The following is a 134,523-nucleotide window of genomic DNA, read 5'->3' on the forward strand; positions in this document are numbered from 1 at the left end:
TGGCCACGGCTTTGACAGCACCACAACATATTGGATTCTTCAGACTGTGTGTGTGTGTGTGTGTGTGGGGGGGGGGGGGGTCTATTTACAAGTTTGCAAACTTGGAGGCATTTAAAATGGTTTAATAAAAAAATGTATAGACAAGTATGAAAAGATCTGTCAAATGTTAGGTGTTTTTAAGGGGAAAAAACAAAGTACAAATGAGAAAAAGGGGAGTTCCAATTTTTAAATCAGGTGAGACATTCAATTTGAAGCAAGTTTCAGGTCATTACTGACCTGAAGATCCATCCTCACACCCTCAGTAACCCTTCTTTCTGATGTTGCTGCACACTTCTTTCTAAGGTAAGCACTTCAGCGGTTTGTTCGTGTTCCCACGATAGGCGCAGATTAAGTTCTTTTCAATTTGAAATGTATGACTCTCCTCACTGCCTCTGTTCAATGCTGTGCTTCGCATCAAAGGCAGGGCTCTGAGCAAAGTCAATCAGTTCTTGTTACTTTATTTGGCAGACAGATGCCCTACATCCACTAAGATGGCATAAAAGGCCAATTTACAGAAGAAGACCTAACTGTGTCATTTGAAGTGGGTGTTACCCAACACCCAAATTAAAGGTGGGAGGATTAACATTTGCTTTCTATGCCTTTTTATTCTCCTCCACCAGCTCATATCTGAAGGCTGTTCATGAGTTGGTCGTGTGTCTGACTGGGTCTCAAACCCCACTTCAACAGATCAAAAGCAGCACACCTTATTATGAGCTTCACTGCCTTAAATGGTGAGAGGCGAATGATGGTTATTTGCGTCATAATTTCATCTCTTACACACTAACTGGCCACCTTATTAGGCACACCCTTAAAACAAATTTCTAATCAGCCAATCACATGGCAGCAACTCAATGGATTTATGCATGTAGACATGGTCAAGACGATCTGCTGCAGTTCAAACCAAGCATCAGAAAAGGGGAAGAAAGGTGATTTCAGTGACTTAGAACGTGGCATGGTTGTTGATGCCAGACGGGCTGGTCTGAGTATTTCAGAAACTTCTGATATACCGGGAGTTTCGTCCACAAGTGGCACAAAAGCCACTGTGTGCACAAAACCGCACAATAAGACACTAAGAAAAACCACAAAATTTAACCAACCAAAACATTATGAGACTCGGAGCAGCGATGCAGCAAAATCCTGGACACGGCAGGAAGACCAGGGGAAGAGCTCGCGCGCAAAGAGACCCCAAGGCGGAGATTTTATTTCTGTCATCTGATTCCCGTGCAGGAGGAGGAAAAAAAGGGATGGCACCAAGAACATACCCACAAGGCCATACCCACTGATAATACATGAAAATTATTAATTCAAACCATATTTATTGTTTAGCATCCAGGATAATTGATATAATTTGCATTTTGATGTCAAAAAAGGTCTCTTAGTTGACATCAATGATCCATTTTGCTTTTAAATTTCCTGTTTGAAAATATGCTGCAAAACTGTTGTCTGAAGTACTATAATATTTTCTGCATCTTAATTTACATGGCCAAATAACAATCAAAAGCAACAGAAAAAACAGGTTTGCATCCTTAGCCTAAATGAAGACATAATCACAGACAAGGTGCCAGAAAATCACATCCAAACTGGTTTGCCGCAGTCCAGGGTGGCAGATAGTAGCATATTGCCAAGGATGCAAACATAAGCAAAGCCGACACATCAGCCCACAACAGTCCTGCTGCGTCTAAGTAGCATGGAAGGCCCAGAGTTGAAATAAGAACTGACTGAATAAATGCAGCAGCAGGCAGCTTGTTGCAAACATGATTATTCCCCCACAAAGCCACCCCTGAGCGACAATAGTTTTGGCAGATGGGCTTTCTTATGAAATGCTAGATGAACACTGTGCAAAGAGGCCTGAAGCAACAACTGAAGAGGGCATTTGCAGTGTTAACAGGCCTCCATATTGCAAAGTGTTGGATAAATATGTGGGCTACACTGTGTATAAACACCAGTGAGTGTGTAATGGCTGTATTTGTCTTTTTTTCCAGTTTTTCCTTTTTTTCCATGCAAATTCTCCTGAGTCTTAGGTCAATAAACAGAATTGATTAGTTAAATCCGAGTCACTTCAGATACATATTGTTCTTATCCTTCAATGCAATTCATGCCACCCCTCCCATTGGTAATGCGTGGGGACAGGGAGCATTTCGTCCGGGTTTGTGTGGGAGCTGTTTGGACAGCTGGCGGGTGTAATCGGTTCTGATTCACAGGAGCATTTGCAACAATCGGACTGCTGCAGGTAGCCAGCAGCAGGTGGTTCAGAGATTGGCCAGAGATTTGGAGGGATTGCAAGAACACAGAAAGGCCGTGTTCGTTGTTTTTGGCCAGCGTGACTAATAGAGTGATCAAACAGCCGCTGGTCCGTGTCATGCAGGCTGAGTGAGGTTTGAATCTAAGGTCCATGTGATGCACACGCATTACGCACTCCACATGCAGAATTCAAAGCACGGAAACATAACATGGTATGTGATCACTGAGAGGTGAGCCATCAGAATAAATCATGCCCTCTGTGTGTTTCTTAAGCTCAGTATTTGTGTTTGTGTGTTTTAAAAAATAATGTTTTAAAGGTTAAAATTCAAATTTGTAGTGTTTCTGTGAGTGACTTTAAAACAGTTTTTCTTCCATCTCTTCTCTAATGTCTTTCATTTTTAGAGATTGTTAGGAAGCATGCAGAAATATTGGAAATGTTGCTGAAATTAGCAACAAACAGCAAAAACCATCTTTTTTCATTCAAACTATGAAAGCATACAAAAGGCCAATGCCCAGAATGTATATGTCATTAAAAATGTTAAAAATGTAATTTAAATGTAGAATTATTGAATGAAAAAGTCATCTTTGATGCAGGTTATTGATCATTTACTTTAGAGTAAAACTACGTTTTTGTAAAAGATTATGCACATTGAGCAGCTTTGTCTTAATTTCCTTTGATTGTATGAGTATCTGATTATATTGAATAGGTTATGGAAATGTAAACTCAGATTAGTAGCTACCTAGCTGGTGGTGCAGGTAGAGCGATAGACCTCAAAGCTAAAAGGTTTGGTTCCTGCCATGTGTCGAAGTGTCCCTTGGCAAGACACTGAACCCTACATTGCTCCTGATGGTTATAGGTTTGCATCAGTGTAAGGCACTGTGTTAATGGGTGAATGGGCCTGTAACTGTAAAGCTGCTATATAAGTCAATGCTGATTACCATTTGTGTAAAATTTTAGCCTAAATTTATATAATTTTAACCAGAGTTTAAGATTTCCACTTAGCTTGAAATGGACACTGGGAGTCACGTCATCTCTTGCCTTATTTTTTAGGGGTGGTCTGTGTCAATCTTCATTCTATCCTCTTTTATTTTCATCTGGTTATCAATTAGATGGAGTCTGCATGTGAAATTAAAGTACCAGTTAGTAATAACTTGTGTTTGGCATGTTTCGTTTGTTTCACCTGTAATAACTGTTTATGTTATATTTTAAAAATCAGATTTCTTTTCAGGTTTTTACTATAAGGGCACCTGCTCCTTTGGAGATCTCTACTTAGGTCTTAACTTGAGGACATTTGGAATTACAATGACTTGCAGAAACTAATAAGAGTGGTGTATCGCTCAGAGCTGCCAACAAACCAGTCTTTGAGTCCTTGCAAACTGTTCAAACTTTGTTTCAGCAAACAGCAGGCAGGAGTTCCTGAAGGCAGCTGTCCAACTCAGTGGAAAATTAATGACTGCAGGAAAAGGGCACGAAAACGGAGCACAGTATTTTTTTTCAGGTAATTCCCTCCTGGTATCCCAGTAATTAACAGAAGTCAAGGAACAGGAGCAAAGGAGGTTAAGGAGAGGTCTCCAACCAACAAAACCACATTAGCCAAGTTATTTCCCTGGAACAAACTTTCATCAGAATCTGTAACAGCCTCTGAATTTTAGTAGTGACATTTCTGAGTTTATAAATTCTCAAAAAGCGAACTTTTAACAAGCTTAGTATGCTGCAGCTTTAGCATTATTCATAAATCTTTGTCAGTTAAACTTGCATTTCACACTATTGTAAAGCAATTAAGAATCCAAACCACACTGTCGCTGTGTGCAAACAGACAATAAACACTAATCGAACATTCAGGATGCAATAAAAGATCCTGTAATGAAGCATTTCATTTAGCTTAATTGTTATTGACACAATTGTTGCACTGTTATTTTCAAGATTACCTTCATGATTTGAGCTCCTGTTGCAGTGCAGTCTGCTGAAATGGTGTACTTCCATCCATCCATCCATCTTCAGAACGTGCTCCTGTTTGGGGTCACAGGGTTGCTGGAATCATCCCAGCTAGAGGCAGGGTTCATCCGGAACCGGTTGCTAGTCTGTTGCAGGGTGGAAATGTGCTTTTATCTGTTGTTTCAGCATATTCAGCTCCAGGTCACCATGGCTTATTATATTACTGATCTGTTAATGTTCAGATGGACGTGATGAGGAAATCGCTCTGTTTCTGCAAAACCAAAACCCGTAATCGCCTCAAGTCGAGCAGGAAGCAGCGCCACGTGATTTTGACATACACTCATTTAGATGGAAAACCTAACTTAGGAAAAGAGTGAAATCCCAGCTGACTTCCCTGCCCTCCCCGAAGTGCTTTAAAAAGTGAAGTTCCTTCTCCCCGGTGCTCACCAGTTGCAACATGAAAGGAAATAACTTTATCCCGTCAACTTTGAAGTGAAAGTTGTCATCTCTCCTCAGTCTCCTGCACCTCTGCCAACTGCTTTCTAATCGAGGTGAGATGTGTTGGGGTTGTGGGGCAATCCGTTGGGGGAGAGATAAAGTTGCCATGGTGACTGTCTGCCCCTATTTCTAAGGAACCCATCATATCTGAAGCAGCTATTCTTAACAGCAGGGACAATGAACGCTGAGTGTGCATTAATGCCGACTGACATGCGGCTGTGAGACCCAGCATTCGGATAGGAGGTGACAGCCGTGATGGGTAAAACTTGCAAACACTGTTGAGAGGGAGCACCTGGCGTGAGGCTGACGCTGTCCCATTGCTTTATGTTTTAAGGGAAATGTCTTGAGCAAACGAAGATTGATGAGGCAGTTTGGGGAAAACATGCCTCAGATGAACAGCTGTTCTGGGCTCAATCCACACTCACAGCAGAGCAAGCATCATCTGACTTTGAAGTTCTTCATTTTTTGCTATTCTTGCCACAAATCTGACACACACCTGCTCCCCCTGTTTTTTTTTAAGCTGACAAAAGAAGAATAGAATGAAAACTGAAACTGCTGTGATATCTTCTAATGTCTATTTTTTTATTCTAAAAAACAGGGTAACCTTTCCCTCAAGAGCCCTGGTCTGTGTATTTTAAAAAAGATCATAAAACTCCTGGTTATTTGGAAGAATAATCCGATCTTGGAAAATCTTTGAGATCCTGCTTTTGAAGTGTTTTCAAATGAAGCGTGGTGCTTGGTGTGAGAAAAGGGATGGATATATGAGCTGCACTTAAAATGCAGCGTAGCTTTGAGAAAGTGAGACAGGCCACAAACCGCGATCTCTGTTTTGGTTGTTCATGTAAACCTCAGAAAATAAACAAGGTATTTAACAACAGAGGTGCTGCTTTTCATATGAGCGGGTAAATCTTTGAGGCCCCAGAAAAATACGGGGTCTTAAAAAGATGGCAACCTATTACCTGTTACCGGGTACAATGCAGAGGAGGCGGGGCAAAGTGGCAAGAGAACCCGTCCTGCTAAAGCAAACTGGATTATTCTGTTTCTGTGGGTGCAAACCAGGCAGCGAGCATAGATGACTGTGCGACACAAAAAAGAAAGGCAATTTGGATTTAGGGCAGGGTGGCATTCTGCTGGTTTTCCAGAAATCCTGCTGCTGATTACATGGATGAGGTGTGTTTAGCCAATAAGGCAAGTTAATTGTTGGACACCGGCCCTTGAGGTCTGGATTCTGATACCTCTGGTTTGGGGGAAACCGGCAACCCCTCTAGGGGATGCCCCAACTTTGCCCAACAGCGGCTGGGATAGGCTCCAGCGACTCTTAAGGGATTCAGTGGGTTTGGAAAATGGGATTCAGTGGGTTTGGAAAATGGATGGATGGATGGATGGATGGATGGATGGATGGATGGATGGATGGATGGATGGATGGATGGATGGACAGATCAAGCTGCAGAATGCTACTATTCCAGAATCAGAGGATATTCTCACTCGAAAATATTAGCTAGAAATATTAAAAGAGAACATAAAAGTGAGTAAAAATAAATCAAATTGTTCTCTAATGCATTTCCAAAGATAACAGTTTAACAATTTTTTTCAGCAGCTCTTGTGTAAAATATTTATTCTTACCCTTTTAAATGTGATAGTTATTACAGATATAATCTATGATTTGTAATGTTGCTGTTGTTGTTTTTATTATTCTTTCACATATTTATATTTTTCTGTACTTTTCAGCCTCTCATCATCAGCACTTCAGCCAACATTTAATGAAATGATCAAATGTTTAGCTCACCAAGGAAATATTTGTTGTTTTTAACAAGCTGAAGTTATACATTGCAACTTTTGCTTCACAACTTAATGTCATATATTAATTTTCGCTCCACAGTTTAAAAAATAGTCAAGAAAACCTACTAAAAGTAAAAAATAATCCAAGTTGGGTTGTTTTTTTTAACCCAAATCCAGGGTTAACAATGAAATAACTTATTTATGGGTTACTTTAACCAAGTAATAGAAAAAAAAAGAAAACTCAGGAATAAAACAAATTGGGTTAAAATGAAATCACTATAACCTATGAAATTAGTATTGCTCCGAAGATGAATGTTGAAGAAATAACCCAAGTCTTTTAAAAGTGATTGAACTTTGGAGTATATTCTGTAATTTCCAAATATTAGTTTTGTTCCAATTTTGGTATTTTTTGGTCTTTCTCCTGCACACACATCCACAATTTGCACATTTGTGTAAAGACAACTGTAATTCAAGCAGTGACAATTATGTTTAAATAAAACCAATAGTTATTATAGATTAGTCGACATCATTCGACTGCATTAGAAATAATTTTAGGATTCCCACAAATTTGGCAATCAACCCTGTTGTTCAACGTAAAATGAGTGATAAATTAGACAATGCAGCTTTTAAAAAAATTGCTAAACAAAACAAAAAAAGTCTCACAGATTTTTAAATATAATTTATTATTTAGTCTATGAATTTATTTTGCAAGATTGTCTCCATTTGCATCTTTTTTCCTGTAAACCTTTGGCACTTCAGCAACAGGTTGTGCAAAAAATGCAGTTCCATTTATTTCAGCCATTGTCTACGACTTGTCATGATTTTAAAGCAGAGGTCCCTCATAAACACATGGATAAAGACATTTTCAACGAACTGAAGGCAGTGAGTAACTGACTTAGAAAGAACACAACAGGTTGGATGATTATTGAAACATGTTCCTGTCAGCAACATTTAGGTAATCAACGTTTTTTGGGACATGACCAACAAAAAAACGCTGTTGTAACAAAAGAGCAACTAAAAGGTTTTGAAAAAGTGAACAGACAGTAAAAAGGGGAATATAGTCAATAACTGAAAATAGCGTTTCATTTTAAAGTACTTTTGTGTCAAAGCAATAGTTGTCACTTATTTTCTCTCTTTGTTGCATTAGTTAAATTTATCAAACATATGAGGGAGACAAATTACTTATTCTTGTATTTTCCATATGAGTCAAGTTTTTGAGGTTTTGTAATTTTATTAACTTTGTCTCTGTCATGTGCAGGGGTGGCTCGAGAGCCGGTAGGACCCAGGCGCAGAGACGGGAGGCAAACGGGTTCAAGGGCAAGGGATTTAATAATAACAAAAAGCGCTGCAGAGCAGGATGACAAAGCAAAACTCACTGTGGCGTGGCATGAAACTTGGCATGAGCAGACGAAGACACATGAAGACATTAAACACACGACCAGAAGTTAATGGACCAGCACAGGAGGAAGGCAGAGACAGAACTTATATACAGACAGGGCAGACGAGACACAGGTGAACACAATCAGGGCAGATGGGGACCAAAGGAAGTAAAACTCACGACACAAGACAAGACAGGAAACCTTTCAAAATAAAACAGGAAACAGAACTTAACCATGACAGAACAAGACAGAAAGCAAAACCAATACAAAAGAACCTCAAACCATGACAGTCTCTGCACCATGATGTTAGCTAAATCCAAACATTAGTAAATAATATTAATGCTGGAAGGGCTTCCATGAACTTTTGACAGGTGCTTGCTTTTAGGTGAGATTCTGAAACCTTCTGTGGCTTTAGTGCAGGGCGGGTTGCACTTGAAAGTCCTTCTGACAGTCAATACTCCTTTTAAAAGATGAGCTTTTTGAATTTGAGATATTAAAAGAAGAAAACCCAACAGGACAATGCTCAGAGTTTTCACAAGTATCAAAAAATTAAAGCATTTCGCTCCAGTTCTGAGGTCTTTACAGTGGCTGCCTCTCTGAGGGTATTTTAAACCATTTCTGCTGCTGGTTTATAAAGCTTAAGCAGCAAAATGCACAATTGACCTCATGTATGTAGCACATACATACTAAGATCCAAAGAACACTGTGTTCCACAGTTCATGAACAAACTTCCAGAAAGCCTTATCTCAACTGGTCAATTTATTTAAATCCAGGTTAAAAAACCAACCATTTCTCAGCTATTTGTTTGGATTTTTTTTTTTCAAAAGTTTGCATCTGCACTGTTACTTAAATTCTATTATGTTTTAACGTTCTTTAAATGTTTATTTGAACAAACAAATGTTTATTTTAATGTTTTGTGTAAAGCAATTTGAGTTGTCTAGAAACTAAATGTGCTGTAGTCCAATCCTGATTAAGATTAATGTTTCAAAATTAAGAGAGTATCAGACAAAAGAACAAAAATAATCTGACCTCTGAATCTCGAGTTCATAGCACTGTTTGTAGATCTGTTTCATCACAGACAGTTTCTTTTTGTAATCAGGACAGGATCTTAATAATTTACTAAAGTGGAGTGCAGCTTTACTCATCATATTTAAGTAGTAGATAAATGTGCTGAATAATCCACCCCTTCTTTACTGTGATATTTGCTCTCACGCTCCATGGAGACGTGCGTAACAAACCGCACTGTGAAGAAACGTTTTCAAAAGGCACATTATCCTATGTCAAAGCACTTTCTCTGAGCTGGTGAGATTTAAGAAAAAACATCTTTAAACAGGTCATATAAAGTGGAAAAGATGCGCTCGTGTTGGTCAGATCATAACTTGGATCCGCAGGGATGCAGTGATGACGCAGAACGAAGCGGAATAACTGGATAGCACAAATGATGAGCGGAAGCGCCGGTGCGCGCGCCTCCCTATAATAATCTGCTTGAAGAGCGAGGCTGTCTTTTTTAGCGCTGCTCTCTGACAACCTAACAGAGCGGAGAAAGGGACAGACAGGCAAAACTGACTTTTCTGCGAATCTCTGTGGATTTTACTCCTAAATATAACACGCGAGTGGGCTTAAACATTTCTCCGAGCGGAAGAGTTGGTTTACGGCGTTCCCATCTGATCGGCATTGTTTTTCGGTCTTATTTCTAAGAGGAGCGACCATGTGGTTCATAAAGGGGGTGATATGATGGCCGTGCTGTGAGGATTTTGATAAGTTTGATAATTTTCCAACATTTTGGAAGAATGAAAATGTTTGATTTTCACATTTAAAGCGACTTTTGGTGCGTAATTTGGCAGTTTTTGGTCTCCTTTACTATTTTCCTGCTTCCATCCAGCCGGGATGCTGGCTTTACTTGTTGGACTTTTGTACCTGGTCAGTGGGCGCTCGGTGCGAAGTCAGGACGCCACAGGTAGCCGCTTCGTTTGCAACGCCATCCCGCCGGGCGCAGAGCCCGGCTGCGGGTACGGAGCCTCGGTGAACCGCGTTCAGAGCAGCAGCCCTGTGGAGGATGAGCTGCGTAACACGATCATCCAGCTCCGCGAAACTATCCTTCAGCAGAAGGAGACGATCGTGAGCCAACAAGGAACCATCAAGGAGCTCAACTCCAAGCTGGCGCGCTGCGAGGCGGCAGCCGACGAAATGGCGCAGGGCAAGTCCCGGGGTCAGGGCTCCAGGCGCAAGGAGTACGGGAAGAACACTATGGGCGACCTGCCCCGAGACCCCAGCGAGACAATAGACCAACTGGGCAAAACAATGCAAAGCCTGAAGGGTCGCCTGGAGAACTTGGAGGTACAAATATGATCTTTTCGTCTTAAAAAAATAATTATATTCTTGCAAGAAACTCCACATAATAGACGCCTGATCCATCCCTAATCAGAGATAAATTTGATACCCCGAGTTATCCAAGAGGAGGGAAAATCCCAGCATAGGTGTAATCTTGCAGAGATTTTCAATGCCCGCCTGAATAATTTATGATTAGTGATCGCTTGCGTTCCACTTACTCTTTTATTTGCAGTCACGTGACTAATTATTCATTGCAGAAGATTAAATTACTTCCTCCGGATTTCATCTGCACCGGAGCGCTGAAAATTTAAATTAAATCAAATATTTAATGGCTTAGTTATTCATATCCCAATGCACCTGAGACTGTTGCATCTCCACCACAGCTCTCTACTCTTCTGCTTTATTTCCACGCAGTTTTGGGATTATATGCTGAGCTGAAGCTGTGATGAAAGTCTTTATTTTATATGCTAAATCAGTTGAAGATCTTTTGTTTTTTCCACCTGAGTTATTTTAATGCACAAATATGCTGCAATCTTATCTATGTGTTGCTCTTTCTCTCCATTATTGGACGTTCTAATACCCTTGATCGAATCAAGGATAGACTGCAGCAGAGAGGATGCATATTACATTGCATTTTAATCACATATATCAGATTAACCTGATGGGGATCTCCAGACTGGGTGTTGACAGCATGCAGCTACAACAGGGATCAATGCTATCTGCATAGTTGCTTTCAGGACCGAGACACCTTAATGCCCGATCATCAGTTTATTCATTCAGAAGGTGCCATTTTGTCAGGAAAGATTAATCCTACCTGGATGTGTCCCAGAGTTTCTGCATACCAAAGTGAGACAACCCCCCCAGAAAACAACATATTTCAGAACAGAAGTGTGGGCCTGTTCTTATCCTCCATCCTTATCTGTGATTCCTGCCTGGTGTCAAGTCGGTAAAATCAGGGAAAGCCATGGCTGATTGGCAGGCTGTCCATCAAATGTCTGGTTAACACCTACAGGTGCATGAAAATCAGACAAAATCAGAGGAATGCCTGGGTTCAAACTTTGTTTCTTCATTTGTCTTCCAGCAGCAGAGTTTGCGCCTCCCCAGCTCTAATGTGTCAGCTGGAGGAGTCTCGGCCCTCACTCCTCTGCCACCGGAGCTTCGCCAACTGCTGCGGGAACGTCTGGGGGCGCTGGAGACCCAGCTCCTCCGGAAGGTGGCAGAGCTGGAGGAAGAGAAGAGCCAGCTCTACAATGAAACAGCAGCCCACCGCCAACGCACGGAGAGTGCTCTGAATGCCCTCATGGAGAGGATCACAGAGCTGGAGAAAAGTCAGTGAAATTTTTACATGATTGATTCACGCTTTTCTTTATGTACATCAGGCAGATGGATTACTAATTGGTCAAAGTCGGTGCAAATTCTGATGCAATCTAGTCTGCCTCAAGTTCCAATTTTTTGCACAGAACTATTCTCAGAAACATTACGTCTCAAAAAGCAGTGCTGGATAACTATTTTAACAAGTGCTCTAGAGAAATCACTTATCTTGCTTTTTTTTTCTCCACTTATCACAATAACAGAAAGCTCTTAAGACTTTTGTCCCCAAAAGGCCTTAAACCTTCTGGCAGGACATCTCACAGGCCTACATCCACGCCAACAGTACCACCCACAACTCAGAGGTGAATTTCTAATGATCTTCTGCCGCTCTGCAGAAACTGTGTCCTAGAAACAACTCGGGTTTTTTTTTTTTTAGCTAAAAACGGCAATATCATAATTGAAAGACCACTGGGAACACTTTTAAATTAGAAAGAGATCAGAGTGGGACTGTATGGTTTTTAGGTTGTTCTTCCCTATGTAGGCGTTGGAGCCATTTGGCTGAATTTAGGTTATTTCTTAGATTTTATGCATGCGTGTGCCTGTCCTTCCTTGGCCATGCAGCTGTTCCGGCTTCATATTGGTTAGGTGCATTTTGGGAGCCGCCTTGTCTTTTATTGTCCGGAACAGCTGAGTGGCCAAGGAATGACAGGCACATGCATGTAAATAAAAAATCTAAATAAAAATCTAATAAATAACCTAAATTCAGTCAAATGGCTCCAACAGTACGGGTTGCTGCAGTGAATCGCCCCACGATTTGCATGGTTGATTTGGGCTTAGTTTTATGTCAAATGCCGTTCCTGACCCAACACTCTGCATAGGCTCTGAATTTGGAACCAGCACACAGGAAAGTTCTTCTTTATGGTTGCAGCACGTAGCTTCCAACTTACGGTAGTTGTCCCAGGCGATAACCAGCCCCAACTCTGCTTAGCCTCTGAGATCAGATGAAATCATACGTGCCCAGGTTGATACTGCCATATAATCCTAATGTTTTTTAAATGAATCTACTCAATAAATAGACCTATACTCCAGTTCTTGCTGGGTGTTACTGTCTGAGAAATGTGAATAAATTCTCTTCACTTTTGAGTTATTTAATGCAAACCTTTTTCAACAAATTGTGGTGCAACCACCTTGTAACTGCTGCCTCCTCTCCCTGAATCGACAGTCACAATCCTTAGACAGGCCTCGTTTGAACATTCAAAGAATATTTAACAATGATTGACAAAGTATGGACCCCATTTTTGTTTCAAGCTAGATCCCATCATTTCCTGCTTTTGAGTCTTGGTAAGGGTTAAAAAGGAATAGACTGAAGGTAAGCCACACTGAGATAGACGAGGTTAAAGGAAGGTTTCAGGTGTGATGGATAACAAGAGTGTCTGCATGAATAAAAGGGAAGGTAAAAGGAGTTTGACAGGTTTTGACATACTCTTTGTTTTAAATCCATCTCTCTGGGTCTAAAAAACCCCAAGATCCAAAATAAAAGAGATGCAATATAAAAGATATCTAAAAGGTTAAAAAAAATTAGGAAAAAAAAATACAAACATTTAACTATTTAATGTATATTATGTATGGAATGACCATGCATCGGAAAAAAATGATAAAAATTGGCAATAATTGTTTTTCTTTATATTTTCAGCCATTATTTTCTCTCTTCAGTTGGCCTAAAAGGACTATGGCTCTGGGCTCTCTTGTAGTGCAGATTTGAGTGTTTCAACAGATTATTACAACATTTATAATCCAATCCATCTGCAGCATCAGCTATTTCTGGCACAACTTTGTAGTAGGGGGACATTACAATTCAAAAGAGATTAGAAGGACATTTTAGGTCCTAATTTACCTCAGCAGTGGAAACGTGTTGGGAATAAAATGTAAATTCATTGATTTAAAGCAGAACTAGCTTTGTGTTTTGTCACTGGTTTGTTTACTGCACCTCAAAAACACTCAAATAAAAAGTATGAATGCGCAGTTTCCTTGTCTAATAGTTGTAATCCATAAAACTGAGCAGAAAACAATTAATTCCACCAAAAAAGGGTGAAAAGGGGAATTTTTTTAATTCTTTAAGCCAAGTGTTTTCATCAAACACAAGGAATCAATGGGGTTTCCTATCCAAATATATTTCTAAAATTGGATGTATTGGCTTTGGAGTGCTAAATGTACACTTCTCTTAAAGTATTAAGTATGATTAAAGTTTGCGATTTAAGTTAACAGGTTGGTTTTAATGTGTCAATTTAGATACAGTATATAAAGTGTCCAGTTGAATAAGACAGCCATGCTTGATAACACAGGGTTAAATTTTGTCTGCTTATCCAAAAGGTCAATGAGAGAAAAATGTTTTTAAGCTGCTAAGTGAAAACAGATGGAACATTTTAAAGGAATGTAAAATTCTAAAGTTGCATAATTTTTAAATTTAGCTTGAACAGATAAATATTTATGTGATATGCAGAGATCAATAGTCTTTATGATCGCCAAATGAATAAGATGAGACTTTGTCTATCGTGCAGTTTACTGAAGAGAAAAGAAAAGATTTTAAAAACAGGTTTAACATGAAAACATCATTATAAAGTTAATCTCAATGGTTTTAAATTCAATATTTAAAAAAAGTATATGTGGTATTTCAACATATTTGAAAATATTTGAAAATTATTGGCATTAGTATCATGGTTTGGGCCTCTTGAGTTCTATTTGTGCTTGATTGGCAGCAGATTTCATATGGAAAAACAAAGTATGAAATAAAGATGGCTCAAGAAGAAAAACAAAAACCACTTTGGTTGCATTCAGGAAAATTTGCAGAAAAAAACATACAATATATGCTCAAAAAAGAAACAGATTTATATGCAAGAATTTTACCAAAAACCTTTAAGGCTTTACATTCTTTACCAGGAATATAATAACTTCTTTTTTTTTTTGGGTTGTAAAAAGTTCACCTTTGGCGTTCAACTTCAAGTATAGAATCAGGTTTTTATCATTATTATTATTGTTATTATTATTAGGCTTTATTTGTCTGCTTTAATGATTCTTTAAAGAAAAGTCTAAGACAACAAAGAAACTACCTGTTGGTATTTACAGTTATTTGCTCACATGCTTCCATATTTCTGTCCCCAGAGTCGCTTTTTATCATTTTCTTCTTTGGTTTGTACAGAAATAATGGACACATGTTTCCATCAACAGGTAATAATGCCTTTAAATCACCAGAGGACTTCAAGGTGTCCTTCCCTCTTCGCACCAACTATCTGTACGGACGTATCAAGAAGAGCCTTCCAGAGATGTACGCCTTCACTGTGTGCATGTGGCTCAAGTCCAGTGCCAGTCCTGGCATAGGGACCCCATTCTCTTACGGCGTGCCGGGCCAGGCCAACGAGATAGTCCTCATCGAATGGGGGAACAACCCCATCGAACTACTAGTCAATGACAAGGTAAGAATAAAGTGCTGATGAAAAAGAGAGGTGTCTTTTCAAAATAAAGGTAGAACTGTTTATGGTTTCCAAACATGGCTTGTTCTATAAAATTTGCAGACACTGAAAGAAAATACTCCCATGAGTCTGTGTCGTGATGTAAACCGGGCAAATTAATGTTACAGAGTTGAAGAAATTCACTGACCATTAACTGTGAATATCTAATTTTGCACTTTATAAACATTTAATACAGTTGACCCAAATTCCACACTTAACCAGGGATAATGGGATTCATGCATGCTCATTTAAAGACTGTTTCTCTCTGCTGCTGCAAAGACAGTGAATTTAAGTCATTTCAACTAAAATAAACAAAAAAAGATACGTGTGTGTAATTTTCATGGCTTTTAAACAGCAGAGATGTCATTGTTTTAGTATTCTACACTATTAGCTTTGATTTTATCCATAATAGCATATTTTTCTTTCAAGGCGCAGTTACATTGGATGATTCTGCAAACACTCCCCAAACTAAAGATGTTTTTCAGTTGCCTTGTTTACATTGGCTAATATTGGCACAGGCAGATCTCTGACAATCTCTCTTCACCATGCATTATACATGCTTTCCAAGGCAGACGAGTAAGAGAGAGATGCTGAAAGAAGGGGTTGCAAGCATGATTGAAGGAAAGGGGAGCGGAGTGGGAGATGGAAACGATGCAGAGCTTTGGTGTGACTGGAACTCTGTCAGAAGAAGAAAGAGGGGGGGGGGGGGGGGGGGGGGGGGGGGGCGTAGAGGGACAACTCCGAAGGGCAGCTGGATGGAAGCAAGTGAATGCGGCGCCCAAATATGAAGCCGCACACCAGTGTCTTGAACTTGCCCACAGTGATAACAGGGTCCAGTGGGGCCCGGTGCAGGAGCTTCTCATTTGGCTGCATACTTAGAGGGAAGCAGAAAGCTGCCTCAATACTCTTAAAAATTGCAGGGTTTGATTTTTGCGCTGCTATGTGAGGAGGGCATCTATTTTTCCATACAGCAGCATCTTCATCAGGATGTTTTCTTTCTTTGCGCAGAAACAGAATTGAGTTCTCCTGATTTGCTCTCCTGCAAAAAGGGGAAAAAAAACATAGTCAGGGTATCTGTTTTTTCTATTCTGTTTAATCAATGATTGAGTCTGCCAACATTGTACCGCCATAATACTGAATCCTCTTTACAAGCATTCAAGTAAAACAGAATGCTGCTTTGATGCTCTGTTTTTGGCTTTTCAGTGCCAGATCCTCTCTTCTTTCTGTTAGGTTTCAGATTTTTTGTTTGTTACTTAAGTCAGTGTTTTGTTTTCTGCAACATTCACATTTATGCCTCGTTTCCACTGAGCGGTACGGTCCTGTACAGTCTGGTAAAGAGTGGTACAGTCTAGTTAATTCTGGCGAGCGTTTCCACTCATTTAGACCTCGCTTCCACTGAGCGGTTTCTTTTCACGGCACATGCGTGGTGTAGACCACTAGCGTGTCTAATGTGTCATTGTAGCATGAGGATTAGAAAGGCAGCAACAATCCCTCAAGCTCACACTGTATGACACCATATTCAAGGGTGGCAAGGAGCGTTTGCACTTCCACTGCAGACCGGGTCTTGCTGTTGTTTGCAGACATTTTCAAACTTTCCACAGTTCAAGTTTGAAAATTGACACCGTTACCAAAGAGCAAACGTTTCAGGCAGAGGGCGGTTTTCCCTAGAATTGAATCTCTCAGAACATCTATCTGTTGGTTCATCTGCAGGTTTGTAATGTTCAGACCCATGAGTTAAGGCTCCACAGGCCTCACCGTCACCGAGCAGGTCAAATATTGGAGTCCATGTCAGAACAGTTAAAACAAAAGTCGTAAAAACATGAAGTTTCCTGTCAAGAAAGCATCATGAACACTAAATTGAGGTTTGCATAATTGCATTTGTATTTGTTTCAGACAGCTGAGGAAAAATGTGTGTAATTTATGCAGAAATCTGCAAACAGTAATTCATCAATAACTCATTGTAGCAATTATCAGGCACAGCTGCAGATGTATGACCATTGGGGCTTGTTTTGCAACCTCTCAAAGACAGAGGAAAATTGAGTTTTTTGAGTGTTTCTACGCATTGTTGTGGCATGATGGAGGACATATATTAAGAAAATTGAGCTTAAATATTAAATATTTTTTTATTCAAATTGTTGTGAATCAGGAAAAGACAATAAAATGATATGTAAAAAGGTGTATTTGTTACTTAGAAAATGCGCCGGGCGGGCCACAAGCGTCCTACACCGCTCTGCTCAGCAATGGTGAGGGGAAGGGGGGCGGAATTGCTATGTGCCAAAGGCCCTGCCCACAACTCAGAGGTGAATTTCTAATGAACTCCTGCCAATCTGCAGAAACCATGACTTGGAAAACGACAGGTTTTTTGAATTTAGCTAAAAACAGAATAATCATAATTAAGAGACCACTGGGAATTCTTTTAAAATAGATCAAAAGATGATCTGAGTGAGGCTTTAAGTATCCTACAGGCCTTTATATAACTTTCAACTACTCTGTCAAACAGCTAAAACAGGGATGAACTGACTGATGCAACAGGACAATGATCTGAAGGATCAGCTATACTGAACTGTGATCGCAGAAAAAACAAAGGGTTAAGGCTTTTGGAAGCCAAAGACCAAATCCCAACTGAAATGTTGAGGTGGGCCTTGAGAGAGCAGGGCAAAAGTCAATGCTTGACCTTGTTAACCAGAGTAAATTACAAAAGCCTGTAAAGGAAAATGGGCTTTCCCAGATGGAAAAACCCATCTAGCTATGCTTCTTTCAAAAGTAGCATTCAAGCTACTTAATACCAGGAAAACATTCTATATATGTGTGTATATATGTTTAAATAAAGTTAATTTAGGGAGAGTGAAATATTTGCACAATTTCTTGATATTTTTATGCTTTTCTCAAATATATAAATTATTCAGACATTCTAACAGATTTTGAAATATTACCTCAGAATCTAAATAATAATGTTTGAGAATGAAGGACCGAGCCTAGTCAAATGTAAAAAAGTAAGTACTCCTCAAACTCAACAGCTTCTTATGATGTCCTGCTCTTCTTTTGCAGGATTTTATTTTTATTTTAGTAATCATTTTTTTCAATTATACTCAAGATTGAACAAATTCAATCAAAAGTCCATATGTATGCAGGAATAGCTGCTGGACAAAGCAAATCAAGAAAAAGCAGAAACGAGGACAGAAAAGAAGTTGGAGAAAATGAAAATCATAGTTGAATCTTGAATTGGGAGACAATCTTGAAGTCCTCAATCTGCAAAGTAGCCCCACACTATCATACTACCACCACTGTGTTCTATTGTTGGTATGATGTTTTACCACCCAATTAATTGGACTTCCACTTCAAAAAAAAGTCTTCATTTCAAAAGATTATTTAAAAATATTTGACCATTGACACTTGCAATGATATATTATTCTAAATTATTCCCCTTGATGAAGTATCCTGCTCTCCAGAGGTACCTTTGGTCAGCCGGGGCACTTTTGAAAAGCCTCACCACTGTTTCAAGTTTTTGCCATTTGAAGCAAATGCCCTTCAGAATTCTGTTAAAGTATCACGGCGTCATAAACTGCAACCCTGCAACCTTTTCAGGGCTGATACATGAAGGCTGCTACATGTTTTTAAATGCACCTGAATTATTGTAGCACTTTGAAGTTTCAGATACGGACACTTGAGTAATATCAGAGTTTGTTTGAAAATCCAAATCATTTCAGCAAAATATTTAAAAAAAATATCCGACTTTTTTAAACGGCACCGCTGGACTAGGAGTAGAAACTTTTAATGTATTGTATTAAACCCTGACGCCTATTTATTTGGCTCCAAGCTTAACTTAATTTAGTATCTACTTGAAAATAAAAATATAAGTGATATTTATCACAGTTGGAAATAAGTTCAGGCATCAAGAGGTCAAAACCTCACACTTTATTCCAAAAAATACTTATCAGCAAACCTTTACTCGTCTCTGTAAAGGTTCACTGCTGCATAAAAAGCTTTTGCTTGAAGGTGTTTTGACATTTTAAAGCATAAACAGGGGATGTTGCTTCCAACATTTGCTTTTTTTGTGTCTTTTGTTTTTTTGTTTCTCTGTCTCGTTTAACAAAGATACACTTGTGTTTTTAAATCCCTGCTATATTTTGTTCCTGTTTTTAGAGGTTATTTTCTTTTAAAAATCTAAAAAAAATGCACCTTTCACGTAAAAGGAATGGAGCAATTTGTCATCATTAGACAGAGTTGTACGTTTCCCTTTGGAGTTCGGTCTTAATTTAAAGCTTTTTGAGCACATCATTGCTGTTTTGTATCGTCGGTTTAAACCATCAGACAGGAATTTATTTTTAATTTTGGTGTCATAAAACTGTAATGTGGGTCAGATCTCTCCGGTAGACTTTGAACTGCGCTGCCAGAATTCCCTGTGGTTCTGGGAGTGAAAACACGCCACCAGGTGTCTTTATTGAGGTCAATTGTGTTGCTAATTGCAACTGACTTGCATTTTTTTTCCACTGGCTGCCGTCTTCTCTGCTTTATTTGCATCAGGAGATGCGACCAGTTATGAGTGTGAATCAAACCTTTAGGGTCATAATAATGAGTTACATTGAGCGCTTTAATCTTCTAAATCCTCAGAGGAATGTGACATCATTTGCTGGTAAAGTTCCTGTTTGATCTGTGCACAAAGCATAAAAACCATGAGGGGAGGTCTCTCTTTTGTGCTCAAAGCTCCACAACATAGCTTTGAAGGATGTTTTATCTCTTGATGTCACCTGAGTAATCTAAATTTTAAATGTCACACTGGTGAGCAGGCTGCAGGGGGCCGTCTTTTTGAAGCCCTAACCCCCTCTAATTGCCATCCTTGTTTCAAACGTGCCACAATTAGAGTAGCACCTTTCGTGATTTGTCTCTCATTTTCTGAAGCCCCGCCCTTCTTTAACCCTGTCCCTTTCATGTCATTTCCATTTCAAAACACAGGTTGCCCAGCTCCCTCTGTCAGTGAGTGACGGGCGCTGGCACCACATCTGCATCACCTGGACAACCAGAGACGGCTTCTGGGAGGCTTACCAAGATGGCGAGCGTCTTGGCACAGGAGACAACCTGGCCCCTTGGCACCCAATTAAACCTGGAGGGGTGATCATCCTGGGTCAGGAGCAGGTGAGACAGAAGGCTTAGATGTTGAGGAGCACGAATGCACATGTATTTTTCCAGTTCTACAGGCGCAGAACAGGGCGCTGGGGAGGAGATGCATTGAGGCTCTTCTCACGCTATTGTAAAGCATTACCTCATTCATCTGCTGTTAAATTGGACAATCTACCCAGGGGAGCTTTGTTTTCAGGTTATTCTCCTGATTACCTCCATGACAATCCCAAGGATGCACCTAAGAAATGTACAGACACACAAAACACAGCAGTTCTGTGAGTCATGTACCCATAAGGCATTAGTTTGAAGCCTAGAGAGATGATATTGCTTCATGTTTCAGTCAGAAACTCAAAGAGAGATTGCTGCATTACTAAAGATTGTGAAAAAGTGATCTATTTCAAAGTAGCAGCAAACTTTTAAAAAGGCCAAATGATGTTTGGCAGTGTGATGAAATTCATGGAGAATTGTTTCCTATTATTTCTGTAATATCTTAAGAGCTAAGCCAAAGTTCCTATCTCTGTTCTGCATCTCAATCAAGGACATCGTTGGAGGTCGTTTCGATGCCACCCAAGCTTTTGTGGGAGAGCTGAGCCAGTTCAACATGTGGGACAGAGTACTGCGGCCCGTGGACATCATCGGCCTCGCCAACTGCTCGGCCTACATGCCCGGAAATGTGGTCCCTTGGGTTGACGCTAATGTGGAAGTGTTCGGCGGCGCAAGTAAGGCTGCTCTGGAAATCTGCGAAGACCGCGCTTTTAATTCTTAAAGGATGCGATATGGGAATCTTAGCGTAGCCGCATGGGATCAAGAGGCATCCTGACTGTTGCTTCTGTCGAATCCCAAAAGGCCAGGGTGGCAGTGCTCCATCCTGGGCTTTTTATTACTCATTTTTTTCATGTGGTCTGGCGGAGCAGTTTCAAAGACTCAGAGTTTATTGGATTAAAATTTTCCACATGTATGTTTAGTTTGAGCCGCAATAACTTCAAATCAGTTTCTACGAGTGCGGAAGAAACTGTACGCTGTTACATCAGTCTGCAGCGATGACACCACCCGCTCTCATCTTGTGCTTTTTTTCCCCCTTTTATGAGCCCTGCTGTCATTGAGCTACTCTTTGAAAAAAGTTACCCTTGTTTGCATTCTTTATAATGACAACCCTGCACTGTAATCCTTGTTAATGTGAGCTCAAACCAGCTTTGATGTGCAGTAGAAAACTGTGGTTGAGCAGAACAGGCTGCAAGCCTCACCACAGTTTGAAGAGCAATGAAACATTGAAAGAAGGTAGACGCTTTTTAAGTGGACCGATCATTTATGGGGCATTGGAACCCAAAAGGCTTTAGGGGCAGTACGTGCTTTCGGTCAAAGAGCAGAGTGAGCGCCTTGTGAAACAGCAAGCCAATGCTGACAACATTACATAACTGTGTGTACAGTCCAGTGGTCATAGCTTGTCTTGCGTGCAAAACGGCCAGAGATTATGAGCGAGACAGGACATTTTCATTCTTGTAAATCTATGCTTAATACCTCACTGCCCCTTGAGCAGCTGCCACGTCCCAAACAGCTTTATGGACAGCCTGGCTCCGCTCAGGTTAATAGCGAGGCCGGACAGCTGCCCAGGACTGGCAAATCGACAGAGCCGTGGACATCAGTCCTCATCAAGGGCAGGGACTGAGTCTGAACCTCAAGAACGAGCGTTGCCTCACGTGGATTGTAATTATCCATGTTTAGAAATGAGGATGAGATTGAGCAGCCCTGGACCTCTGCTGTGTGTATTTTTTTTTCCAAGCCAAGTGTGTCATAATTGATGAAATATAGAGATGTAGCGCTGAAGTCAGATGAAGCCCCTCAGAGAAAATGAGGAATTTTGCTATGAAATGGACTAAATTGCCTTACACCGGACAAAAATAAAGGTTTTGATCCATGGATGTGATGTATTTTTAAAAACTTTTAGCAGCAAGTGCTGAATAAAACTAATGCTTTATGCATTAAAACCAAAAAATTTTATTTTCATGTTTGCATGCATTTCCTTTTCATCTTTATTTTCTCACGTGTTCCCAGAAAACCTCAAATCGACAAAGTTGTCACTGACAGGTTACCCCTAATTCTTTTACTACTAGACTTTCCTAATTATTAATAATCAAAAAGCCTCTATTTCTGTAATACGCAAATGCAGTAAGCTACTTCACAGCACAGAATGTTGCAAAAGAGAATGCATTACCTGACGTGTACTCTGAACAAAAGATTTGTTGACACGCTGTAACTGTTTTGAGCGCTTTTTTCCTCTGTAGAAAATGTAACTTCCCTGCTTTTTCTGTTCATGATTTTTGTCCATCAGCAGCACAGGAAAAAAAAAGTAGAAATTCTGAGCATGGTTTAAATGGCCTTTTTCTAAGAACCAAATGTGCATTTCTGCTGGTTGACAACTCAAATGTATTGTCAGAACTTCAACAGCATAAAAGAAAGTGTGTTTTTAAATGCTCCTATATGTGCTATATTTCTAAAATGAATGTCCTTTTGCATCCAGTAAAAGAGTCTAACTGTTCCAGAAATGCAACATTATAGCTTTAACCAGATCATTTAACGGACAAATGAAACAGCTGGCTGAACAGTCGAAGCGTGTTTTGTCAAATTATCTATGCCCCTCACGAGGGAAATCAGGGAAGGTAAATCTCTGCTGATGACGTGCAATACTTAAAAAAAAAAAAAAAAAAAAGGTACACATTTGGTTGCATCGAGAAGATGCAAATGTTTGTCTTGTTTGGGGAACTTATCACAGTAATCATTGCAGTATACGTCCTCTCATCTGGACAATGCAATGTTGTCAGCCGAGGTGAAATCCTCTGGACTGGCTGACATCCAGGTGGAAATGAAAAAATCTGCCCATGCGGATTATGGGAGCTGCTACTATGTAGGACACTGTGAGCCTTCTTCTCTCTCCTTGACGCTGCGTGCTGATGCTTCTGTCTGCGTGCTTTTTGAGATGCAACACGGGGCCCATCTCTCAGAACAAAGCAAAAATACGAGGCCTCCACAGAGTAGCTTTTATTGTGAAATATGTGATACTATATACATTTATTGAGGTTTTTTTTTTTTTTTTTTTGCTGTTCATGAGCAAGCATTTCCTGCTTCCTTTCATTACAACTGGGTTGCTGCTGTCATTTGACAAAATCAAATGTTCTAAAACGTTAAAATATAAGTAATGTCGAAAGTGAAAAATCTATGGTGCTTTAAAAAAATCACAATTCAGACATATTTAATTGTGTTCAAAAATAAAAAATAAAGTCATGAACTTCTGTGCGGTTTTCCATCCAAGCAGTGTCTTTCATTTTAGTTCATTGCATTCATCAAGAGAACTTGAATCAATTTTACATTTCAAATCCTTAATTTCATCAAGTTATTGCACATTTGAAATTTTTTTTTAATTTATTGTTGCAGCCACAAGCATAACATAAAGGTGCATCATTTTTGCTACATATTTCTGTAATAAATTGGAATAAATTGGTACTAAATAGATGTCTGATTAAAACAACCTCTAACCTTCTGCATGTAGGAGGATGCTGGGAGATTGGTTGGCAAAAATTCAGAACGCTATTTTCAATAAATAATTCTGTAATGTAGTCATTACCATAGATCTGCTCAAAACTAAAAATACAGAATAATTGCTGTCTGAGGGATTAAAAAGCATGAGTTTCTCGCGTCTTCAGTTCAAAATACCCAGAATCCTTTAACAGCATAATGACAAAAATTGAAAACTTTGCCTGCATTTGGAGGACGAATATTTCAATAAGCATTTTAAGATTTTATTAAATTTTTTTTCCACATGAGGCATCTAAGAGTGTCAGCTCTTTTGCATAAAATACAAATCATCAATGTTGATTTTCATTCTGTTTATGTTCTTTCTATGCGTCTCAGTTCTATAATGCAGACTGGATGGTTGAATTCTAACTGTTAAAATGAAGCTAACAAGAAAAAACTTATCTTCGTGGTAAAAAAATAAAAATCAGTGAATGAATCGTTGTGTGTTTTTCTGTTTCTATGTATACGATGCTTGCATTTTCTGATTTATGGTCAAATTCAGCTTTTTGTTATGAAGCAAACAACTACCGGTACATGTTTATTAAAGAAAAACCATTTTACAGCAACTTCTTAGTATTTTGCTGCTTTCTCTTAATTTTATCTATCCCAAATGTAAAGAGGTGCCATGGTAAATCAAACTGATTAAAGATGGAGAAAGTCTTTATCCACTTTTCTTCCTTATCTGCTTGTCACTGTCTCATTTATGTCCCAAAGGAAACCATTCCAGTCAGTAATTTAAAAAGGTTTAAAGATCTTCATGAAAATGTTGTTGATCCAACTGGATATCATTAGCTCTATATACCCCATCCAACCCACCTTTCCCCAAAAAATCAACAAAAGAGACTCATTATTCTCCCTGCAGCTGACCGGACGGCCTGAAAAAATGTGATGTATTTGTCACACTATAGGCTGCACCAGAATATAAGGCATCATCTTAATATATCAAGTTAAGAAGCATTTTAATATAGGACTCCTTCTTTTGTAGCAGCTTTACAATTCTTGCATCCATTGAACCTGTGAGACTTGGGAGAGTTTCTGTTTGAATTTGATTGCAGGATGTCTGAGTAGTATCCCAGAGCTGCCGTTCAGATGTGGACTGCCTCCCACCCTCATAGATATTCCACTTGACAATGCTCCAAAGCTTCTTGATATGTTTGAGGTCAGGGGAGGGTGGGGGCCACATCATCAGTTTATCTCAATTTATGCCCAAAGCAGCCAATGTTGCAGAGGTATTCCTTGCAGCATGAGATGATTTTGTTACGGATAGCATTGTGCTTCTTTTTGAACCACAGAAGAAAGTGGTCAGTGAGAAAAGCCACATACTTTTCAGAGGTCATTTTCACACCTTCAGGGACCCTAAAGAGGGCCGACTAAACAGTTAGATCTTTTTGACACTTCGATACAATTTGCATGATAATTTGGAACACACTACAGTGTGGAAAATACAGTAATATCCACTTTTGAAAAGAAAAGAACCACGCTGAGCTATGTAGTTTTATTTTCTGCCAATATCTTCTTTTGAAATAAACTTAATAGTTTCTTACTTTGAGTTTACTGTTTTGTTTTGTAACTTGGAGGTAAAGGTTTTTGGTGATGTTTCTGTGAAAGCTATCAAAAATATGACTGAGAATGTTTAGATTTAAATACACATATTTAGTTCCTCATAGTTAATTTTAATCAGTGTTGGTGGCAAGAAGTGAGGAACATGTCTGTACTGAGAACAACAGGGAATGCATTGAGTTCCATCAGCAGGAGCAAAGGAACTCACACTGCACTTTAAGTGATTACAAATGGATTTCTGGTACATCGTACTTTATGCTGTCATCTGTTGTTCCTATGGTTTCTTGCTTTTCTCAGATAAGACAATTCTCTTGCCGAAGCTGTTGCAAGGCACAAATCAAGTCTGAGAGAGCAACAGAAGAAAAGAAAAAAAAAGCTGAAGATTTCACAGATACCATCTGTCTTTCTAACAGTGGCAAGATTCACACAGGATAAACAATGTGTTTGTTTGTCAGTGTATGCGGGTATGCGGCTGGTGTGCGGGGTCTGAAGAGTGGATTTGTTTCAGTTATTGAGTTTTGCTCCCACCGCTGTGGCGCCTTGAATGGGAAATTTCTAGCCCCAAAAATCCTGGAGGGTTTGTGCAGAAATGATTTCAGCAGCTGCAGATGAAATGATAACAGTACATCACCAAAAGCAAATTCTCTGTTGCTGCGGTCCGCATTTGTTTATTGGCGTGGACTGGATTGGGGGATGGGGAATTTTCATTTGTTAACAGAATGAACCTGTCCTTGATTATCTGGCTCATCCAACGTTGCCCAATATTGTGTTTAAGCACAGAAAAAAAAACACAATTAAAGCCAAATCCCAGAGAATGTATTTTAATGATGTTGGATGCACAGACCTGCGAGGGATGGATGAGAAGAGGGAGGCAAAATTAAAGTGTCAGGATGCTTCTGTCTTTGCATTTTTCTTGAGCCCCCTCCCGTTGAAACCCAGAAGAGCAAGTGCTGTGAAGACGGCGAGGATGAGCACAAGTTAAAAACAAGTTAAGTTTCAAAGTATTGAAGAACTTTGTCTTTGTGTGCAGAGAGAAAAGGTCCCTTAGGCTTTTGAGAGCTGCAGCATCTTTGGATGTCATACTGTTAATAAGACCCACAAAGCTCTTTCAATGTGTATCTAATAGAAAGCCATATAAATTCTGATTCTATGTCCTTTTCTTTACTGTATGAATAATTCCCAATGCCCATTCCAAATTCTATAAGTAGAGGATCAGTCATTACTATGAAGTGTGTGTTTAGGATTGGATTGTGAGGTTTCTTTGCCTCTGAAAGATGAGAAATGTCTACTTTTTCTTGAACACTGCTCAAAAAGACAGACAATTCTCCATCTGCAGTGCCTTTCCTTCCAGCAGCCCCTATTCCCTCACTTCAGCCTCTTTCCCCGGCTAAAGCTCCATTGTTACGGCTCCTCGGCAAGCTGCACAGACCCGTCTCCGCATTGATGTGCCACGCCAACAGGAGGGCCATTATGTCCTTCTGCTTTCATTGTCAGGCCCCTTCTTCAGGTCTCTCAAACTTAGTGAATGAGAAGGTAAATGATTGAAGCAGACCTCTGGCAGCCTCTGGGTTTCCACGCTTCACTCTAGTTCAGTCTCTTACAAATCCCTTTCACACAGCCTGTTCTATGCCTGGCTTTAAAATATGATGAGTCATGAGACAGCATTTTACACCACTGTTATGCCTCTGTATTGCCTAGTGAGGTAATAACACAGGAAAAGCTTTCCTACTGGGGAAAAATGGAAACAAAATCAGGCAGCCTTTGTCAAGTTGGTTCTGTGTTCATGTAAAACAACTCACTGATCTGACACTGTTCTATTTGACCAATATAGTACACGATGTAGGAAAAATGACAAAACTGAGATAAGTTTGAGTTGAACTTCTGATGTTTGTTCTCTTTAACAAAAATGTGTGATATTGTTATGATTCCCACATTTTGTCTGGCATTTAAATGATCTCTTCTGGTTATTTTATTTAAATTGTTTTTAATATATTTTAAATTTACTTTCCACTTTATATATTCATATACATTTTATGTTTCTTCAGCTTTCTTCTTATGATTTTAGCCCTAGTGTTTTCCAATGGGATCCTCTGTGCCAGGGCTTGCCGGTTTGGTCTGGGGTTGTTGCTGGGGTGCTTCCCCTCTTTGGGGCGGCTGAAGTCCAGCATTGCAGCCTCATGGCTGTGAAGTGGACCCTGCTGCTGTCCTGGTCTATGGGTTATGTGGCGATGTTCCTTTGGCGGAGCTGGCTCCTGCTATAAACAGATTCCCAATGCACTGTTTCCTCTCAGCAGAGCCAAGCCATAAGTCTCTTTTATCGGTGCAGCCTTTTATAATTACATGTTTTCAAGCCTGTATTTATGGTTTGTGGGTCATGCAGTGTATGTGTCAATGGAGGGGAGAGGTGAGGACAAAAGGGTGGGTAGGTTTTATCTTTTTTATTTTGTTTGTTTTTAACTGTAAAGCACTTTGAGCTGTGTGGCACAAAAAGCGTCTTTTTTTATACATAAAATTCGATTTGATTTGATTGCTGGTCATCTGCAACATGCATAATTCCATCCCTGATTGGGACCTTAACTTTTACATGCAAAACTGTCCATTTTTTGTTTTTTTAATAATTCCTGTATCTGTATGACAGAAGTAACTAAGGTCCCAAAGCACTATTGAGACTGGAGGATGCCGTAGACTGGAGAAATATCTATCATTGATCCCAAGAATGAGAGAACTTCAGCCAAAAGTTTCGAAAGCTTAGCCAGTGATGTGGGCTTAATCGCACAACTTTTAAGATGACACACTGGTGGATTGTGGCTGAAGTGACTGGGCTGCAGCTGCGTCTGAAGTCCCACTCATATTCCCAAACAATTATGGTAAACAGGAAGAGAAGCAGCATCAGAGGAGAAAAGAGGACAGAAAGAGGACAAAAACAGCCAACAAGGTTTCTATCTTTATTTGAATAAATCTTTACCAGGAAATGGGCCCTAAAGGATTTCACCATATAATAAAGTTTAACAGCAAAATCCAGATATTAAAACACAAAGACAGATCCCCACAAAAAACCCAAGGTCAAAATACAACAAGATGTTATTGGATAAATCCCCTTCAGGTTTAGAAAGTCAAGAAATAAAAGAAAATAGTTTTAAAAGTAAACAGTGATGAAGCCTGTCTTTTTTGCAATGGAAGCGCATTCAGCAGCATTTAGGACCAAGGACAGCGAATTCAAGGTCCACAAGCGGTTTTCTCCTCTTATCATGGGTTGGAACATCATTGGCACCTTTCAACTCGTAAATGAAGATGAGCAGAGGGTGTGTAAGGCCACAAAGTTAAACATTAGTTTTTCAGCTCTTTAGTTGTTCTGGTCTTTGCCGTATGAAAACACTGAACCAAACTTTTATTTACAAAAAAGTGAGAACTGAAGGGACAAAAAAGCCTGATTCTTTTCAAAGTTACCTTGTAAGTTTTTGTAGAGGTCAGTCAAAAAGGCTTTGCTCTTTTAAGCACAACTTTAAAAACAGCAAAATGATTATCTTTTTATTAACCATAGAGTTGTTTTGGCTAATTTAGACCACAGGGGTATACATATTTCTGTAGATATTTTTTTTATTTGGAAATTGTTTTCTAATTGTCATTTGTGTAATTCTGTGGTTACCTGGTGAATTTACATTCTTCTTCTGACTTTGGCATTTAAATCACTTTCAACCAGGAAATGCAACCCCCTTGATAACGACTAGAATAGTCTGGTGGACCATTTTTTTTTTCAATTGGACGGGACTTTTAAAAAAAAATAAGTTCTTAATTTGGTTTACTTCTACTTTTCAAAGAGCCAGCCATAACAGTCTTAAGATCTTGATAATATAAACTAAGATTTTTCAAAGAGTTTCACTAATTTATTCTCGGTGTGTGGAAGCAATCAATTTCTATACTGTGTTTTGGGATTAAGAGCATAGACGGGACAAAGACGAAGAACACATCATAGAGAGCATGGAGACGTTAATTAACACAGGAGGGGGAAAAGGCTGATGGATGTGACAGTTTTGTTTCTGAAGATCAAAGAGTCAACAGGAAGATCTTAATTCATCCTAATTCTGTGACACACCAGATGCTATTTTCATACATCACTGAAGGTTAGGTCTTCATAAATTGCATGGTTCATGATGAGTGATATTTGCTGCCTGAATTTAAAATATTTAACCTTGTACTGCCTGTTCTAACCTGTCCTTTAAATCATTTCTGTGTTTTCCTCTAAATTTAACATTATATGATCTTAAAAGCCCCAGTAACCTTTGACAACACCTGAGATTTAAAACAGTGATGAGGATGAGAATGAACGTCTGGTGAATTTTTTTTTTTTAAATTGTAGCTTGTTTCCTTGGAAACTGTCAAACTGAGTTTTTAAATTGTCCATTTTACCAAAAACTGCTTTGTTTTTTTATGGTCTGGAGTGTTTTATATTCCCAGAAACCTTGGGTCCTTCTTAGGTTTGAAAAAACTGATTTAGCAAGTTTTAATACAGAAAACCTGACAAAATGCATTTGGCTAAAAATCACAAATGAAGTTTATGCATGTTATAATGAAAAATAAATAATTTTTGAAAGAAACCACGCAGGAGTGTTTGTGAAATAAAGACTGAAACTAAAAATAGTTTTTCTTTGTCTGATCGTGACTCAAGAAATAAATCCAAAGATAATAAATCAGATGAGTGTCCTCGTGATTTGTTTTGTCTGGATTTTTGAGTTTTTAGATGTCAGTTACTTACCTTTCTCTACAAGGGCAGTGGATAAATGTATTACGTGGATCATTCTGCACATCCCAACCCATGAGATGAGCCCCTCATCCCTCCCACATGATAACAGAGCATGGACGTGCACATACATGCACACTTGTGCGATTAAACCCTGCTCTCTACTGACATTAGCAGATCATGTGGTTTTCATCAGGATAGGGATTAGAGGACAAAAACGTCAAATCTTTTTTTTTTTTTTCATGTGCGTAATTCCATCCGATTTCTAAATATAGAGCCGGCGTGTTTTCTCACTACTTTTGAATGTGAACTTCCGGTCTTCTATCATTGAAAGCCTTTCCTGATTACGCAGCAAACTCAAGTTGGAGGATCTTTGCTGAACAAAAGGTGGGAGAGGCTTCACACTGATGAGACAGATGTGAATCATGTTGAGCATGTTTCATAAAGAATCTCAGGTACTGGTGTGAGCTTCAGGTCCTGTGGGAGCAACTGGGATCAGCAGAACAACTGCTATCATGAAAAATAAGCATTAGTGTGTCAGAGCTGTGTGAGAAGAATGTTTAAGATGGATGAGTGAGTCAGCCTCGCTGCCAAGGTCCATCACATTACCAATGATCCTCTTGCAGACTCCATGTGGGTGAAGGACACTGCTGAGGCTAAAGTAGTCACTTCACATGTGATTAACACAGAAAAGGTAAAATATTGTGAATGTAGCCTTTAGAATAGAATTTAGTTTAGATTCATTTTTTAATTTAAAATCTTTTAGGTAAGGTGTAACAGTACCGTGAAGGAAACAAGTATTTGATCCCTATTTTGTAAGTTTGCACACCTAAACAAACTAACAGTAGTGACATTGATAGCAGGATCACATGAATAGTGAAAGATAGAAAATCCCAAAGAAAATCAAGAAATTGACTCCAAAGAATTTGCATACATTTATTTGCATTTTATTGAGGAGTCCGTCCACCAATCAGACTCAAAACTCTCCAACATGGGAAAGGCTAAAGAGCATGAACTTCTTGCTGAGGGCTAAGGTGACAACTGTTGGTGCAATTGTGCCAACATACAAGAACATTTGATTTGATTTGAAATGGTTTATTTCAAGCAATTAAGTAGAAATAATACACAACAGCAATATCATTCATTCATTCATTTTCTTAACCGTTTTATCCCTTTCGGGGTCACGGGGCTGCCGGAGCCTATCCCGGCCACTTGTGGGCGAAGGCAGGGGGGACACCCTGAACAAGTCGCCAGTTTGTTGCAGATCATCATCAGTTATACATTCATACAGTAACTAATCAAACTTAGGATAATTAGACATATTAATAAATATTGCTTGAAAGGGAGTGGAAGGAAGCTAACTTATATAATCCCACCCCGTTATACTATAACCATTTTATTACATGATTTATCATTATCCACCTATAATTCTGGAGCTCCAAACCAAATCTGACCTGATGGGGTTTCCATGATCATGAGAACAGTGAGAAATAGGCAGAGTTAGTTGATGATCTCAAAGCAGCTGGGACCACAGTCACCAAGAAATTATTGGTAAAACTTTAAGTCGCATTGGTTTAACATCTCACAGTGTTCGCGCAGTAGCCCTCCTTGAGAAGGCACATCTGTAGACCCATCGAAAGTTTGCCAATGAGTGCCTTTATGATTTAAAAAGTGATTGGGAGAAGGTGCTGTGGTCAGATTAGACTAACATTGAGCTCTTTGGCAAAAGTCAACCTGTCGTGTTTGGAGGAAGAGAAACTATCCTAACTGTCAAGCCTAGCAGTGAGAACATCTTGATTTTGAGGGGGGGTTTCTGCAAAGGGCTACTTTACTGTGTGAATGCCATGATGGGCGGGGCCATGAACCGTCGAATCCTGAGTAAGAACCTCCCTACCTCCGCCAGGAGGCTTAAAATGGGTTGTGGATTGTTCTTCCAACAGGAAAAATGACCCAAAATATACAGCCAAGGCAACCAAGGAATGGCTGAAGAAGCATATAAATGTCAATGAGTGGCCCAGCTAGCCAACTGGACGTCAATCCTGTAGAAAACCTATGGAGAGGGCTAAAGCTTAAACTTGCCAAGCAACAATGACAAATCTTAGTGATTATAAATCTTTTACAAAGAAGAGTGGACCAAAATTCCTCCTAATATGTGCAAAAACCAGCCAATCAACCACCAAAAACATCTAATCTCTGTGATTGCCAATAAAGTTTTTGCCACAAAGTATGATTCTTCCCTGCAAGAGGGTTTAAATACTTATTTCCCTCAATTAAATAAAAAAAAATTAAATAGAATCTTTAAAGTTGATTTTTTGATTTTCCAGCTCACTGATCAAAAGAAACAACCATTAGGATTGACGGACTGTCAATTCCTTTTTAAGTGGGCAAACCTATAAAATCAGCAAGATAACAAATACTATTTCCTTCCACTGTAGATCCATTCAGAACTTGGCAAATGAGCTCCGAAACACAGCATGCAAGTTAAAGAAGTGTCACATTGAAGCGATGGAGAAGAATTCCTCATGAGGTTGTACATTATTTTCAATTCATTAAAAATTCATGGGGAACAGCAGGTGACACCATTAAATAATCTGCCTGTTATTTATATTCACTGAGTATGGCGTTAAGGCAGGGGTGTGTTTTGGGACTGGCAGGGGCTTGGTGCAGGCTTGGCACATACCAAGGAGTCCATCGTTCAGCTGAGTTTCAATGAACATGACTGATCGCAGTGAGCACTGAGGCTGGTTTATTAAGCCAAATCTTACAGGAGTTTCAAGGTCGTTTTCATCAAAAGGCCATAAATTCAGCATAAATGAGCTGGCTTGGTCTTTACAATTTATTTGTTCCAAGGTTATAACAACAAAAGTCACGTCTTACCAACAGCTCTCAGTAGTGCTAGTTGTTGTTCATCTGGACCTAAATATGAACATGCATTTTATATAATTCAAATTGATTTTTTTTGTCCCTAAATGTCACCCTTATGCTGCAATATAAATGAAAGGAAAGCTGAACATTGCAGTGCTGAATAAAGAAAAAGTAACTGATTAAAGTGTTACTTTTAAATAACTAAATTTGCAAATACCCTAGCGCTAAAGTCAAAATAGCCTAAAGGATGTTAGCAGAAATGACAGATCATAACTGGAACAAAATCCACCCACCATCATTTTTAAGCTTCATTGGAGCCATATTTATTTTTTTTAAACCCAGAGGAAGAAAACGTGTTTTACTCTGGATTTATATGACAGGTTTAAATGTTACCAGTAGAACACTGTATGGGAAAAGTCTCGGTAACACTTTATATTAAGATTCCTTAACAAGCTTTGTTAGCACAATAACAAGCATTATAAATGAATTTATAGGGTGTTAGTAAGACATTTATTAGTACAATAAATCTAACAAGGTTTATTAAATAACTTAGTTAACACATTTACAAGCATTATTATTAGGATGTTTTCAAAATGCTAATGATGCATTTACTGATATTATAGGTGCCTAACAAATGTGTCAGTGTTAATAAGCTTAATAAGATTTATTAACAACCTTTGTTAACAAATTAAGAAGTATTATTATTGTTTGGGGTTCTAGTAAGATATTTATTAGCATTATAGATGTCTCACACAAGCTTAAGTGTTCATAGGCTTAATAAGTTTTATTAACTAACTTAACAAATTAATAGGCTTTATTAATGTGTCAGATGCTAGTAAGTTATTTATTAGCATTATAGATGTCTTGCAAATACCTGGAAGTGTTAATAAGATTTATTAACATCTAAAGTCAGACCATTGTCTTCTAAATCCATATTACTAAACTGCTTATAAGCTTTACAAATGTATTAATTAACTTTGTTAATAGTTTATTAATTGTTTTGCAGCACCTCATCTAAAGTGTGGACGTATTTTACCACAAACAACCACAAAGCATAAAGATTGTAAAAAGAACTTTATGACATTAAAACAGACTAAACATACACAAATCGTTCTGTAAAAGATATATAATAATTTTACTGCCCCAGCTCATAGGGCAGTAAAATGTAAAATAAAATAGGGCACCTCATAGTGCCCTGGCACCATGAGCTGCACAAATCCTGTTGCATCTGCCATAAAGACAAAGTAGGACTGCAGAGACTGAAGGCTTACGAAGGTGTAGTTAACCCAGATTGAAAACTTGGGTATTTAGAGTAAGATTACAGACAGCAATTACCATGTTTGTGTAAATATGTGTTTGGTGTCAGAGTCACCTTCAAACACACAAGAACTCTGTCACTAGAAAACACAGAGATCAGCTGTTGAGCTAATTTAAAAACATTCCCAGTTGTTTTTGAATTAAGATTATGCGGTTCTTGGCCAAGGTTAAAAAAAAAACTGTGTATTTTTCTGCAGAGCGGCAACAGAAATTCACCTCTGAGTTGTAGGTGGGACTGTTTGCGCAAAGTCACCCGCCCCCACTTTCTGTCACCCATCTGTTCACACACTCTCCCACTAGCTTACAGTCCCTCACACCCCCAACCTAACATTACCGGCGCAACAAAAATGGCGAGCAATATTGGAGCTATCCAGCCGAACAAATTCGATCTAGATGTCACAATGGTTTGAATAAAGAAATACTCATAAAGGCCATTTGAAGCTCAAGAATACAATTTTTTTTTATCAGAGTTGGTCTTTAAAAGCCCATTCACTCTAGGTTTGCAGAGTTTTTGCAGCTATGAGATTTGAATATTGAAAGATTTAACAAGCAGCTCTGACTAAAACAACTATAGGACCAATGTTCATGCTTATCCCTGAGACCCTGACCAAGTGCAAAAGTTTCTGGGTGACTAAATGGGAAATAAATCCCCTTTGGAGGTTGCACCCCATGCATCACGTTCAGTACTGGGTCCTTCCCTGCAGAAATTCATCTATTTGTGATCTATGGTCATTTTCAATCGATTAACCAAATGTTTATGCAGTGTGTTAGAAGGAGATGAATTTGTAGTTGTTTACATGACTAGACACCTCTTAGACAATGATTCATCAGTGATATTTTTCCTATATTTATGGTGGTTGCACTCACAAATGACACAGAAGTCACCTGAGTAGAGGTGGTATTTTAGAATCCAACTGTTCATTGCTTTGAGAAAAAAAAAATAACATGAGCCAAACCACCAAGGGTTGCAGGATTCATTTTTGCTTGTGCAAAGATCATGGTTGTGGCTTTGTGAATATATATCATTGTCAGGAATGTTTATAGCTAGATACATGAATGGGGACTCAATTTCACCCAATACAAGGAGAAACCCAAGATGTGTTGCACCTGACATCAAGTCTGTTATTAAATTTTCACTCACTGCTGACCACAGTTCTAGCTGAAGCAAACAATTGCCCTTTTAAAACCCTCGGGTGCTTGAGCCTCTTTAATCGTTCATCAGAAGTGTTAAGAATTTTTCTGTTTCAGAGCTGGGGGATCATTTCAAAAGTTTGATGCCACTAAATGTCAGTTCAGAACAAGACTGGTTTTGTCTCTATGAGATAAAGATTGATATGCAATACAAATTGGCAGAAATTGCGGTGTGCTACAGAAATCCCGTTACTTCTTTTGTTATCCACAGCATAAATCAGCACCTGCAGTGGCTTGGTAAATTTGAAAAACACCTGAAGCGATGACTCCGCAGTTTTGTGAAGGAGCAGCGTCTCATGATGGACATTAAAATTCAGACCTTAGTATCACCTCTGAATAAAAATGAGCACAGATATAAGGCTCTGTCAGATAAAGAATGACAAAAAACATTTGGTGTGCCTTCCTTTTAATAAAGATGCAGCATTTAATTTGGCAAAGAGTTTGATCTTCATAAAACAGACGTTGGAACCGCTTAAAATATTTCTTACGAAAGCTATTCTTCTTAGGGTGCAACACTGTGAAACCTGCCTCCTAAAGACATCTAAAAGTGCAACGAAGGATCTGAGAAGATTTTAAACTTTCCAAATGGGATTGTAAATACTCAAAAACTCAACTCCATCTATGTTTTAGATTCTAGGATTTGAGGAGTTAATGAAACTCTGCTTGTGTGATGATACTTTACGAAGCTAAAAAGGATCCAGATAAATGTTTTTTTCTGCTAAACTGTGTTCACCATGCTCCTCTCTCCTTCTCTGTTGAGAAAACAAGGCCATGATGTGAAAAAGCTTTCTTTTTTTCTCAAGAGTAATAGAAAAAAAAAAAAGCTGTAAAACCTTGGGTCCTGACGCTGCCCAACTGATAAGAGCTAGATTTGTGATCTTGGTATAGTAATGAGGCTTGGTGTCAGGTAAAACTGATAAAAAAACAACGTGGCTGTCTTTATCTGCACCTCGCTCGGTTTTTCTTCTTTCATGCTTGTGCTATTTTAGGAACAACGTGATTGACGTCAGTGTTACAGGAATTGAAACAAAATTTGAAAATGAAAACAGTTTTCAGATGCGTGCTGGCTGGATTAATAGCATTGTACGCTACTAAATCGTGGTGCTTCTTCAAGGTCAACAAACAAATTTTGAGAGCTGTTGTGCACTCAGCAGCACTGCTGTATGGAGCACTGCAAAGAAAAGCGTGGCATGTTTAACATGGCCTTGCTTGCATATGGGCAAGCTGACCGCTTTAGGAATCATGTTTTATAGAAGGTGTAAAGATACGTCCACACCGTTAAAGCACACCCCTCCAATGAAAAGTCAGTGTAAACATGCATTTTGGGTGTTAAAATTCTCACATTTACGCACATTTTTTAGACCATTTTTGAAGTTAAACCAGGTCAACTTTGACCAATCAGGGACCTGGAGTTGGTAGAGATGTATGGATAGTGCCCCCTTTAATTCACGGAAGTGGCGACCATTTGAAAATTGATCATGAAAGAGAAATTAATGATTCAATTTTTTGCCGGGCTGGAATTGTATGACATATACTGGAATGGAGCTGTGAAACAAGCCTAGAGAAAGATTCGCGAGATTTGCACTGCTTTGATATTTTACACCAAGCCTATTCCAACTAGGTGGTAGACATGCTAGTAAACAGTAGCAAAAGAAAAAGAATAAGACTGGTGTTTAATGCGTTTGACGCATATAATACGTTTAGGGCGCCGGGTTTCAGGTGCATCCATGGCTTCATTATTACATCCATGATTAATTAAACCTAAATGATGTATATTTAACTTTTAAGACCTAATAAATAAATTAGTTTGACATTAAAAAGCGTTTTTATTTGATGGGAATTCACTTAATTTTGGATGGGTTTTTTAGAGATGCATTATTGAATATCAAACAATGACTCTGCCTAATGAGACTGCAACCTGGTACTGCAATGAATACCGACTCATTCTATCTTTTTCTCCTGCAATCCATTTTTTTTTTTACTCTTGTTGTCCTCCAGCTGGATATGATAACATCAGTTTCAGCAGCCTGCCTGACAGTTTGACTGGGATTGTGTTTTTGTGTGTGTGCACTCCCTTAAGTGTAAAATGAGACATGAGGGGGTTGTTATTAAACGCTTTTTTTTACAGACACAGTCTTAAAAAAAAAGTTGTCTGCATTGACGTTTGTTAACTTTTCAAAGACATTAATATTTATGGTGGTAGGGCAGCGATCGACTCAGCAGAAATCAGCAACAGTTGAGAAAAAGCATGACGGCTACATCTGAAATTTCATTTCTGTCTCGTGAGAAAGAACTTGCTTCTTTTACCTCCTGTGACCCAGATTAACAACAGGAGTCCTCAGTCTGTTCTTTTAAAAAAAAGACAGATTTGAGCTTGCATCTGAGTGACAGGTAAAAATTGTCTCTCACGTTATTTAGCATTCCATTTCCTTTGTATTGATTTCTGCCGATACAGGAGCATCGAGAGATAGCAGCAGCAGCAATACCAGTGAGGAACATTTTAAGAAAAAAAATCCTCTATATGTGTCATTTAACACCATTTTGAGAGGCAGGAGCAGACATATATGTTCAGGGACCAAATCTCATTTCAAATTCAGAATCTTCTCATAGCAGCTTTGGGGAGTTTTTTATAGTTTAAAACTCAGATGGCATTTACAAAGAAGGGCTTGGCATATTTGTTCTTCCAAATTGCTGCTCTTGCTTGTCATTGTGTTTGATTTGTCAGGCGCTCAAACGGAGTATGTACATATATAAATATCTAAGAAGATGTTTAATCGATTTGGCGGCGTGACAAAAAGACAGAAATATCACAGAATTGCAGGAAAGAAAAAAAGCCAGGTATTATGTGTTTGAAAAGGTTATAAAAACGACAAGGGCAGAACAAAACCAGCTGACAGGGAGAGACATCTAGTGGTAATTCTTGAAATGCACTACTAATAAAAGTTGGATATTGATTTTCATGAGAAGTTATTTTAACTCTGGGGGTGGGTTTTTCAGGGCCACTCATGTTAATTTAGGGACTAGAGATGTCATATGTTTGAAAGTGGTTTATTTTAAGCAATCAAAACAAAAATAAACGACAGAAATGTACTATGCCTTTACAGAGATATATCAAAGTTAGGATAATTAATCATGAATTGATTAGAAAACATATATACATATACATACATATACATACACATATGGATAAGTCAATAGACCTATTAGCTCTGGATACATGTATTGTATGATCTGCATGCATTACATCAAAATCATTAAATATTAACAAATTGGTTGAAACAACAACAACAACTTATATTATTAGCAATTGTATTTATTGGCTTCTGTTTGACATTTTACAGAATAAATGTCCAAATAAAATAAAAAAATAATAAAAATAAAAAGATGTGCTACTTATGAGTTGCCTCCAGGGAGCACCCTTTACCTTTTCTCAATCTTTTTTTCTGCCTGTCAACTTACATTATGAATCAAAGAGCTGTCTATTCTGAAAAAAAAATAAATAAATAATAATAATAATAATAATAATAATAATAATAATAATAATAATAAGAAAAAGTTGCTTATAAAAGGTAAAGCACCCTTTTAAAAAATTGCTCTGTGAACTTTTAGGAACAAGAACATGTGGAGTATTCCTAGTGGCTGTCTTTGTCCCCTATGGGGTAAAATCCTAGAAAATTGAAGAGAAAAAAATAATAACCTTTTGTTTAGGTGTTTAGAAGGCAAATAAATTGCTTTACTTTGAAAAATATGACCAACCGGAAGTTGGCTTACTTACCTTTTTATTATGTGGTTTATTCATTTCTTACTGATAATACTGGGAGTGATCATAAAAAAATCAACATTTACTTAAAATTAAGAAAGGATGAGTTGGAATTACTAAACAGTTAAGGGTTAAAACACGCTAATACCTCCCTCCACAGGTCTCCTCCCCTCTGTGAACTGACCACCTACAACAAGTTTGACAGCTCAGCCTTTAGTCTTCAGCCGCAACAGCACCGCATACTTGGATTTTCTCCTGGAATTTATTATTATAATTTTTTTTTACCTGTCGGCTTTTTATAATCCTTTTTCATGTTGCGTCTCCTGTTAGCTATGAGGGAATTTATGCGTCCGTAGGTTGACTCACTTCTCCCACTTCTTTTTTCTTTTTTAAGTTCACGTTGGAGTTGTTTCTGTGAAACACATATCAGAAACCTACTTTATTATTTTTTAATTATTATTATTTTTAATCGTTTTGGACGTGACAGAGAGGACAAACATGTCGAAGAGCGCGGAGGAGGTGAGCAAGCTCACCGAAACCACATACCGGGTGAGTACAACAAGTTAGCTGAGAACACAACAGGTGCCATCATCACGATGAGGCAGAGGGAAAGCGAAAAAATAAACCTTCATACTTAATAAACCTTTGGGGGGGAAAGCGTTTTGTTGCCTTTTAATGGAAAAAAATCGATTTATTTAAGAACTTTCTGGATTAAAAGCGACTTTTAAGGAACACGTGCTGAACAGGTGTTTCTAATTAATCTCCCTAATTATTTAGCAAAGAAGTCCCCTCATTCATTCTGATGGAGGTGGACAGAGGCAGTTACCTAAGAAACGGCTTTATTGTGTTTTATGGCGCTCACTGTGTGGCATCTAATGCAGAAAAAGACTTATGTAAGCTATTGTGTCTCTGCTGTTCAGTCATCTGCATTTTCGAGCCGACTGTGGAGCTCCCAAAGGATGCTAAAATGATTAGCCTGCTCCTGTTTTAGCGTCATTAATATTTGACTTCACGGTTTTTTTAGATTTATGAAGTTAAGATTTTGTCCGGACCCAGACCCCCCCCCCCCATTTTATTGACTTTTTTGTTTACAATTTGGATCTCAAATTTTTATCCACTTAAAAAGAAGTTTTCATTTCCTCCCCCAAATCACTTGTTTAGACATGTTTCAACAAATAAATATATAAAACTAGGTGTAGGACTGCTTAAACATTTTGTACAGACATGTTTCTTTGTGAGAAAGCCATAAAATAATCTTAAAATAAGTAATTCAGCTGCTAAGTTAGCTCCTCAACAGCCCCTTAATTCAGACCTTATAGAGCAGTTCAATGAAAAGTTTACTTAAGGTAGAATTTTTGTGGATGAAAAGTGCTGATTAGATAAGAACTAATTTGAGTTCTTTACAAATTATGAATGACAGTTTGATATTTTTTAGCATTTATAGCTTTAGTAATAAAGTGCTTGAAAAATGAGTGGGTAGAAGAAGAAATCTCTTAATATTTTTTATGCATGCATTTTTACATAATAAACAAATAATCAGTTTTCACGGGAACACAACAGAATAAAAGGGAAAGAAAGTATCAAGGTACCAAATGGAAACAAAAAGTTCACGATTGTTGAATTTGTACTATACAAAAACTATATTAAATTGCTCCACATTTGATTAATGAAATGGAAAAGAAAGGAATACTCTAAGACATGTGAAAGGTAAAAGAGTAACAGTTTAAAAACCTAAACAAACTTTAAGGTTTAGCATTGACTTGAAAGATGAAAGTATAGCATGTCATGGATCCATTGAATCAAAACTGAAAAGTGCTTCATAATGCTTAGCTTTTACTTTCGAGCAAAAGAAAAAAGAACTACCCTGTTCTGGATCACCCAGTTCCTCTGAGTTCATAACATACCAGAAGATGTGAGTCAGTTTAAATCTGTTCCGTCTTTATGATTCTTGAATAGGCAGGATGCCAGAAGTGAGTTTGGAGCTGATATGATCTGAACGTCTTAGCTAATGCTTAAGACTTGAAGTGAATCAACATCAGCATCCGGTCATGACGGATGTTAGATCAACCTTGGTTTTCACATTTGACAATGAATTTATTAAGCCCTGTTTGGGAAAAAATAATCTACTAAAGCAAACAGTAAGTTATTAAATCAGGTCATCAGATCAATCCCTTTTTAAATATGCTTAAGTACTTACTGACCACAAAAACCATATTTTTGTATAAAAACAGTTGAACCTCTGAATGTTAATACAAAGACTTTGTGGCTAATGAACATAAGTTGTACATATCGATGTATGATTTTCTTCACGTTTTATGTGGCTTTGCTGAACTCTTTTACTCTGACTTCACAGAACGTGATGGAACATTTCAACCCAGGGCTGAGGAACCTGGTCAACCTGGGGAAGAACTATGAGAAATCAGTTTCTGGTGAGTTTCCTAACTACTAATCCACAGCTGTTCAGAGAATGGGGAGCGGGTTGATTGAGGAGAGTTACTAAATGAATGAATCTCACACACATTCCTCTCCCATCTTTTCTCCTTTCTAGCCATGGCAATGGCAGGAAGATTGTATTTTGATGCACTTTCTAAGATTGGGGAGAACGCTACATCCTCTCCCGTCTCCAAAGAATTGGGTAAGTTTCCACGCTCCCGGTTTTTTTCTAAGACCAGACTTCCAAACCAATATTAAGCCTATGGGGAGTTCAGGGTGTCCAACCACCGCAACAGGCAATGTCCTTGGATTAACTCTGCATGGTGCTTCTGTGTGTGATAAACTCAGGATAACTCTGGCATAGATTTGGATTGGCCCTCTTTTGTTTCCAGCCAACTCCCCAAGCCTCAGTTGCCGCAAACTAATTTATGATCCAAAGATGTCTGGCATCCTGAGTCGCTGTCACAAGTGGCACACTCTGACTTTACCCACTGAAGGCCTCTCATGTCCCCTGGTGATTGGCAGCAAAAGTGCTAATTAAATTCAGGAGCACCATGGAAGTGCCACCTGGTGTTGTTGCTTTCAGTTTCCTGTAGGAAATTATGGTTAAACGCACTCCCCTAAAAAATAAACTCTCCTGTTGTGCTGAGATCCCTGGTGGCATTAAAAAAAAAAGCAGGCCGCTCTTTTGTGGTCAGTCTAAAGTTATGCTGGATACACTCAATTATATCAGTAAATGACAAAATGCCAAAGCTTTTCACATCCTAGACAAACATACTGGACTTCAAAATGTCACCTTGGTGCCTGTTGGTCTCTGATGGTTTGAGAATCTAATCATTTAGCATTTGTATTTAAAATGGAAAGAAAAGTAATACATGAAAGGTTTATATGGTGTTTAGTAGATCAGTGTTTGCACCAGGCAGAGTTGTGTTGTTGTTTCTGTCACAGAATGTGAAGTGTCTCTCCTGAGCTGCAAACTGCTCCCACAAATGAAATCTGTGTCTAAGAAACCTGGAGGCAGGTTTTCAGCTGCGTGTATTTGAAGTTGGTGTTCTAAAGGAGCATAAAAGCATGAGCTGGAAAGCCTACTCCTTTTTAAAGAAACATGGCATAAGCTTCCTGTGATAGGAAATTGAAGGAAATGGGAGGCGGTGCCCATTATCACACAAGTTAATCTAAGGAATTAAAAAAAGGAGAAAAAAGCCAGTTTAGTTTGTTTAAAAAATTAACAAAAAAAGTCAAATCATTGGGTTGACCTACACACATAGCTGGTCTTACTAAGCAGATTTATGTCGGGTAAATCATTACATTCCCGCTGAGTCAGACTCACCTCTGACATGTGGATGCACTCCAGGAGGAACACAGTTAGACACGCACATCAGTTTAGTCTGTGCCCTTCTGCCGGGTCATGTATGGAGAGCAGGAAACACAAAACAGGAGTCAAACTCTCTGTGCACTTCTGACCAGGCAGAATCTGGGCTATTAGGGTATTGAGACTTAAATATATTTTCAAATATAAATAGCATAGAGTTGGATCTTCTGAAAAACAACACACAACACAAAATACAAAAAACTGATTGGGAATTACAAAATACACAAGTGAATAAGCCATTTAGTATTTAAATGGGAAAAAAACACAATCTTTTGGGTGGATACGGGCTGTCTGCTAGCAAAAATTGACATGTCAAATTTTTAAAGAGCAACTTTGATGAAAATTAGCTTTTTGGAGTTGTTAACATGTTCTTGTGCCATTTTTAGGTGATGGAGGACATGTATAAAGGAAATTAAATGTCAAATTCCATTTCTGTGTGGTCCTTTATTAGATTAATTGCTATACGGGTGCATTTGACTAAGACCTAAAATGACAAATTGACTTGTCGGTTGACCTCAAAGAAAGACATCAATTTGCATTATCATATGCTGGGAAATAAATCATCTTTCAGGTTAAAGAGTGTATACAGATGTGAAATGAGCATCTCATTGATGGAGGGCAACTGCTGTCTGTGTCTGTAACCCAAGCTCCTCTGACACATTATCAGACACCCAACACTGTAGAGAAGCACTGAAGGATCCGTTGATGTTGCTTTACCGTGTTCCTTTTCTTTAAACCTTGTGGGCAAAGCTTCCCCGTCTTTGTTTGGATGCTGTGTATTAACAAGTGTCTGACTCTTGTGCTGAAAACAGGAAGAGGTAGTTCAGGTGCAGCCACACAGCTTGTGTAGAGGTAATTAGAAACAGCGCTGCTGTAATTCATTCAGTATGTTCTTTCCTTGAGGTGTGGCTGAGTCTCTTGAGGCTGAACTCTCATGTTTTGTTCCTCAGATGAGGCAACACTAAAGGCAACTCTGCTCCTAAATTTAAACTACCTGTAATACATAATATGTGATGTATTGACTATTATTTTAGTGTCCAGAATATTCATTCTCACCCAGCAAACCACCCCGCCCCCAAACGCAAAACACACAATAGCTATTTTTGAAATGGCATCATATTCATTTTACATATTTCAAACATGTTTGCATGCTGCTCCCAGTATCTGTCACAGATGTAGATTATTCTGTCTACAGGCAAAAACAGTGGAAGCGCTGTGGGGATTTTAACATGCCATTTCATCAAAAGAGGCTCCGAGTCATTGCTGTAATTAAACCTCGATCTTGTTCATTTTCACCGGTTCTGCGTCGTCTGTGCTCCCTGTAGGCTGAAGAGCTAACGGCTAAAGAAAGTATTAAATGTCTCTTGAAACCGTTTGTAATCTATTGTGCTTCATTTAGAGCAGGTTCTTTCTCTGTCTGCCTCACACAGAAAGGAGAATGTCTGATCCATGCAACTGATTGCAAAACCAAAAAGTCAGAGAACCCAAAATGATCAAACGTGGTGATTTCTTTCGCCGTTTTGTCATGGAGTGGCGGTTATCCGCTGTGTTCTAAAGGAAGTCGAGTTCTTGCACAACTGTGTTTCCATGGTGGAATAACAGTACACACCACCTGTTTGTGGAGTCTCATGATGTTGCCATCAGTGCTCACCTCATGCCGACACACGTGCTCTCACAACTTGGATCAATCAAGCACACCCGTTGCCCAGCAACATCCGGTATAGATAACGACAGCAGGACACAAATGACATGTTAGTCATGTTTGTTGTTTTTAATCCTCCTGGACTGATGCAGTGAATTCCCTCTTTTTAGTTTTTTTTTTATTATTGCTCTGGCTGCATAGTCCTTAAACACACCTGACATGCCTTTCTTTACAAACCCTTATCTGCCTCACCATGAACCTTATCTTGATACAGTGTCTACTCCCTTAACCACACAAATCCAGTCATTGCTCCCACTCAGCTTCTGATTTTGCAGCCCTGTCAGGGTGTGGATTTACTTGATCCTGTTGCATTTTCACTGTTTGAGCTGCAACAGCTCAATCTCTCCATCAGGCAAGGTGTGGCTGACAGGGAAAGGCAGAGCAGGGAGGAGGCCTGTTTACACACTGACGAATGCCCGGGTCAGAGTGATGGATCTGCCTGCCAGCAGATGGAAGGGCTGCGGAGGAGTGTTTTAACATGTCACAAGGATGTTGAGAGAGGGATTTTCTGTTTTTACTTAAAAAATCGGAAAGAAGAGGTTAAAATAATTCTAATCCAAATTGTGTTTTTTGGTTCTAAGAGGGTGATGACATATTTTCAAGGATGAAGCTTTTAACAATTTATAGTCATACATTTAGCCAGTTGATTTAAAATAGAAGAACATCTATTTCCTTCCCAAGTTGCCACATTTCTTTTTGTCCCACTCTTTCTTTAAACACTTTCAGCTCAACTATGCTGTTTCAGCTTCTAAGGATTGATGTGCTTTGAAGTTTTGAAGCTTTGTGTCATCTTAAATGATACAATAAAAAAAAAAAATTGACAAAAGATACCCAAAAAAAGTATCTTTTGCTTTCACCACTATTGAATAAGAAAAAAAACAAGATGTCAAAATATCAATTCATTATATTTTTAACATTTAGTCAAAAAAGAAAAAAGTTAATTTGGTGAATAAATCATTAAACAGCTCCTTCGCATCACAAAAAGGTTTTTCATTTTTACCAAAGTCAAAAAAATCTCTAATCTAATGCACCTGTAATGTAATATAAAACGAAGTACTAACAAATTGATTGACGAAAACTGTATTTCTTTTTATTAAAATGTATTAAAGTGTATGGACGCTGAAATGTTGTGTTGTTGGGTTGAATTTACTAATCTGCTGGAAAAGCAAAGTCAAGATATTTACTGAGCTATTTCATTTTGAAATGGCATTGTGCAATCTTATTTTGAAAAGCAAATCTGCTAAACCAATGACTTAATAATTTAATGTTTGAATGTTTTAAAGCAGTACAAAGTCAATTAGGAGAATTAATTCAAGCATATAATTAATTTTAACACAGTTCTTAAAAATCCTGTTGGCTGATCCAAATCTTTAATGTGAAATTAGGATTAGATCCCTCTTAAATGTTTTTTTTTTTTTAGTTCTTTAGATAAAAACAGAAGATAACTTGTCTGTTTTGTACTTATGTTTTCTGTTATGATGGGCAGCTTTTCCAAAATAATCTTTTTTTTTTTTTAAATGGTGCACCTCATTCAGAACAAAGTACATTCAGACCTTCATGTTCTGTCTCACTATTCTGGATCTGCTGTTTTGCTTTGTATAATTTGATAAGCTTTATTTATCTGTTAGAGCAAAAATGGATGGATAAAGGAAAACAAAAACAAAGAGGATGTGGTTTGATTACATCTTATCTGCATGTCTTCTGACTTTATCCTCCGCATTAAAGTTTGCTGTCTGTTCCTGTTCTTTCTGTCTGGCAGGCGCAGTCCTGATGGAGATCTCTGAGGTCCACAGGAGAGCTCAGTACGAGCTGGAGGAAAATGTACGTGCAGATGTTTTTAGCTCATTCAAATACCAGCGTCATCTAATTGCGCTCTTGTCATTTCTGCCTCGCCCTGTTGTCAGACACGGTCAATTTCCGTCGCTGTCTCTCTGCACATTTCTAAAAAAACACAACAATACAAATGATCTCAAAGTCATTTTTATTGGCACACACTGTCTGCCAGTCTTTTTTTTCTGTCTATTCAGACTGGACACATTTGGTGCGCTTTAAGTGAACCAGAGTTAGTTTCCCCCAATAATCCAGACCAAATTTTCAGTCTGAATACACCCAAGCGGACCCCTGTTCTAGGGTTGGGCGATGTCCCTTAAATTGGCCGTTGACGATGTTTGCTGTCAACCATCGGGATGGACGATGACATCGTCGGGGGGGGGGGGGGGGGGGGGGGGGGGGGGGGGTTATTTTTACATTTTTCGTTCTTATATAACTGCTATTCGTTTTTTTGCTTTTTTCATTTTATTTCCCCAACTAATGACTAATCCACGATGATCCAGTATAAACTGAGGGAAGTGACTTTAACAAAAAAAGTAACAAACAAAATAGAAAAGATGTAGTCCGCTCCCGCACCGGACCGGCGGAGCGTGGACTTACAGCTTTGTGTTTGAGGGGAAGGGGGGGGGGGGTGCTTTGCTACATGAGCGCTATGTGTGTGAGATTTAAGACTGCGATCCGTCCCGCAGCTCTAGGGGTACTACCTACCGAACTCAGAACCGGGTCTAAACGTGTGTCTGAGCACAGCTCGTATCGTCAGCAGACACACAGCGGCGATGTGAGGCAGAAATGTCGCTCAGTCCTTAGAAAACATTCAAACAATCACGCGGATTTGTGTTTCCAGTCGTGTCCCGACTAAATAAAGGCTGATGTTATTCTTACACGTTTACGTGCAGCCAGCAAGCAGCACCACCCAAAGCTAATGTTGTTAGCCCGTGTTAGCATACTGCTAATCCTGGCTTCGTTCAGAAAAAGCACTGACCACACGGATTAAAATTCAAATGATGAGCGAACAGGTGTTTGATAATAACCGTAACATTATTAAAAGCACGTTTAGAAGATCATCTCGTATTTTACCGAGCTGACATGTCAATATATATAGCCGCTCGGCGCTGTTTAACAATGTTTTGTATTGAATTGTTACATACAATAAAGTTTGAAAAAAAAAAAAAGCCGCTCGGCGGAGTTTATATCCTTCCGTTTTTCAAACCCTACTGCGCATGTGCGAATGATTTATTCCGACGGAAAGTGTGACCTTAGTGAACGTTTTTATATTCTGAAAACATTTTTCTGGGCCCATGTACACGGTTGGATTCTAATCTGACCATTGATCCCATCAAGATATTTTGTACATGTAACCGCGGCTTATGGTGTCGACGCGCAACGTGGCGGGGGCGTGGCATCACGATGGTGGTCTCTCCATCGGGATGTCAGTCACCCATCACGATGGACGATGATATCGTCCATCGGCACAACCCTACCCTGTTCGGGACCAGGAACTGCTCTGGGATCCATCTATGGAGGAGGTCTCTGTTCGTTTCCTATTGGACTGAGCTTCGGTTCGCTCTGAGATTCCTTAGTCAGGATAAAATCCGTTCCCTGAACGGAACAACTGAACCAAATCGGCCGACGTAAACAGAGAAGGAATGAGGCAACAGATGAGCTGCGGACAACTGTAAAGCAACGATTGTTGTGTTATCAAACCGGAAAAAAAGAGTCCAACTGTTTTTTGTTTTTATTAGAACGTTTATTTTAACACCGCTAAAAACGCCTCTAACATACTTTTCTGTGTGTCGTTGGGAGGCATACGCCAAGAGGCGCTGCTGTGACGTCATCCTTAAAGCTACATTGTTGTTTCTTAACAGAATTCTCTTAAAAATTATGCAATATCATCACAACGATGAGACACAGCAACTCATTGAGGTGTGTTTGGATTAATTCAGACTCAGACAGTTTTTAACGCGATACACATTGCTTCTCACTGTTTTCCTGACAATCTATGTCGTCAACACTTTGCAGCGTACCTTCTGAGACACCGCCTTGCCAGAAACCGCCCTGCAGCATGCCTCCACTGGACAAAAAAAGCCAGTAAAAGGTGTTGAGCCTGATGTTTATACAGACGTTCCAAACTTGTGAGCGAAATATAAAGTTTGAATGAACTAAACGATCAGGACTGACAGAATTTCTGCCTCTAGTTGCTTTGCCTCTGATGAGTGAAGAGATCTTCAGTCACGTGGTTTTGTTTACAACCTTTAGTCCGGAACAGGAAAGTCCCCTTGACAGCAGTCTGATTACAGACCAAACGCAACGTTCAGGGCTCGATCCGGACCAAATTAAGTGGACTGGGTCTGGACCAACGGATTTTTCCAGTCTGAATACTTCCTTACTCTCATCTGCCTCCCTGCTTCATGAGGATTCTGAAACATCAGCTGAATGGATAAAGGGGGAACACACGAGGCTTATTTGCTTGATGAGAGCTACTTCAAGTCTCAACATGTCCGGGGAAAACCTCAGTTGTTGCAATTACTGTCGCTTTGCTAAGAAGCTCTAAAATCTACAGTGGCAAAGCTAAAGCTCTCAAACCAAACGGTGGATGTTTTAGCTGTTAATGTGTTGGAATCAAAGCTGAAACAATTTATTTCACTGAAATTTAATGCTGAAAAAAGTCTCACACAAAAGATGTTAGAATGTGCCAAGGTGTGAAATTCTAATTTGAATTTATTTGTTTCAAAGATGTTTGCACACTTCTGCATTGAGAAATCAACCATAAATGGTTGCATTTGAACTTGGCGGTCAGAGTAGCTGCTCCTCACAACATGGCTGATAATTTTGCGTGGATTTGCTGTGGTGAGACATGACTATTACACAACCTCGACGGTCTTTGATGTGCTTTCAGAAGCGGTATCGCCCAGTTCACTGATCTTCTTCACAGGGGTCCAGACACAGAATCTCTAAAGAAAGTAAAAAGCCATAACGCTTTAAGACAAATGATTGAAGGAAACATGGAGAAAATGAGAAGACTGTGTGGCACCATTAGATTCTGACTCATTCTTAAGTGCAACCTTGGAGTTGGCTCTCACCCCCGCACATATGCTCTACAGTATACTATAAGTTATTGCTCTTCATGTGTTATTGCACTGCATCCTTCAGTTTTACATTATAATCACCTGCTTCTTTCTTTCTCTTTTTTGTACCCACTCTCTTGAAGTTTAAGAGGTTCCACAGGGACATTATAACGGAATTGGAGAGGAAGACTGACATGGATGTCAAATATATGACGGTGAGTAATTTCTGCCTCTATCCTCATGTGGAGGCTGCATATTGACTCCTCCAATAACTCTGCCATTGTAAGATAGATAAAAGATCCTTTATTTTGCTGTTCTAATTTGCACATTTCACTGTATTACAGACGTAACAGGTGTGTAAACGCTCTGTGTACGGAGAGGTTTGCCAACTATCATGTAAAGTGGATCACTAATAATAGTAATCACTTATGTGAAAACACAGCATTGTTCTCATAATGTGCAGCAGTTCAGGGCAATCATTTTCCATCATTATGGCTGTCGTCATGGCGATTAGCGTAACATTGCTTGTATCTGTGTCTTTTGGCAAAAAAATGATGATTCTAGAAGCTGCTCTGACAATTATGTCCATGTGTTTTAAAAACAAACTTTAATCAGACAGGATTGATCATTTCTGAAAAAAATAAAAAATAACACTGCAAATCCCTAAATATACGGTTTTATTGTTTCTTCCTTTTTGTTTTGTTTAGAAATGTATTATTCCTATTGATTGGATGTAAAAACTAGACCGAATGTGTGTGATGTCACTCAAAGAAAATGACTTGCTTCAGGCTCCAATCAAATGAGGTCAATATAGTTGCCCTTTTAGCAATATGGACGCCACCACGTCTGACCCAGACAACGTCAGCATGCAGTGATTGGTCCGAGTCGGTCTGAGTCATTGTTTCTATAGTAGCCACCCATATCAATCAGAAGTGAGCTTGTTGGAAGTCCACACGCCTACCACTGGACAACGCGTTCAGGAGAATTTGTCAAACATTTTGAACATTTAATAGGAGATCACATACTTTTATTGTAGGATCTGATTGATCAGTTTATAACTTGAACTACAAAAAAATAAAATGAAAAAGTAGGGTTTGCTAGAACATGTTAAAAAAAGGTAGTAGAGCAACAATGGTTATTCATTTACAAAATGACTATAGAAGTCTAATGCAGTGTTTTTCAACCTTTTTTGAGCCATGCTATACTATTTCAGTATAGTACAGTCAGTGATAATTCCAAGCACAAAATCTACACCCTCTCTCTGGCTCCACCATTGACTCATCATGGCGACGTCCATTTCACATAAAAATGGTGACTGAATTGACTTCCTTTCGTTGGAACCAGAGGCGAGTCATTTTCCATGGGTGACGTCACACTTGGACGGTCCAGTTTTCCTTTACAATCGACAGGCTCCACCAAAGCGACAACATTGAACTTTTTTGTGTGTCATTAAAACACAACAAATGAAGAAAAAAAACATTATTCTGAAAAACGAAGGTTTAGCAGCAATGAAGTTATAATTTTTTTTGAGTTTATTACAAACGTTTTTCTCAGTTTTTTTAGGGCCATTTCCCTGCATTGATCTGCTTTGCTGCATCATCACAGTAAAATTACTGTACAGTAAAAAAACTGTACTGATGTTTAGCCTGTCCGTTAGAGACTTCCTGTCTTGACTTCTTCATTGAAATGCATGAAAAGAATTTTTAAAATTGACTTTGAGCTCTGTGTTGTACCAACAAACACCTGAAGGATCTGGGCCATCACCTGACTGGGAAATAACACCCTTATTTGTTTACTGAACAGCCACATTTCAAAGAAGCAGTTGAACAGACTGCAGCAGGTTGAATTTGTTGTACGATGATAGGAGGCGACTCAAAGCAGCAATAAAAACGTGTATCATGAATCTTACCAATAACATGAGCTTTAGTCCTGTCTGTATTTTTCATTTTTCATATTTTTAGCTCTTATTTTTATTAGTTGGTAAAAAATAGGTTTTACTTGTCTGATCTCACTTCATATTTAAATCTACAGTTGGGGTAGCAACAATGTGTAAATCTTCTTTAATACTTGATTTTTATACCAAAGTTCACACTGTCTCATCATATGTTCACTAAACTTTATATTAAAAAACCAAAACTCAAATATGGATATTAACCTTTGATACTTCATGGGCCATTCTTCTGATCCAGGCCACATTTAAGAGATACCAGACGGAGCACAAGATCAAACAAGACTCTCTGGAACGGTCCCAGTCCGACCTGAAAAAGCTGAGGAGGAAGAGCCAAGGCAAAAATGCTAACAAGTACGAGAACAAGGAGAGTGAGGTGAGTCTGCTAAGAAAAAACCGCTCCCACAGAGACCTGACACACGTTCCTTCTTTGACGCACACACTCAGGCGTGTTCGTACGTTCATAGATACTCAGACACAAACGTTCATTCATAAACCTTGACGTCTGAGACGTCAATGAGGAGCAGCAGCAGAGGGGTAGTGTGTCAGATGATTGTGTGTCTGTTTGTCTAGTCTGGTCGAAGAAATGTTTGGATTCTGTGTGCCGTCTTTTTTCATGAGGAATCATACTTTCATTGTTCATCCTACTTTTATTGAGGCATCTGATTGGTCAGTTTATAACTTGAAAAACTTGAACTAAAGAAGCACTGATGAAAAAACCTTTCAAAATTTCAACATAAATCTGTTTATTTAGAAAATTATTTTAATTCACTCTTTTTTTTTAAATTCATAGAAACGATTTAGCTAAGTGGCTAAAACTTAAAACTATTGTAGTAGGCTGTTTTCATGATAGCACCCCATCAAGTTTAATGTCAAAGCTCAAGCAGATCTTATATAACCAGCCTACCACTGATCCTGTCGGGCAGCCAGTTTGCCTACGTCTGTGTGCGTGTGTTTGTGCGTGCATTTGTGTGTCCTTTTAAGGGTTTGTGTATTTTTGTCAGGAAAGTCTACCCTGCCCAGGGCCGGTGGACTGGTTGCACTAACACAGAAAAAGGGAAAAACCACAGCTATTCGGGTTCATGCTGATTTTGTTTTAGGATTTGCGGACTTGATTCTGCATATACTATATTTTAAAAACTGCAGGAGAGGTTGTGGTATAATATCTGCTGGCCAAAACGAAAAAGCAAACAAACATCTCATTCACATATTTCTTTGTGGTGGTAGGCTGGATCAAAGTCCTGCATGGAGCTCCATAAGCTCTGCAGTCTGTGGAGCAGCATGTGGTGTTAGGATTCAGCCTCCTGCTGCTCTCTTTCCATAGAATGCACAGGTTAACACCACCGTTTATGCTAAGTTAATTAAAGCAAAACAGGTGAGCAACTGTAACATACATTTGAAGGTGGAGCAGCACCTAATTCAATAGATTTTAGCAGCTTTTTATATTTCCTTTTTAGACGATATCTTGCTATTGTATTTAGAAGCTCAAACTCAATTGGACTTTATATACAGTATATATTATTTATTGGGATTTTGTGCAAGCCAGAGTACAATGTTTCTTCTCTTTAAATGCAGATTTTACTCTTTCTGTTCTCATTTTCTTTTGCTCTTAAAATTTCTCCTTGTTTTTTTTTTCTCACCTTCCCACTAGGCCAGGACTCGGCCTGGAAATGAGCTTTCCTTCTCACTTTCTTTCTTCTCGCTTCTTGCTAAAGGCCAGACTTGTGGCTTAAAAGGTTCCAGAGACACAGCAGTGGGTCTGTAAACAGGCCAGCATGATATCAGAGCGCAGAGAAATGAGCTTGAAGCTTCACATGATTCACTGATCACCAGAGACCCTTCAGAGAGACGCGATGGGAAACTAGCACAAAGGTTTGGAGAAAGACTCATACAAACTGTCGAAAAACGAGTCCAGAAAAACAGATTCCATTCATGGTCTTAGTTTATCAGCCACTTTGGTATTGCTGATGAGGAAAATAAAAATGTATTCTTTGAGGATAGTTTTTTTGCTCTTTTGAATCTTTTTAACTCGTTTTTTTCTTTTCTTTTTTTTAAGGCAAAATGTTTGCAGCACCGCCTTCTCATGAGAATTTGAAGACTTTAAAGATGTGACTTTATGAATCATAACATATTTTAAATTTGATTGTTGAACTGCAGTAAAACACTAGTAGGCATCCAAAAAGCAATGAATGTAAAAGGACAGTAAGTTCAAGAGATGCTACATTTCTGCTGTTTTGTACGGTTGGTTGTTACAGAAACTTGCGCTTACTTGTTTTGTGCATGCATGCATGAATCCAAGCCAGTTGTGTGATGCTTTTGAACAAAAACAATGTCGATCATTCTTAGTGAAAGGTAGCGTCATGTGTTTTTGTTGGACACTTTCTTTAAAATTAAAAAAAGGATTTATGAAGTGCTTATGGCAAGGACAGATTTTAAAATCAAGACACCTTTTTTATAATTTAGCACATTTATGTTTTTGTTGCATCTGGATGTCTATTTTAATTTTTTTTTACCTTAAACCTAACACTCTAATAGGATCAAAACAAATTTCCTGGTTACTGGATTTTGTAGATTGCTGTAAAAAGCCCTCTACTGCTGCAGCTCCCTGGTAAATGCAGCCATTTAAAGGCGGCTGCTGTAAGCCATGAACAGAAAGGTGTGTGTCTTTGTGTCAACAGCCGTTATAGGTGTGTCAGTTCCAGCCAGTTTGATGAGATGTGGATCTCACAGGGAGCTTCAGCAGCACCAGCCTAGTCACGGTTGTTGCCTCATCCAGGAGGTACACAAAAGTTCAGATAAATGCACTAACACACCATAAAGAGAGGAACACTTTAAAGTCCCAGTGGGTTTTTTTTTAACACAAACATAATTAAAAGACAAAGTATGAAGTGACGAAACCCAAACACGTGCTGTGTTTAGTAGAGGGCAAAACGATTGAAATGCTCTTCTAGGAAAAGCGATTAATGTTTCAAACTTTTACATTTGTTAATTCTAACAATTCAAAAGGTTTGCAGCCGTGAACAGTTCCAGGCCGATCAGTAGAGCAATGGGGAATTCAGGGATCTCTGCAGAGCCGTTGGGGTAACGGACCTTATATGTGTAACAAATGCAGACCTTCAACAGAACATGAGACGGAATCTCTCTGAGGTTGACTTTATTGGTTTTGCTCTCAGTTAATTGTCCAGGTAGCTTTGATGGTACCAGATGTTGAGGCATCTTCTCTCTTCACTATGAATTCATGGCTGTCCGAAGAGATCATGGCATCTGGTCTTTCACAGCCACCATAACTTTCCTCGCTGTCCATCTTTTTCCAGGACTCTGTGGGTCCACTGCTTAGGCGTCAGACGTCTAGCTACACAGAATTAATTTGCAGATACCCCCTGTGTTGTTTTCTTGGACATAGTTTTTGCTGAGCAGAAGTAGTACATTAGAAATTCACATCTTCCTTGTGGGCTGGACCATTGGCATGGAGCAACCCTGCCCCCATTTCCTATCACCCATCTGCTGATGCGCTCTCCTGCTAGCTTACAGCGCCTCACACCCCCAACCTAACATTACTGGCACAACAAAAAATTCCATCCAGCCGTACAGTTTTGAACCAGATGCCAGCTCGGACGAGGGAATTGAAGACGTATATGGATCTAGTCGCCTACAAGTGGATGCATCAGAATGGAGCGGAGCAGGAAGCTATTGCCCCCCTGTCATCTGCTCTTGAATCACAGCAATTTGAAGAAAGAAATAGTAAGAAATGCAGTTTTAAGCTTAATTGTCTTTTTATGTTTTATATGTTCTGCAAGACAAAAAAACAAAACAAAAAAAACAACACCAAAACGTGATTTTAATCGGCGATTTATTAAACCCGAAGAAATCTACACCACATGTACATTTATTCACTACGCAACGATCTCTGATACTGCCTCTAACTTCTTGTATCTGATGTTTGTCTTTGTTTAAAGCTACAAACGTCTTGGTATCCTCTGTAGTTTGTCCGTCTCTAAGCATGTGTAAATCCAGGCTCTTAGTAGGATTGTGACAAACCTTCTCTGTCCTCTCAGGCTTTTGCTTTCAACCCAGTCTGTCAACACAGCAAACTATACACCAACAATACCTGTGTGCCTGCTCGGGAGAGATTAGGATTTCCAGTAAAGAGGCGTTCTCTTTTCATTTAATTCCTCCATGTGGGGTTTGTGTATATATCAACACTGACAGGCTTCTGTGGCTGCACGCCATGTGTATGGAAAGATAACGGCTCTACAAATGACCTCCTACTAACTGTACTTGCAGAAGAGTTTCAAATGAAAATCAGAGATTTGGATTTAACTGAACTTATTCTAGTTTGTAGTTGACCAAATAAACAGTGGAAGTCCAGAGTTTTGTGTCGCCCTTTAAATTTAGAACATGGATCCTTTTATACCCATTTGAATTCAAGACCTTGTATCAGAGCTGGTTTTAAGAAAAGTGTTAACACTAACCCTCAACAAACGGGTCATTGTTTTCCTCACACTAAGTGGTTGACAAAATTGTAATGTCCTTCAGGGACACTTGGTTACCGTAAATTCTGGGCTATAGAGCTCACCTGATTACAAGCCACACCCTTTACATTTTTAAAGGGTAAACTATGTTATACACACACAAGCCGCACCTGCATGCACCCACATTTAAACATGTTATAGCGTATGTTCTGCACCTCTTCCACAGTCTCAGAGATGGAGAGGGACAAGCAAACACAAATGGCACATAAGCCTTTATAGCATTATAGTCTATTTATTTGAACACACAAACAGGCAAACAGCATGGAGGTCATTTCTTCTCACAGCCAACTCAGTCATGGTGAGGTACTTTACACCCACGATTCCCCACTTCCCATGAGTCCTAGGGGCTGAAGGCGGGACTAACCCCCGGGTCGCCACACTGTGTTGTAGATTAAGGATGTGAATTTGCTGAAACGTGCGCTGCGCGTGTGTAAGAAGGAGGAGGTAGTGCGTGCAGCGGAAGGCGGGGAGAGCGCGTGTGCAGCGCAAGAGGGAGTAAGAGGAGGAGCAGCGAAAGTGTGTTGGGGGTGTGCGTTTATTATACAGAGTGAAAGAGAACTGTAATAAAAGGTTTCCCCCAGAAGAAGATGAATGACTGAAATGACGGTAGTCTTATCTGGTAGTTATGTGTGAAATGCTGTTTTTCAACGGTGAGCTAAATTGCTTTTTGCTAAAAATGTGGGGCTTATTGCCACTTTTCTGTGTCCTTTCACAATTAAAGAGGTTTTTAATTGTGAAAGATGCTAAACTTGTATTCTTTTTTAAATGCACACTTAACTTTTCTAGAAAGATCAGTTTTGAAGGACTTTAATTAAACAACTTTTAATATAGAAATGGGCAAACACATTTTGGACATTGAAGTTTTCTCAAGACCCATTTAACAGGCTGCAACATAATATGAATCCTCTGAAAAATAAAAGTGATATTTCTTTCAGGCAGAATTAGTTTTTCCCAGGTTTCTTTTATTAATATTTTTAGTTTTATTTCAAAGTGGTGCCTTTAAAATCCTTCCAAGTCAGCTTCTTGTGAATAAGCTTCTTCAAACAGGTTAGAATGTATTACGTCTTCTCTTGAGAGTAAAATCCACTTTAGTTCTCCTTTAGGTCTTTTTTAAAGCCTGAATCATTTAAACGGACTGAATGTTGTTTTTCTCTGCATGTCCTCAGTGCCTGGAGACGTTGACCAACCGACAGACGGACATGCAGTTGTTCCTTGCAGACGGCTGTAAAGAGGCTCTGCTGGAGGAAAAGAGACGCTTCTGCTTCCTTGTTGACAAACACTGTATGCTGACATATCAGTTTGGTTCGTTCCACGATAAGGTACGAGTCTCCCTTCAGTAAAAAAACTTCTGTCTGTGTGGTTGCAGTAACAAAGCGTCCCTAGGTTTAGACCTTTTGATTGTCTTAAACCATAAACTGGTCTTTCATGTAGAGAATTCCTTCAGAATTATGTTTTTTTTTAATTCAGCAGAGAAATTCCTTAATAATAAAGTCCAGATTCTTTTGCTGCCACCATTATGATCTCGTTTCCCTACTGTTTGTGCTTTGTTTTTTCTTGTTTTCCTTTAATAACTATCCCTCTCCCGCTGCTAAGACCAGAGACATACTGAGTGAAAAGCTGAGCAGCTGGCAAGAACAGTGCAAGGACGCCACCAACATTCCCGAAAACGTGGTGGCTATGATCGAGGGCCTGCGCGTACCGGTGTCCATCACACCCATGCCGTCGCCCTCACCGTCACGACACAGCGTGGTACGAAGCAGAGTTGGGCACAAAGAAACACTCTAATGTTAGATCTCTGAACACTTTTGCATATTCCACTGTGTCTGTCACTATCTGGCAGATTGCTTTGGTTTTTTCCATAAAAGCTTTTCTTGTTCTAATGGATTAAATAAAGACTAAACCTAAAGTGAACACAGCAGCTATGCTGCTAACATGAGTGTTTATGCTTTGACAGAACATTCATCCTCCTGCTCCGGCTCAGAAAGCTCTGGCCAGCCCTTTGGCTAACATGTTCACCCAGGACAACACCAATAGCGTAACCACCTCCTCCCACACCAATGCAGGTGAGCTTTTGTCTCTCTGCCACTCTGGCTCCAAATTAGCATTTTTTTGTGTCCACGAAGGTAATGATCACAGAATTTCTCCTCCCATTTTCTTTACTTCACAGCATCGCTGTCTTTTCTGGTTCAGGTTGACTTTTATTTCAAACAAATTGTCAGTTGAAATGGTTAAACATTTCACAGTATTTAGACAGGTGTTTAAAAATCTTCACATCTGCTTTGTTTTCATCTGCATGGCCCCCACCAACTCCAAAATATATTTTAAATAGAAAGGATCATTTTGCAGTTAAATCAGAAAAATAGAATGGGATCATGCAGCAAACTGGTCCAATGCCATTGTTTTAAATCTGACATTAATAAATCTCCTCCTCTTTCCCTCCTCAGACCACGCGAACAGCGAGGATAACGGTCTTGGCAGGTCTGTGTCTGTAGCCACAGGTCTGAATAACATGGTGAAGAGGCCTCGTGTGCGCACCATCTTCCCCCACACTGCAGGGAACAACAGCACGCTCATCAGCTTTGACGAGGGCGACATCATTATCCTGCTCATCCCCGATGAAAGAGACGGCTGGATGTACGGAGAACTGGAAAAGAATGGAAAGTAAGTGTTTCTGGCTCATGGGCAGACATCCAGCACCAAAAGGACAATATTTTCTTACTAGTCTTGAGAAGTTGCTCACCTGAAAACCAGGTGGATGATGGTTGATATGGATGATTAATCCTCTATAGGGGCTTTCTCCAAACTTTGAGAAAAAACACGACCTATATTTTTTCTCTTTTCTATATACCGGTAATCTAATTCTGAAGGAAGTTTTATTTTGGAAAACTACTGGATTTTCTCCACCATGTCCGACTCTGTATCAATGCATGTCAAGTCACTCGATCACGTCGAAAATCCATCCGCTATTTTCTTAAAGCAGCTGCACCAAGCCCTTAATTGAAATTCCTTAGCTAGCAAAGTTAAGAAAAACAAACATATTTGGAAAGTTATTTTTCACAGAAAAGAGCCAGTGAGGAAACGGAAGATCCTTTGACTTCAAAAAATAAAAGAAAGCTGCGTTTAGCAGATCCATATGAGATTTTTTAACTCCGCATATGGATTTATTGTTACAGTTGTTCCCTTAAACTAAAAAAACAGAAAATTTAGCCACCTGCTGTCCAATGTTAGAAGGATGCTGCTGAAGTTATTCAAACGGTAGATTATTTAGAAAATACCAGTTTTAATGGCCGTTTCTTTTTTTCTTTTTTTATTTACCTGTTAGATTTATTTTGGGTTCCACTATAGCATAGGTTATGGGTTATCTATATCACATTTGAATGGTTTCTACAGGAAATCTAGTGTCCAAATAAAGCTTAAAACAGCTGCAGATGTTTTAGAGGAGTTAAAGGAAAATGGAAGCTTAAAAAAAGAATCGGACGCCCACTTCAGCCTCGTACTGGCCGGACCGTGACGATATTATCTGACTTTAGACCGGTCTGTGCCGTGAAAAGGTTTGGGGACCACTATATATATAGTAGCCACGTTCTCCAATCACAGGATTTGTTTTGAAAGAGTAGGTCGGGTGGTTTCTTGGTGGGTTTCTATTTGGACCAAAAGTTTCCCACTTTGAGTGGTCTCTGGATCCTTTAGGCTGGCCCAGACTGTTCCAGCTGATGACTCTAGGCTGGGTGGCTGAGCTGAAACCAACAGATCCTCCAAACTGCAGCCATTCCCTGAGGGCTGGGACGGGTTGCGGCAGAATGGAACGTGTCTGTGTTCCCCCCCACCACCCAATGCACAGCAAAGGCATTACCAAGCCAACTCCCAACACCATTGATATTTTACTTTTTAAACAAGGATCTGATCTATTTCCTGCAGAAGTGTGTGCTTGAATTTTAATCACTCGTCTGGTTTGATCTTTATGACTGCCAGGGGAAATTGCACGTTGGAAATAAATCCCAGAAATACTGATCAAGGGGTGAAAAAGGAGGCGCTGCAGCAGAATAACACTTTGTTGTTGAACCCTCAGTGGTGCTGACAGGGCGTGGCTGGTTCATTGTTTCATTGTATTGCAAAAAAAACCCACAATCATAAAGGCTTTTATCTAGCTTTCATCAGATGCCCAAAGGGTTACATTTGTTATCGTGTTTGTCACAGCGAAATGTGTCTGCAGAGCTGCAGCTTTGGCTTTAATAAATGTGGCTCTCTGGCTGTTATCCCGCCTCTGAAATAAATCAGCTTTGATGGAATATTCCGGCATCTCTCCTGACGACAGACTCGGATCAATTTGTTTATTGTTTCATGATTGGTTATCAATAAGGAAAACTCAGGTTTTCAGTTCAACTGCAAAGTTTTGTTCTATTGGTTTAACCTGTTCTGTAACAAGCACTTCCGCAGGTAAAAACATGCCTGACATAAACAAATGATGTGTTTCCTGTCTCACTTGAGCGTTACATCACATGCACAGAAAAGAAATATCTAAAAATGCTGTCAAACTCAAAAAATGCTCTTTAATTTAGTTGAATCTCTGGTTTCCAGAACCGACCCTGCTGTTCTCCGCCAACAGATTCTGAATGTTTCATGCAAATCCCTGCCTATGGTGCTTATTATCATTTGGCCAGCTTTTCTTCACATAATCTTGTTCGGCTCAATGAAAAAATGTCAGGTTTATTTCGGTTCATGTGTGGGTAGCAACAAATGGTTGCAGCAATTTTTTTCTTTCTTTCTTTTTTTTACTTTGAGCGGCGACAGAAAGTTAGTGACTGGTTTATCGAACCGCCGCAAAGTCCAGACCGACTCCGGTTTCCTGGGTGTCGGCTCAAAACGCTCACAATGAGACCTTTGACACAAAAGACTTTCTGCGTAACTTCACCTAGTCACAAACAGGAAAGGAGGAGGGGCGGGTTGAACTTCATGAAAGGATTTCAAGTCAAATTCAACAAGAATGTATATTTATTCTTGTAAAGATACTCAATTACTGTGAAAGGTTCCCATGTGTTCCCCTAACTCCTGGTGTGTGTCTGTGCTGCAGGAGGGGCTGGTTCCCTTCATCCTACTGCCGCGCTCTCACAGAGACTCCCGTGAATAACAACAGGTAAGGGGACTCCACATTCCTGCTTGCTCGCACAAGCCGGTTTCACGTTGCACCTGCCTGTATTGTTGGCGACATTTCCTCTGGTTACTCCTATTGAAGTGATAACGTCTCGAATCCTGCGGGTACTCTCCTGTTGCTCAACTTTTGATTCCTGTTGTCCTTATTCTGCCTGCAGGCCTCCGACTGTTTCAGTTCAAACATGAATGTTTCAGGTCCTGAATGGTTAAATGTAGCCAACTAATATTTGTCTCATAAGGTTTATCACTTTTTATTTAGAGTTGGCCCAGAAAAATTCATGATTTCTTTATCAAAAGTTTGAACTTTTGTGACTCATCCATCATCCTCTGGTCCTACAGCGGGCCTCCTGCCCCGTTCCGCAGCAGGAGTGTGGTCAACCTCCACCATCAGGACACGGAGACAGATGAGGCCACCATGGTGCTCCCCCCAGCGGACTACTGCGACGTGCCGCAGCGAAACGCCATTAAGAACAATGTTTCCTCCTCTAGCAGCGTGGTCACAAACAACCACCACTATTCCTCTCCCGCCACCGCCGCCCCCCCAGCACCGTTGTCCTCGTCTGATCACAGCGCGGTGAGTTCGGGGCTCCTGTTCATTCACATTAAAGAACGTATGCAAATACTGCTGGCAGCCCGTCTGTTTAGGAAAAATAGTTCAAAGGAGGGTGCTTTTCACTGAAGTGTCTGCTCTGACAGGCTCACCTGATACCCGGGGCTACAGGACCCGCCTCCTTATCTTGACTGCTGCTGACATCACATGTGTGTTTTAGTGCTGTCATGTGAGCTTCAGATGACTACCCTGGAAATGTGACCACACTCTGACACACTTTAGGCTAGCAAGGAGCAGAAAAAGGAAGTAAATGGTTGAGATTGAAGGAGCTTGTTGTCTGTGGAGGCGTTTTCCTCAGAGACGCTCCTCGAGGTTCACTAGGTTGTGTTGGCCTTTTGCGTGAGGCGGTGATGCTCCAAAAGGAAGTGCTAAATGCGTGCCGACTACATCCTCGGTAGCATCCCTTAAGGCTACGGCAGAAACTACGTCAATGGAACTTTTACTTTTGATTTAAAGACTTACTAGCTGGAAAAACAAACCTGTTCATTCAGTGTTTTGAGGACACAAACATCACCCATCTCAGTTTGCAAACCCTGTTTGTCTTGACTGAAATTGAAGATGGGAATGAGAAAAAGTTCTGGTTATAATGGCTTTTTAGAGCCAGTTTGATGAAAATCGTGTTTTGTGTGTTTTTAACTGGTTCTTGTTCCATTTTCTGATGATACAGGAAAAATTCAGCTAAAATGGAATTTCTGATTTTTTTTTTTTTTTTAAATCATTGTGAATCAGGAGCAGACATAAAAATTCAGTTAATAATTGTGTCATAGAAAATGCACTATGTGGGCCACAAGCTCTCTCCTCTTCACTGGGGAGGGAAAAGGGGATGGGGTCGCTCTGCACCAACAGTCCTGCCCACAGCCCAGAGGCAAATTTCTATTGAACTCACGCCGCTCTGCAGAAACTATGTCCTAGAAAACGACACAGGGTTTGTTTGTTCTTTGGCTAAAAATAGCATAACTATTAAGATCGCTGGGAACACTTTGAACATAGATCAAGAGATACTCTGTGTGGGACTTTCAACACAGACACAAACACTGCATTCAGAGCCATCTCCCATTCCAACAGCTAAAACTCCCATCTTTATGAATCTCTTTACATTTGCCTTCTATGCAAATTCCCAGGCAAAGCTGTGGTTTGTCTTTATGAAAGTGTTTAGGTCCTGCTATGCTGGATAAACACCAATGTGTTTGGTTAAGTGCGGCTCAATAAAGTTGCCCCGTCTTCATCGTCATTTACACAGCCTTTGCACTTAGGCTAAAGCGCCGCTGCTTTGGACTTCCTGCTGTCTTTCCACGAGTTTCTTTTCAGAATCTGCTTGATCTGGAGATGGTGTGTGGTTTCATGTGCTACAGCTACAACAAATGCAAATATTTGTCTGACCTCATTAAGCTGCACTGAATAGAAACTTGTTTTATTGGATTTGTTTGATGTTGTTTGGTCTCCAGTTGCAAATGTTAGTTTCTATGCAGGCAAGAAAACAGAAAAGTCCTCCAGCCATCCAGTTTAGTTTCCACTTCCTTAGTGTCACTGACGGGAATCTGCGCCTGCAAAGCCGTTTGGTCCAGATCAGGGGGACGTGGAGTTTTCCTGGAATGCTGTCACCATAAGAGAAGAATACCCCCCCCCCTCCCCCCACTGCTTTGTGAGGAGATACAGCACCTTAAGAAAATTTTCAGAAAATTGACAGAACAGCAAAACGTTGGGAGTCTTCTGGAGAAATAATGATAAAAACCGGAGAAATGAGCCGAGGTTGTCTGAAAAGAAGTTCCAGGAAGTAAACGTGAAGATGTTTTGTTTGCGAATATTTGAAGTTCACGTTGAAAGAATTAAAGGACAAACTTTGATTGACAGGTGTGTTTTTCTGTAAGTAGCACTGTGTGATTTTGTAAATATTTGTCAAAGAAGTGAAGTGGCAGGACCTGCTGAGAACCAACTGTGGTCCAGAAAGACGCTGCTGACCTCTAGTGGACAAAACGGTGCAGATTTATGCAACCCAGGCTGAAGCAAACAGTCAATGATTTCAAATTCACCACACCTTTCTGTTTCCAACATCATTTTTAACTTTTAGTGATGGAGGCTGTTGGACCACCTCCTACATTTTCTGGTGCTGACATGCCAAGGTGCAAAGATTTCAAACATGGCTGCACGGTTAAAATACTTTAACTGGTTTACTTTACTTCCCATTTGGGGTTTTAATGTTTTTGTTGCACTCGTGATCTAAAATTGCATTTCCAAATGTTTTAGCTTCTCTAAATTTAGAAAAAAAGGTTTTTGGATTTTCCTCTTCCTTTTTATTATTTTTTTTTTTTTTTTAGAGGCAGCCGATTTTTAGATATTTAAGGTAGAAGATGTTGCTTTTTTTAATCCATTAATGTCACTTCCTGGTCTTTTTATTACCAAAATAAAAGTAGAAAAGAAATCCACAAACAGCAGCTTGGTGACTGAAGTCTGACTTGTTTCTGTTGTAGGAGGATTGATGTAGACATGAGGTTTTGAAGCAACTTGTGCTGCATTTAGAGAAGTTCATGTCTAGAGTGTACAGTACATTTATTTGGCATGCAGGGTCTTAAAATTTTTAAGCAGAAAGTTAGAGATTCTTCTACAGTTTTACCTCTGATGTTCTGAGGGAGTGGCAGCCATCTTTTTAGTGTCAAAGGCTATTTAATAAACTCTTAATTTAGTATATGACCAAAAACTGACGCCAAACTATCTGTCTTGATGTTGATTCCATTTAGTAATATTTCACTGGGATAAAATGTTTGTTCATGGAAAATGTGACGCTTGAGTTTGCAGCGGTTTCATGTTTCACATGTTCTCGTGATGTGATGCTGCACGTTGTTTTTCCACATTAGACACTGGTCCATTCACACGACTCATCAATCGAATAGACCAAGGTGCTGAAGAACACGTGTAGATGCATTAAAAACTGCAATAAATGTCTGATCGACCTCTATTGTGAGGTTTTATCGTCCACCAAAAATGAGCTTTCACAGATGTCTGTTTCTCCGCAGGGGGTCCAGTCCAACGGCACCTCCAGACCTCCGCCCGCTTTCCTCGCGTAAGTCATGTGACCACACCAGCGTTTGTCTCGCTCAGTCATGTGTGTGTCGCTCATCTGCTGCATCCTCCACAGCGGAGGGAACCCATTCGCCACAGTGAGGCTACGTCCAACTGTCACCAACGACCGTTCCGCTCCAGCCATCTGACCCGTCCTCGCAAAATCGATTTCCCTTCAGCCTCCGCCCGGTCAGCTGATCGAGTCCTCCGCCACCACCGCGCTGCAGCTCGTCCTGAGGGAAAGTGACGCCACCGGAACCCCGGATCATCCTGCAGCGGCGTTCTGACACAGCCGTGTTTTAGGGCGGATTTTATTTACTGCTATTTATGACATGTATGTTTTCTACGTTTATTGGCGTCTGTGGTGGTGAGACCTACAACACCACATTTCTGCCTGCAATCTAAACAAATAGTTCAAATGATATTTATATTGCTGTTGCTTGTTCATAATCATGCAGGCTGATTGAACTGTTGCCATAGGCCAGGACTGTTGGCCGTTCACATCTCGCCTTCAGGATTTTGTCAAACGGCACATGAGAGCGCTTGTCCTGGTGAACAGACACTTGAACATGACTATAGCCTCCTGAACCCTTTTGCCTTATGTATAAACCAGCTTTGAAGACATTATGTTGCATTATTTGCTCCCCTGACACTCACAGCTCAGTTTGTCCTCAACCATATTCACACATGCAATAAAAGTTCATGTATTGAAGTTTTTATTTCAATTCGATTGCACCTTTTATGCAAGTCAAACACAGGTAGCATTTTAATTACAATAACTCATATAAAAGTAGGAGCCTCCATCAGGAGAGCGTGCAGAGTGTTTACTAAAGCAAATTTTCCTGAAACTTTCCCATTAGTTTTACATAAACTTATGCTTTGACATGGAAGACGAAACCGACAGACGTGAGAACAAAGACGTTCTGTTGATTGTCAGCATGGGGTGGTCACACAGTGGAGATCAGATCCAGATAGTTCTTGGATTGAAGCTCTGAATACCATCTTTAAAAACTATTCAAGATGGAGGCAACTCTTTAAAAAAAAAAAAAACACATTTAAACTTATGTTCCTGAGGTCTGCATTGGCCAAAAAAAAAAAAAAAAAAGAAATCCAGCAGAAAACTCAAACCGTCGGTGTGAAAATGGCCCCAAGAAACACAGGATTTCTCAAACAAGTTTGCCGTTCAGTAGAAACATTAAGAAAAATATAATTCAGAAAGTGGTCTGCATTTTCTAAAAATAAAACTAATTGTACAATAATGGCAATTACAATGTTCGCTAAAAGCAAATGTGTACTAGCAATTTAAAATAATATAACTGCCTTAATTTGTTATGGCTCCACAAAAAAATGGGGGGAAAAAAATCCCAAAACTTGCAGAAATGCAAAAATAATCAGTCAGCATGTAGTGAAGGCACTGACAAAAAGCTCAGCGTGTGCTACCACATATCCTTTACTTGCAGGAAAAACTCGCACAATTCTTGGAAACATTTCTAGAATGTGTTTAAACAATTTGATGCAACATTAAAAAAAGAAAAAGAAAAATGCAGGACTGGTGCGTGAGAGAGAGCTGCAGTTTGGTCCCTTTAACCAAAGGTGGCGCCGCAGTTGGGACACCTTCTCTGGCGCAGCGCGAAGCAGAAGAGGATGCCCAACGGGAAGAAGAAGATGGCACACAGGATCCCCAAGCAGGTGAAGTCGTCTTCCAAGACCCCCACTCTGCAGAGCAAAACAGGAGTTTTATTTTGAAAACCACCTTTGGGTTTCTGGAAGCTGTGACATCACATTCAGATCACTGGAAAGCTGGAATTTCCCCTTCTTTATCTTTATTTCTGCTCTGATCACAACACGCAGCCTTTACTTTCATCTCTGAATCAGCAAAACAACGTAAAATCGCTCTTTAGAGTTAAACAGTGAAAGCCCTTTTTTTTTTATTAAAAACTGAGGAAAACAACTTAAAGGTGATAACTTTACAGTGCCTCACTTTGAGTTTAAAGGAGTTAAGATTTAAATCTGCATGACTATGAATGTTAAAGGTCATTTTTGTAACAGACAAAACAGAAGTTGGTTGTAAACAAAGTTCTAACAGCGGTCTCATGACGAGCAGTGTGAGAAAATCTGCTGATGGCGTCATGAGGGAATTAACCTAAATGGAAACTAGTTTTGTCCAAAAATTAATAATAATAATAATAATAATAATAGTCTCAGAGGCTAAACATGGTGCATGTGCCCTGATTTTTTCAAAAACCGACCAAACAAATCAAACAGATTTTTTTCGTGTACAGCTGCTTTATCTCTATGTTAATTTGTAGCTAGTTCTGCTATTTCTGCATAAACCAGAAGTGTCGCGGTTAATCAGTAAGCAGAGTCACCCCACCAACTTCCATATGAAAGCCGCAGACGCTCAGCCAGAAAAAAAAAAACATCATTTTTTAACTGACGAAAAAATTAACCCCAAACTTGACATGAATGTGACCTTTGCCCCCAAAGGCTCCTGTCACATGTCTGGAGGATGAAGTCAGCTGACGGGACAGGAAGTTGACGCGCCGCAGAGAAAGTCAACCGAGTCATGCTGGCCTGTCTTATCTTTACTGACAGCTGACGTGGAGGAGACGTTAACGTCCAGGGAGGGGACGGACGGGTGCTTTGTCCTCACCTGCACGCAGGACAACCTCCCACCACCACTACCGAGGGCTGGATGATGGCGTAGGTCCCAACGCAGGGCTGCTGGGAAACAGCAGGGCCCATTTGGGCTGACGGGAACGCTGGGGGGGGGAAACAAAGAAGATTATTAGTCACAGAACACAAATAAATGCAGTCCTGGGGTCAAATCAATCATATTCAAAAATATATAAATAAACGGAGAGGAGATATGCATCTGCTCTAAAGGGCTTTGACCTGCAGGAAAAACTCTGTAAACAAGACATTTCATGAAACTAGAAGAGTTGGGATGTGATGATTTGAAGAGTTAGAGAACCAATGCCTGTGTCACCATATATATATAAAATAAGATGTCAAGGGTTTTACCGTAGAAAAATTTACAAGTACATGTGTTGTTCATAGACAAAAAGTAGGTCTAATCAACACAAAAATCAGGAGGACATTGGCCTACTTTTTGCTGTTAAGTTCCCCAAAAGAAATTTGGAAAGGTCAGCAACTGCAATAAAGTTAGTGAAAGTTTAACCTAAATTCCAACTTATCTAACTGAACATGTTAACCCAGATGAAAGCACTTTTATGAGTATTTTTCTTGTTTTGATTATGTGATTAAGGGCTAAAAAGTTCGAGTCAAAACACGATGTTTTCAAATTTTCTTTCCGAAAAACGCGGAAGTAGAAACACAGATCAGATTTTACGACTAATTTGGAAACTTTTTCTGGTTTGGTGTGTGATGTAGAAAGAAGGCAAGAAGAAGAGAACATAAAATAAAAAAAATGTAGTTACCACGGCCATCGGGGAACTGGTAGGGTGGCGGGCCCGCGGCGGGGATGGCTCCGTAGCCGTGCTGCGGCTGCGGGCCGTATTCATACGCCCCGGGAACTGCGTTGTAGGCGGGAGGTCTGTCCTGAATCAGAGGTTTACTGTCCACCATCTCTAGGGACGTAGGGTGTCCTCAACTCGACTCAGTCTTTTCACAGCGAAAACGGCTCGAAAATCCTTAAACTTCTAAACTCGACGAGCTACACGAAGGCGGCAAACGCACGGGGGCGACACAAATAAAGAAAACACGCAGCGCAGAAACGAAACTTTGTCCCTCTCCATGCGCCAACTTAGTCACAAGCGACGCAATAACCTTTGGTTTCCGCTGGCTGTCCCAAATATAAAGACCGGAATGATGCGAGTTAGGCAGGAAATGTCAACGTAACTTCATTTCCTCCCCTTGAAGTTGGTCCTTCAATACCAAAACAGCAGCTATGTGTCATAACAGCGCTTTATATTTTAGCTGGAAAGTCAGAAAGGCTTTCCCTTTCTGGCTGATTGTCACAAGAGACGAATCATGTGATGGAGCTGTGGTGCGCATGCGCGCACTCACGGGTCTTCTTAAAGAGAAAGAGAAAGCATTTTCACACAAACAAGCTGAAGAAACATGTCCCCCTTTTTCTGCCAGATAATAGAAGAACATTCAAATCTAGACATCACTTCAATCAATCGAAATTTACTTAAAACAAATCAAACTTAACAAAATGTAGAAATTATGACTCACCAATGTAAACATGCTAGTATTTTTCAAACATCCTAAAGGAGAATAGGCTTTAATGAAACATGAGTGATGTCAGAAAGGCAAAACTTTGTTCACAAACACTTTAGGTCAGGGGTCAGCACCTCCAGAGCCACAAGTGTCTCTTTTACCCGTCCATTGTGGCTCTCTGGTTAAAGAAAATAAAAAAATTTTTTTAATGTTTTTACCTGTAAAGTAAAAAACAAAACAAAAAAAAGTGGCATCAATTTTTCTCATTCATAAACAGTTGAAAGGCAATATGTATCACAAGCTGAAGTAAAACATTGTGACAGATTTTTGTGTGTTGCATACTGCAGAAAATCAGTCAGTAAGCACCAGATTAAAGTAGATCTATTTTTTTTAAACAAATGTAAGGATGTTAGGTTTGCCTTATGGTTAAAATAAACAATAAAGGTCACTGACTTATCTTTGAATTAGTTTTACTTTTTCAATTTTCTGGCAGGGATGCCCCACAATTGGTTAATAAACTGTATGGGGTTTTTTTGTGATCAATTCTGACAACAAAATTCACTGCCTTCTACATTTACTGCATTGAGATAATCCTAAAGTAAAATACACCACAGGGTCTTTTATTTTGAAAAATAGTCATGTAAGAAAAGTTATGAAATATTTCGTATTTTGAAAAAGGCTCATATCTTTATATTCAAATTCAAGTTAAGTTGTATAGCACTTTTCCTGCAACAAAGCATCTCAAAGTGCTTCCCTCCATAAAATAGATAATAGTAATATATATATATATATATATATATATATATATATATATATATATATATATATATATATATATATATATATATATATATATATATATATATATATATATATATATATATATATAATGTAAAATTCTAGATGTTATAAAAGCGTGGATTAATAATTCAGCACTGGCCTTTGACAGCCAGATTTTAGTAAGGATATATAAACTATCCTATACTATTTTAGTTATGTATATATATATATATGTACATACATACATACATACATACATATATTTATAAACTTTTTCTTTTTTATTTTAAATAAGACTTTTCATAACTTCTTTGTTATTTTCAACCGCATACTTTATTTTGAAGTTAATGCAGGTGCAAGTTTTTTTTTTCCTTTGGCTTGCAAACATTTGTTTTTATCTTAGTGTTTATGTGGTAAACTAAATTCCACAGGTACTTGCCCATCAATGTATTTAACTATGACTGCTGCTCTGTGTTTGTTTTATGAATTTATTGATGTAAATGGACGTTTTTTCCAAAGGATGTTCATTTCTCTCATTGGTTTCTGTAGTTGTCTTTTAAACATTTGTTTTCAATGCTAATGCTGTGCTCAAAACTACAACCAAACAAGAGACACCTGCCATGCGCTTCAATAATTAATCTGACACCGAATGAATATTTAAAATATGTCCTTTGGTTTGCAGCGGTCGGAAAAAAAATCTAAAGAGCTCCACCTTTGACCAATCAGAGGCGGAGATCCCTCACTCACGCTGATTTTGAGCCAATCAGGGACGCACTTCCTCCATTTCCTGTTGTGGAGCCGGAGTTGGACGGGGCAAGTCTCTGGTCCAGAATATGAATCAAATTCCTTGGTTTGCATGAACGGTTTTCCTTTTTTTTGTTTCCATAAGAGGTGATGTTCGCAGCCGAGCAGCATGCGTGAGTATAGACCTCCTGTCTTTGAACGTTTTTAATTGTTCTCCTGCGGCAGTAAGATGTAAACAGCTTATACAGACTTTACGACAGTGAGCCCGGTCAGTCATTCTGTGTTGCCATGATGCTAGCATGATCAAATTCATCGACATGTCTGTGTCTTTGAATGTCTTTCAGCCTGCGACAGGGAGCCGGCATGTATCGCTTGCTGCACCTGATATCATGACGCGTTACTTGCTATTTCCTTGACAACAGAGGATCTTAAGTATTCAGGTACGCTCCCTTTTGACACCAATAGATGTTCTTTACGTGAGTACGTAAACTGCTACGTCTGTACGTAACGTCTGTTTGGCGTCGTTTTACAACATTTTCATTTACATCCCTAAACCAATTTTCTGTGTTAATTTTGAATAAACTTCTAACTTTTAAAAGAATAATGTTTTTTTTATGGGAAAGGGATAAATGAAGGCCTAAATGTAACGGAGCACTGTCTGTCTACGATCTGACGGATTAGTGTCAGTCAAGAGAGCAGCAGTCAAGTTAGCGTAAAAATAAAAAAAACGGATGTTCCGGTTTTAAAAAAAAAGTCAAAATAAAGGAGTCCCCCCCATTCAAATCCAACTTTATTTATAAGGTACAACATATTACATGGGGACCTGAATAAATACAAAGTACTTATGTATCAAATCAACACTACTGAACATATTTGTTTTCATTTACCATTTGACAATCTGATTTCAAATCCTGATTGAATATGATTTTTTGGGTCGAATTTCAAATTAAAAATAAATTGTGTTGGTTTCTAAAACTGATTTCACATAACTAGAAGTTTAAACTGCAGAAATTGTGACAAATTCAGTTATTTTGCTTGATAGATTAGAAGATATTTCATAGAAATAGCTTTTTTATGTAAGCACTGTTTAATCCCTTGATTGCCCTAAAAACAGTCAAGAGTAATTAAACAAGAAAAAATGCACAATTCTTACTCTATTGTTGACCTCTAATATTAAGTTGAGGCAAATAATATTTCCTGCATTATTTCCATAATTTTTGGAATTAAATACCTTTTTTATGAGCTTTTTAAACCATGAATTACCTAATGCTACAATTCAATTTAGATTATTTGATATTTGTGGCTAAAGAATTCAAATAGATTTAAAAAATAATACTAAACTAAATCATTTATGCATAATCTGCAACATTTTACACTTTTTGAACAATAGAAAAATATTGTCTAGCATTATTTTTAAAGTATCCCTTTATTATAAACTACCATATTTAAAGCAACTGAATTTTGAATTATCTACATAAAGGTTTCGAAAGTGCCTTAAATGTACAACAGTCATCTTTAGAAAATGCTTGCTCTCTAAACCTCTGTTAAAGGACCACCATGCCGATCACTCTGCTGTGGGCCGTGGATGTGTACGGCAGGGTGTACAGCCTCTCCACAGCCGGCCAGAGCTGGGTGCGCGCTGACGACATGCTGCTGGAGCTGAAGCGGGTCACGGCGGGGAAGGACCGCTGCTGGGGCATCGGCTGTGATCATCATGTTTACCTGAATATAATCCCCAGCGAGACCCCCATCCGCTACCGGGAGGAGACCTATGAGAACCAGGTCAGACGCACAAATCGATGTTGTGCGCAAAAGTGTGTGTTAGTGCCGCTAAAGCCGTGTTGCATGCTTTTAGCGGTGGAACCCTGTGGACGGCTTCACTGATGTGCTGCTCCCCACTGACCGCTGGCCGTGGAGCGATGTGACTGGGATGAATCCCCAGCCGCTCCACAGCTTCCAGCTCCCCTCCCGCAGCTGGGAGTGGGAGGGAGACTGGTACGTGGATCAGAGCTGTGGGGGGGAACCCAGCCAGACCGGGGTGAGAACAACTCTGGACTCTTTTGTTGTTTGTTCTTCTGTTTTCCTTGTCATTTTATTAATCAAATCGAAACCTTTTGGTTGCACACTCTTTTCTCCTCAGGGCTGGGAGTACGCTGTTGATTTCCCAGCAAACTTCTCTCCAGAGAAAAAGTGGAACTCTTGCGTCCGCCGGAGGCGATGGATCCGTTATAGAAGATATACAGCACAAGGAACCTGGGCGAAAGTCTGTAAAACCTCCCTTCTTCTCACTTTTTGAGATTTCCACAGATTTTGGTCAACACTTCTTTTCTGCAGATCCCCCTGGAAAATCCCAGGAAGCCCCCACTGCCACTCTGTGACATCAGCTGTGGAGGATGGGAGATGAGCGACCAGTCTGGGAGGTATCCTTATCTCTGGGGGGTGACGCAACAAGGACAGGTCAGTTTTTTAGACCCACTACATGGGCTTAGGTGGAACTATGTGAAGCTTACGCTACATATTATGTTTTAAGAAACCAAATTCTAAACGTTAAAAACATTATGATATAGAACATTCAGATCACAGGTTAGAATGTGAATAATTGAAAAATTTAGTTATTTCCAATAAGGGTTTTAAAGGTGCCTTTTAAAGTATTTTAGAGATTTTATTTTCAAAAAAGTATTGTGTTAAGAACAGAATTTAACTGCAGGTAGGGATAATTTTCATTTTTGGCCACTAGATGGCAGTGTGACTTCAATCATCACATGGTAAAAGGTTAAAATTGAGGTGTTAGACATGTGGGAGAATACATTTCTCCGCTTTTTGTAGTTTAATCCACGTGTTTTAATGAAATGAATTCCTCACAAAGCCCCCCATTTGGCCTGCAGGTGTGGTTCAGAGAGGGCATCCACCCTCGTGTCCCAGAGGGAACCAGCTGGGAAGAAATTGAAGTGCCCAAAGAGGTTGCTCAGTTATCAGCAGGCCCGGGGGACCTTCTGTGGGCTTTACTGTGGGACGGGAACCTGCTGGTCCGCACCGGCCTGAGCCTGGACAGCCCAACTGGTCAGCATTCAGTGTAACACATTTATTTCCTAAGTATCTCCCAAATACCCCCGTTTGTCTCCACTTCCATGAGATCGTTTTCTCATAAAACATTTTTAAAATGATGAGTTTTGTGCATTGGTGAGATGAATCTATTCGTCTTCTGTCAGGGACTTCCTGGGTAGATGTGGAACCGCCGGGGAAAGAGATCGAAGCGCTCCACGTGTCTGTTGGAGTCAGCGTGGTTTGGGTGGTGACTAAAGACTACAAGGTGAGCAACTCCTCCTCCCGTGTTTGTGCCCTGCAGCCCAGCTGGCTTTATTTTACTCATCTGCTCGGGTGTTTCTAGGTGTGGTTCAGGCGCGGGGTGAACTCCCACAACCCCTGTGGCTCCGGCTGGATCAGCATCGGCGGGGAGATGATGATGGTGGACGTCGGGCTAAACGATCAGGTTAATGGCGTTTGGTTGAAGGCATCAGAACACAAACAGGCGCTCAGCTTTTGCTGCTTTGTCACAGGATTTTTTTTCAAACGTCCTCCCCCCATCCTGCCTTCAGACTCACACTGCGACTGCCCTGTAACATGAGTAAGGCCTGGCGGCCCAGCCAACGTCCCAGCAGCAGCGACTCCAGCCTTATATATCCGTAAACTGTATTCCCTGGGGCCTGACATATGGGAGTCTCCCTAATTAGAAGCTGGCCAAGCCGTCGTCATCGTATCCCATATTTCATATTTCACGGTTGCAGTTATTGGAAAGGCGGCAGGAGCCCCCCTTACCCCGTTTGTCCTTATAAAGTCACAGCTACCTGCGTCCTGTTTCTGCCTCCGATAGTCTTTGAAAACTTTGTCTGAATAGTTTTTATGTTTCACATTTGCTAGCTGAAAATGATACTCTGTGTGTTGCTCTGCTGCTCCTCCGTCAGGTGTGGGCGGTGGGGGAGGACCGTGGCTTGTATTTTAGGATGGGTGTGACTCTGTCAGAGCCAAGTGGAAATGGCTGGATTCCCGTGTCTGCACAGTGGGGCAGCAGTAAGGAGGTTATTCCACCCAGGTCTGTCCTGAATCTCCTGAAACGCACAGATGTTTAGCCCCACTTTTAAAGTTGTGTTCTTGTTCCCAAAGGGAGGATTGTGAGCTGAGCGGCCCGCTGACCGAGGCCTCTCAAGGCTCAGTGCTCAGCTGCACCGACTCAGACTCAGAGTTTGGACCTACAGACCCTCACAGCCCTGTAGACACCCCAGTCACGGAGGCAGAAGCCTCCTCTGTAGTCTCATCCCAAGAAGGGAAAGTCTCAGTCTCAGCCTCCCAACAAGATGCCCCGAAAGCTTTCATCCCTGCCAGTGACAGCTTCATCAACAGCCTGGTCTCTGACCGGGACAGGCCTGTGGTGCAGCCAGCCACTGTCACAGAGGCCCTCCAAGAAGAGGGTGAGGAGCTTCTGCCCCCAGCCCCGGTCCTCCCAACGCCTCAAGCTGCAGATGTCCCGTGGATGAATGTAGACCTGGAGGGGGCGGAGGCGGCTCGGAACGCACAGGTGTCGGGACGCTTGTTGAGCGACACTCCTGCAGCCATCACCTACGATTTGGGGACTCTGGAGGGCTCGCAACGGGTCGGGGAGGAGGACGGGCCAGTGTGGGCCTGGATCTCCGGCGGAGGCTGCGACGTGGACGTGGGCTCGCAGATCAGCTGGCTAAGTCCTTCTGGTGAGGAAAAGGAACTAAAGCATCTCCAGCTCCTTTTGTTTCTTCCTCTGGAAATATGTGTTTCTCCTCCAGGACCTCTCCCCAGCTCCTTGTCCCTGACTCCGGTCCAGTCGGCAGCCTGGAGCGAGCAGCCTCAGCAAACGGAACCCCGACAGGAGATCAGCAAGAAACCCCTGGAGAGAAGCAACGTGAGGGTGTTGTGTCGATGGCTCATGCGTGAATCGGAGCCACTTTCTCACGTTCCTTTCTGGTTTTGTTTCCCAGTCGGTGTGGGTTCGGAAAGGCTCCCTGCGATGGTGGAGAGACTGGAAGCCGCAGCGCTGGCTGGACGTGGGCGTCGCCCTGGAGCAATCCACCAGACCTGACGGCAGGAAAGACAGCATTTTCTTTGTTTATTACACACAGTATGATGAGAAAAAGGTGGGTTTTCCTCAGCTTGTCACAAGCAGACGAGTTCCTATAGCAGCAGGAAGATGAAACATCTTCAACTCCTCGTTTCAGTATCTCCACGTGTTCATACATGAAGTGACGGCGCTGGTGCCGCTGCTACGAGACGACCACTTCGCCTTTGCCCTGTACACAGCAGAGAGGACCAAACAGAGGTGGCCTCTGGTCTTGGCGGCCCAAACGGAGCAGGACATGAACAACTGGGTGAGTCAGAACCACACACTTCTCAGAGTTTGACACTTTGAAGCCGACGTCGCGTCTTTGCTTTGCTGCAGTTGGAGCTGCTGTCCGGCTCCTGCTGCAAGGGTCGAGGCATCGCAGGACCCCCATCCAGACAGGCTGTGTGGTCCACCACCACAAAGGGAGACCTCATGGTCCACGAGCCGTGCTTCTCCCTGGAAGCCTCCGCCAACGCCATGCCCTGTGACCTCATGTGAGGCTGACCGAAAGTCCGGCCTTCTGTCCCGTCCGCTGCGCATTTCCGACGTTCTTCTCTGCCTGCATGTGTCTATCACGCTAACATGTGCTAACAGGCTAACGCTGGGTGCTTTCCGCTGTGTGGTGCTGCAGGTTTTGGCGGCAGGTCCCGGGTCACCTGCGCTGTGTAGAGTCTAACAGTCTGGGGCTGGTGTGGGGTGTCGGGTGGGACGGCACCGCCTGGGTCTACACCGGACACTGTGGGCCCAATGCGGGTAACACAAGTCCCGGAGAGAGCTAACACTTCACTTTAGCTTTGACTAAATAGCAAACAACCACAAAACGACACTTGCTGCTGCAGATCTGAGTGCTGCTAGAGCCATTTCTTAGAAAGATGAAGCAGAAAAGAAGTGCACGCAAACTGCTGGCTGGGAGGACAGGCATGTTTTAAATGTGGACACGGTGGTGACAGGTCCCATGTCAGCAGTTCAAGTTTCTGCCATCTGTTGCTGCTTTAAAACGCACACATTCACGTGTGTAACTGTAGATTTATGTGCACGCCTGAAGACCCGTCTGTATCCGTTCCTCGCAGTCGCCCAGACCCATGAGCAATCCGATGTCAGGAGCGTGCACGTGTATGAGAATCAGAGGTGGAACCCCGTGACCGGATACACCGACAAGTAGGACCTTTGGAAAGCCTTGTTGTGAGTCTCGTTAGGCGATCTGGTCCAGAAAGCTTGATGTGTCTTTTGGCGCCTTCAGAGGACTTCCCACCGACCGGCCCATGTGGAGCGATGAAGGCGGGCTGAAGGAGTGCACCAAAGCCAACACCACCCCTCCTTCCCCGCAGTGGTCATGGGTAGGTCGATTTCTGCCGGTTCTGTTGGGTTTTGTGCGCCGCTCTCTGAAGTGGACTCCGATTTAGGTGTCAGAATGGACCGTGGACGACAGAGTCCCTGGCGGGACGGACAAAGAGGGGTGGCAGTACGCGGCAGACTTCCCCACGTAAGCAGCTCTTTTGAACGCCACAAAGACCCATTTCTGCCCCCGTTTACCCCCCTCTCCATCACACAGGACGTTTCACGGCCACAAAACTATGAAGGACTTTGTCAGGCGCAGACGATGGACCAGGTACACGCTCGTACGCCTATTCATTTATCCATTTGCCGTTTCTATGGCAACACATCATCTGTGCTGTTCAGGAAGTGTAAGATCACCGTGAGAGGCCCGTGGAAGCAGGTCCCGCCCATCCGCCTGAGTGACATCTCCATCATGCCCTGTCTGGCCCAGAGCCGGATGGAGCAGGTCCCTGTGTGGGCCATCAGCGACAAGGGAGATGTGCTGTGTCGGCTGGGGGTGACCCCCCAGAATCCCGCGGTGAGGGGACAAAGTTCCAACCCGTTGGGCAGCTCCGGGTTCCTGTCGGGAATTTCTCATCTGCCGTGTGTCTGACTTCAGGGCGGCTCCTGGCTCCACGTGGGCACAGACCAACCCTTCAAATCCATCTCCATTGGTGGAGCCAACCAGGTGTGGGCCATCGCCAGGGATGGAGCCGTGTTTTACAGGGGATCCGTGTCGCCGCAAAACCCTGCAGGTCAGAGGTCACAGAGACAGGAAGTCTCTTTAAAGTCCCCCTCCGATCATCTATTGATCTCTTGTAAAAGCCTTTCCAATGATATTGTAATTATGATTATTTTGTTTTTGGCCAAAATCAAAAAGACATAGCCCTGTAGAGCAACAGGAGCAACCCCACCCCCTTTCACCTCCCCCTTGCTGAGAACTCTTGAGCAGAGAGCCTGTGACCCACCTAAATAGGCTCTTTTCAAACAGCATGTTTTGTTGTCTCCCCCTGCAGGAGAATGCTGGTACCACATCCCCTCCCCTCTGAGACAGACCCTCAGACAGCTGTCGGTTGGACGGACGTCCGTCTTCGCTGTGGATGAAAACAGTGAGGAACATTAATCTCAGCAGCTTCCTGTCTGAATTAAAGTGAAGAAGCTGAGTTGAAATTCCACCTTCAACAGGTAACCTGTGGTACAGACAGGGCCTCACCCCCAGCTACCCCCAGGGGTCTGCCTGGGAGCTCATCTCGAACAACGTCACCAAAGTCTCGGTGGGCCCGCTGGACCAGGTGGGTGCTGTGGAACCTGCAGTCTTCTTCTCACTGTGAGGTTTGATCAGATGCTCGCGTCTTTCCAGGTTTGGGTCATTGCTGATGGAATTCCAGGCTTCCCCGCGGAGACTCCAGGAGCAGTCTGCCATAGGGTGGGTGTGGGGCCCATGCAGCCCAAGGGCCAGTCCTGGGACTACGGCATAGGGGTAGGTTCCTGCCCTCTCATCTGCTTTCAGTCAGCTTTTCATGGCTTTGCATAACCCATGTTGTGGCTTCCAGGGAGGCTGGGAGCACATCAGCGTGAGGGGGAACTCGGTGGAGGCGCCTCGGAGTCCCCACCCTCCTCCGCTGGGGCCAGCCCGCAGCCCAGCCCCGCAGAGAACGGTGAACGGGAGTGCCGTGTGTGTGTAGTCAACGTTGCCGCCGTCTTCCTCTGGCCCCGTTTGTGCCTGGATCTGCGTTCGCCTCCTGGAATCATTCCCTAATTCCCCTTCGTGTGGAGGGACCGCACAACCGGACAGTTCTGGACGAGTGGATGAGTGTTGGAGCCTGGCTGGGTTTCCTGGATTCAGCAAAAGGGGGTGCATGTGTGTGTCTGTACGACTGCTAGGAATCATGGGACGGAGCAATAGCTTTTATTTATTCACCCAACGTGAGGAGGCATTTCAGTGAAGGGCTAATTTACAGTCATGGCTGCTGCAGCCTGAAATCTGTCGTTTGTTTGCATGTGGTTTCAATTCAGAGGATTTGTTGGTTGAAGTGTTTCTCAGTTTGTGTTTGCTTTAGTGTGTTCTTTATTTTTGTCCCCTCTCTCCCAGTCCACTACAACATGCCTTCTGAGGGCTTTTTTTTCAAGATCTAACTCTTTTTCCTGTGTGGGAACACTTCGCTGCCCTGCAATAAAACCTTCTTCCTGCTGGAAGAAGAATCTGGTCACTGGAACCATTGAGAGCCACGGCGGCTGTGAACGCAACCCAGCCGCACAATCATGGAGATGCTAAATTAAAGTCTGAATGTGCTCGACGCCCCTTGGAGTTAATATGCTAACAAATCTTTGAAATGAAGGGAAAGGGGTTTATGAACCAGAAAAATCTAGATTTGTTTTTCTAACTTTAAACCAAAAACACTGTTTTGTCTCTGGACTGAAAGTCAGTATAGAAAAAAATGATTTAACTTTTCATCTGGACTGCAGTGACAAAATATTTTTAATTAGATTTACAAATATCAATTAAAACCATTAAAAAAAATAAACTTAATCCATAATTTGACTCATTTTTATTAAATCCATTTTCCAACCCACTGAATTCTAATTAAGACCACGAGGTTGCTGGAGCCTATCCCCATTAAGGGAAGGCGGGCGGGATACACCCTGGACAGGTCGCCTGTCTATTGCAGGCAAAAAATATGTTTTCTGTTTTGTTTTTCTAAAAAAGATCAAAGTTTAGCTTTAAACAAATTATTTCTCACATCCAAATTTGGATTATAAATAAAAATGTGAAAAATAAATGTATATATTTTTTATAGTCCACTTTAGTTGATTAAATTTGAATTGGTTTAGAAAATGAAAAGAAAAAAAAACTGGAAAAGAATGACAGTTTATTTTAGTTTTGTCTCACTAAAATGCCAAATGGATTTTATATTTTGGAGCTCACATTAGTTATTGTTCTACAGCAAAAGTGTTTTATAGTCCAGATTCCAGGTTCCACATATATCAGATTATTTAAAATATTCTACTTGTATAGCTGCTTTTTAAATAAAAGGAGTCATCCAATGAAAAGAACCATCGATCCACCATCTATAAGTTCATTTGCATTTATTTTCATATTAAACCGTGTAATTATAAACATGTCTTTCAATTACACTAAGCATGATCAATATGAAGTAAAAATATTTAAAATCTACAGGTTTAAAGGACAGAACGTTTGTCTTCATTTAACTGCTGTGATATGTCCCTCTGATTCACCTCCGCTTTTAAGTTACAAAAACAAAACCTCATACCTACAACGTAGTTACATCATTTTCAAATTTACAGACAGAAAAAAATAATAAACCAAACATTTATATACATCGGAACATTTTAACATAAAAGTTACATCTCTCAAATGTGCAAGGTTAAGCAAGTTTATACTGTCAAATCTAAAGATCTCCTTAAATAGATGTTTCAAGTGAGACTGCTGGTTTCAACACAGGTGTTTAACATACAGGTGGCCTGTAGGGGGCAGGAGAGAGGTGTCTAGTGACTACTGAAAGGAATATAACTGTATGAGCTACAGTTCATACCTGTACATCCCATTCGGAGCCGCTCAAATCCACATCGATGACACGAGAAATGAGCACAAAGAAATTAATTTAGCAATGCAAGCAGGTTATTTTAACGTTTTTGACTGAAATTCTTGAAAAGGAGAACCTCTCTGCCCCACAATTAGAAAAGCAGCCTTTTTATTTGATTTTTTTTTAAGTAGTGTTCTCATGTGACTGGAAGTCCCGCCCCCTCACAATCGTCAGCTCCTCCCACCAGCAAAATTTCATTGCACACTCGACAGTCTGCATTTTCTTCATCCAGACATTTAAAAATAGTTTTTTTTACATGATCTGTGAGAATTTTTTTGACAGCAAATAAGAGAGCAGCTGTCCACAGGCACCATTAAACCCAGTGATAACGAGACAAAAAAAAAAAAAATCAAACCAGCATCTTGCACATTTCAGATAAAATAAAGCTTTACACAAATTTAACAATTATTAGGTTTTTTACAACTGTCTCACAGTTGGACCACCTTGATCATTGATTTGACTGAGATGGCTTAATGAAAAAAAACAAATCTGCTTACAGTAAATGCTCCTTTCAAAGATAAAGGAATATACAGTGCGTCCCCCTTTGCAGACTCAACAATCACCCTTTTTGCAGGATGGGGCTTCCACATTCAAAACACATCGATTCAAATACTGCTACAGAAGGATCCCACACGCCGGCTCCAATCAGGAGAACGATTCATCGCGCACACACACACACACACACACACAAAAGAAGGCAACCACTGATGCAGTCACACGACGAGACGCTGAGGAGTAAAAGTCTCTGCAGAGCTTACTTTGCCTGGTTGGTTGTAGTGATCGCTTCCCAGTGTGCTGAAGTCATTCATCTGGAATATTACGAGGTTTTCCTTTTTTCTTGGCTTCGTTAAAGTCTTGAAATGAAAAGCATTTGAAGGAAAAAGAAGCAGCCACACAACTGGAATGTGCATGACGAAGTCTTTATGGAACAGATTTGGGAGCTACTCCTGTTTTTGTGTGTTTTTCTCCCAACTGGAATTGCACTGGACTGAAAATCACACTTCAGAGGTTAGGAGGGCTCGGACTGGGCCGGGTCTTTCGCTCCACAAACCGTATCAAGTGGTGGTGCTGTATCCCGGGTGAAGCCCGGTCACTCAAAGTGATGGACGAACGATCCAGTCGTCCATGGCTTTAATCTTTGTCTCCATCCTCGCTGCTTCCTGATGACAAAAGGAAATCAGTTCCCTTTCTGGTGGTTTTTTTTAGGCTGCTAAGACACAACACAACAGACTTGCCTCCTTGTTCGATGTCGGAGTCGGTGAGATGCGTGAGCGAAAAGCTGGCGATGCTGGCTGGAGAGATGGAGAAGCGGGAGTAGGCGGAGAAGCTGGTCCAGCTGGGCTCCGGCATGCGCCCGCCGCCCATGGGGGCTGAAGGTAAAACAGCCTTGGGAACCGAGTCTTTAGTCGTCCTGGACCGGAAAGCAGGCGCTGAGGAGGTGAAATCGTCGTCCCACTCAAAACCTCCACCTGGGAGAAGTCAAAGAACACGTGAGGACAAAGGACAGAAGCTCTGAGAAGCTGGTGCTGGCTGCCCCGCCTTACCCTCCTCATCGGTGGAGCTTTCGGAGTTACCGAAGCGGTTCGGGAAGCCGGCAGCAGGCACTGGACCGTTGAACTCTGACGTCTGACTGTTTGGGCCACTCAAGTGGTCACTCAGTTCCTTGGTGGGGGTCTCCTAAAAAAACACAAGAAGTCAAAATAAGATCTAAACATCTGCATTATGCTGCTAAGTTCACACAACGCACATTCAAGAAACCACTTCCTAGAAAAAGTCAAGGTAAATGTGCGTTCACACGTAGCTACACACGTTTTAAGACTTTTAGGCTCTACGTACAAAACGCACAGCCATTGAAGTCAGTCATTGGATGGCATTCCTTTTCATCTACAGAATTGCCAACCGTTTGAAATTTGATGATGGAGGAGAAATTAATAACTGCGGTTTGTACCCGGCAGGAATTCTACAACACCAAATCTTTCATCTACCAGAACAGCGCTGTGAAAGAAAAACTCTAGAGCAAGATTTACGAGATTGGACATTTCACCCCAAGTGTCTTCCAACAGTAGGTGGCGCTAGTATTAGGTAGAGACAGTCCAGTGTGAACGCCATGGGCTAAACACGCGTTCTTAAACGTACATAATATGTCTGGTGTGAACGTAGCTTTATATTTTCCAGGAAAACATCGCTGCAGAGATAAAAACAGATGTTGTACCTGGTCAAATAGGTAGACTGTAACATCGTCAAAGAAGGACACGGCTCTTCTGGAGTTCTCTGCGTTGGACCTCACTGGACACGGGGAAGTTGATGCTGGTATGCTCAAAGTTGTGGGTTTTAACAAACTCTTCAGGTGCTTTGAGTTGCTGTCGTCGGACACAATCACCGGCACGGGGTGCGGCGCTTCGTCCTCGCTGTCAGAGCTGGAGCTGTGCAGCTGGTACCCACGCAGGTCATCATCCGAGTCCTCGCTGTTCTCGTCCTCCTCGTCTGCGTCCACGCCATCTTCCTGCCCATCCAGATCCTCCCCCCTCCCCAGGTAGCGGCCCTCTACGTCTGGCTCTTTGATCTTATGGCCGTCGTTGGCGTACGTCCTGGTCAGCTTTGGGTGAACGCCTCTCTCTGGTTCTTTCCTTGATGAGGCGGCGGGGTCTTCAAGTTCTTCTGGTGCTGATGTAGCATTAAAAAGTTGAGGTGTCTTTTTGTCGGGCTCTGCAACTCTCGTCTCAAAGTCCTTGTGGACCTCCAGCGCCGCGTCGATATGGACGACCACGTTGGTGTCCTGCTCAGAAAATAAAGCATCGATATCTCTTTCTTTGGCAGCTTTCTGGGCAGAGTTCCTCAGCAACACAGCGTCGGCAGCCCCTCCTGCCGCTTCGTCAGACTTTTTCTCAGGTTCAGAGTCATTGTCAGAGAAGTACGCAGAGTCTCTGTAACTGCCGCCCATGAACGGCTCCTCAGCGGGACGATCCGTCTGCTGGCCCTCATGGAAGTCCTCCCCACAATTCTCCAGTAAACCCTCAACTTCGGAGATAACAATTTTTGGTGGCACCAAATTCGCTGCAGATGCCAGCTCTTCTGACTCTTTTGTGATGCTGCTGCCATTTTTGACAGGAGAGCGGTCGCTCGGCTGGGAGTTCCACTCCGGAGACTCCAGGTTTTCCGTCTCGTAGCCGCTGTCAGATATCTTGTATGGAGGATGGAGTTTGTGCTGAAGTGTTTGAGCGCTCAGCTCATCGGCCTGCTCCGCCAGCCTGTGTATGTCTAGAGAATCTAAAGAGTCTGGCGTTTCAGCCGGGTGCTCTGCGGTTGGAACGGTGTTAGAACAGCTGTCTTCTAGTAAGCTGTCCTGACTGATCTGGTCCAGAGACGGTCCAGACACCAAGAGAGAAGACCGAACCGCAGCTTCTCCATTGGTTTCCACGAAAGCCTCGTCATGATCCGACAGAGTGGTTTCCAACTCCATGTCCTCAATCAGCTCACTAAACAGATCGTTGCTCGTTAAGTCTTCACTGTGCCCGTTTTCCGAAGACATTCCATAAACTGGGAAATATTCCGGCATTTTCTTCCTCGCGGACTGATCGGCGGTTTGTAAGGTCGTTGGGTCGTCATCGTCAAGGCTGGCAATGTTGGCATAGGTGCACAAAGAGTCATTGGTGGCACTGTCAGGAAATGCGGAGGAGTGGCCATCAGTGACGATCTCAACCTTCTCTGAGGTAGAATCAAAACCGGAGTCTGCTCCTCTGTCGGAGGATTGTGGCAGGCTGCGGTCTTTAGAGGAAGAACTTTCTACAACTGGCAGGTAGCTGCTTGTGTTGTCATCTGCCACCACGGTAATGGAAGGCACCAGTGTTGAGTTTTCGACCAGGGCGTCCTCGAAGTTTGCACTTTCAAAGTCTAAAAGTTCCTGCCTTGAGGAGGCGCTACTTGGTGCAGGTTTTGAGTACGAGTCGGTTGTGTTTAAGCTGCCAAACGTCTCAAGGTTCTCCCAAGAGCTCATCTTGAAGGTATCCTCTGGTTCGTGAACTAAGCCGGGCAAAAGAAAAGTTGGGTGCAGTCTTGAGTTGACGGAGTCCTCTTTCATCAGCTTGTGGTCTCTAAGAAACACAAAGTTTCCAGACAGTTCTTCAGTTTGAAGAGGATTTTTATCATCTGTGCTCATCCTCTCCTCTTCTAAAGAAACTGATGGATCATCTAAAAAAGGGTTTCCGTAACTCTGGTTGCCGTGTACCTCTTGGCCCTCTATAGAACTCTCAATGAAAGGATTCCCGTTCAGGTCAGGCAGCTCCATAAAACTCTTGCTCCATGGAGGGGAGTCGCCCTGCTTCGAGCCGTCTTCTGTGAAAATATTGGTGTGGTATGGACTGTCGTTTTCCAGAGATGACCAGATGTGGCTGTCTGGTAAGTAGGAATCTTTCGAGTCAATGCTTTGGTGGAAGAAGTCGGCGTCGGTGCTGGACTCGTCCAGCCGTGCATCTTGAAGAACAACAAAATCTTGCCGGCTTGACGTAAAGCCCAGGTCTTGTCCTCTACCGCCATTGTTGACTGTATTCTCTCCTTGCTCCTCAAGTTGTATGAAATATTCATTCCCATTTGAAGACTTTTGTGCATCAAACACTGGTAGAATCCCGGTGACTCCTGAGGAATGTTCTTCCCCTCTCGTCTTACCTAAAGGATCAGGAAAATGGGCCTGGATGTCTTCCCTGGAGATAGGAAAGAACATGCTGTGGTAGTTCAGAGTTGTGTCCATGCCTGAACATGCATGGTGGCCATCGTAGTGGTCGTGCTTGGCTGCCTCCCAAACATACTCGAAACTAAGACCTTTGCTGGTTTCTGTGACGGTAAGGACTTCGTCGATCTCATGCCTCAGGGCATCATCAGCGAATTGGTCCAGGATTGGGAAGGAAGAATGGCTAATGGTTTGCCGGCTGGAGGGGTTCGGCTTGAGGGCATCCCAGCGTTGCTCAAAATCCTCCTCTACATCCTTTTGGCCTTGCATGCGCAGATAGATGAGCAGACGGTGGACTTCCTCTGCCGTGGCCCGTCGTTCAGGTGACAGCCAGCAGAACTGCAAGATCTCATACCTGCAGTTGCACAAAAAAGAAACATTTGCCTTCAGAATTCCTGATAGTTCTCCAACAGAAACATCCTCACGCATCTCTTCTGCATGCATTTAAGACGTTTTCCAATGACTCACCATCTGTCGGAATAAGGAAGCTCCAGCTGTGGCTTAAACAGTTTGACCTGCTGCTCCTTTATGACATGATTAAGGACCTCCCGGTCGGACAGGTGTGGGTACGGCTGAGTTGCATTTTCAAAAAGCTCCCATAACGTCACCCCCAAAGCCCTAAAACCCAGGAAGGATTCAAAGAGTTCCAGAAGTTAAAACAGAAATGTCAAATCATGATCAAATAGAACAAAACTAAAAACTTTGGTGTCAAGACTTTGATATAAAAATTCACTTTAAATACTTGAAGTCTCAAGTCCAATCATCTTTGGATCTACTGTAAAAGCGTTCCCAGTGGTCTTTTAAGTATGATTTTTTCCATTTTTGGCCAAAATCAAAACACCTGTTTTGCTTTCCAAGACAGGTTCTACAGAAAGTGAGGAATATCGGAGCTATCAAGCTGTACAGTTTTTAACCAGATACCAGCTCAGACAAGTAAAACAAAGACGTACATGGATCTAGTCGTCTACAAGTGGATTCACCAGAATGGAGCGGAGCAGGAAGCTTGTGGCCTGCCCAGCGTATTTGCTATGACAGAAATACTCTTTTTCAAAAGGTATTTTTTTTCCATTTGCTCTTAATTCACGATTTGAATAAAGAAATACTCAGAAATGCAATTCTCAACCTTATTTTCTTTATACATGTCCTACATTATCAGAAAAATGTCACAAGAACGTTTTAAAAACACCAAAAAGACAAGTTTCATCAAGGAAGATCTTTAAGGAAGACTCCTAAACTCAAAAGAGAAAAAAAACATTTTTCCAAATAGAACCAGGTAGGTTTTTTTAAACTGAATATTGCAGTTTTTCACTTTTAGGAAATTTGAATTAAGTTGATCTCAGCAGAAATGTGTCTTTTTAAAATTTTAAATCAGTGTCTTTATGTGTTTTTATATATATATATATATATATATATATATATATATATATATATATATATATATATATATATATATATATATATGAAATTTGCCACACTAATCTGAAATATTCAACACAGGTGCACAAGAGACACTTCGATTTCTGCATGTTGGATGTAGTGCCACCTAGTGGGGCGAAATGCTAACTGCTCAAGACTAACACTGCAGAGGTACTTCAGTCTTTGGGGACACACAGAATCTTCTGAGGTGAAAAAAAACTACTAAGTTTATTTTCAGCCCAACATACAAAGGTATGTGTGTCACTGAATCCACTCCAACTGATAAACTTGAAACCCTGAAACTTTGTCATATTCCTGCTTGTACATCATGTTTTGTGGGTTCTTAAAAAGGTCTTTTGGTGCAGGTGTGAAGCTGTCATCTTGTACCTACCACACATTGCTGGGCTTGGTCTGTTCCAACGCAATAACTCCCCCATGGCGCTCCCCCACCAGCTCAGGGGCCAACCAGCGGAGAGGAGCAAACGTATCATCCTCCGTGATGATATAATCCTCCTGAAAAAGACAGATTTCTTCTTAAATCTCAACTCATTCATAAACAAAAACACTTTCCAGACACATTCGTACAAAAGGCAAATAAGCTCTTGTTGAGGCAAAGCAAACTCAAAGCGCCTCTCCCTTTCTCTACAGAAATAGATTCACGGGGTGACCTTATCTTACGAGGATTAAATTAAGACATACGAAGGCTCACATCAGCAGTATTTCAGGAATGCGCCGGACACAACTGTTTTAGACATATGCCGCACGTCAAGTTACAGAGGCGGACAAGCTTAAATCTTCTGTGAAATGTACAGTATGGCTGCGCATGAAAAACAAGATATATACTGGGTTAGTTTATCGGTTGGTGGGCTGAAAATAGAACCGACAAATGTCTCGGCTATATGGAGGAGAGTCGTTTTCAAACATCTTCACAGAACAAAACACAGCTGAGGACAGCAGAAAGAAACTCAAGGAGGATGATCGTTGAGTGAAGCCTAAGCGCCGCGTCCGCGCCACCAAGCACCTAAGGCTGCTGGGAAATAAAATCATTGACCATTCCTAAATAAATTCTAATCCGAGGACAGATTGGGTTTATAGGACTATACCACTGTCTTAGGGTTATTTAAGTCAGCAAACGTTTAGATCCAATGTTCTAAACTACAAATAGCTAAAATGTTCACAATAAAAAGACGGAACAATGCAGCCTTATGTGGTCAACCTCATAATAATTCACTTTTGTTGCTCACTTTGTATCTGTAGGGTCCGATTCCATAGTCTCCTACTTTTACAGTAAGATCTGCAGTCAGGTAGCAGTTCCTCAAAGCTAAATCACTGGAAGAAAAAAAAGAAGGAAAAAAGCATGAGCAGATTTGACAAAAACTTATTATTACATGACATTTTTTTTATAGCTGGACTGTCTTCCATAATGATGTGTAACTCCAAATTGGAAATATTTTGGCCCTTCTGTCACATTAGCATCAGTCATTTTTCTCTGCTTGTTGTTCAAATAGCAGGAGGCAGTGCAGAGAACACGCCAGGAGGGGGCGCTACACGCTAGAAACCGTCATAGCTGAGCACCAGCAGCTTTTCACGCTGCATCAAGAGAAGAGCTTTGGTTTCTCTGTGGCGCTGCAGCATTCCCGCCGCTTCCAGTCCAATTTAACCACCCAATGAACAAACCCTGCTGACTCTAGTATCCATGTGTGTGCGGGGCCCAGCTACTGTCAGACCCACTGGAACCCGTGCAAGATAAATGGAGATGTATTTTAAACCCTCCTGTCCTCTGCCGGCTGGCGACCTAACGTATAGTAACGCAGACGCAGAGAAACCAGTTCAACGTCTTAACCCTACAAGGCTAAGACATGGCAGCTGAGCAATGGCATGGCAGCCATTTCTACTTGTGACATCAGGCATAGTTTGCAGTTAAATGCTGCTTGTTTTAGTTTCTCCTCTTTATTCATATGAACTGGAGAAGAAACATTTGAAGGCTTTGTTAAAGTAAAAAAAAAAACAGCTTTTTTAAACCTACAAATGTTGACTTAAATCACAAAAGGCAATTCTTTGTTTTACTTGGGAAACACTTCCCATTTACACATACAGCTTTTTATTTTCTAGATATTAGGCACCAAAAAACTTTATTGTAACCAATGGTTTATTTAAATAATACATTTTGGAGTAGCAGGAGTCATCGGTTAGTATCTACTGAATATATTTTAATTAAATTCTATGCTTATAAACTGAAACAGCTGGTAAACCTGTGAAACTTCCCTTTGAAAGACTTTGAGCAAAATATTAAAATAACGTAAGCTACATTAAAACCCTTAGTTGTTTTTCTCCTCCACCCTTTCTATAAATCTCTTTTGCATCTCTGTACTGTGGTGAAACTAGTGCTGACTGCACCAGAATGGAGAATCAGTCAGCTGACAGCAGCTTCAGTTTGTAGTGATTCAGCTTGTATGTTTGAATCAGAATCAGTTGAACTTCAAGCAAACATTGCTACCTTATGGTTTATTTACAGTGCAAAGTTACATCTCCATCACTATATTGCGGTTCACCTTTCTCTGTCTTATTTTCAGTTCAATTTTGCAAGCTTTTTTTTTTGCACACTGTTCTGCGTCCTGATTGGCTGTTACTTTTGTCAATCAACCTCCTCCATGCCGTGTCTCCTGTACAGAATGAATTCAGTTTGACAAATCGATATAAATCTTCAATCGCCATCAGATCTTTGTTTCATTCCAAGACACTTTTTTTTATAAAGTTTGAGAGTTTAAACAAGAGGAAATTTTCAAAAATGTTCATGTTTGTCTGAGAAAAGTGCATAAAGTGTAGTGAGGAGTTTGACAGCCTATAATTCTACTTCACAGGTTTCACCTATCGCAGGTCATTTTTTGGAACTTAACCCCCAATAAACAGGGAAACGCTTTACCAGAATGCTACCAAAATCAAAATGTCTATAAAGCTGCTGTTCTTTAATTACATGCATAGAGCAGCCCTTCATTGAGAATATCTGTAAATTTCATGCTGCCATATGGGCTACGCAGCTTCATTGAAAGCCCCGGCCTACTTCTCCTCAGAGGCTTTGTGTCTGTGGCACAGCCTTCGTCTGCTATGGTGAGGCTTTCCCCTAAACAATAAATCTTTTTTGAGGGGGGGTGATAATAAAATTGAATCCCGGTGGCACTGAACTATTTTGATGAAATGTAGAAACCCGTTTGAGTTGTAACAAGGATTACAACACAACGCCCTATCTCAGGCTATCCATTTACACCTGAAGAGCAGAATCATCATTTCCCCCTGGCTGCGGACAGCTGACACTGTGGCAATGCATGGGAGCTGTGTAATTGGAACCCACTGAGCTTATTCTGAACATGCAAAATAGCGCTGATGAGCTGAGTACTGTATGTTTCCTCCTCAAGCCCTAGGTTCCCAACGCCCCCACCACCGCTGTACCCCCCGTTGGCTGGAGGCCGGACATCCAGTACTGGCTGGGGGAGCCTTTCTAAACACCTTTTTTGGAAAGCAATAGTACTCCTGGGACTGGCTGAGGGCAAGTTAAAGTACCGGTTGACCTATGTCTTCATTATCAAACAGCATTTGTGACTGAACTTACAACATAGTGGTTCCTCATAAAATATTAATTTAAAAGCAATACTTTCAACTAATCAAATAGACATCATCAATACATTGAAATATAATCTACTAATAAAAATACATTAGTTTAAATGCTACCATTTTTTCAGCTTTTCTACATTTCCAGCTTATTTAAATAGAAGCTGTCAGTCTGACCTGATCTCCAGAGTAAGAGAAACAAATGCTAAGCTAGGACGTTTAAAAATAAGCTCACTTGAGTGTAGCATAAGTGCAGCTCTAAAGTGCTACCTGTGCAGGAAGTTGTGTTTGTGAAGGTGAGTGACACCAGCAGCGATTTCACAAGCCATCCTCTGCAACTGCAGCAGCTCAGCGTTTCTGAACATCCAATCCTGCTGAGACAGATGGGCCCGCAGGTCCCCCTGCAGACAAACACACAATCATCGTTAGCTCCGAAGCAAATAAACATTAGACGACTGCACGGATGGATGACTCGTAATAATACATTTAAAAGAAAAAGGCAGTGTACAGGGACAACCACACAGGGGCAGCACAATCCACTGTTGTCCTCTTTTCCGTATTACCAACTTGTGATGTGTGAGGGGAACCAAATAAGGATAACACGGTTAAACGGACCTCTGTGCTGTGTCACAGAGATTTATAAATTAAAAAAACACACAGGTCAGACCCGAGGGGAAAGTGTCTACGGTGCTTTAAGGTGTGCAAGCGGAACAATTTAGAAAATAAAAAAGGGGAATAAGTCAACACATTTAAACGTGAAGTCCTCTGAGGGCAGACCAAAGAGGCTTTTTAAGAGGCGGACCCTTTCAGGAGGGATTTTTGGGATCCACTTCAGGATGAAGGAGATTCCCAATAATCCGGCAGACTGCGCAAACCCCAAAGGACGCCCTGCTAAAAGACTATTAACACACAAGCGCATGAGTCACTTTCATTAAACCAGCCGAGACACATTCAGCTGCTGATCATGCACGTCTGTTGGCTTCATTTATACAGGGGGAGGGGGGCACATTTACCGACCTGGGGCCATTTCTTTTACAAGCAGCTTAGATCGGTCATCTTATGTAAGCACTATTTGCTTCACACACAAAGAGAAAAACACACTCACTGCACAGAATTAAAGACTATTTGCAGACGAGCTATATTCGCCGTCAAATAAATGAATTACTTTTTTCTGTAGTGTTTTTCGCAAAATAAAAGCATCAAAGTTAGTTTAAAGAAAAATCAAAGTCTAACTTGAAAGTTGTGCGTAGTATTTTTACTAGAACGTTCTGAGGTTGTGTCTGGCTGGAGTCCTGACCATGCTGGAGACGCATGCGCTGGAGGCCGTCCCTCACATGTGACAGTCTGCACCAGTTGGTGGATGTATTTCGATGACAAAAATGCTTTGAGTCAGGGTTACCCGGCAGGGAGATACCGTTCAGAAAACCCGCCATCAATCAGCGGTGCGTCTGGGTGAACGTCACGAAATTAGTGGCTTTTTGACGTCCGCCGTGTCCGCGCCGCCGCTGCAGTGTCATGTGTCCCGTTTGGGCTTCAAGTGGATGACTGACGAGGACTCCATTAGCCAGAAATTAATTTGCACGATGTTTTAAACACAGCGGGAGGAATGGGTTTCCGTGTCACTTCCGAACCTTGATCTAAGAGTTGGGCTAAAATAGACATTGGTTCTTCAAAGAACGACAGCGCAGATGAAAGCCAAGACCCCACAAAGAGCTAGAAAACGAAATTCTCCAGGTGGAACCAGTGCAGCCATCACTCAGTTGAGTTGCTCTCACACATTATCACCTTTAACATACATGACCTGTTCTTCATCACACCACTTAATGACTCACTCCCAGTTGAGTTGAGTCATTTACCTTGACACATTTCTATGAGCTGTCGGAGAGATTACTGGCACTGGGCTGGGAGCGACCACAATGCCAGGACACGCGCCAGAGCCCAGCAGCTGACAATGCTCCAAGCCAACAACATGACTGATTGTTTAGCACGAGGCGCTGAACTGGGCTTTACTGAATGGCTTTCAAATTACAAATATGAAAATCAAAGTGGTAATAAAGACAAAACACCAAATACCACTACATGCAAGATTGTATTTATCATTTCCTTCTGACAAAAAGCATAAAAACACACTAAGAAACAAGTATTGAAAGTAAAATTGTCTGTACAGCCATTTTTCCAAATTCACTTTTTCCACTGAGTTGATCGTGTTCTAGGCTTCTTTGGAACCGCTTAGCTTGCTCAAGATTACACTCAGCGGCGGCCAACAACCACAAGGTGATGGCCATAAAAATGTACAAACACAGCAGCTGGTACAGCTGACAGCAGAGGGAGTGTAAATGGAGCCTGTTGCTTTACTGGGAGAGGTGGGAATGTGAGAAGTCCCCAGCTTACAGTAGCTATGTGAGTGCAGCTGAAGGGCGGGAGCAAAAGGGAGCTCCTCTTCATCAGGGCCCGGACAACACAGAGAAAACCAATCAGCTTCTAGGATGAACCCAAACCCTTGTGTTATAGTCTAAAGTGGAAAAAATCTCCTCTGAAGCGATTCAATCTGTTATCGTCTGAAGACTAATAAAGTTTTTTAACTTTGACTTGAAATGATTTTCCTTATTGGAAGTGTAAAAACATGAATGGTCTTTAAAAATGAAGTTGTGTTGGGGTTCATGCAGTGCAATGCTGTGGTTCCTCACCATTTCACAGTATTCAAAAACCAGCAGGAAGGGAATGGCCTCAACACACTGCCCCAGGCACTGCAGGATGTTCGGATGCTCTAGAACTCTGAGGACAAAAAAATAAATAAACACATCACAAACGTTATTAGGAGAATTAAGCTGTCAATTTTCTCACTGTTTTTTATTTAAGACTTTAAAACAAAACAAAAATAAGACAAGTGGTTTAAACATTTATATTGTTTATACCTACATTACCTTTTAATAAAGCTATATGCATCCAATCTCCTATTTACATACACTAAGCTATATATATATGCATTTTTGTTATTATTTTCAGATTTTCTGTTTTAAAATAAATAAAGATATAGAAGCAACATATATACATTCATTCATTCATCTTCTTAACCGTTTTATTCCCTTTCGGGGTCACGGGGTTGCCGGAGCCTATCCCGGCCACTTGGGCGTAGGCAAGGTATGCCCTGGACTGGTCGCAGGGTAGAATATCCTCAATCACACATCCATTCACTCTCACACTCACACCTATAGACAATTTAGAGTTGCCAATTAACCTATGAAGCATGTTTTTGGACGGTGGAAGGAAGCCGGAGATCCCGGAGAAAACCCACGCATGCATGGGGAGAACATGCAAACTCCACACAGAAAGGTCCTCCATTGATGTTCTGTTTTTCATGTCCCCCAGCCGGGACTTGAACCGGGGGCCTTCTTGCTGTGAGGCAAGAGCGCTAACCACTGCGCCAACTTATATACATTCACAGCAAGCCACATTCACTTCCCAAATAATGTATAACTTATATTCATTATTTGGGAAGTGAAAATATCTAAGAAATGAAGAAAAGACATTCTACTATATACTTGAACTACATAAACAAGAGGCTGATAATGCATTAAATTAAATTAAATGTTAGAAATGTATCGGGCAAATTGTGAATTATGTAAACATCTCAATTATTAATCTGTGCTTGTAACAGCGGTTAATAAACATTGTGTCTTCAGGGTTTTTTTTTTATGTTCAGTTATGTTCCTTAACCTCTTAAGACCCGAGCTCATATTTGAGGTAACTGTCTAAACATGTGGTCAATGGGCTTCAGTTAGGCAGAAATAACTACTGTGGTAATAGAACCCAAAATGTTTTGTCCACACCAGGTCCTTAGAGGTAAAATATCTTCGTTTTCCTATGTTGCAACCCCTCCAGTCTGTCAGTAAACACTGATTGTACTGGCAAGAAATGGAATTCTGCTTCAGAATTCATTTGCTTATTTATTGTTGGTTGGTTTGTTTGTTTGCTGCTGATAACCTGCTTTATGAAGCATTCGTATGGCTCTTTATTGTAATTTGCACAAAATATTGTTAAAAGTTTTTGGAAGCCATTTCCCAGATTTATTATTTAAAAAAAAAAAAGAAATATGATGGTATAAATGCAGGATTAGGACCTAATCCTGCATTTGTATAGAGTTTACTTCAATTACAATGGAAATTCTTATTTATATTCTAAATTAGTAGTATGAAATCCTTTCAAATAAACCATATCAGACTGAATGTAAAAATGATAAGGTGATTAGAGTGTTTTCTAAATATAAAATCTGTTCTCTCACCTGTATGGATCGCCTTGTTGCAAGAAATCGTTCTGCTCCTTCCCGTTTGCATTTGCTTTTAACTCCTTCACCACCACTCTGACTCCACCTGGGTCTGTGTACATTTCACTGAGAAGCACCTGAATGAACAAATGATCAGGAAGGATGGAGGTAAAAGGGGAGAAAAATTGAGAGGTGAGATTTATTATGTCTGGTCTGAAATACATCTCTGTCCAACAAACGTTACATCAAGTGTTCATACCTGGCCAAACCAGCCATTTCCAATCTCCTGGATGTAACTCAAGTTGTGACGTGCCACCTGGGAGTCTGAAGATGTCTCTGTAACAACACAGTGTGTTAAATCATGCACTCTGCACGTTTACAAATTCTCCAAAACATCATGCTAACGGTGCAAAACAGGAACTTCAAGCTGTAAGCTGATGCACGCGTGATGTATTTGTGTGTCTATCGGACCTGTGATGCTGGCCAGAGGTTGCAGGTGTGGCGGTCCGGGCAGGGGAACAGGAGAAACGGCGAGGGTGTACACCTCGGCGGGGGATTGCATAGAAGGCGTGTCTTCCGCTGGCGGAGTGAAGTCGATTTCATCATCAAAGTGATCTTCAAACTCCTGATGGAGAAGGAGAAAAAAAATGACAACTATATATTAAGATCATACATGATTTATTCAGGATGGGTTAGAAAAGAAACGTGCAGTGCACAGTTTGGAAGTTTCTTAACTTTATAAAGGGAATTGATGAAACTAGTGCTGAAAGAACCATTGGTTTGTTTTAGTGTAGCATTAGCCGTCCACTTTTCATTTGTTATATTGTGAATTTATTCTTTCATTTTAGATAATTTTATCAAACAAACTTTTCGACAAATGAGTGTTGATGCTTTTAAAGCTTGGAAAAACACTGAACGTGTGCAGAAAGGAAGCTTCATTTGCGTCACACAGATGTGTTGCGTCATGAATATGTACTGCGGAGAACAAAAGCCCACAGAATTCGGCATTTCTTAGGCAAAAAGTGGAACATGTGAGGACGAATGTGACAGACAGAAAAGAATGCAGCTGAAGCTACCAGTCTCCAGCATAACTGACGTGGAATTTCGTGTCTGTTTCAAATGAAAAAGTGAAGACATTTAGACGCAATGGCCATCAATATTTTACTGGTTTGGACAGACATCAGGGAAAGCTGATGGCAACCTCCTTCCACAGGACACCACCTCCTGCTTTAGCAAAGAGCACGACACCTGACATTACAGCTGAATTATTGAGACAATGCAGATCATATAAATATTGCATTGAGTGATGTCACTCTCATCCCACAGGATCTACGAATGGTTGTTGACAGTAGTCTGAATAATTTCATTTTTTCTGACAATTTGAGGTATAAAAAAATTATATTTTTAAAAAAAAAGTAAATATGACATAACAGCTTTAAAAAAAATCCCAACAAAACTATGTTTTGTTTTGAAAAGCATGTAGAAATTTCACAGGAGCTTTATATTTATAACAGCTGGTTTGACACAGTAATGGTGTGGAAAGCCATCTTTAACAGAAACTAAACCCAGAGGTCACGGGGTCACATTAACCTGAACCTGGGCGGCGCTTCCTCACCTTGAAGTTGATCTCTCTTTCTTTGCAGCAGGTTACGCAGTTCACGAGCAGCACGACCACAGCCAGCAGCACCATCAGCGACACCACCAAGGGCAGGTGGGGAGACGCAGACCAGACATCCCCCGTGCTTCCATCTGACACGACAAACAGAAAAATGGTTTTAAACCTCTAATTTACAATCACTTTCAAAAGAAAGCACAAGGTGTCTTTTTAAAGATCCACCCACAACCACGGTGCACTTGAAGTCAACAAAAAGAAACTGCGGCTGTCTTGCAGATTTATTTTGACCCGGGTTTCCCTGCAGCTGACACAAAAGTCCAAAGAAAACACCAAACATTCAACGTCTGCAAGCATGACAGGTTTTTATTACAGCCTGAACCCCCCAGCTGCTGCTGCAGCCAACATTACATCAGTGAGCATTAGAGCACGCCTAACATTCACTATGAACATAAATATCAAGCATTTTTAATGAAATATCTGAGTTACATAAGATCAGGGAGCAGTCAAACTACATCTACATTAGTACATTTAGAAAAAGATTGTTTTTTATGAATAATCGTGGTCAAACTACTGTATGAAATACCAATTTATTGCTCAGAATTCTTGTCTAAAAACTTTTTTTTTATTAATGGAAAACTATTTTTATTTAAATTAAACAAGTGCAATGCATAGTAGTAAAATTATTAGTTCTTGCAGTCCAAACCAACAGAAAAGCTCTCTTATAAAAGGTCATTTTTGCTGTAACACAACCTGCTCTTCTCTTTAGTTGGCTTTGTGTTTGCCTTTCCTCCCCACATGACAACCTTGTTTCAAAAATGTCACTGCTCTTCCACAGCTTCATCCTTTGAAAGTTATGACTACCGGTCAGCAGACAGTCATAGGACGTTATAGTCAACCTTGACGCTGTGCAGCTTGATTCATCCTTTATAGGTGAAGTCGTGGTAACTCTAAAGACCTGCTGGATGCATCTGCTTGGTCTCTAAAGCACTGTCACATATGCAAAGGTAGTGTGTGTGGCACTGCTTCCTATTAATAGTAAAGTTAATAAATAAAGTTTGATTTGATTAGTTTTTATTCTGTCACCTACAGCCATGTTCTAGATGGAGGAAACTTTGGACATCTTATTTTAAACTGAAAACACCGTCCTCTATAAAACAATTCAGAAAGACCTACTTTGATGAGAATTGTTTTTAACATGATTAAGGACACATAAAATAAAAATTAAGCATAAAATTATGTTTCTGAGTTCTTTGTAAATCAGGAACAGACGAAAAAATGCCATTGGATAAAGATGCTGGCCGGGCCACAAGCTCCCTGCTCCACTCCTTTCTGCATCCACTAGCAGACAAATAGATCCGCGTACGTCTTCGTTTTCCTCGTCAGAGCTGGCATCTGGCTCAAAACTGTACGGTTAGATGGCTCAGATGTTGCTCGCCATTTTTGATCCATCTGTAATGTTAGGTTGGGGGTATGAGGGGCTGTAAGGTAGTGGGAGAGTGCCCACCAATGGAAGGGGAAGGGGGCACACTGTTTTTTTTTTCTATTTTGCCTAAAAAATAATGAAAAGACCACAGAGAACGCTTTTAGAATAGATCAAAAAGATTATCAGAATGGGACTTTAAGATAAACTACAATTATGGAAGTTTAGAAACTCATTTGTTCACTTTAGGCAGAATTGTTTCGGTCTCATCAATCTGAAAACAGAAAGTGACAGCAGGAGCAGCAGCAGCAAGGCTGTGCCTGATGTTTGCAGAAAGAATGGGCAGAGGTTTAAGGGGCTGAAGCAAAACCTTGAAAACAGATTCAAATTTGCCAAATTCTGTACCAGGTTAATTTGGCAACTAAATTTTCTTTCTCTAAACTAATTGAAATCAATAATTCTGAGCCTGAAGATTTTGCCTTTATCTCATCTTCAAATATCAATGAACCAATGCAATTTAGTCAATACGTTTAGAGATTAAGCAATGAAGTACTTGTAAGTAATAGTTCAATGCATTATTATCACAAATAAATAGCAGGCAAAAAAGGCCAAATTCATCAAATATGTTGCTTTTCACATAAAACATGAATGTCTTTTTACAATTTTAGTATTCCAAAATAAAAATTCTGCTATGCAGTAGTCATTCACATCACTGGGATTTCACAATCAGCCCTCTTCTCTGTCTGAAAAACTGCATCAGGGTTTGTCTGAGGTGAAATATTCAAAAGAATTAATCATTAAAAAGCTGCACAGCCGAGTCACTGACCCAAAAGACAAGCTAAAAATGGCCAAGTGTACTTACAGTGGTGAAATTCAAGCAATATTTGTATTCTCACGCATCATGAGAATGTAACCTAAAGCAAAATATCTCTCTATATATCCTTAGTTCTCATCTTGTAAAATACTAAAAATGTAGTATAGAGTTAAAATGTTATCTAAAATTAAAACATATGGATTACAGTGAGAATTTGCAGCTTCTTCTGGATCTAAAACTACATCCTACCTGTAGCGGTTAGAGTAACAATATACCAGTAATAAGAACTTCAAACACATTGTCATATTGACAAAATAGACACAAAAATCCTGCAGAACCATTTGCTTCTGAGCGCCAGCAGCTTTTTGACGTAAACACCGTCTGCTTGTTTTAGCAGACAAATGTGGTCCAGGGCGACCTGGGACTCCCAGAGAGGCTACATCCCCCGTCAGATGGGGGGAGAAAACAAGAGCTGGGTCATGGCAGCTCCTCCTTGGATCGGTTCTTCTCTGTTAGGACATATTTGAACCATGAGTTCCTATAATGATTTGGCAGGCCACCCGGATGACTTAACTGTTTTTTTAGGACCAAATGGCAGGGAGCTGCCAAGTCTTATTTTGGTTGGACTACATATTTCAGCAGGCGTTCACACTGGAGGAGGGCCTGACCTATTTCTCCCAGCTTTTACTGACCACAACGGTGGATTTTATCTACATGGCAGAAAATAACTAAGCCTGGTAGGGGTGTGGATTTGTCCACAATTTGCACTAGTGAAATAATCCTCAGCAATCAGACAGAACCCACTTACTGGTACTTTTGTCATACAGCTAGTACTTACAGTATAGTTCTTTAGAAAAACTTTACCCCATAACCTTCAATATTAAATAAGAAATTGTATTTTATGCAGTCTCCTTTATCACCTGGAGGTAAAAGTTTATGGACAATGGCTGCAATGACTAAGAGACAACATGCCACCATCACCTAATTAACCATAACATTTTTTAAACCTAATATAACAAAAAAAAAGACAAATTTCTGAAATACACAAACTTTCAAAATAACTAAACTTATAATATTTGACAATCCTTTAGCTTATACTTATATGTATGTGCATGTAAATGTAGATCACAGAGATCCAGGATGGCCTGACAGGCAGGTAATAAAAGCATTGTAAATGTGCTCATATTGCAAAAAAAAAAAAAAATTCCCCTCTTCGCTGTGCTATGATTAAGCAAACAGCACTGTGGCCAATCATTGACTGGTCCTGATAAGACCAGAAGATGTTGTGGTTACAGAGTTACCAGCCCACCCTGTAGCTCATTCACTGTTGGATCATTTATTTCCCCATAAGGCAGGTTAAAAAAAAAAAAAGAAAAGAGGAGACACAAGTTACTGAGTCTCATTTCCCTGGAAATTCTTTAAGATATAAATTCCCTTGACCCCAAAATAATATAGGTTTTTATGAGCATTACAGAGTTAAACAATATATCAATAAATTATTCAACTATTCTATTCATACTAGTATGATTGTTTTTTTTAGTCAAGCCGGCATTTTTTATAATGGCAAGCCATTTTCCTTCATCCTAAAGCATCACTGCATGATGAGACTTGCGATCTCACTTGCAAAGCAAACATGATGTTTCCATAAACAATGCACAGTTTATCCTGCCTCAAACAACAAATGGTGTCTATGCTGGTTTGTCAACCTCAAAATCACTGTTCCCCTAACTGGATAAGACATAGAACAAATGGTTAGGTATATGTAGATGTATGAACAGTAATTTATTATAGCTATCTTTTCCAGGTTAGTTAGATGCTTAACCTAGTACTTCAGATGCTAGGCTTCAATTTAAATGATCGCATTAAAAAGTTTTAAAAAGGGCAAACCAAGTGCCTTTTTAATGCTTAAACTGTGACCTGACAAGTTAGCTCAAAATGCTACTAATAATTACCAAAAGTGTGACAAGTTCATTCATAAGAATGCATTTCCTTATTTTGGATGATTTCCAAGACCTGGACTATCTTCAACTTGTTGCTTTCAGGAAATGTGTGTCTAACCAATTCACCATCATGTTAATAGTTTGGACTTTAAACTTGCACATGTTTAGGTCAAAAAGCTTTCAGTTTTTATTTTTACATTTTAAGAGATGTTCCATGCAACTCCTCGGTCTGATTTTGAGCACAGGAACACTTTTTATGTACACATATTTAAAAAAAAAAAATCTTCTTACATAGAATAATAATCTAGTGACCCCGTAGAATGTTAACTATCCATGTAGTTGCCCCCAACTTCACTCACAGGTCCTACTGATATAGGTGAATATTTCACACCGTTTCCAAATCAGGTCTGCTTTGGTTTAAAAGCTTTAGCGCTTTTTGCTCAAGGTTATGTAATTAAGAAATGTAGTTAATACATAAAAATCAGATTATTATTTTTTTAATCAAGGACCATTTTTCATGTGATTCTTTGTTGAATTAGTGTTTCAGTTATTTTGACCTTATAAACAAGCCACACTTGGAATAATAATCATTTTAATGTAGTAATTTGTGAAGAAATCAGAGGTTATAAGGCAGCTTTTGATCAAAACAACCTGTTTTTGAACAGCAAGGAGAGAATACTGCAGACTTTCACACATGATTATGATCCAAATAATAACTAAAAGCCGGGTAAAAGACCAATGAGGTTATCAGCACATGTTGAAGTGAATTTAAATTAGGTTATCTAGGTTGATACCAGAGCGAATGAAGCAAAGTGCATTTCAGGTTTTCCAGTTCTTCTCCGGGAACAACAGTTACAGGAAAAGTTTGTTTATGATTAGCCTACCGGGTTGTTGGTTAGCAGAGTAGTGACTTTGACTGTTGCCTAATGCGGGTTACATAAACCATGTATCCTTAAGGTTAACTAAAAACAGTTTTTTGTCGTGACCAGGCAAACAAACACCTACGTACCACCAACATCATGTTCTCTCAAAACAAGCAAATAGCTAAGGGAATTAGGGATTCGCTGTCCGTTAGCAACACACACAGCTAGTACATTTCAAGCTAATAAATCGTAGGCATAGCGTTTGGTTGTCGTGATTTATAAATTATTGGTAACGCAGTGGATAAACGTGACATTAGTCGTCTTACCTGAATTCAGAGGATACTGAAGAGGTATAGCTTCAGTCACCCAAAACGCCGACCAAAAAATTCCACTTGCCAGCAGCAACACAGATCCAAGACGGCTCTCCATCCTCCACATTTGGCCAACAAATAGGATGACTAACTGAAACTGCTCTGAATAAGTGGCTAACGTGAGTTTAAATAAAGTGCCTTTACCATTTATAAGTAGTTTAATGTCACCCTAAGCTACAAACGTGCATAGTTTCGGTCTTTTTAGCGACTTGCTACTCGCCAGCTAAGCTAGCTATAGCTAGCATGTTTAGGCTAATAGTTTCAGCTGACGACAGCAAACACCGCTACGACATGTAGTGTTCCGTTGTCCATGGAAAGAAACGGAGCGATCACCTCTCGCGTCCTATCATCTTTTCTCCAAGAGCGTTTTTAAATAAACATATTTACAAAAAAATATTCTAATAGACGCTCCTGGATATCATAAAACACCTTTCCTCCACAGAGCCATGTTCCTGGACGACGTCACATCACGGAATGAGGCGTAAATCTCAGAACAATTGACATTCACCTAAACCAATCACAACGAAGAATAGCTTCACAATAAAAGCACGTAGCCAATCAGCTTTGAACTATACTCCCAGTGCAGTAATTCCAGTGATTTGCTTAAAAGCTGAGGAAATCCTTTTACATCCAGTGACTTCGCAACCATGCGAAGCTCGCATTGGAAGATGACCTGCCTTATAAAATGTTTATTTCTGGATATACGGCTAACCATAAACTATTGGTTTTATGGTTGACACGGCTGTGTAACTACAGAACGAGAGGCTTCAAGTCTGTGATCTTTTTTTACTGGGGCAGTTTGCTAGAAAATCTACTAAAAAAGAAACTCAGTATGTGGAGTGATAAAAAAAATCTTGTAATTGGCAACCCCCTTTTCCCAAAGACATTTATTTATTTGTTTGTTTGTTTGTATTATTTTTTTTCTATTTAGACTTTTAGACCACCCCATAAAGTTTAATGAATAAAACTAGAGTCGAGTAATCCACCATTTCATTATTTCTATTATTATTATTATTATTATTATTATTATTATTATTATTATTATTATTATTATTATTATTATTATTATTATTATTATTATTATTATTGCTACAATATACAAAACGAGTATCATTGAATTACATTTTTGTCATATCTCAACAGTCTTAGAATTTTGGCATATCTAAATAAATATTTTTTCCTCTGTCATTACTGTGTTTGATCAACTGTACCCACTCATCCATGGGCTCCGGTGGTTATTGGAGCCTGATCTGAGCTGTCATTAAACATAAAGGCAAATTGCATGCAGGACAGGTCACCAGTCCTCACAGGGCTGCATAAATACACACAAAAACACAATTTATGTTTACACTGACTAGTCAAAGGCAGAGTTTGTTGCACCACAGGAGGAAGCCCCACTCCAATGTTAAGCTTAGTCCGAAACCTCATAATATTTTATTTTATGTTTATTTAATAAAAACAAATACCAAAAAAAAACATAGATCAACACATTGAAACAATCTGATGCCTGTTTAATTGCCATGGCTATTTCGCAACACCCGTCCCAAGAGGATCTTATACAGAGATAATAAATAAACAGTAAAAAGGGGATAACAGCGATAAACCTTTTTTTTAAAGTAATGCACACTATTGTGCTCATTTAAATGCTTCACACACAGGATATTGTATACAAAATGGTTGCACTCTTATTGCTGAATGAGCCAAGATTTAATCTGTTTTTTTAAAGATGTACAATATAGTTAAAGATTTTATATTAATTGGGAGACTGTTCCACAGATTGGCCCCTTCCCCTGAAAAAGCAGCAAAAGACATTCAACGAAATGGGACGCCACTTGCAGTTGCTCTCGTTGATTGGGAAGTTTCAAATCTATTAAAAAATGTAGAAAGCAGCTGAAGTGCAACAGTCAAACATTTGAAAAATAGTTTTAAATGGGTGAAATAGATCAAATTCATCATACTTAAAATCTCATTTACTTAAAATACAGAAGTGATGAAATGAAGTAGGTTTTTTTATCCAAAAATTTCAAGGTTGTGGGGTTTAAGATAGTCTGACTGCTCAGAGATCAAAGTAAGACAAGTGAGTTAAAATCATTGAATTCAAAAAAATTCACCATGGTCTGTCAGAAGTCTGATTTAGCTTTGTGGACTTTTGGCTGAGCTAATAGACCTGCTGCAATTGGAACCACCCGTCTGCCTGTTTTGTGACAGTGTCTATGACATTTTTTGTAATTTTTTGACAAAATAAAGGGCATAGTTACAATATCAATCAGTTACATAGTTACAATATCTATTTAAAATGTTCCCCTTCTTCACGGAGTACATGATGATTTAATAACAATGTAAAGTTTCATTTACAAATGATCAATATTTAACTTAAAATTGTAGTATTTTCATTTTGAACTTGAGGCCCCTTAAATGTTTTTTACCTTTTGTCTTATTTGCTTTAACAAAGCAGCAGCTCAATAAATGAAAAAAATTATCTGCTCTGATTAACTGATGAAGGGGGAGGAGGCATGAAGGAAATCTCCGTGGGTTTGAGGACAGATACGTCAGGTTGCTTCTTGCACTCCAGATCACGAATCTGCAATAGAGTTGGAGGGGGGCTCCGACAAAAAGCAAGAGGAAACAGGGATCTCCATTTACTCAACTCGGGAAACCTCTCTAACTGCAAGGTGAGTGGATCTTTTTAGCAAATGTTAGTTTGTGACGGTCTTTCCCTGAGGTGTTTTATCTATCCTCTCACCAACATGCATGTGTTAAAATTGAGGAGGCAAATTCAGATGGTGGATTTTAATGTGACGTTCATTTTGTTTTAGAAATAAACAACTTTCTCCATTCAAATGTAATTTTATAAACCAGTTTGTAAATACTGAAAGTTCACACCTGACAACAGGGAAAGGATGCTCGATCTACATCAAAGTGGTACAAGTCCTTCGAGACCAGTCCTGTTTCCCTCCCATTAACAGGAAACAAAAAAAAATGATAGTGAATTCATTTGATCTCACAAAGAAACCAGAACACATACAGTTGTTGTTGCTTTGTTTGTGTGTATCCTTCAAACAGACACAGAGGACCATGGCATTTGCTGGGATGCTGAGCGAAGAGAACATCAAAGCTGCTGTCCAGGCGTGTCAAGGTCAGTCACGTTACCCATTCCGAATCACAAAGACAAGAAAAAATACATTCAGAATTAGGACAAATGCTTTGATAAAAAGTTATTTCCTTTTCCACGGGAAGAGAACCTGCATCCAGTTTACCAGGCAGCCATGAGGTAGGAGAGCGGTCACCAACTAAATTACCACACTGTTGTTGTTTAAGTGCAATGAGAAGCAGTGAAAAACTAAAATAAAACAATCGGAAAACCCCCTGGCATCCTCAAGCATTTTAATTTTTTATTTCTTGAAATTATGTCTGCATGGTCAGACACATGGAGCTCAGTGGCTTGCTGCAAAGAAAAGGCAAATGTCAGTGCCTTTCTTTAAAAAAAAAAGTCCCTGTCAAACTTCATCAGCTATTCAGGGTTTGCAGACGTCAATAAATGATACGTTTAAAGTGAGAAAATATTTCGTTTTCTAAAAAGCTATCTTTGCATGTCATCAGTATCATATTTTTTAGATGTTATAAATGGATTCCTGGATGAGACCGAGGAGCAAAAAGCCTTTTATTTAAGTTTGCATCAAACCCCGAGGCGGCCTTGTGTGTGCTTGAACTGTTCTAATAGCATATCTGAGAAAGGCTGTAATGTGCCACTGCTTGTATATTGGTAAATGTCATCACCAAAGAATGAAAGTCATCTGAGCGAATGACTAAATGCGACATTTCTATTCAGACCCCCACCATTCTTTCTTCCTTGTCATTCAGCTTTGACCTCTCTCTTCCCCCCGCACTCTTTTGATCCGCCTCTCTATGGCGATGCAGCTCCGGGCACGTTTGACTTCAGGTCGTTCTTTGCACAAGTGGGACTGATCGACTCGTCTGAGGCGGACAGGAGGAAGGTGTTCACAGTCCTGGACCGAGACGAGAGCGGATACATCGAGGAGGAGGAGCTCAAGTGAGGGCAGAGAGTGTTTGTGGGTCTACTTGCAAAAATATAGACCTCTCTCAACTGCACTACACAAACTTACCTCCATGAAAATCAAACACAAAAGCCTAAAGTTAGGATCCAAGGTCTTATCCTCTGAGGTCATGACATTCACTCTCCCTGGTCTCGGCCCACAGTCAAATGTTCCTCCATGAGCATGATGGAATTGAGCCTAACATGAGATGATTGGGATTTAGCTCCAACCTCAATTTCTAAGTTTGTCTTTCTCCTCCTCTTAGATTGTTTCTTCAGAATTTCTTTCCAGGCGCCAGGGAGCTGACCGGAGCTGAGACAAAAGCACTGATTGCTGCGGGAGATAAAGACTGCGACGGCAAGATCGGGATGGACGGTGAGTTGCTGCAAAACACCTGGAGAAGCTGCAGAGAGAAGGTCTCCCCACTCGGTGCTGAGATTACAGTCAGTTGAGAGCATACGATACAAAACCCTGCACTCAACAAGCAAACAAATAATTTATTGTTTCGTTGACTTTTCTCACTTAAGCTAGATCACATGACCATTTTGCACATGACCATGTGACGTGTGTCTCTTGTCTCCACAGAGTTCTGTGATCTCCTGGAATAAGATGCAAGCACATAAAAGTGCCACGCCCCTTTGAAGCCCATTATACGTTTTTCCTGGTTTTCCAGATTAACAAATGCAACAAAGTAAATAAATACAAACCTGCCTGCTGCTCTTCCTCTTGATGTGATCAATATGATGAGTAAAATATTTGATGGACCAAAAACTAAACCTGTTAGGAGCTAAGGAGTGATTAATAAATGTCTTTAAAAATCAAAAAAACCCTGTTTTCTTCTGTTCTTTCGGTGCACTTTTGATGGATTTGTATATAAGCTGTTCATTCATCTTATATGTTGGATAGAGAGAGTCTTTTACTTGTTAATTATTTTTGTAATTTGTGTCTTTATTCATGGTAAAGCTGTTCATATGGTTTTATTTATTTATTTTTGTGTGTTTTACTTCTTTTTCTTTATTCTACTTTATAACAATTGCTAGTTGCTAAAATGATTTTTCTATTGTAAAAAGTATTTTTTTGAAGTTAAATTCCAACAAAATGAATAAATGATTTGACTTCTTTGAATAGAAGCTAATTTCAAAGCAAAAGTCTATTTCGATCCAACATTGCTTTAAAGATTTAGGAAACGTAACATTTGAAAGTACAGACGTTTAATCATATCAAACCAGTTTCAGGAAAATGCTTTAAGGAAACTATTTATTTATGTTTGATTGGAAAAAATATACTTTTAAAGCATTGAAGGCTTTGAAATGAGAGATTCTTCTCCATGTTTTATGTAAGTTCTGTGGAGTGTGCTGGTAGATGTTAAATCAATTGTCATTAATAAAATAAAATGAGACTAGCAAAACTAGGCCAGTATTTCTATTTTTACGTTTCGTTGAAACCTTTGTGGCAAAAAACATGTTAAACTGACTCCCAAGGCTGTCAAAATAAGTGAAAAAAGAAAAACAAAAAGGACAACATGGTGGCATAAACTAAACTTTCCCACACTTAAATCACACCTTTTGAAATCTAATGAGAAAGAAATAATCTAAATGTTTGGTACATTGCCCATTAAGGTCAGGGAACTGGTTGTCCAAGCCTCAAAGTCTCATTCCGTTGGGGTGCTGGCTCATTTGAAATTTAACGCTGTGTGCTGAAGTTACATGAACCTCACGTAAACGTACTGTAGCTTCTTTGGGTGCAGCTATGTGAAACACACGGGCCTATAGGAAGGGCTTATGCAGCAACCCAGGCCATCTCAGATAGTGTTGAGCCGCGCATTTTTTTCTCTGTGCAACATTAATGCAGCTATGAAAATCAATTAAATCAATAAAATGAGAAAAAATAACATTTTATACAGAAAGAAATCTATAGATGATCCATAACACTGAGCTGGAAAGACTTGTGATTTATTATGCATGCAGCAGAATAACTCCAACATTAGATGATGGTATATCGATCATAAAAAAGTGATAAGAAATGCAAAACTGGATCATTTATCTTATTGTCAAAGCATTTTTTTGTTTTGACTAATTAGAAACGATTCAAGAGTAGCAACATCCACATTCATAACTATCAAATGTATGTAAAAAGGGAAATAGCAATAGTGTCAGGTCCTACTATTGGCTTTTCCCTCCACTTTCTACCACAACATAGTAAAGTAGAAAGTTTGAGCTCATGCTGCAGTCTTAAATAAATCGATTTGTTTCATTTATAGTCAGAGAAGTATCTTACAACATCAAAATCAGCATTTTGAAAGTTGGCTGTAAATCATATGAGCATAGCATTTGCCATCTGCTCGGATTTCCACATGTCTAGCTATAGGCCTTCTCGCACATGGTAGCATCCTCATTTGTTCCCCTAAAAATAGGACCAGACTAGTAGACAAATTTTTTCGAAACCCATGCATCTTGGTACCTGATACTGAGACTCAAAGTTCTGTAAATGGTGTTGCTCAAGGATATATAAGAGCGAGGGTACGGGGCTTGTGGCATCCAGTCAAGTCCGCCTTGGTTTTCACTCGCCTCAACGTAGCGCAAAGGTGAGTGGGGAAATTGCTCCACTGACTTCTGCAGATTGCACTGGAAGGAAAAGGACTCTGACCAGGAGATTCCCATGGACTTTAAAAACTAGAGACAGAAACGGAACCAGCCTAGCCTGCATGGACCTCAGGATGGTTCAGTTAGAGCAGAAGGAGGCCAAGAGTTTGTCTGATTTCAGAGGAGCAACCTTTGTGGATGACAGCAGAATTGCTTGCATTATCTCTTTTAACGGGATAAAATTGCTAGAGCTACAAGCAATGTAGCCAACACAGGGTTTTTGCAACTGCATGATTCATTGGTTGCTGTGATACATGGAGTATCATCTCTTTAGTGCTAAAGCTGCAGAGGTCTTTGAGATAAACAGCCGGGCCGATTCTGGGATCAGAAGAAAGAATAGCTCTTTAAACTGCAGTGCAGCTAAATTACATCAGACACTGAAAATCTAGATGAAACTACAAGAAAAAAGTCAGCTATGTGTGGATTTACTTGACAGACCCAAAGAGTTAGCCAAATGATGTGGTTATAGACAACAAAATAGCTTTGACCAGTTGAATCGGGAGATGATTGTGTTGCAACTTGAAGTGAGTGGAGGTTTGTGATACCTCTGCTAACCATGAAATGTGTTTGCTCCTCTAGGATAAAAAATGGCCTTCGCTGGTCTCAATGATGCTGATGTGAAAGCTGCCCTTGATGGCTGCGCAGGTGAGCCTCTCCATCTTTATTGAGCCTCTCTGGAGCCTCTCTATTTCAGAGTTCAATTCAAAAGAGAAGACAAAAAACAAACAAATTGGCAGGGATGAGAGTGCTCTTAATATATGTTCACTGCAAGTTGTGTAAGATTGTAACAGCTGAAACGTCTTTTTCCAGCTGCCGACTCCTTCGACTACAAGAAGTTCTTCAAGGCATGCGGCCTGGCCAGCAAGTCTGCTGATGAGGTCAAGAAGGCTTTCGCCACCATTGACCAGGACAACAGCGGCTTCATTGAGGAGGAGGAGCTGAAGTAAGACACTCTACTAATGAACACTTTAAGCAAAAAAAGGAAAAAATCAATGAAAAAATATATGCAGCCTCTATAACTGTGAGGATTTCAGCACAGAATTAACTTGTGCTGTCTTCAACAGGCTGTTCCTGCAGAACTTCTCTGCTGGCGCCAGAGCACTCACTGACAAGGAGACCAAGACTTTCCTCGCCGCTGGTGACAGTGATGGTGACGGCAAGATTGGAGTGGATGGTAAGACTTTTTTTTGTTTTTAGAAAAATAGAGCTAATTTTCTAACACATCTTTAAATATAGCAGATACAGCCTTATCTTGATTTCTCTAACTGCCTGAATTTATCAAATCTTCAACATTTCTTGCTTAGAAAAGTGGTTTTCATTCAATGACTTTAAAATCCGTAACATCTATCTGAGCTCTAATGCCAGCTTTCTTCTGCTTCCACAGAGTTTGCTTCCCTTGTAAAGGCATAAATTCCCACAGACCAAGGTTCACCTCTTTTCATGGAACTGCGAACTCCTTACAAGATTCATAAATCATCAGCTGAAAGAATATTTTTTTATACCTTATTTATGAGTTGACTGCGGACTATTTTTCCAACATTGACTGCATATTTACTCCAAATGTTACAGATGTGCTATATGTTCCAAAAATCATGACTTGTGCAAATTGTACAACACCATCTGCACTTTTGAGGAAGAGTGAAAAACCAGGAATAAAACTCTAATGATGTGAAGTCATCTTGTCCAGGTCAGTCATCTTTGCAAGCCTTTGGCTTTCACAACTAACATCAACACAATGGGTTTATTGATGGGTTAGGGTGGCATGCACTTCCAGTTGCCAGGGCTTTTGAATGCCCAGAAGGTGTTGAAGGAAGGTTCAGATGACCCGCCCGGCACTTGATTTTATAATTGGTTAATGAGAAACGGAGTGTGGCTGGACTTTGTCCAGGAGCTACAGGAATGCACTGGGAATGACCCTGGGGCTTTTCTCACACGCACCTCAGAGCCGGAGGGCTCTGCAACAAATAGCTGCCACACTTTGTGCTTTTAGATCCAAGATCTATTCCTCCTGCAACTGCTGCGCAATCACTTAAATGATGTGCAGAAGCAGGATGGCTATTAACAAACACTGTCTCATCAGCAGACTCCTCTTGGAGGAAAACCACCGGCAATGATTCAAAGAGGTCTGAAGGCTCCCAGATTGCTCTTTTGCAAATTCTTTTGCAGCATTTAAAAATATCCCACTTTTTCTGGGACAAGCATTATTGGCCTCTTTACAGGAGCAGATCATTTGTCACATTAAAGTCAAGTTGCAATTCCAATGGGTTATGAAAGTCATGGGTACTGCCAGTCAGCAACATGTAAACCTTCACTCATATCAGGTGACACTAAGCTTGTAACAGACAAAACAGGAAGGACTCGGGAAAGGAGTCTACAGGACACTGCTGCCACCTACAGGACAAAAATATAAGCTACCAGTTTCACATACAGCCAAACAGAATTGCTTATTTCTAAAGGGAATAAAGAGAACCTATTAGAGCACATGATCTCATAATACAATGGATAAAAAAATACTGGAGTTTTAAAAAATATCAAAAAGTCTTATATGAAAAAATAAAAAACACATTTTCTGAGCTGAACCTCTTCACAAAACCTCAACCCCTAAAAAAACATTACCAATAATATCAAAATCGATGTTTCTCAAAGTAAAAGTGGTTCCCTTTTTCACTTGATATCTTTCTAAGGCATTTTAACCAATAGATTTCAAAAGAAAGAGACAGGATTTGACTGTGAAGCCACAAAACAGCTGCTTTTCAGCCCTCTATTCCAACCCTGTTACAAAAGAAAACATAAAAAGAAAGAAAGAAAAAAAAACATCAAGAAACTTCACTTACTCCACTTCTAATGCATGCAAGCGGACTTCCCGCGCTCTTGGATATGGTTATGAACTGCCAGCAGCACTTCCAATTCGTCCTTCTCAGCAGTGCGCAGGCCTATTCTTAGCACCGGCGGATACTGAAGACTTCTTCAAACGCACCTTTTAAGCGTCTTCATTTGTGAAACTTAAAATAGACAAGAGCTCTGGCTGCAGGACGAATTTTGGCCACCCCCTCCCATCTGGGTGTCAGTTATCCTTTGCTTCAGATTTCCATGGAGTGGACCTATAAAAGGTCACCGGGAGCACCGGGGATGGTCACTGCAGTCGACTACAGTCGTGTCTGTGTCATCGGTGCCCTACAAAGCAAAAAACAACAACAGAGGTGAGTTGAAAGGAAAGAAGAAAAATGAATCTGGGATCCGAGTAGCATCGTTGTGAAATTACTAAAACATCTTATTAGGTTCGTTTTATTTATTTTTGATTTGTTTTTATCTTTGCGCATTTATTGGGGATTTCTCGCTGCAAAAAAAGGCTGGCTTGTGCGCTTTTTGGTGGAGCGTCAGCAGCAGCAGCCAGGAGAGACTTGGATTTACTCCTTCAGACCTCAGCACCTTTAGGGAGTTGCAGCAGAGAGCTGGAAACCTCAAAGACAAGAAAACGTTATGCATTTTGAATTTAGAACCGTTTCTTATTTTATCCATTTGGGACCAACTTTACATTTAGCTTTCATTTTTTTTAATGCGTCTACGTTTAAAACCCGAATTGGTGGACTTTAGAATTTAGTGATCAATGCTTTGATTTTCCATCAGATCAGAATGGCTTTCGCAGGCGTACTGAATGATGCTGACATCACCAAAGCCCTGGATGAGTGCAAAGGTGAGTGCTATATCTAATTTTCGTTCACAAATCTTTAAACAAATGAGTAATCTGGCGCCGATCTCCCAGGCGCGGACACTTTCGACTACAAGAAGTTCTTCAAGACGTGCGGTTTGGCCGGCAAATCCGCTGATGAGGTCAAGAAGGCCTTCTACATCATCGATCAGGACAAGAGTGGCTTCATTGAGGAGGATGAGCTGAAGTAAGCTGCAGACTATGCACACATGAGCTGAAAAAGGGGGGAAAGAGCCAAAATGCAGTTTAGTAAGGAATTGTCTTGATGTATGGCAACCCGCAAAGATCAATAATCGCTTTTGCAATTTGATGAAGGTTTTGAAATATGGCAAGCTCTAAATAAAAAAAACGATTAAAACGCTCAACCATTTTTCTTATTTGCATGTGTAATTGAAAAAAAAACATATCTTCTGTAAAGCAAAGTCAGGGCCGTGATTGTTTTTTGTTCAGTATTTAATAAAATGATAAAAATACAATTTGAAACTGAAAATGACACATTTATAGCCTCTACTTTTCGTATTTGATATATAATTTCTTTAAGGTTTAGATCTTGCATTTTTTAAATGTAAAATTTCAGAATTCAAATGTTTAAGAATGACTTTTTTCCTTTCTAATTTATTTATTTAAAGTTTTTTCCCCTTACCAGCTCAGCTTCAGACTTTTGGGCCTCATCAGATGTGGGGTGTGGTTGAAACACTCCTCTCAATCATGCTGCCTTAAAGGACTGTAGGGACTTCATTTACAGAGGTGGTGCTTATGCAGCTCCACAATCTTCATGAAAATAATCAAACTTTTGTCTTTCCACAGGCTGTTCCTGCAGAACTTCAGTGCAGGTGCTCGCGTGCTGTCTGACGGGGAAACAAAAACTTTCCTCAAAGCTGGAGACGTCGATGGTGACGGCAAGATTGGCGCTGATGGTCCGCACTTTAGATATTTAAGTCAAGTGGTTTGCATTTGTGGAGCTTTATCTAATGTTTAAATTCTTTTTTTTTGTTTGTTTCCCGCAGAATTTTCTGCCTTGGTTAAGGCATAAGACAGCAACTGACCAAGAACACCTGCTCTAATGGAACAACAAACCTACTCCCCCATTTCATCTGATTCTAAATGATTTTTATACATTTGCTTAAGGGACATTTCCTCCATATGCAACCCACTGTCCAAAACACGATGATTGTGAATGTTGCTCGGTTGTGTTCATGTCTTAAATATGAATTTTGCTTATTGTAAAATCTATGATGCACTTTCCAGGAAGTAAAGGTAAAAGAACAATAAATATTCTTTTGCTATGGTCTCATTTTTTTCTCTCCATTTCAAATTCTTTGGCATGTCAGTAAAGGTTAACGGTTCAAGCAATTTAAGGCAACTAAATATTTTATAAAGATATAAACAGATCAGTAAACTTGTATTTTGGGTGAATTCACATTAAAACACACTGTCAAGGTTTGTTCAAAACTAATTAGGAATGTGAAAATCAAATGAAAACATGGGGTAGGGATCTAACTGCTGCCAGTTGTGGAAGTGATTTATTTTCTTGGTAAAACAGATGACCGTTATTTTATTATCTTTTCAAAATACATTAAAAAAAACATAGTTATGCTCCTCATTTGGTAGTGCAACACATAATGATTTACCATTTCATCATTAGTTTGAATGGAGATCTTCTCTAGTGCCTGCAGGATCACTGGGTTGTTGTGTGACCCGGTTGTAACCGCTCCAGATGTATGGCAACAAACAGGACGCTGACATTTTTGGATAGCAAGGTGTTTTCTCATTAAATGTTAAATGTCCATTTCAAACCAAAAGCTCACTTCCAGCATGCTTAAATGAAAATTGATGCTGTGCACCATCAACAAAGGTGTGGTGTTTGTGCAAAAACGTGAAAGGCAACATTAACATTTTATTTTTTTGGCTGTTTGTTGCTAGGCTTTATACTTTATGATCTTAAAGTGCATAATTTTATTTTGGAGTGTAGATTGGTGCACACTGAAAAATAATGTCAGATCCTTAAGCAACTACAGAAAACGCTTCTATTTGTTAGGTTTATTGTTAAATCAAATTTTGTAATTAGTTTTTTCTGCACTTCTTCTTAGATTAGTGGCATCCATTTCCTTTTTTTTACACCAAAACAAGACCAAAACCTTAAAGGAAAAGCTTGTTTATTTTGTTTTTAAATGTCTTGTTTACTGTGAAGACTCATGTAGCGTCACTTTCGGGACACTAGATGGAGGCATAGAGTTAGATTTGTCAACAGACCAACCTCTTACACTTTATATATCCTCCTCAGACCCGGCCCAGTCATTTATGTCCTCTATAATGGAAATTTTGTTTACCTGTATATTTCTAAGGAATTAAGAGATACCTTTCCAAATCCTACTCTACACTGTAGAGGACATCCTGGGCTTTCCAGTGATGTGTCATGTGATGAGTTTGCATGCTAGGAACTTTAAGTTTTACCTCTACCAAGATGGCTACCAGACCATTTACCTATGTTTATGGAAAGGTGATAGGCAAGTCAAAAAGTCTGTATCTATTCATTTTTTTACCATGATAATTATATATATTCTTGGTCATAAACATGTTAGGAACAGTATGTTTAGATCTGAAAAACAGTTTCATGGTTTCTGTTTTAAAACAGCAGGCATTTAATGAATGTCCACTGTAGAGGACACCGGGACCATTTTAATGTATTTAATAACTGCACATAATGTTTGGAGAAAAAAGTGAAGCAGAGAGAATTCTGTACCAGATAGTCGAGGAAGATTCAGATTTGGAGCTTTCAAATGATGAAAAGGATGAGGAGGATGAGATTCAGGAAAAAATAACTTGTTTTTTTAAGTAACTAGATTTTTTTGTGTTTTTTAAACGTCCATGATAACAGGTTTACACCTGTGCTAGCAGGGAGCCCTGCCCATCAAGATGACCCCAAAGCTTGTGAATACTGGTGTCCAATCCTGTACTTTTCACAGTACATTGATAACAACATTTTCGAGGACCTGTTTTTGATCTAGTTGTGTTCCAACTACCGGGGAATCATACTCCTCAGCCCCCCTGGGAAAGTCTATGTCAGGGTACTGGAGAAGAGAGTCCTTCCTATAGTCGAACCTCAGATCCAGGAACAACAGTTGGGTTTCCGTCCTGGTCGTGTAACAGAGGACCAGCTCTACACCCTATCTAGGGTGCTGGAGGGATTGCGGGACATCGCTCATTCAGTCCATATGTGTTTTGTGGATTTGGAGAAGGCATTTGACCGCGTCCCCCGTATCCTGTGGAGGGTGCTATGGGATTATGGTGTCTGGGGAGCCTTACTGAGGCCTGTCCGGTCTCTGCATGACCGGAGCAAGAGCTTGGTTCGCATAGCCGGCAGTGAGCAGCAGTGTCTGTAGTTATGCGGTTGCTGTACCGGTCCGTTGTGGTGAGGAGAGAGCTGAGCCAATAAGCAAAGCTCTCAATTTACTGGTCAATCTTTCTCTGTGGCAGATGGTCCAACAAGTGACAAAAGAGTTATATAGAATTTTATTGTTTAAGAAAAAAATTGAATGTTTTTTGGGTGAACTCTAAAGATTTAATCTGCTCCTTTTTTCTGATTTTTCTAATTGAGTTCTATTTTCACAGAAATATCGTCCTGTTGTCCTCTACAGTGGACATGGGAAATTAAAATAAAGTTGTTTTTTTTAAATTAAAATTGTAAGGTGTTTTTTAGGCCCAAATAGATAGGAAATCACACAAAAACAAAACTTGGAAAACACTTTTTTCCTCGGTTTTCAGGAGGATAAATCATAAAAAATATACTTTATTTGGTAAAACAGAAATCAGAAACTATTATCATGGCTTCTAAAAAGGTTTTTCAATAATATTTTTCAATTCATGTATAATTTATGCTAAAAAGAAGAACGTTTGTTGACAGCTGCTACATGCTGTGAAGAGAAAGAGTGGGATAGTATATGCATAGCTAACAGTGAACATTGTCACTGACACCTGCCTGACAGGTGAGAACAACTGAGATCAACCTTGTACATCCGCACAGAGTGAAGCAAATGTAACTAAATAAGTGATCACCCAGTAAAACTATAGGCTGCGGGTATCAGCGTTGCACGTGACATCATGCAGCACTTGTAGGTAAAGACGCACCGCTGTTCTCACCTGGTCCAGGTAACCAGGTAAGGCTATTGAGCCTCTCTGCAGATTAGGACCACTGGCACCTGAGTGCAAACTTGTCACCATGAACACACCGGTGTTGAATGGGGTTTAGGGTCAACAAATTGAGGGTGCTGAAAAAAGTTCTAATGCACACTCACTGCATAATTTCAACACAAAGGGCAGCAAACAGATGGATGGATGTTCACCCGTGCGCACAGGCACGTTTAGACCGCTAGGTGAGTGCTTAACTTCCTGCTGAGCGTAATCATGGGAGGATATAACCTTTCAAGACAAACAATTGAAAAGGAAACAGTGTGTGACTTGGCACACTGCACATGTCAGTCAACCGCTGCACAAAGATGACCAAACTAAACCCATTGTTGGTGTCTCATTTTGGCTGGATTAAGGGTCTTTCTTTTTTCTATGGCTGTATTGGAACAGTTGCTTGGAGCAACGGTTTTAAAATCAGAACCTGTTTTCCTTTAGATCACAGGAAGTTTAACACAAAACTAACAACTTCATGCATCTTTTTACATCACTTTTGCAAAACATTTAATACCAGTTTATTGCAAAAACATGAATTTGGTTTTGTTGCAGAGGAATTTCCTCCCCTTCTTCAGTGACTGTATTACAGTATAAAACCCTTCATTTGGAGGCAGAGGAGGCACGAATTGGAGGCTGGAATAGATCCCTCCCCCTCCACATTTTCATGACAAACCCCCTATAGGAGCACATTTATGCATCATCATCATCGCCATGAGATGATGGGACAAAAGCGGGGTGACCCCGGGTCTCTCTGTCAGCACAGATGACAAAGCAGTTTCATGGGCGAATGAGAAGGTTGGAGAGCACCGGTGTCCCTGACATTCACTTTTACGCACCCCCCCTCTCAACCCACCCCTACTTACCGCTGCATCTGATCATCTTAAGCTGGGATGCTTTAAAGCACACGCTCCCTTTGAGCTAAAAGTTTAAGCTGGACGGTCATTCTAGGAATTTAATCTCATCGGTTTAGGACAGATGTTTATTAATAGGATATTTATGCAAAAAAAGGAAAGGATGGTGGGGCAGGCGGGGTGTCAAATGCTGCAAGAGGAAGGGAGAAGAGAAGATGAAAGTCTGCAGTTACATCACAGCCTCCCTGCATTTACTGTAGCCTATAATTCCAGAGTTGAGGAGGAGATGGCAGGAGGTACGACGGGGAAAAGTAAAGGTGTTGTTTTTTTTTTCTTTTTCATAACTTCTTCTGCTTTTTTGCAAGGGCGTCACAGATGCCCACAGCCGGGCCTCTCTGCTTTGATATAAATAGCAATGGTTAATTAGTTAGTTGAGAAATTGGATCAGGGGCGGGCAGTTAGAATTTGATCCACAGACAGGTAACTTAAGCAATCCCTTTTGTCACAGCAATCAGACCTATATAAATCGACCTTGACGGACAACATCCACAACACAGCCTCACCTCTCCGCAGAATCACCGCTCTGAACCAGAACACCTGAACAAGGTAAGGTCTTAGGAAGATTTGAAGCAGGCACACTTATTTTTTTTCCTCTTAATTGCTCTAGCTTGCTACTTTTTAATCCTTTAGATACTCTTTTTTAAATGTTTAGATAACTTTACCTTCTGCATAGAAAAGCTCAATCTTATTTAAAGTTCAAAGAAGTTAAGCTCTGTCTTTCTTCCCTGTGCTTTGATGTTCAGGAAAAGCAGAATCGTTCATTTCTCAGTTTGACTTTTGCACTGGTACTTAAAAACTTCTCGTTCCTGAAAATGTTGTGCCACACCTGTCCAAACGTGTGAATAATTCCCCTTGCCGTTCTGTCTACAGGAAGAAAATGTCGCTCTCATCTATCCTCTCTGCAGATGCCATCGACAAGGCTATCAAGGACTGCCAAGGTATCGTTTTCCTCCAATAACTTCATCTCGCTCTGTGTTTGTGGCACCACTGCAGTAAACTTAGAAATGGAATTGACTGCTGGACTGCTGCAAATCTTTTTCCCTTTTTTTGCTTCTTTTTATGTTTTATTTTCAAAGGGCTTACATTTTATGTATACACTGGTTTTGCTTTGAAATTAAGACCTTTGAAGCTCCAAAATGATTGCATTTGCAGGCATTTATGTTTTAAAAAAGTGCAATTTTTTGGCAAAAAACATATACAATTTATTGCGTGTTCTAAAAATTCCTTTGTTTAAGATTTGTAGATATAAACTTGCCTTAGGATTGAATAAAACATACAAAAATAAAACCTTTTCTTTTGTTATGCCGGTTAATTTTTGGTCTGTTCCAGCTCCAGATTCCTTCTGCCCAAAGAAGTTTTTCCAGATTTGTGGTCTCACCCAGAAGAGCCCTCAGGATATAAAGAAGGTTTTTGGAATCCTTGACAATGATGCCAGCGGATATATTGAGGACGAAGAGCTCAAGTGAGTTAAATCCTAAAGTTTATTTTTTTATTTTGAAGTTTTTTTTTAATCAAACAAAAGATAACTAGTGTGTGGAATAAAATGGTTCCAACAGTTCTTTTTTGTAAACTCACATCAACAGGAAGAGATGCAGAAATCTCCTCAAATAAATGTTCTGCCTAATTAATGCATGAAATTCTGTTAGAAATCGGCAAAAACTTTGTTACCTTTTGCATGATTCTGAGATGATTTAAAGTAGGTAAAGCTTTTGTTTAGTAGATGTTTAATTTTCTCTGGTGTGAAATGTTTCAGGTTTTTCCTGCAGAGGTTCACTCCTAGCGCTCGAGTGCTGACAGACAAGGAGACCAAAGCCTTCCTGGTGGCGGCTGATGGCGACAGCGATGGACGGATTGGAGCTGCAGGTAGAAATATCTTTTTATGTGTAAAAAGGACAGCAAAGAATAAATATGACCTCGAAGGGGTTTAATGATTTGCTTCTTCCATCTTCTCTCCACAGAGTTTCAAACTTTGGTGTTGTCCTAAAGAGATGAGCATCTAAGAAGAATTCCCCCCACCCACCCACCCTAACGTGACCTCTTCACAGCCTTTTCCTTAATGTACCACCAAGTTACAGTTTTCCTGCTGTTGTTTTGCATCCAAAACCATCTTCATGTACATTCTTAACTCTAAAACTTGCAGCGTTTCTTTGCACATGTTCTGATCCCCCTGTAAAAGCTGTGTCACCTAAAGAAATGTACACTTAATCACACAAATGAGAAAATAAAGTAACAAAAAACTTCAGAACTCTGTGGTTTCTCTTGTTTGTTTTTCTGCTTGTATTGTGGTGTGTGTTTTTTTGGCAAATATTCACAGAAACATCCTTTATATTCAGTAGAAAACACACATTTGTGGTATCCTTAAATATTCCCTTACCCTTGTCGGACACATCAGTAAATGAGATTGAATGTCGGACAGGTATAGAAGGGTCAAAGATACCCACACCTGCAGCGACATGCGTCCCACTGAGGGACAGAAAACTCCTTCCCTGTGGAGTTGTGCAGGAGAACTGCAGCATGCATGACCTTGCTGACCACCTGAGTGTCGCTGCGGTCGTCTCGAGTGACACCTGACCTCAGCTTTGGACGTGAGTCCCATCTGAACTCTCTGAGCAAAAATGCAAACGTGAGCAAAAGCCACCGCATTTGCATGAATCCAATTTGTGTGCAGACAGACAAAAAAGGTGCGCCATGCCAACACGATTCATCCTAAATATGCAAAAGAAAGCTGCAGGGTGATGACTTCCTGTGGATCTACGAGTGCCTCAATTTTATCTAGCTCAGCCACATTCTCCAGCTCTCCAACCATCTCAATCCCCTCTTCCATCACCCCCAGAACTATAAATATCACTTCCCGGTTTTCTTCTCTGCACTTAGAGGATTCACTGGATTAAAATTAAAAACCACCTCACTGTTTCCCCCACCCACGAGCGCCACCAAACTACAGAGTAGAGACCTTTTTTTTTTCCCAGAAGCTGTGTGCCATTCTGATTATCTGTATAAATACAGGGGGAACGTGGCCATTACAGCACACGCCTGATGGTCAAAATGATGACACGGGGCAAACCCTGGTATTAGGATGAAGTCACGGTGGCTAAAGTGGAGTTTGTTGTCCAACCTTCTGCTGTTTTGTTAAACACAGCCCGTAGTGTGTGGTTTGCTTGTGTTATTCAAAGGATAAATTAGATTTAAAATCTCACTGTCGATTTATAAATACTTCAAAATAAAAGACGCTTTCTGTTTGGAGCTGCTGCTTCATCTCTGCACATAAATAGTGGTTATTTGCAGAGAAAAACAGACAAATGAGTCTGCAGAGGAGGCAGAAATGGTACATCATTCAGGGGAGGAGAAGGTTGGGGAAGCCAGCAGGTAACACAAGCCAGGTGACACACAATGGAGCCGTGACCCCTGCAGGTCCGCAGCAGGAAATGTGAGCCAGCATGCCGGCGCTGTCTGCTGGATGTGCGGGTGTGGGATGTCTGCATAAGTTAGTGCGACAAGATTATCAGTGGGAAAAAGATGGACTGATTACCTCACAGGTTCCTGGGTAATTTTTCAAAATAATTTACAGAAATACATCAAGAAAAAGAGGGCCTTTTTTGTCCAGATTTCAGACCTAAAACTCTAAGAGGTTAAAAATCGTTATCTAGCCAGAAAAAAATGAATAAAACGTTCAGTTCTGACTGTTGAACGATTGTTTTGACAAACAATATTTAAAAAAAAGTGAAACATGAGCACACTGATGCATCGCTTCCTATTTGTTGACACCTTCTTTGGGAACTACAACTGGGAAAAACACTTGGAGAAGTGGAGAAAGTGAATTCCCAAAATAGGAAAAAGAATGGAACAGTTTCACTAACTGGACCGCAGAAAGACACTACCTTAGAAGAAGGCTTCATCTTTTTGGGGTAATATAGAATTTGTTCTTTTTCTGCAAACTTTAACAACTTTTATCACTTTCAAATACTATATAAAACAAAAGGAGGATGTGTTTTAATTTCAGGAGTAAAGATGTGATTTGTTTTTTGCTTTATGCGTTCAGAAAAAAACATCAAAAGGTTCTTTATTGTTAGCTGACACAGACAAAGTTGGCACACAATTGTGTAACAATGTACCTTGTTTCATATCTGGAGTAGTGCATTTGGGTGGACTAAAAAAATGGAAAAACAAAACAAATGGGGCCATGCCTGTTTATTTGTACAGCAGCTCAATAATTGATGTCGCCGCTCCATTGTGACCAAAACTCATATCAAGAAACGAATGTCCGGCTCACCTTACTTAGTGCAACTTTAATGTGTGTCCCATCTTCACCAGGGAAGCCAAACCTCAAAGGGAGCCCCCTGTTCTTTCATGGTGATGATGATAAAGATTAGACTCTTCCCCAGTCTGTTTGACCACGAAGGTGCCTGATTGCGAGCACAACTTGTGGAAACATTTAGCTGGGCTGTTAGAATGACAGAACGGTCTCTGTGCAGAGCTGCATCCATAATGCAGAGCTCTGCTTTGCTTTCCAGCAAGCAATGGTCCTGAGCTTCATGATGAATGTGTGTGACCTTCCTTCATTAATTAAGCATTGCTCTCCAACATATCAGTGGCTATTTCAGACAGAGACCAGACTTCCTGGAAAGAGACTTCCTAAAATGTTAAATTCCACTCAGGGTTTTTTTTCCCCACCAGAAATCTGAAACAGCTATAGTGTGTCTGCATGTCGAGATGTCATGAAAATATTTTCACAAGCGAAAAACTTTTGTTAAACTAAATGAAAGTGGCTTTTTTCTATCGTTTGAATTTTTTCATCAATAAGTGTAGAAGATAAAAAGACAAATGTAAAAAGGTAACTTTGTGCATCCACTTGCTGGATGGACTAGTGCACATTTGTAATTTAGACGTAACCGTGCCACTCCCTCCTTAAACCTTTGAACAGCAGTTACTCCTGCTGACTCGTGCGCTTGTGGTTGCTGGCAGGAGACTGACAGGTACTTTGCTTTTTCCAAATGTAGCTACAAAGATCAGCCAGCGTTATCTGGACACTAAATTCTTACGGAAAATATCGGGGGGAGATGGTCACAAATTGATTGATTGATTGATTGATTGATTGATTGATTGATTGATTTCCTTTTAATTCAAGCACAAAATCAAATGTTGGTAAATAAATAATCAGAAAGTGATAAAGTGCTCAAAAAAGGAGTGGGTAGAAGAAAAATCTCTTCACCCCTTCCTCCCTTTTAAGCTATATTTCATACTTACATTTTTAAATGTTCAACATAATGATTATTGATTTAAAAACCGAAAAAATTAAAGAAAAAATGATTTAGGTACTACAACGACTTCACAAGTCTTGATTGACCTTACATTGCCCCATTCAGGCTTCTCATTTTCTTATGTATACATTTCCAAAATTGTCTTTTTTTAATTGTTTAATATCTTTACGCATTTTGATCCATTTGACACTTCTTAGTAAGAATGTTGCCTTCTCAATCTTTAAACCCCTTATGTGTTCTGTGCAAGTCGTTTTTTATAATAATATCCTTTATAAAGGATTTGCATTGTATTATGTTTCATTAAGTCTATAATGTTTAGTAACTTTGATTTCAAATGCTGGTCTGTTTATAATAACCCCATTTTTTATGGCACGGTTGATGATGAGAAAAAATGAGAAAAAGGGGGCATCCAGTAATAAAAAATTATACTATGAAAAAAAAAAACTGGAAATAAGTTTACATGTTACCCTGTGCTCATTATCCTAATGACGGCTCCTTATCAAACATTTCATTTCTTTATTTAAAAAAAAAACTGGGATGCAGAATTTCAGATTTTTTGCCAACTACTATTTAAAATTTAGGTGAAAAATAAAAAAAACAAAGACTTACCATTTTGTCTCATTTTATAAAAAACATTTTAATGAAGTCTGTGAACTAAATTTAAAGTATGTACCTGTGACTTGTATGTTTTTCCGAATGTAAGCAAATTTAATCTTTCATTTTCCTCTCTAAACTTTTCATCTATGCGTCTCCTGCCTATTACTAAGAGGTCAACCTGCTCTGCAGTCTCGTGTTCTGGCTCCGATCACAGTGGCCATCAGATCTCACCTCAGCAAAACTCTTTCTTCGTTCCAGCAGTGAACTTCCACGAAAAGTGAATAATTCAGGATAAACAAGCTGTTGCAAAATTAAACTCAACTGGACACATTTTCATCAACCCTTTCTGCCCGTGGAAGTAACAGATATGCCTCAGGTGCTAAAGGGAGCAAGGGCAGTCATCTGTCTGAGGAGTTAACGGAGGATGTCTTATAGGACAAACTGAGGTCATTTTAGCTGCACCCTTATGGTGACTTGCTTGATTTTTAATAATTTATTTCTAAATTTGTTAATGGAAATGCAATCAGTCATAAAATCAAACATAAAAGATTGAAAAATGATTTTCTTAATTTGACTGAACAATTTAAAATATAGGAAATTACTGTTGAAGAGATGTTATTAATCTTCCCATGATGTGTTTAATGTTCAAATGAAACACTTTTATCAAGTTGCAAAGCTGTATTTGTTTTCCCTATTGACTGAATTCTTTATTTTTGATTTTTTTTTAATAGATTTTTTCTTTTTTCTTACACAACATTGCAGGAAACCGCCTGCTAACGTGTGTATTCATGATTACAGCAGTGTTTTTTTTTATGAGGCTATTAAAGCTTGGGGTGCATGTCTTTTACACATCAATGTGTAACATGCCATGCAGCTCTAAGAGCAAAAAAGCACCCTGAAAAGAAAGACGGCTTAAAAAAGTAAGATATTGAGTTTGGGATTGGTGAAAAAAAATTGTTGGAAAGTATTCCAGTTCCTCTATCCACCATTACCATTTTTTTCTTATTTTTTATTCCATGCAAAAAAAGGTGTTTATTTGTAAGATTTTATAATCAGAGCTTTAAAAATCTTTCCGTCACCCCATGTTTTTTTTAAATGTAGAACCACATGTCTTCTATTTATTTATTTCACACTTTACAGTGCCAGGTGTTTACAGTTTTATTTTTTTTTAGTTTTTAGGTATTTTTATCTTCTTGAAGTTGACATATTTTGGCGCCCTCTAGTGTACGTTACAGATATTGATTCGTTGAGTCAGCATGTCCCAAAATTATTCAAGCTTAATGTTTTTAAATGACTTTGATATGCAAGATGAAAATTAAAGGATAAAATGTTCAAAAACCCACCCCGTAAACAATGTATTCTTGAGTAAAATAATATTGTAGTATCCTGGATATCTTCCTCCCACACTTACAAAAGTTTTGAATTGGGTCCATGAACATAGTATGATTTGAAAATGTATTTAAGTTGAAAAAAAGTTTTAAATGGTTTCAGCAAATAATGATTTAAACCAATAACCATTTAGGTTTATATATTTAAAAGGGGTTACACTTGCAAAAGTTGAAATAAATTGAATTAGCATCTTCAATTTTTCAAAATAAAACTAAATGATCATATGTTGAAATTATCATTTGGTATTAATATCAAATTTTTTAAATTTGTTTTACCATCAAGCCTCTCGTCATGATAGCTCTATTTATTATTTTCTTGAACTTTTGTTTCATTTATTTTTATTTTTCCTTTTCATCTTTAACAGTTTGAACATTGCATTCCTAAATTTGTTATTATTTTGTTTTACCTTTCTCTGTTCCGGCTGCAATCACTAATTTTTTTTACTAATTGCTAAATATTAAGCCATGTTCTATCATGTTCAGTTGTTTGATTAAAAAAAATGAAAAAGAAAATAAATCCGTTGCTGTTTTGGGTGATTTTATTTTTATTCAGGATGTGACGTCATATGGCCTCCTTCCTGTTTGACGGAGAGACGAGCCGGCTGCTGCTGCTGCCTGTCAACATCAGACACCATACTGAAGCTTTTCCGTGTGCGGGATTTGGCTTTTATATATTTGTTCGTGAAAGTGTCCACTGCAATGCCCATGTACCAGGTAAAGCCCATCTGTGGGGGTGACATAAAAGTTGATTTGCCGACCTGCATGTACAAGTTACCAAATTTCCACGCACAGCAGCAGCAAGGCAACAGCTGCAGCTCCGAACATGCGCTTCAGGTACTGCAAACTAATTTCATTTTTTCGAAACAATTTCCCAAACAATTTGTGTTTATTTGCATTATTTAATGCTTATGGTCTCATTTTTATTTCAAATCAAAGTCATACATTCATATTGTAAGCATTTAGCCGACCTAGCTAACTTTAGCATTCCACTACGATGAGCACCCCATTGGGGCTGATGCAACCGATCATTCTGCCATCCATTGATTTCAAGACACCAGTGTTCTACGGTCTTTACATGAAGTAACTTTTCCTGATGAAACCTCAGGGATACTTGTTCTCTGCATCCGCCGAATAATCCGCCGGTTTACAGAACCCATTTGTTACAAATCGACAACAAACACTCAGCATCTTCTTGATTGAATTCAAGTGGTCACGTGAGAACAGCATCATCTGATATTCTTCAAGTGATTTTTGGGAAACCTAATTAAAACATCAAGATGAATCCCCAACCCTCATGTTTAATTTATTCAATTAATTTTTAATGTAAGAAAATTATAATATTAAGGGGAATATAATGAATCAAACTGTTATATATCTAAATTCATATGTAATAATAATATTAATAGTAATAATAAATAGAGCAGCAGAAGCATGACTCCTAAATTGTTACATTAGTTGGACATCTTCGTCAAGTTTATACTCACCAAAAATAATATATATTTATTTTTATTCTTGATTACATTGTATCTGCAAATAGGTGAAGAGTTGCACATATTTTAGAACCTTAACAATTATAAATTGACACTTTTGTAGATATTTTTAATTACTTTTATTTGTTTAAAATTACTATATAAAGTATGAATCAATCAGACTTAGATAGAAATCGTGCAATCTGATAACTGATAACAATCTGATAACATGCACCTTTAAGAACCGGTTGTATGTGTTTACATATTTATTATTATTTGTGACTTTAAAAGTTTGTTTGCACCCAGAAACTTAAGGCTCTGACTTTGTTATGCATGCCCATACTTGGTTTTCCCAAAGATTCATTTTATTACTGCACTTAAAAGGTCAACAGAGGTCATTGTGAGGTCAGGTTGACTTTCCATCAGTTCTAACTCTTAGTTCCTGCTGTGGAAATTGCAGCAGAAAAGCATTTTTTTTCTTTGTTTCAGCTTTAGGTCACTTTTAAGGTTTTCTGTTACAAAGGCAACTATTGGCGGTTCTAAATCTTTATCAGCAGTTAGTGTCCAACAATAATTGATTGATCTGCACAGCAGCTGGCTGCATTCAAACTACATTTCTGCTTTTTAATCAAATTTAAAATTTGTGCAATAAAAAATAGGTTTTACATAGTAGCAGCATTTAAAATGTAGCAATTTGATTAAAAAAGTTAATTGTGAGGTAACACCTAATGATCAGAAGGATAAAAACCTGGAATGTGTGCGATTTGATTAAGATGCTTTAGGTAACTTTGCAAAAATTGTTGGGTTCGTCTTGATGTTCTTGTAAACTGTAACTGAATTACAAGATTGTTTATTAAAGCTGAATGGTTTGAAGAGAAAATTCCATCTTACAGCCCTTTCTCTGTGTCGTTCCAGAATGGCGAGGTGGATCCGGCTGTCAAGGCCCTGGAGGCTCGACAGGATGAGATCTTGAGGAAACTCTATGAACTGAAAGCTGCCGTGGAGGGCCTAGCTAAGACCGTGACAACCCCAGATGCTGATTTAGACCTGACAGTCAGCAGCAGCCTCTCCTCACAAAGCTCCACGGCACTTTTTACAGGTACCACCGACCTGGACGCACTACTGGGAAAGGTGAGGAATGGCCAGCATTAGCAGAAAGGATTCTGAAGAATTTAAGTTTTATTTTTTCTTTGGACAAGCTGCAGTAGTTTTTTTTTTCTTTAAAAACATAATCAACTTTGTCTTTTAAGGACCTCGGCGCTCTCCGTGATATCGTCATCAATGCCAACCCGGCCCAGCCGCCCCTCACCCTGCTGGTTCTTCACCGTCTGCTCTGTGAGCGGTACCGGGTGCTGTCCACCGTCCACGTTCACTCCTCGGTCTCCAGCGTGCCGCCGCAGCTGCTGTCATGTCTGGGTCCACGCCACCCCGACAGCCACAGCCGCCACATGTTCCAGCTGGGCTTCACCCTCATCTGGAAAGATGGTGAGCTGGTATTCGTTCAGATCTCATCACAGTCATCAGATTTGAAGGAGGATTTTGTTTGGGGGAGGGGCCTTGATGGTTAGAATTAAGCCCACCTCACTGTGTTTTAGTTCACGTTTCTTTGTTTTTTCTTCAGTCCCCAAACTGCAGATGAAGTTCAGCGTGCGAAACATGTGTCCCATCGACGGCGAAGCCAACGTGGCTCGCTTCCTCTTCAAGCTGCTGGCGCCCCACCCCAGCGAGCCCGCTCTCGCCACTCTGGTGGACAGCTGGGTGGACACGGCTTTCTTCCAACTGGCAGAGGGCAGCTCGGAGGAGCGAGCTACCGCCCTGCGGGACCTCGGCTCCGCTTTGGGTCGCAGCGCTTGGCTGTCGGGGCCGGAGCTCTCGCTGGCCGACGTGGCGTGCTACTGCTGCGTGCTGCAGAGCGGTTCAGCGCCCTCAGCTCCTGCCAACGTGCGGCGCTGGATCAAGTCCTGTGAGAACCTGGGGTACTTCAGCCACGCCAAGACACTTCTGCAGTGACTGGGACTGTCCTGGGACCAGACACTAGAGGCAAAAGAAGGACATTAGAAGATGAAAATATCTCAGCTATGTCTGGACGTTCTTCTAGCTCCTCTTCCTCCTCAGTGTAGTTTGTTGCTGACAGACGTGGTCCAAGCCAACACTTAAAACAACCCATAGATCCATATAGAACGGATATGCTGCAACTCAGTTATGAGGGAGGAGGTTCAGACAGAAGAGGGGGCTTCCATCGCACACCCTCCACCCACTTTGTGCCTAAAAAAATCGAAGTGTGTGTATCTGCGGTGACCGGTAATGCAGTGTTTTCACAATGCTTTGTACCAGTCGTTTTCTTAAACAAGAAATATTAAAAAAAAGAAGAAAAACTTCCTGTTTATTTAGATTTTTTGGGGGGTTGTTGAAATTTTTGTGCACAGGGATTCAGCAGGTAGCAGTTTTTATGCAGACTTTGCATTTTTGTCTGCCTCATTATTTCATGACAGATAAACATCTGGAATTAAAAATGGCAAAAAAAAACATCTTTAATGATAAAACTTTAAAACATATCCGAATTTGGCTGCAATTTATTTATATTTGCTGATAGAATATATGAAAATATTAAGACACAGGGTGAAACTCCAATTTCCAAAGAGGGCGGACAAACTATGGAAACTATGGAGCTGAAAAAAAAATCTTTATTTCAGGTAATATAAAAGTTGTGTATCCCTCCTAAACTAAACAGTCATTTTCCCTTCTGGCTACAGAAAAGATACTTAAAGTTGACCTCTAAACTAAAAAAAGATGCTTAACATTTATGAAAACACAATCTTAAAAATTAGATATGTAAATAAGCTATTAAGGCTTCATAATTGTAGGTAACTGTTTAAACCAGGGGTGGGCAAACTCTTTGACTTGCGGGCTACAAAGGGTTAATAAAATTTGACGGAAGGGCCGGACCAGGAGCAGATGCATGGAGAGTTTTGGTAATCCACCTCAGAAGAAAAAAAAGGAATCTGGACAAAACCAGGCGTAAATTTGGATTGAAAATCAATATATGTATATTTTTTAACAGAACATTTTTGAGTTTTCATTTCAAAACATTGACTTTTGTTCTCATTTTTGGGCCGATTCCACAAGCGGGTTGATGTTCTTCAGGGAGAAATGGAAACGTGGAGAAACGCTCCGTTCATTTTGTGTTGGAATGATCGGAAAAATGACTGTCTGACTGGGAAAACACACATAAGGGTTAGAAATAAACAGACCTTCCAACAGCAGAATAACTTTCCGAACCTAAACGAAGGTTAATTTATTTATAGTGCACCATCTTTGGGTAGAAACCTAAAATAAAGGGAAAGTAAACATTAAGTACTATGAACATGACTTATTCCAGTTGGCAGGCCGGATTAAGGCCCCCAGGCCGGAGTTTCCTGCCGATTTTCCTTCCACGATTCCTTTTGATTTTGCATGCAAAATAAAAATTTGCACACAAGGAGGGCAAAAACATTACAGATCCCTCTCACCTTTGTAGGTGGGACAACATTTCTGGTTTTCGGAGCGTCTTAACCCGCTGCATTTAATGGCTGCTTCCATTCTGTGCAGGAAGCTCTGCATCTCCAAACAGGCACTTCCTGAAATGGCAGTTGGCACCTGAGGCTGCCTGCTAACCCTCATCGAGAGCTCTTCTTCTGTGTTTATGGAAGAAAACACATGCACACTGTTTGATATATACATATATATTTATGTGTGTGTGATATAAAATATGCAAACCAAGCATACATTCTCATTGAACAGCTGTAGAAAACATACATACTAGCTCAAGGAAAACAAAAAAATCCGTCACAACAACAGTGGATAGAAAAGATGCTTTTATCAGTCGGTTCATTCTGATTGTCAGTCAGTCGTAGGCCTTTGTGGAGGGAGATGTTTGCGCTCGACAAGATCATTAGAAAACACATTTGAACTAAAGTGCCTGAATTTACGGAATCATCTGGTTTTTCCTGTGATCTGTTTTGATTGTTCAAGTAATTGCAAAAAAAAAACCTTCACTCTGCTACTAAGGAACAAACGCTGCTGTTGTATCTTAAAAGTTGGATGCGTTCAAAGTAGTCGTCGGTGAGAGAGTTCCTCTGTGACGTGACCAGGTTGCCTTTCTGGCTGAAGAGGCGCTGGACGGGGGCGGTGGAGGGCAGGGTGGTGTTGTACTTCAGGAAAAGCTGCTTCACCCTCGGGAAGTCTTGCAGGCATTCCAGGCTCTTCCCCGTTCCCTCGACGTACTTGCGGACCTCCTCCGTCACCCCCCACTGCTGGATCTTGACGGTCGTCTTGGCGGAGCCGTAGCTGAAGAAGTCGTCCTCTGATTTGATGGTGGACAGGCTGCGGCTGGTGTTCGCCTCGGTGGTGCTGCAGGGATCCATCTGGGATGCCTCGGTGGCCAGGAGGGAGCACATCTCCTCGCGCTCGGAGGCCGCCATCCACCACAGGCGAAACTGGGGAGTGGTGGCGGTGGCGATTTTCGCCTCCGTGCTGGTGAACAGCTCCTGGAAGCGCACCTCGATGGCCACCACGATGCTCTTGATGACGTCGCTGAAATAGTTGGCGGCGTCTTTCTGCTCGTTTAGCTTGTTCTTCAAGCTGAGAACGGTGGGAATGACGAGTCCCAGGTAGCACTTCTGCTCCGCCTGGAAGAGTTCGAGTGCGAACGCCAGTGGGTGGAAGACGGTCACGTACTCCTTGAGGAAAGAGAGCTCCTCCGCCAGAAGGCGCGGGACCTCCAAGCGGGCGCAGAGCTCCGTCAGCTCACGCTCGCTTAAAGACACTATCTTCTGCACCGCGCAGTACTCCACGTTCCAGCGGATAACAGCTGGGACGGCAAGAGCCATCTTCCCGATTTCCTCTGCGGCGTCCAGTCCAACCTGGAGATGGTGGCACTTGTTCCACATGGCGAACACCTTTGCCATCGCGCTGTAGAACAGCTGGCACATAGGCCCCTGGGACACAGCCTGCCAAAAGTCCTCGTTGACGATCTGCTCAAGGGTGTGCGACGCACAGCGCTGCACGGAGGGCAGGAACAGAAGCATGTCCTGCTCCGGCTCGCCCTCCAGCACGGCACTCACGTTCTCGTAGAAGCCAATGTCGTCGTCGGTTTCCGTGGTGTCCACGGCAAACTCTCTGAACACGCTGACGAATGGACTGCCGTTGTCCGTGACTGTAGTCTGGACTTTACTCTCCAAATTGTACGTCACATGGATGTCGTGTATCCGCCCGGCTATGGCGTCGTATGTGATCCTGCCCTGCAGGCGCACAAACCCTAGGGCGGCGGACTTCCTCTCCAGGGACTCAGTGTCGATCCAGTGGCAGGTCATCCCAAAGAAGCTCCTGTTGTTGGCTGTCCAGATGTCCGCCGTGGTGCACACGTACTGGATGCTGCTGAGCTTGGACATCAGCTCCTCTCGCATCCTGGAGAAACTCTGATCCACCTTTGTGAACAGAGTCACCCGGTCCATGACCTTTAACCCCTCAGTCAAACCAGCAATCAGCTTCCTGAAGCCCGGCTGCTCCAGCACATAAAACGAATGGCAGTCCTCCACGATGAAGTTAAAGATGAACTCATCAATCTTAGATTGAGTTATACATTTGGAAATGATCTCAGCTTTGAGCTTCTTGAGCTGACAGTGTCTACTTTCCTCGCCGTTGTACTCCTCTTTCTTCCTTCCCCTCTTGGCATCAGGCCTGGCTTCACACCCCAAATGAGTTCTCTGCAAGACAAGCACAGAACGCTCATTTTATACTCAGATTTATTTTCTAACTTTTTTCTCTCTAAATTTTCCATAACTTCTCTAAAAAGTCTCATGTAGACTTAGCCAGAGCTATCTTTTCCCAGTCAGACTGAACGCCGCAGCGTCATGGCTGCAGCCCGCAGCCACAATGTAACGTTATTCATTACAAAGGGTAGCTACTCATTTATTAAGTCTTGGAGCGTTTACACTGAAGGTGCGGGAAGATGACACGTTCTGTTGCGTCCAGCGACTTACGTCTAAATGCTTCTTTAGGTTTGATGTGGAGGTTTTCGACGTGGACAGCAGATTGACCCTCGGCAGGCACAGATTACACTGTACGATGATATTTTTCCCCTGATCTGCCTTGTACGTGAAATGGTGGCGATAACGCCAAGTATTAATGGCCGATTTGGTCTCGCCGCTGCTTTCATGGTGGTCCACATCCATTTCCGACGCCCGCTACACTCGCACGGCCTCGTTAAAACACAACAAAAGTATCGTAATCCGATTTAGTAATCGTGATTACACGTAAAGTAACGATGGCGGAGGAGAAATCCTCATGAAAAAAGGGGGCAGGGCTTTTGTGCGGAGAGGACGCTGACGTCACTGTCTGCTTCCTCGTGCACTTTGGCAGCTGGCAACAAACGAATGGGACCGCGGAGCAGTGCGCATGCGCGTTCATGACGAGAGTTCTGTACTGTGGCGTCACAGGCGGTACCTTTGTACATTTGATTTTCACCCACAAAAACGAGCTGGCGCCACCATCTGTTTTCACAATGAATACATATTTTAACACATAAATGTATGTTTGTTACAGTTTGTAAAGTTAGAAAGAGTAATATTCATTGAACATGATGTTCTTAGTTCTGTAGTTCAAGTAAAATGCTATGTTTTTTAAAGAAGAAATTAGGTTTAATTAGGAAAGATATGTTGCGGATGCTTTATTTCTTTTTATTTCCTTTTTGCAACAAGGCACATATGATGTTTTATCAAAAACATGGGATGCAAATTGTTTAATTGTTTAATTGATGTATTAATTTATTTAAATTTTAGAAGTGTAGTTTTGTGTACAAATCAGTATTTTTTCAAAAAAGTTTTTTACGTGCATTTTAACTGCATGCAGTATAACTTTTTATGTTTCACTTACTAAAAAAGTTGGCAGGTCAGTTTTTTAAAAAAATTCCCTTCTTTACCTCTAATTGAGATTTTATCTCATAAAGTTTAAATAAATATAAACTTTAATAAATGTAAATGTATTGTTCAAGTTGTTCCTTACAACACATTTTCCTTTATTTAATAAAAAACGTTTAAAACATGGCAAACATAAAGATTGAAACATTAATGGCCTCTCCTCAATTAGTTTTCTAAATTCTCCATTTATTCTGTTTTTCCTGCTCTTTTTCCGAGCTAGAGCTCATTGTCAGAAGCCAACAGTCATGTAAAACTGTTAAAAGGAGAACAACATGCAAGATGTTGAACACTCAGAAAAGATATCAAAAATCCAAGTCCTAACCAAAAGGGTTGAACTGTCATTGTTAGATACTTTAAAGCAAAGAAATGACACTCCACTTTGCCACGCTAAGTATCTACGACACCCTGTGACATACTGGCGACCTGGCAGCCCCGTGACCCCGAAAGGGAATAAACAGAAGAAGATGAATGAGTACCTACTACAGTGACTGTTTAGTGCGTATTGAATGTTCAATGTACAGTATGTTCCATACTTATAGCTCTTTCTGCTGTCAGAGGTGTTTTATGAAAAATGGAGAAAGACATCTTATCTATCTGTCTTTTCCCTGTGTGTGTGCACAAGGATTGAAACGTGACATTTTTATCACAGCTCTGTTAGTGTTATATAAAAATAACAGGGTTAGCAAGAATGATCTGTTTTCAATCATTTTGAATTAAGTGGTAATAACACTGCTATACTGTCATTTAACAGCCTTTTGTTCATTATTATATCTTTGGACATTCTCTGCATTCTAAAATTAAGTTTATTACGATTTGGAACAGAAGAAAATGAACTTATACGACATGTACATACATTGAAGATGAGGAATTTAATCCCCAAAAAACGCTCCAAACATGATGGCCCACAAAAATCCAAAATTAACTAGAAATAAATAAATAAAAACACGCACACGCCAAAAACAACAACAAAAACGTCAAAAATAAGTAAATAAAAATAAACGTCAGGGATGAACAAAGAGACAGATGTGAAAAAAGATAAATGCAGCCTCAACATGGCACAAACCAGTGTCCTTTTTGTGCTGATCCCAAGCCTGGTAAATGCAGAGGGTAAAATCAGGAAGAGCTTTCAACAAAAAACTTTAAAGAAATTTAAAATATATCAAAGGAAAAGACATACATATGGATAGATTAACTGATATGATAAAGCACGGTTTTCTATGCATTTTAGGGGGTTGAAAGGATATGACACCCTAAACTCTCAGCACACCCATTGGCTCCCTTATACTCTACCAGCACCTAGAGGGCCTAAATCCGGGCCTGATCCCAAATATGTCTTCATAGTCTTCATAGTTTATAAATGTGTTTAATATTAAAGAAAAGGGCATCTATGCGTTTGACGGAATTGCATGAATAAAAAAGCAAAGAACAGACATTTTAGAAGAAAATTGTTTTCTTCAACGTGTGTTTAATTAATATTTTAATCAGCAACAGTGTGCATTAGAAACCCATTTGGAGTTCTCTCATATATTCTGAAAACTTGATGGCTGTAATTATGTTTTTTTTCTTGCCAGAGGCATTTTGCTAAGTCAAGCTTTTCAAACACGTCAATTTCTTCCATCTGGCTTATAGATGGAGGAAGCATGTTTGCATCAACTGAACAGCACTTTAGGATGCTGACATCTATCTGTCTGTCTGTCTGTCTGTCTGTCTGTCTGTCTGTCTGTCT

At 40.3% G+C, this 134,523-nt stretch overlaps 11 protein-coding genes across 16 annotated transcripts; 8 read left to right on the plus strand and 3 right to left on the minus strand.

Annotated features, from left to right (window-relative positions):
* Positions 1-9,279: 9,279 nt before the first annotated feature.
* Positions 9,280-28,324, plus strand: LOC101164894 (neuronal pentraxin-2). 2 transcript variants are annotated; one of them, XM_020705343.2, is made up of 5 exons: positions 9,280-10,209; positions 11,288-11,531; positions 14,740-14,984; positions 19,974-20,153; positions 20,677-28,324. In XM_020705343.2, exons 1-5 carry the CDS (start codon positions 9,760-9,762, stop codon positions 20,902-20,904), a joined length of 1,347 nt encoding a protein of 448 aa, XP_020561002.1. In that variant the 5' UTR covers positions 9,280-9,759; the 3' UTR covers positions 20,905-28,324. The 2 variants fall into 2 exon arrangements, with proteins under 2 accessions (XP_020561002.1, XP_004071518.1); XM_004071470.4 differs by having other exon boundaries at positions 9,282-10,209; positions 11,285-11,531.
* Positions 28,325-39,325: 11,001 nt separating this feature from the next.
* Positions 39,326-65,944, plus strand: LOC101163820 (brain-specific angiogenesis inhibitor 1-associated protein 2-like protein 1). Of its 2 annotated transcripts, none has more exons than XM_011478237.3 (14): positions 39,326-39,688; positions 41,493-41,568; positions 41,688-41,774; positions 46,406-46,467; positions 49,685-49,756; positions 51,731-51,865; positions 57,188-57,340; positions 57,615-57,770; positions 57,976-58,084; positions 58,466-58,682; positions 61,093-61,155; positions 61,512-61,746; positions 64,794-64,840; positions 64,916-65,944. In XM_011478237.3, exons 1-14 carry the CDS (start codon positions 39,638-39,640, stop codon positions 64,986-64,988), a joined length of 1,536 nt encoding a protein of 511 aa, XP_011476539.1. In that variant the 5' UTR covers positions 39,326-39,637; the 3' UTR covers positions 64,989-65,944. The 2 variants fall into 2 exon arrangements, with proteins under 2 accessions (XP_011476539.1, XP_011476541.1); XM_011478239.3 differs by lacking the exon at positions 39,326-39,688 and adding an exon at positions 39,947-40,032.
* Positions 65,539-68,843, minus strand: bri3 (brain protein I3). Its single transcript, XM_004071471.4, has 3 exons — positions 68,280-68,843; positions 67,493-67,601; positions 65,539-66,555 (listed from the first exon to the last, which is right to left on the minus strand). The coding sequence occupies exons 1-3, from the start codon at positions 68,425-68,427 to the stop codon at positions 66,423-66,425; spliced, it is 390 nt and encodes a 129-aa protein (XP_004071519.1). The 5' UTR covers positions 68,428-68,843; the 3' UTR covers positions 65,539-66,422.
* Positions 68,844-70,565: 1,722 nt separating this feature from the next.
* Positions 70,566-79,290, plus strand: LOC101164061 (tectonin beta-propeller repeat-containing protein 1). Its single transcript, XM_011478241.3, has 26 exons — positions 70,566-70,721; positions 70,893-70,988; positions 72,099-72,330; positions 72,404-72,586; positions 72,689-72,811; positions 72,883-73,005; positions 73,434-73,608; positions 73,758-73,858; positions 73,937-74,038; positions 74,511-74,638; positions 74,710-75,290; positions 75,363-75,478; positions 75,555-75,710; positions 75,792-75,941; positions 76,013-76,170; positions 76,308-76,429; positions 76,747-76,834; positions 76,917-77,013; positions 77,080-77,159; positions 77,229-77,285; positions 77,357-77,531; positions 77,613-77,748; positions 78,010-78,102; positions 78,179-78,285; positions 78,354-78,473; positions 78,547-79,290. Exons 3-26 carry the CDS (start codon positions 72,106-72,108, stop codon positions 78,676-78,678), a joined length of 3,528 nt encoding a protein of 1,175 aa, XP_011476543.1. The 5' UTR covers positions 70,566-70,721; positions 70,893-70,988; positions 72,099-72,105; the 3' UTR covers positions 78,679-79,290.
* A 775-nt stretch (positions 79,291-80,065) lies between these two features.
* Positions 80,066-101,717, minus strand: LOC101164312 (serine/threonine-protein kinase LMTK2). The gene is made up of 14 exons (XM_011478240.3): positions 101,586-101,717; positions 96,223-96,356; positions 95,079-95,232; positions 94,867-94,943; positions 94,626-94,744; positions 93,031-93,118; positions 90,614-90,744; positions 87,982-88,066; positions 87,129-87,250; positions 85,790-85,939; positions 82,811-85,676; positions 82,143-82,275; positions 81,834-82,067; positions 80,066-81,758 (listed from the first exon to the last, which is right to left on the minus strand). Exons 1-14 carry the CDS (start codon positions 101,695-101,697, stop codon positions 81,730-81,732), a joined length of 4,434 nt encoding a protein of 1,477 aa, XP_011476542.1. The 5' UTR covers positions 101,698-101,717; the 3' UTR covers positions 80,066-81,729.
* LOC101165806 (parvalbumin beta-like) lies at positions 101,640-106,512 on the plus strand. Of its 2 annotated transcripts, none has more exons than XM_011478242.2 (6): positions 101,640-101,749; positions 104,133-104,302; positions 104,694-104,766; positions 105,492-105,681; positions 105,951-106,060; positions 106,271-106,512. In XM_011478242.2, the coding sequence occupies exons 2-6, from the start codon at positions 104,144-104,146 to the stop codon at positions 106,291-106,293; spliced, it is 555 nt and encodes a 184-aa protein (XP_011476544.1). In that variant the 5' UTR covers positions 101,640-101,749; positions 104,133-104,143; the 3' UTR covers positions 106,294-106,512. The 2 variants fall into 2 exon arrangements, with proteins under 2 accessions (XP_011476544.1, XP_004071522.2); XM_004071474.3 differs by having other exon boundaries at positions 105,549-105,681.
* Positions 106,513-108,043: 1,531 nt separating this feature from the next.
* Positions 108,044-110,004, plus strand: LOC105353532 (parvalbumin beta). Its single transcript, XM_004071472.2, has 5 exons — positions 108,044-108,269; positions 108,907-108,972; positions 109,138-109,270; positions 109,392-109,501; positions 109,712-110,004. Exons 2-5 carry the CDS (start codon positions 108,915-108,917, stop codon positions 109,735-109,737), a joined length of 327 nt encoding a protein of 108 aa, XP_004071520.1. The 5' UTR covers positions 108,044-108,269; positions 108,907-108,914; the 3' UTR covers positions 109,738-110,004.
* A 1,397-nt stretch (positions 110,005-111,401) lies between these two features.
* Positions 111,402-113,330, plus strand: LOC101166553 (parvalbumin beta). Its single transcript, XM_004071476.4, has 5 exons — positions 111,402-111,527; positions 111,955-112,021; positions 112,091-112,223; positions 112,844-112,953; positions 113,044-113,330. The coding sequence occupies exons 2-5, from the start codon at positions 111,961-111,963 to the stop codon at positions 113,067-113,069; spliced, it is 330 nt and encodes a 109-aa protein (XP_004071524.1). The 5' UTR covers positions 111,402-111,527; positions 111,955-111,960; the 3' UTR covers positions 113,070-113,330.
* A 3,941-nt stretch (positions 113,331-117,271) lies between these two features.
* Positions 117,272-119,372, plus strand: LOC101166797 (parvalbumin, thymic CPV3). The gene is made up of 6 exons (XM_020705346.2): positions 117,272-117,386; positions 117,578-117,675; positions 118,000-118,067; positions 118,459-118,591; positions 118,883-118,992; positions 119,088-119,372. The coding sequence occupies exons 3-6, from the start codon at positions 118,007-118,009 to the stop codon at positions 119,111-119,113; spliced, it is 330 nt and encodes a 109-aa protein (XP_020561005.1). The 5' UTR covers positions 117,272-117,386; positions 117,578-117,675; positions 118,000-118,006; the 3' UTR covers positions 119,114-119,372.
* Positions 119,373-124,933: 5,561 nt separating this feature from the next.
* Positions 124,934-128,217, plus strand: aimp2 (aminoacyl tRNA synthetase complex interacting multifunctional protein 2). 3 transcript variants are annotated; one of them, XM_020705347.2, is made up of 5 exons: positions 124,934-125,086; positions 125,165-125,206; positions 126,757-126,972; positions 127,092-127,326; positions 127,463-128,217. In XM_020705347.2, exons 1-5 carry the CDS (start codon positions 125,072-125,074, stop codon positions 127,849-127,851), a joined length of 897 nt encoding a protein of 298 aa, XP_020561006.1. In that variant the 5' UTR covers positions 124,934-125,071; the 3' UTR covers positions 127,852-128,217. The 3 variants fall into 3 exon arrangements, with proteins under 3 accessions (XP_020561006.1, XP_011476546.1, XP_004071526.1); XM_011478244.3 differs by having other exon boundaries at positions 124,934-125,206; XM_004071478.4 differs by lacking the exon at positions 125,165-125,206.
* Positions 128,218-129,547: 1,330 nt separating this feature from the next.
* LOC101164561 lies at positions 129,548-132,210 on the minus strand. Its single transcript, XM_011478245.3, has 2 exons — positions 131,862-132,210; positions 129,548-131,585 (listed from the first exon to the last, which is right to left on the minus strand). The coding sequence occupies exons 1-2, from the start codon at positions 132,051-132,053 to the stop codon at positions 129,873-129,875; spliced, it is 1,905 nt and encodes a 634-aa protein (XP_011476547.1). The 5' UTR covers positions 132,054-132,210; the 3' UTR covers positions 129,548-129,872.
* Between the last annotated feature and the right edge of the window lie 2,313 nt (positions 132,211-134,523).

Source organism: Oryzias latipes, chromosome 8, assembly GCF_002234675.1.
Source record: "Oryzias latipes chromosome 8, ASM223467v1".
Lineage (NCBI taxonomy): Eukaryota > Metazoa > Chordata > Actinopteri > Beloniformes > Adrianichthyidae > Oryzias > Oryzias latipes.

Bases quoted from the DNA above. Each gene is read 5' to 3' on its own strand.
- LOC101163820 (XM_011478237.3), top strand. From the start codon at position 39,638: ATGTCGAAGAGCGCGGAGGAGGTGAGCAAGCTCACCGAAACCACATAC. The intron at 46,468-49,684 runs GTACGTGCAGAT...ACTCTCTTGAAG, and splicing joins AGTACGAGCTGGAGGAAAAT to TTTAAGAGGTTCCACAGGGA. The intron at 58,085-58,465 runs GTGAGCTTTTGT...TTCCCTCCTCAG, and splicing joins CTCCTCCCACACCAATGCAG to ACCACGCGAACAGCGAGGAT.
- LOC101164312 (XM_011478240.3), bottom strand. From the start codon at position 101,697: ATGTGGAGGATGGAGAGCCGTCTTGGATCTGTGTTGCTGCTGGCAAGT. The intron at 94,745-94,866 runs GTATGAACACTT...TTGTTCATTCAG, and splicing joins GAAATGGCTGGTTTGGCCAG to GTGCTTCTCAGTGAAATGTA. The intron at 85,940-87,128 runs GTAGGTACAAGA...CCTGGGTTTTAG, and splicing joins ACCAAGCCCAGCAATGTGTG to GGCTTTGGGGGTGACGTTAT.
- LOC101164561 (XM_011478245.3), bottom strand. From the start codon at position 132,053: ATGGATGTGGACCACCATGAAAGCAGCGGCGAGACCAAATCGGCCATT. The intron at 131,586-131,861 runs GTAAGTCGCTGG...CTTGTCTTGCAG, and splicing joins ACCTAAAGAAGCATTTAGAC to AGAACTCATTTGGGGTGTGA.
- LOC101166797 (XM_020705346.2), top strand. From the start codon at position 118,007: ATGTCGCTCTCATCTATCCTCTCTGCAGATGCCATCGACAAGGCTATC. The intron at 118,592-118,882 runs GTGAGTTAAATC...GAAATGTTTCAG, and splicing joins ATTGAGGACGAAGAGCTCAA to GTTTTTCCTGCAGAGGTTCA. The intron at 118,993-119,087 runs GTAGAAATATCT...TTCTCTCCACAG, and splicing joins TGGACGGATTGGAGCTGCAG to AGTTTCAAACTTTGGTGTTG.
- LOC101166553 (XM_004071476.4), top strand. From the start codon at position 111,961: ATGGCTTTCGCAGGCGTACTGAATGATGCTGACATCACCAAAGCCCTG. The intron at 112,022-112,090 runs GTGAGTGCTATA...CCGATCTCCCAG, and splicing joins AGCCCTGGATGAGTGCAAAG to GCGCGGACACTTTCGACTAC. The intron at 112,954-113,043 runs GTCCGCACTTTA...TGTTTCCCGCAG, and splicing joins CGGCAAGATTGGCGCTGATG to AATTTTCTGCCTTGGTTAAG.
- LOC105353532 (XM_004071472.2), top strand. From the start codon at position 108,915: ATGGCCTTCGCTGGTCTCAATGATGCTGATGTGAAAGCTGCCCTTGAT. The intron at 108,973-109,137 runs GTGAGCCTCTCC...GTCTTTTTCCAG, and splicing joins TGCCCTTGATGGCTGCGCAG to CTGCCGACTCCTTCGACTAC. The intron at 109,502-109,711 runs GTAAGACTTTTT...CTGCTTCCACAG, and splicing joins CGGCAAGATTGGAGTGGATG to AGTTTGCTTCCCTTGTAAAG.
- aimp2 (XM_011478244.3), top strand. From the start codon at position 125,072: ATGCCCATGTACCAGGTAAAGCCCATCTGTGGGGGTGACATAAAAGTT. The intron at 125,207-126,756 runs GTACTGCAAACT...GTGTCGTTCCAG, and splicing joins GCTCCGAACATGCGCTTCAG to AATGGCGAGGTGGATCCGGC. The intron at 126,973-127,091 runs GTGAGGAATGGC...TTGTCTTTTAAG, and splicing joins TGGACGCACTACTGGGAAAG to GACCTCGGCGCTCTCCGTGA.
- LOC101164061 (XM_011478241.3), top strand. From the start codon at position 72,106: ATGCCGATCACTCTGCTGTGGGCCGTGGATGTGTACGGCAGGGTGTAC. The intron at 74,039-74,510 runs GTTAATGGCGTT...CTCCTCCGTCAG, and splicing joins ACGTCGGGCTAAACGATCAG to GTGTGGGCGGTGGGGGAGGA. The intron at 78,103-78,178 runs GTGAGGAACATT...CACCTTCAACAG, and splicing joins CTTCGCTGTGGATGAAAACA to GTAACCTGTGGTACAGACAG.
- LOC101165806 (XM_011478242.2), top strand. From the start codon at position 104,144: ATGAAGGAAATCTCCGTGGGTTTGAGGACAGATACGTCAGGTTGCTTC. The intron at 104,303-104,693 runs GTGAGTGGATCT...TCCTTCAAACAG, and splicing joins GAAACCTCTCTAACTGCAAG to ACACAGAGGACCATGGCATT. The intron at 106,061-106,270 runs GTGAGTTGCTGC...TTGTCTCCACAG, and splicing joins CGGCAAGATCGGGATGGACG to AGTTCTGTGATCTCCTGGAA.
- LOC101164894 (XM_004071470.4), top strand. From the start codon at position 9,760: ATGCTGGCTTTACTTGTTGGACTTTTGTACCTGGTCAGTGGGCGCTCG. The intron at 11,532-14,739 runs GTCAGTGAAATT...TTCCATCAACAG, and splicing joins GATCACAGAGCTGGAGAAAA to GTAATAATGCCTTTAAATCA. The intron at 20,154-20,676 runs GTGAGACAGAAG...ATCTCAATCAAG, and splicing joins TCATCCTGGGTCAGGAGCAG to GACATCGTTGGAGGTCGTTT.
- bri3 (XM_004071471.4), bottom strand. From the start codon at position 68,427: ATGGTGGACAGTAAACCTCTGATTCAGGACAGACCTCCCGCCTACAAC. The intron at 67,602-68,279 runs GTAACTACATTT...TCCCCCCCCCAG, and splicing joins CCAGTTCCCCGATGGCCGTG to CGTTCCCGTCAGCCCAAATG. The intron at 66,556-67,492 runs GTGAGGACAAAG...TTTGCTCTGCAG, and splicing joins GGAGGTTGTCCTGCGTGCAG to AGTGGGGGTCTTGGAAGACG.